Source organism: Macaca thibetana, chromosome 8, assembly GCF_024542745.1.
Source record: "Macaca thibetana thibetana isolate TM-01 chromosome 8, ASM2454274v1, whole genome shotgun sequence".
Taxonomy (NCBI): domain Eukaryota; kingdom Metazoa; phylum Chordata; class Mammalia; order Primates; family Cercopithecidae; genus Macaca; species Macaca thibetana.
Genome location: NC_065585.1, coordinates 40,551,580 through 40,679,204, shown reverse-complemented (window position 1 = coordinate 40,679,204; position 127,625 = coordinate 40,551,580). Strand labels below are relative to the sequence as shown.

The 127,625-nt window shown below is 36.9% G+C and overlaps 1 protein-coding gene across 2 annotated transcripts; it reads right to left on the bottom strand.

Annotated features, from left to right (window-relative positions):
* Positions 1–16,511: 16,511 nt before the first annotated feature.
* LRP12 (LDL receptor related protein 12) lies at positions 16,512–108,813 on the bottom strand. 2 transcript variants are annotated; one of them, XM_050800686.1, is made up of 7 exons: positions 108,371–108,813; positions 57,489–57,545; positions 36,631–36,766; positions 27,079–27,281; positions 24,744–25,848; positions 22,841–22,973; positions 16,512–18,828 (listed from the first exon to the last, which is right to left on the bottom strand). In XM_050800686.1, the coding sequence occupies exons 1-7, from the start codon at positions 108,447–108,449 to the stop codon at positions 17,962–17,964; spliced, it is 2,580 nt and encodes an 859-aa protein (XP_050656643.1). In that variant the 5' UTR covers positions 108,450–108,813; the 3' UTR covers positions 16,512–17,961. The 2 variants fall into 2 exon arrangements, with proteins under 2 accessions (XP_050656643.1, XP_050656644.1); XM_050800687.1 differs by lacking the exon at positions 57,489–57,545.
* Between the last annotated feature and the right edge of the window lie 18,812 nt (positions 108,814–127,625).

The following is a 127,625-nucleotide window of genomic DNA, read 5'->3' as shown; positions in this document are numbered from 1 at the left end:
TCTGTTTCCTTGGCTCTTCCAGCTGTTGGTGGCTGCTGGCATTTATTGGCGGTGGCCACATCGCTTCATTCTTCCATAATCACATAACGGATGCTTCTGTAATCATATTGTCTTCTCCTCTTCTGTGTCAAATCTCCCTCAATCTCCTTCTTCTAAGGATGCATGTAATTGCATTTAAGGCCCACCTGGATAATCCAGGATAATCTCTCCATTTAAAAAATCCTTATCTTAATCACATCTTGGGAGTCCCTTTTGCCATATAAGGCAACATTCACAGGTTCCAGAGATTAGGATCTGGATATATTTGGGGGCTATAATTTAGCCTATCATGGTGCCTAACATTGTTCCCCTTGAACAAAAGGATTCTGCCTTCTTAAGAAATGACAAACACCAGGCTCTGCTCAAAAGTTTGTCCACCCATCCTGCCAACAGCACTCACTTGTACCCACAGAAACCCTCCTACTCCTTTAACTCACTCCTATTGTGTCATAATTTCCAAGTTGTTTTGAGTTTTTTAGCAAAATATATTCCAGTAATATAATAAACTTTAGGGGAATAATGAAAGTGTTCCCTTGATTAGAAAAAATATAATAAAGCAAAATAAAATTAGTAAATAGGCTTGTACTTGGGAGCCAGACTGATCTGGAAGTGAACTCTGACTTCATTATCTGTTATCTGTGATTCTTTTTTTTTTTTTTTTTTTTTTTTTTTTTTTTGAGACGGAGTCTCGCTGTGTCGCCCAGGCTGGAGTGCAGTGGGTGGATCTCAGCTCACTGCAAGCTCCGCCTCCCGGGTTCCCGCCATTCTCCTGCCTCAGCCTCCCAAGTAGCTGGGACTACAGGCGCCCGCCACGTCGCCCGGCTAGTTTTTTGTATTTTTTTTAGTAGAGACGGGGTTTCACTGTGTTAGCCAGGATGGTCTCGATCTCCTGACCTCGTGATCCGCCCGTCTCGGCCTCCCAAAGTGCTGGGATTACAGGCTTGAGCCACCGCACCCGGCCATCTGTGATTCTTTGATAAGTTTCTTAACTACTCTTAAGCTCTTGTTTTCCCCCTATTGGTGCTTCCCATCCACAGGGTGGTTGTAAACTTTAAAAGAGATATTCATTTAAAGCCCACAGCACAGTGCTTGCTATATATTATTAGCAAAACCAACTATGTTACTCCCATATTTCAGCAACTTCCTTTTCATTAGTAGTTATAACTTTTAAATATGAGATACACAAGCTTATGAAATGCTTCTTCTGGTCTTGAGAATTAAGAAGCAAGATTATTTAACATTAACGAAATACTTGGAATTTTGCTACATAGATCAAACAGTTTGAATATTATATATTCTACTTTTTAATAAAAATAGACTAAAATACATGTAGTAAAAGTCATCTTTAAGAAGCATAGAGTTCTATGAATCTTGACAAAAAAAAGAAGTTATGTAACCACCACCATAATTAAGGTAGAGAACATTTCCATGACCCCAAAATAGTTTCCTTGTGCCCTGCTTAGTCAATCCTCTCCCCCACAAATCCTGGTCCCTGGCAACTACACATCTATTATTTGTATTTTATTTTGTTTAAAAAGAAAATTTAACCTTAGACTTGGATATAAAGCAAGCTGCGGGATATCTGCAGAGGAAGAGATCACCTACTTTGGTTTTAAATGTTGTCTGCGAGTTGGCAGCACTGTTTCTGTCTCCTACATATAAAACAAAAATTCTCAATGACGTCAAGGTCTAAAGTGCAAGGTGCACCTCACTGGGATTCACTGCAACTTTTTCAGGAGCCCTGGGAGGCCCTAGGCCAGAATCACAGCTAGGGCTGGAGCAGGGAGAGCAGGCACTGTTCCAGAACCCTCACAACACTGCGTTTAAGTTATGTAGACAAGACGCTGGTGAGGCTCTGATGACCCAGATGTTGGAGGAATTGGTGTAAGCAAGACTTTGAGATACAGAGAGAGGCAGTCATGGTGTGCCCCTTTTTACCTGCACTTCTTCCCACTCTCCTTGAAGTTAGAACGTTTCTACCTCTGCATCACTGTCTATGCGATTTCATTTCACTACACTTGTGTTTCTCGAATATAAATGGAAGGTAATGGAGTTACCTTCCTTTTTCATGAAAAACGTGATTGACATTATACAAATACTTCTTGAGAGGAAATTATTTTTGCTGTAAGAGATATTCATTTAGAACCATACATGGGAAACACGGTAAATATGTTGTTGCAGGTCAAGAATAACACCTGACTGCCCACCTGTTACATAACCATGTACTTTAGGGCACTAATCAGTGAACTTCTGGGAAACAAAACTATATCATATATTTTTGTATGGTAAAACAGCAGTGCAAAAAGAGTAATTCACTAACTTTTCATTTTTGCCTTATCAACATTCCAATATGGGGCTCTGTGATGGGATTTTAGCATTTGGTCTGTATTAATAAGGACACAGATCAGATTTTTCTCTTATTCCTTTTTTTTTTTTTTTTTTTTTTGAGACAGAGTCTCACTGTGTCTCTCAGGCTGGAGTGCAGGCTCACTGCAGCCTCAAACTCTCAGGTTCAAGAGATCCTCCCACCTTAGCCTCCCGAGTAGCAGGGACTACAGGTGTGTGCCACCACGTTCATTCAATTTTTAAATTATTTGTATAGACGAGGTTTCCCTGTGTTGCCCAGGCTGGTCTTGAAATCCTGGGCTCAAGTGATTCTCTGACCTCAGCCTCCCAAAGTGCTGGGATTACAGGTGTAAGCCACTGCGCTTGGCCCAGGAGTCTTTTTTTAAACTCCTTTGGAACTCCAAACGCAGCTTTAGTATCATTCACTTTTCATTTCAAGAAAGTTCAACTGAGTGATAGAAAAAACAAGTTATTCAACAAATTGTGTTGCAAAATACGTAAGGGTAAGGCTGGAATAAACCACTAGATGGCTTCATGAAAAGACTATTTCTTTGGCTTGTTCAGCAACTTGTCATCAACAAAGTGTCACTACTGATGATTTTGCATCTATATGGACATATAGTTATTACCCTTTCTTCAAAATTGGAAAGGAAAGTAGCTTCTTTGGTCCCTTTGAATATGACTACTGCATCCCTTTGTGCACACTAAGTTGTGAGTTCAGTTTTATAAAAGTGTAAGTTTTTAGATTTATACAATGTATTCTTCACATCAAGCAAAATTTTCACATCATGAGTAAAAGAAAATACAGATCGAGCATATAATTAACTTCAAAAAAGGTTTACTAATGGGAGTTCCTTAAGTAATAAGCTTCCATCTTATATTTCCAATATTATGTAGTTCACATACACTTGATTTACATATTCCTATTCGGGCATTTAACTCTCACATCGATTATACCTGAATACATTGATTATACCTGATGTATGCAGACTTGAACATATATTTGGGGAAATATCAAAATGTTAGTGACACATACAATAAGGAAATAAGTAACCGCCTTTATTTAGAGATAGAGAAAGAGAAAGAATAACGTTATTCCATCAGTCTCTAACTATGAAATATCTTTAAAATTCTTCTTTCATTCCTCCATCCCACATTTTCCCCCCTTTCCTTAACATCTATTTATTCCTATCTACATTTCCCTCTGGGAAAAGATTATGGTACATAGGGAATTTGCATAAATGACTTTTTAAAAATAAGGCATTTTTATTCTTATAAAAGAATAAAATCTTTTTCTTATAAAAGATTATTCTTATAAAGTCTTATTCTTATAAAAAAGTATTTCATGGGAACAAGAAAAAATATAAATTAGAAATGAAGTGACAATGCATAATTACTAAAGGCAATAATTCTTCATTTATTTTAGTTCAAGTCAAGCAGTCTTCAAGGGGAAAGAAACTTTCAGGGCCATAGCTTTGTGCTTAGAGCTAAATGGGCTTGGGCTTTAAGAGAAAAGCAAAAAGTTAAATGCAGTTTAACTTTTTTCTTCCAGTTGGCAGAAATAATTCAGTGTTTTAAATAATATTCATATTTGTTTTGAATATTGTCTTATCACCAGTGCCAGAACCTGTCTTGCCCCTAATATTTGCAGTGCTCAGGGCAAGAATATGCATGGCAAACACTTGTCCCTTTTCTTCCTATCCCAGGCCCTGTCCTGCACTGTAAGAGGCCTTGTGCTCGTGCATGTGGACACCGCAGCCCACCTGGCCACAGTCCGTCCACAGCTCCTTACTCCCCTGGTGCCTGGGATATTCATGCTAGCAGCTCCATCCAGCCCCAGGAAGATAGATCCCAGGAAGACACCAGGGAGGTCCCACATGTGGACTTAGGACATTTGGATGGGAAAATCTGGGATTCTGGGTAACAAGAGTGTGGTCTAGAAGTGGAGGGAGGAAGAGCAGCACTCATGTCCCCATAACTCTGTGAATTCCTTGCCTCTTAGGGAGGCATGTGGTGCAGAGAGCCAGGGAGGGGTGCTGTCAAGTAGGCCTGCGGTGCTTGAGATCAAGAGTAGTACTCATCAGAACAGTGCCTGGCATGTAGCATTCCCCCATCAATGTTCATGGAATAGTCAGTTATTGAATTTGAACATGCTTGGCACTGGACTATAAAGCCTTTTGCATAAATGATTTTATCACTACAGAAACTCCATGAGGTAGGAAATATTACCTCAATCTTACAGATGTACAAGCTATGGCTCAGAGAGGTTAAGTGCCAAAGTAAATTACTTTGATCAGATTTTAATGTCAATGGTACCTACAACCACTACACTCACTACGTTATGGGGTTTTTTTTTTTTTTTTTTTTTTTTTGAGATGCAGTTTAGCTCTTGTTGCCCAGGCTGGAGTGCAATGGCACAATCTCTGCTCGCCGCAAACTCTGCCTTGTGGGTTCAAGTGATTCTTCTGCCTCAGCCTCCCGAGTAGCTGGGATTACAGGCATGCGCCACCATGCCCAGCTATTTTGTATTTTTAGTAGAGACGGGGTTTCTCTATGTTGGTCAGGCTGGTCTGGAACTCCCGAGCTCAGGTGATCTACCTGCCTCGGCCTCCCAAAGTGCTGGGATTACAGGCGTGAGCCAGCGAGCTCAGCCCTATTTTTTTTTTTTTTTTTTTTTTTTTTTGGAGGCAGAGTCTTGCTCTCTTGTCAAGGCTGGAGTGCAGTGGTGCGATCTCGGCTCACTGCAAGCTCTGCCTCCCGGGTTCACGCCATTCTCCTGCCTAAGCCTCCTGAGTAGCTGGGACTAAAGGCATCCGCCACCACGTCTGGCTAATTTTTTTTTTTATTTTTAGTAGAGATGGGATTTCACCATGTTAGCCAGGATGGTCTTGATCTCCTGACCTTGTGATCCTCCTGCCTCGGCCTCCCAAAGTGCTGGGATTACAGGCATGAGCCACCGCGCCAGGCCAGCCCTAGGAATGGCAGATGAATGGTATTTTCTGCAACTCTATTTATTTATTTATATTTGAGACAGAGTCTTGCTCTGTCCACAAGCTGGCCTACAGTGACCTGATCTTGGCTCACTGCAACCTCCGCCTCCCGGGTTTAAGCAATTCTTTTGCCTCAGCCTCCCAGGTAGCTGGGACTACAGGCGCATGCCACCACACCCAGCTAATTTTTGTATTTTTAGTAGAGACAGGGTTTTGCCATGTTGGCCGGGCTGGTCTCGAACTCCTGACCTCAGGTGATCCACTCAGCTTGGCCTCCCAAAGTGCTGAGATTATAGGCCTGAGCCACCATGCCTGGCCGGTATTTTTGTAACTTTAGTTTCATAAAGCAACTACTTGTTTCCTGCAGAATAAGCAAGGTTATTTATAGTGGAATAGCTAGATCTAATTCTAAAAGCAAACAGAAAAAAAGGGATATTATTTGTATTTTTGTTCTCTGATCTTTTAAACACAGCTTTATTGAGCTATAATTTACATACCATAAAGCTGACCCATTTAGGGTGTACAATTTAATGGTTTTTAGTACATTTACAGAGTTTTACAACATTCATTTGATCTAATTTTAGAACATTTTCATCATATCAAAAATAAACCTTGTATCCGTTGGCCAAGACAGCATTAGTATTCCCCTCAGGTTGACTAGCCTATAGACAAGTTCCTTCCTGATTACAGGTCCCTGACCTCCCTTTTCTTAGAGCATTTACTTTAGAAAACTTGTCATTGAAAATTCTTTGCCCCTTTGAAATGAAGATAGATCGTCTTCCAGCTTCATGCCAGTTTAATAACCCAAGTATCTCTTTCTCAAGGACCTGGAGTCATTCCTTCAAATGTAATCAAGTTAGCTTGTGCCCCTGTCTCCCAGTCTCTGTGGAAGGGTAGGAGCCTAACTTCCCTAAGTACAAATTAGCAAGCATAATTGGCCTAATTACACTGACCAACCTCCCCTTCTACGTCCTCCAGGACTTCTCCACTAGCTCACCTTAGCACTTCCAAACCTGCTCACCTTTTGTTTCAGCAGACTTGAGTTTGATCTCTCCCCTTATGGTAATAGTCTTAGAAAAAAGTCTTCCTTGCCTGTTTTAACTGTGTAGCAGTTTTCCTCTGACATCCACCTCCTTCCAAATTCCTTTCGCCTTCCTCTAGCCCTGAGCAACTATTGATCTACTTTTTGTCTCCATAGATTTGCCTCTTCTGAACATTTCATATAAATGGGATTATATAATTTGTGTTTTTTTGTAACTGACTTTTTTCAGGTAGAGTGTTTTTGAAGTTCATCATGTATCAGCACTTCAGCACAGGATTCCTTTTTGTTGCCAAATAATATTCCATTGCATGAATGTATCACGTTTTGTTTGTTCATTTATCAGGTGATGGCCATTTGCCTTGTTTCCACTTTTCAGCGCTCATGAATAAGGCTGTCATGAACGTTTGTGCACAAGTTTTTGTGTGGATACGTTTTTATTTCTCTTGGGTATATACCTGGGAGTGGGATTTCTGGGTCATATGGTAAGTCTACATTTAGCTTTTGAGACACTGCCAGACTGTTTTCAGAGCAGCTGCACGGTTTTACATTCCTGCCAGCAGTGGATGAGGGTTCCAGTTTCTCCACATCCTCACCAACACTTGTTATTCCCTGTCTTTTTTATTACAGCCATCCTAGTAATTGCAAAGTGGTTGTTTTCTAATATTTTTATATTTTTTGTAAAGCAAATATTATTCCAAAATAAAACATAAACCCTTACAATGAGACTATAACATTTAAAATAGAAAATTAAATCCCTCAATTATTCTATAAGTGAAATACAATAAAGAATTAGTTCAACTTCCAAGAGCTATACTGCTTCCAATCCCAATGATGGAAGTACTTATTGATGCTTCTTCTGCTGCTATTTGTGTGGGTAAGAACACCCATCCCATATTTGTTCTGGGGATTAGAAACAAAACACATAAGGCATCTAGCATGAGGGTTGGTATTCAGGAAGTACCAATAAATGATTATGTTTATTCAAAAGCAAGGAATTGGTTACAAACAGTTGCTTTGCACACTTGACTAACAACTCTTTTTTTTTTTTTTTTTTTTTTTTTTTTTTGAGACAGAGTCTCGCTGTGTCGCCCAGGCTGGAGTGCAGTGGCCGGATCTTAGCTCACTGCAAGCTCCGCCTCCCGGGTTTTTACGCCATTCTCCTGCCTCAGCCTCCCGAGTAGCCGGGACTACAGGCGCCCGCCACCTCGCCCGGCTAGTTTTTCATATTTTTTAGTAGAGACGGGGTTTCACCGTGTTAGCCAGGATGGTCTCGAACTCCTGACCTCGTGATCCGCCCGTCTCGGCCTCCCAAAGTGCTGGGATTACAGGCTTGAGCCACCGCGCCCGGCCGACTAACAACTCTTTTAATTAAAACAATTTTTTTAGAGACAAGGCTTTGCTCTGTCACCCAGGCTGGAGTGCAAGGATGCTATCGTAGCTTACTGCCGCCTAGACTTCCTGGGCTCAATCGATCCTCCCACCTCAGCCTCCTAAGTAGCTGGGATTAAAGGCACTTGCTATTATGCCTGCTTAGCTAATTTATTTTATTTTATTTTATTTTATACATATCTCACTGTGTTGCTCATGTTGGTCTCAAACTCCTGGCCTCAAGCAATCCTCCCTCCTCGGCCTCAGCCTCTCAATGTGTTGGGATTACAGGTGTGAGCCAACAAGGCCAGCCTTTGACTAATTACTCTAATGGCAACATGAGATAGAGAAATGGAAATTAGGTTATATGGTAAAATCTCAGTAAAAAATGTCAATGTGCAAAGTACCACCAAAGGAAATAGGAACAGGATGCAGCTAAAACTCACAAAATGAAAATCCCCCCATGGATAAGGGGGGATACCTGTCAAGACCCCCAGTGGATGCCTAAACTGAGGCTAGTACCAAACCCTATACATACTATGCATAAACTTTTTTCCTTCTTCACAATTTCACACATAGATTTGTTCTTATCATAGACCTTAGCAACCTCAGCCTACAATTTTTTTTTCTTTCGTTATTAAGTGGAGAACTTCCAACGTTTAACTTAAAGAACACATTTTCCGGCTTCTCTTTGGCATATCGAACTTGCCAACATCATTACTCTCGTGCTTTGGGGTCAATAGGAATAGTAAAATAAAAGTGAATTGAATTCAAGCACTGTGATACCACAACAATTGATCTGATAACCAAGACTACTATTAAGTGACCAGGGGCATGCAATGTCTACAGTGTGGAGAAGCTGGACAAAGGGAGGATTCACATCCCGCATGGAATGAAGCTGGATGGCATGAGATGTCATCACGCTACTCAGAACAGCACACAATTTCAACCTCATGAATTATCGACTTCTGGAATTTTCCATTTAATATTTTCAGACCAAGCTTGACTGTGGGCAACTGAAACCACAGAAAGTGAAACCTCGGACAAGGTGGGGACTGTTGTACAAAATTTATATTTAAGGTAACTCAGACTTTGGAAAACTAAATCTACAAGGAATTTCCAGGGTCACTTGAAATCAGAGCTCAGTAGTAATATAGAAATATCTTAAAAAGCTGCTCCCATTGTAATGCAATTGAGAATATTCCATTGAATATTGTTAATATGTTGCTTTTTATCATAATTTATAATTATTACGAGCTCAACATATGTTACTAAGTCCACAGGAAGTAGCCACGTCTTTTCTGTTCTGGGGCTCCGTGGAAGTTCTTCATTTTGGCTTCTGTAAATAATAAAACGGAGTGTGCCAAGACATCACTCTACCTTCGTTTAGTGAATTTAGTTTTCATTGAGATATAGCCACAAGTTGCCCTGTAACCAAGAAAACAGGACAGTGGCTATTATAAGAAACCTGCTCTTTCAGAAAACTCTAGTAATACACAAAATGCTTAATACATGGTATAGGGGAGCTCTTTTAAAAGACTTTTATTTTGGAAAGTGAATCTATGATATGACAATTAAAATTTGTTTTCAATCTCTTATGTAAAGCTCCAGGAAAGGCTTCTGTATAATTTGTTTCTTGCTTTTTTAAAAATTTGGTCTTTTCACTAGTAACCCTTAAGGGTAGGTGTGATCCCATATGAGACAAGACAATCCAGTGATTTATTCAGTTACAAAACTCTTTAGTAGTGGACACAGAATTCAAATGGTGATGTGCCTGATTCCAAAGCCCATACTTTTCCATCTCACTGTACTCTATTACTTCTCCTTAGTAAAGCTTCCAAGTCACTTTTTGGGGGATATTAAGCTTTTTGGGGTTTGAGCTTCCTTCCAACATATGGAAAAACTTGCCCTAATTGACACCTCAGTATCCTTACTGGAAAACACTCTAAGCAAATTCTCATTTCATTCTCAGTAAACCAGGTGTGTCCTAGGTAGGCAGAAGGCGACTTGGTCCTGTGATGTTCTAACACTAGTTTTCAAATTGTATTAATCCTTAAAACCCTTTGTTCAAATGAAATCTTGCAGGGAAGTCCAACATATAAATAGAATTGCTGTTAGGAGAACACAAGGATGAGGAGCTTATTGAGATAACCCATCAACTGGAGCTACATTGACAGAGCACCTACATTCACTGAACTCATTGATTGAGCTCCATTGACACATGCCTCCTCATCACTGTTCTGCTGCATTCACATCATCTCATTTAATCCTCTACTCCACCGTTACTATTCCTAATTTAAGAACCAGTAGATTGGTTAAGAAGGTTACTCCATGGGTAACTGAGAAGCCTACCAGTTGCTTAAATACATACAGGTCTAATTTTTCATGGAACTAGAAGTCCAGAGATAGCCAGGCCAAGATTGATGCAATTGCTCAGTGAAATCAGGCTTTTTCTCTTCCTTTTCCATTACCCTTAAAATGAGGCTTTTCTTTTCATGGATACTGGGTATGCAATTAGCAGTGTTTGCTACAACAAGGTAACTACATGATCTGAGAAACATTCAGATCTAGGAGTTCTGTAAAGACCTCGCTTTAGTTCCCTGTCACTAACGTAACTTCCTTGGGCTGCCTGAACTCTGCAGGATCCTTTCATCTGTGTCTGCTTGGTCTTGGAATTCTATTAACTTATCACAAGGGGGCTGTTATCCTTTCTTCTCCCCTGCTCTCTTATTGACCTTTGTTCTGCGTTGCAGTTCACTTTCATGATCCCAGGAATAAGCACACATAAGAAATGGAAAATGATCTGTTTCCATTTCTCTTCAGAAACCAGTATTATTTTAGAACTTTTCATGTACAATAGCTTATTTAAATGTATGCTTCAGAGATTTTGAGACAGATTCTCGCTGTGTCACCCAGGCTGGAGTGCAGTGGTGTGATCTCGGATCACTGCAACCTCCACCTCCTGGGTTCAAGCAATCCTCCCACCTCAGCCTCCCAAGTAGCTGGGATTACAGGCATGTACCACCACCCCTGGCTAATTTTTGTATTCTTAATAGAGACAGGGTTTCACCATGTTGGCCAGGCTGGTCTTAAACTCCTGACCTCAGGTGATCTGCCCACCTGGCCTGTCAAAGTGCTGGGATTACAGGCATGAGCCACCGTAAGATGTTTTAACATTTAAACAATGACAATAATAGCAAACAGTTACACAGCACCTACTATGAGCCAAGAGCTGCTATATATATATTACAATGCTGTTCCAAGAGCATTATGTATATTAATTTGTTTGATCCTCCAGTAGCCCTATTATCCCCATTTTACAGATGAAGAATGGAAGTACAGGGTGATTAAGTGACTTCCTGAAGGGCACATGCCAGTAAGGAGTTGTACAGAAATTAGAATCCAGGCAATCTGACTCCAGACTTTTACCCACTATACTGTTGCCTCTAAGCAATTTAAAAATAAAAATTTTATAGGTTATAACATGTTGAAATATTAATACAAATTATTTTAAATGTAGAGAAATAACTGCTAATCTTTAAATTTTACCAACTGCCTAAATATATTTAAAATTGCATCAGTGCTGTGATTTCTGACTGAACATGCTAAGGCAAGTTTTTTTATCCTTGTATTTGTAATAAACAGATATGAGATACACATACATGCCTGACATGACAGTGGAGGTGAGTTAATGTTATATCCTTTTAGCAAATAAATTTCTAAGGCTGTAAAACTTTTTCTACTTAAAATATTAATAATGGCAACTTAATGTTTCTTGCTATGTATTAGGTACTGTGTTGGGGTAAAGATGGCATGACTTATCTGCTATTCCTTTTATTTAGAGGTGAGTCTATTTCTTTTCCTACTGAATCCAGGTTGGCCAGTGATTTGATAAATAGAATATGGCAGAAGTATTACGTTGGTGCAAAATTGCCGGTTTTGCCATTGAAAGTAATGGTAAAACTCGCAATTACTTTTGCACCAACCTAATAACATTCTAGGATGTCTGAGACTCGGTCACAAGAGCCTTGCAGCTTCTGCAGAGGTGTACTGAAACATTCATTCTTGGGTCCAGCTTCCATGCACTAAGGAAACAGAAGCAGCCTTGAGGAGACTCTTATGAAGAGGATCCCAGGCTCCTGGCTGAGCACCCAGCCAACAGGCAGCACAAACCTGCCAGCCACTCAGGTGAGCTCTTTGGGGAATATATTCTCCAACTCCAGCAGAGGCCAAGAGGAGCAGAATGAGCCAATACCACTGAGCTCTGCCCACAGTGATCTGTGAGAAAACAGAATGATTGTAGTTGCTTTCAGCACAAAGTTTGGGGGTAGTTTTTTATGCAGCAATAGATGGACAGAACAAGTGCTGAGGCCTTTACAAATGTTATCTTTATTCCTCACAATGATCTTATGAAGAAGCTATTATCCTTACCTCAGGATGACAAAGCCGAGGCTCAGTGAGTTGGCATAATAATCCAGGTCTGTCAACTCCAACTTGATAGATATTTCTCCTGATAAATCTTACTTCACTTTATGATCCATCCTATTCACAGCTGTTGAGTCAGGCATGACTAAGGTTAAATCTTAGTTCTGCCCTTATTGGCTATATGCCCTTGGATAAATAGAAGATAAGTTTGTTACTTCACAGGACTGTGATGATTCCAAGGACACATATAAACAAATTGGCAGGTGATAGGCACTTAATAATGGGCAAATATTATTGCTTTGAAAATTCCTATAATGCAGAAGCAGCTAGTGGTAAAAGGCTCGCAGAATAGCATTTGATGGTGTGAACATGGGATAGACACATTTAGGAGTAGGCATGTGCAGAAATGTCAGAATGGCCTGACTTCTAATAGGAATAAACCTTGTGACATCACATGATGGTAAACCATGTGTGTATACATGGCCTATGTTTACCTGTGTGTATAATATGGGTATATAATAGATTTCTTTGAAGTCTAGAAAATTCCTGACTAAACAGCTATGTCTGTTACTTCCTCATTTTAAGATTCCTTCCAGCTCTAAAATTCTGTGAATTTTACTTAGCCTCCTTTGACTACCTTGAATGTTGATTACCTTAGGAAAAAAATGCAATCACAGCCAGCTGTCAGCTCATGCCAATAACTATATACAATTTGCAATTTGTATGCTATTCCTTAACAAGAGTTCAGGTAGTCAGAGAAAAGGCCTTTCTCTCTAATGCCTGCTTCTACCAATTTTTAAACAGGGACCTTCCTGAGTAAAGCAGGTCCTATCAAGTTGCTGTCATCTTCTCCCTTGGAATTCGGGGAAAAGGTGTGAGGGAAATGGTGGAGCAGGTGAAAGGAGGGCTGTAAACTGCTGTGAACGTTGCTGGATCTGTTGTAGGTGCTCAATTAACACTTAGAAAATTGAATGAACTTGTTCTTCCTTTATCCCATTTAGTCTGTCTTACCCACTTATTTCCAGATTAACAGTGGATGACAGTGGTAAGCAGTAGTAAGAACTAAAACCTCAACAGCTTATCGAAAGACCCCTTCATCCTGTGCTTATATGTTCTTAGTGCTAGTGTATGACATGAGCCAAGAACTGGGCGTCTGGCCCATAGATCCCTTCTGATACAGCTCCTTTTTTTTCCATTCTCTTTCCTACTAATATTGGTGCTCTGACTGACAAGACAAAGGACTGTATCCTGTTGAGAAGACCTAAAATCTGAGTAATCCCTACTAAAATCTGTATCCTGTGAAGAAATAACACACTTTTTAAAAGTGCTCTTGGGACATTTAAAAATTGAAAGACAATAACTGCCCCCCCCAACACATACACTCTTAACATTCTGTTTTTGATGCCATCAAATGAAAAGAATCAGAAAACAAAACTACCACGCACACCAAAAAATTCTCATTATCTAGGAAAAAAAGCAAAGCAAAGAAATCCTCTTTTATATAACTTTTGGATTAAAGAAGGTATCAAAACTGAAACTTAAGAACATTTAGAAAATAACAGTAATGACATTAATGCAGCCAAATGATTCACCTTAAGCAGTGCTCACACTTAAGTCCGTGTCTTAATCTCTTAAGAATTAAGAAGTAAAAATAAGTAAGTTACATGCTAACTAAACGAGTTAGAAAAAAAAAATAAAATAAACCAAGGAAAGCAAAAGGTAGAAAACTTATGAAAGTGGAAATAAACTAATTAGAAAGAAAAAAAATTACAGAATAGAGACATCCAAGCAGTTTGGGGAAAATAAAAAAATACATAATTTTAAAAATAGGTAAACTGTTAGCTACCTTCATCAAGAAAATAAGGAAGGAACTTTGGGAGGCAGAGGCAGGTGGACCACAAGGTCGGGAGAGCCAGACCATCCTGGCTAACATGGTGAAACCCCGTCTCTACTAAAAATACAAAAAAATTAGCCAGGCGTGATGGTGGGCGCCTGTAGTCCCAGCTACACGGGAGACTGAGGCAGGAGAATGGAGTGAACACGGGAGGCGGAGCTTGCAGTGAGCAAAGATCATGCCACTATACTCCAACCTGGGCGACAGCGAGACTCTGTCTCAAAAAAAAAAAAAAAAAGAAAATAAGGGAGAAAGCATAATACAAACTAAGGGGCAACATCCACACGCAAACAAGAGGAAGAGTTTCCTCAACTAGGCAAATAAATTTGAAAACTTGGATTAAATGGATGGTTCCTGATCCAGATAGGATTAAAAAAAACTACATGGATTACTTAGATGATACCAACAAAGTTGTCAAAAAGCTGCTTGCCAAACATCCACTAAACCCAGATAATTTCACTGAAAATTTTAAGAAACAGAAAATTCCAATCCTATTTAAACTGTTCTAGGGCATGTAAAAGAAGGGAAGTTTCCAAATCCACAAGCATAAAATACTACTTCTCAAAGTGACCACATGTGTATGCACACACATACAAACTATAGACTACTGATTAATACAAGTGCAAATATCCTAAATAAAATATGAAGTGCAGTCTAGCAACAGATTAAAAAAATACACATGGCCAAAAAGAATTTATTTAAAGAATGTAATGATAGTGCAAAATTACAAAACATATTAGTAAAATTCATCTTAAAGGATCAAAGGAAAAAAATCATGATCATCTCCGCAGATGTTGAAAAGGCATGTGATAAAATTAAACATGCAGTTTTTAAAATAGGGATTAGTTGATACTCCTTAATATGATTAAATCTATCCCAACCCAATTCATTATAGCCAGTTATTGAACATTATTTTAGAAGTACTAGACAATGCAATTAACATACAAAGAGGAATGCAAAATGTAACAATGGTTACATTATCAGTGTTTGCTGATGACAGGACTGTGTAGTTGGAAAACACAAAATAATTAAGTGAAATACTATTACAAACAACAAAAAAATGGAATCAGCTCGCCGGGCAGAAAATTAACATAAATAATTAGCCTTTTTATGTACTAAAATTAGGCAAAATTATTAATAGGATTTCATTAATAAAGGCAATAAAATGTAAAAAATTTAAAAAATAAACTCTTAAAAATGTATGAGATCTCTGTAAAGTGTAAAATTCATCTGAAGGAAACAACAAAAAACGAATGGGCATGATTTTTAGATAGTGCACCATGGTTTAGATAAAAAGCTTTAACTCATATGATAATGATGTCAAATTCCCCTAAATTAATCTATAAAATTAAAACTGTCTAAAAAAAAAGTACCCATGGATGTTCTGTGGAACTCAACAAATTCTGTCATTCAAATGGAAATATAAATAAGAATATTTGAAACATTTAAAAATCAGTTATTAAAACAATAAAGGATTGGTATAAAAAGAGAAAAGCAGATCAACAGAAGAAAATAGAGTCTAGAAACATACCCAAATAATATGGAAATGTACTATATAAGTTCCATTTCAAATTAGTAAGGAAAGGATCTATTATTTAATAATAATTTTGTGAAAACTAGGTAGTTATCTGGGGGAAAAAAAAAAGTGAAGCCCTAAATTCAGGAGAGATCAATGATTTAAATGTAAAAACACAAGTAACAGCAATGCTTGATTTTACTTTTAATATTCAAACTCTAATGATGTATTTTTTCCCTTTGAGAAAAAGTACAGAAAATGTATGCATAGTATGTTACAATTTGCAATACTAAAATATAGCATTGATATGCCTATGTACATATATGGTTATTTCTAGAGAGATATACAAGGATCTGGTACTGGTATGTGTCTCTTTCAAGGGAACTGAAAGATGGGTGTTGGGATAGAAGAGGAATTTACATTTTACTATTTGAACCAGGAAGATGTATTAGTTAATTAAAATAATTAAAACATATGCTAGAAAACAAAACCAAAAGCCCTATACTTGATGGTATAGTACTAGGGTGTAAAAGATTATTTGGTAACCCGAATTCTGCCAGTAGAATATACTATGGGGTCTAAAATGTATGTGAAAACAATTTAAAAAGAGAACTGACTGTGTTACTGCATCTTGTGAGATACGTCAACTAAAATGCAGTTAATCCATTAAACTCTCTCATCTTGTGAGATACATCAACTGAAGGGCAGTCTCAAGCAAAGTAATATTCAAGTCCTTAGAAAATTTTACCCTCGAGTACTGGTAAAAGCTGCTACTTTACTATAAAGCAGTTAAGGAATGATCTCCTTCTAATCATTTTTATTCTAGATATATTGCATATTTTATGGCCTGAATTTGTATATGCACCACAATTCAATAAAGAACAACTTTGATTTAAAAAGTACCTCAAGGCAATAAAAAAAATCATTTTAATTTTTGATACATATTAAAACATCTTAGTCAGTTCTTCCTGACAGCATAACACAGACAAATACACAAGACTTCAAACATGCTTTAAAATGACATTCAGCAAAGTACTTAAAATTTAATAAATAGCAATAATCACACACAAATACATTTTTCATACTCAATCATTAAACTACTAAAACAGACAGCTAAAGAATAAATAAACAGCAACTGACAATAAAAAAAATATGTCGGGTTTTACAATTCACACTACTTAGAAAGGGGGGATGATCTGAATGATTTCTCAATTTTCTTTTCTTTGAGAGTGTAGCATGATCCCCCCCAGGAATAAAATATATTGAAAAAAAATCACTCTTACAACAATGTATTTCTTAAATACAACAAATAAATATGAAACCAGCAAAGCAATTTCAAGTTGTAATAAAAATGCCCCCCGCCCCCAGCCAAAAGCTATGGAAATATATAGTCGCTGTGGTAGCAAATAATAGTATTTAAAGTGATAGTGCTTATGCACTAAGCTCATCTGAGACCTTGATATAATTTTAGTGCAAATCCCTAGGGTCCAATACAAGCGCAACCCTGTATTAGGGAAAGACATTACCAGCTGGAACTTATCTTGTACAATTTTTGTACATGTTTTATAAAGTTCAAGATTTAATGCATAGTAGAATATCTTCATCCACTTAATTCTGTTGCTAAATACAGATGAAAAAAGAAATGACTTGGGATTTTAACATTTGGTTTGTACCATGTTAGAGTATTAAAGTCAACATTAGAAAATCTTTATAAAAGAGTTTTGTTTTTGCCAGTAATTTATCTAACTCTGCCTAAATTTCACATCGTTGTATGTTAAACATAAGAGAAAAATTTTTAGACAAAGTTTGTTTCCCTTTGACAAGTTCATATGATAATGAAATCCGATAATGGACAAATGTTAAACAAACGAAAACGCAGGTGAGTATAAGGGTGTTTTTTTTGTACATTAACAACCTTAACATCTAGTATATTAAGTTACAAGATGTGTTGACAAAAGCATAAACGTTTCAATTAAAATAAGGTATTATTTTGTACAAACAAACCATTTAACACAGGATAGATAAAAATGACAATCAAATGAGTTTCAGCAGTCACATTTCTACAGTGAACTACAGTATCAGGATGAAAATAATCAGAAACAAACGAAAGGACATTATTGAACAATATGAATATGTAATGCATTTTTAGCTGCTAAAATAGTAAACTCTAAGTTCATAGAGTTACAAGTTGTCGAATTTAACCATGCAGGCTAACATATAATAGTAAGAAATCACCCTGCATTTTTTCTTTTTAAACTAAAACTAGTTTAACTGTAAAGTTACAAAATAATAAATGGATATTGCTCCAACTTGTATACAATCTCCCTTATGTGATTCGTACCTAACAAAGTAACAAAGCCTCATCATCACTCGTTTCGTTTTTCAGTGTTACTTCCAAGCAAGTGTCTGGTATCTGGGCAGTGTGGACAATACCACAGCGCTCACAGGGGCCATCTCGATTACTTGGCCTTACTCCAGGGTTTGTTGCACTATATGGTTGTCTAAGCCCTTGTCCTTGATCTGAGGCAAGATCAAGAAGAGGTCTGGAGCAGTCATTCACATCAAAGTCTGAAGATCCATCAGAAACTGGAATTAGCATTTCAACATCATCATCATCTTCTCTTCCACTTACCCCATTATCAAGTTGTCTCAAAGGACTCTGGTTCTGACTTACGGAACTTGATCGTCCTAATGTAAAACGTACCCAACGTAGCCCCTGAGTCATACGACTGAGTGCACTTGTAAGCTGGTGACGTGCTGGACTCACACTTGGGGGTTCCACACTTGTCACATCCCTTCCATTATCTGCATGACCACCTCGGGTACTCTGAGTTGAGGAACTTGCACACGCTCCTACTGTCGCCTCTACTGCCGTTGTGGGAGGGACTTTTTGAGGCAAAGGAGCTGCAACCCCACCAGATGCTCCTGCCGTATCTCTTCTCTCATTTTCTGTGTCTGTATCATCAGACTCCACGGAAAACAAACTTCTGTGAGTGTGATTTCTCTCAGGTTCTCTACTGGTACTCTGACTAGGGACAACCTCATCTCCATCTGCTGAGACCAAAGCCAATGACCCAGAATGACGTGATCTTGCAAAATTAAAAATACGGTTCCAAATGTTGCTTGATCTGCCTGCCATTGGAAGCCTGACTGAAGTAAATCCAAGCTGAGATCGTACCGCTAGCCTCAGATTTTCCAAAACAGAAGCCTACAAAAATAAGAAAAGGTCTTAAGATACTTAACAACAAGGTCCTAAGATAAAAAATACCCTTCTCTGAAGAATGTGTTGTGGTTAAAAATTCTGTTACTCATTGTTGCTTGGGTCTAAGGAGGAAAAATTAAATTCTCTTACCTAGGTGGGTTCATCCTACTACAGAATCTAATCTACTAATATAACTTGAATCATTGCTGTGTTTAAAATTTTCTTGCTATTCCATTTTATATATGCAACTTAAAAATGATATTTAGTGTCAACTGTAACAGTTGTTTCAAAATCTCACACCATAATCCAATGTGAAAAGTGTACCAAAGCTAGAAAATAAAATTGATACTTCTGTAACTAGGGACATAGGAGAATCTCCACCATAATTGACGAAGTGACCAAAATGAGTTTGTGAAAACCAGGCCTTTTATCTTTTTTTTTTTTTTAAAAAAGAACACATTAGATTTAATTTACAAGGCTGAACTTTCCCAAAACATGTGAAAATTGCATTTCACAGAGTTGCTTCTTAAGGATTTGGTGAATGGATACTGAGGATTTAATTATATTGTCACAAATAAAGGAATTATATTTGTAATACAGCATAGAAGACAAGAAACAAAAGAAGTTAACTTGTTTATATCACTACTCAATGGTATCTAGACATTTAGATTCCTTCTCAATCTTTAAAGTGTTATTTTCTATAGTTTAGTATTAAGCATAAATTATATCATTATTCTCTGAAAGCTAGTTAGCTGTAATTAGTGTATATGAAAGGTTGCCCAACTGAATAAAAAATCTATTCTTTTTTCTAGATGAACAAGTTTAGTTTATTTTAACTAGGGACATAGGAGAATCTCCACCATAATTGACGAAGTGACCAAAATGAGTTTGTGAAAACCAGGCCTTTTATCTTTTTTTTTTTTTTTAAAAAGAACACATTAGATTTAATTTACAAGGCTGAACTTTCCCAAAACATGTGAAAATTGCATTTCACAGAGTTGCTTCTTAAGGATTTGGTGAATGGATACTGAGGATTTAATTATATTGTCACAAATAAAGGAATTATATTTGTAATACAGCATAGAAGACAAGAAACAAAAGAAGTTAACTTGTTTATATCACTACTCAATGGTATCTAGACATTTAGATTCCTTCTCAATCTTTAAAGTGTTATTTTCTATAGTTTAGTATTAAGCATAAATTATATCATTATTCTCTGAAAGCTAGTTAGCTGTAATTAGTGTATATGAAAGGTTGCCCAACTGAATAAAAAATCTATTCTTTTTTCTAGATGAACAAGTTTAGTTTATTTTTAAAAACCATATAGCATTATATAAGATAGTCTTTAAGCTCCATCTAGTGGTTATAAAAAGAAGTATTCAAACTTGAAATAGCTTTCACCAATCTGGCATTTAGTATTTAAAAATTTTATTTCCAGGAAACAATCTCAAGTTGATATACTCTCCTTCAGATGATGATACTATCTCCTGCCAAAACTCACACCTCTTCCCTTTCCCCTCACAGAAGAAAGAAGGTAGAAAATAAGGAAGATGTCCTCTTATGTTCTGTATCTCTTTGTGGCTGGTATTGCATTTATTTATGCTTTCCATATAGGCCTTTCCATAGTGCCATGAACATAATTTATGATAAGTTAAGAAGCTACTATCATAGGAACATTTCATAGTCTAACTTTAGTAAGGCACAGACTGTCAATAAGAAATTTGGATATCGGCACACATGGATTTGCTATACAGATGAGTAAGATTTTTTACCAATTAAGAAGTACCTAACTACAAATTAAAAAAAAAAAAGAAAGAAAAAGTGGTTCACATTTCTAATGAACTTCTCCACAGATCTGCTCCTCAACAGTGAGCGTGCAAGTTTTAAGGCTTCATGTTGAGCACTATGCTATTATATCCAGCAGTGAACAAAAGGCTCTTCTGTTATCCTTCTCTGTTGTGCTGCTATTAGCCATCAAGATCAACAATGCCTTCAACATACTTTAATGTTGACTTTAACATTTGGTTTGTCATAGTGAGGTGAAACTCTCTACTTAGTTAAAAGTCAGTTTAATTAGGACTGGCAATCTAACATTTTATGAGGGGATCTCATGAATGTTCTAGGAATAATTTCATATACTTCTTCAGTTTATGAAGGAGAAAGCATTCCTCAAAAAGCATTTCTACTTTGAGTGAGATGGTGAATTACATCATTACTTATTTTTTCCAAAAACTGCTATAAAAATTTGATAATTTGTTACCAAAAGCTTCAAACTTGAGAGTTTAATTTCATTAAATGAATAAAATCTAACTTACCACCCAAAAACATACTTTATTTTAAAATGTTGAAGTAGAATTCTCCCACAAGGGTAAATATAACCTGAGAAACTGGGGTAGTGTGAGGCAATAAAGAATTTAACCTCACCCAAAGCCTTTGTCCTTGGCTTCTGGGTCTCCAAGCCCTTCGACTGTCTTGTCTGAAAGCAGTGTCTTTGCCTGGGGACCTTGGACCAGCCAGATAGTAAAACTGATTTAGAGTGGAAGCTCTGAACCACATCATCAGTGTGATGTAGGGTGAGCGCTTTGGGTCAATCAATCTCTGGATAAGGCTAGAAACTGGGATTGGCCACATGTGCAATTAATCTTGCCTTTGTGCTAGTGCACTAGTACAAACTCCAGACACTGAGGCCTGGGTGAGCTTTCCTGGTTGGTAACACTCCATGCATACTGTCACACATCTGTGTTGACAGAGTAATGCCCTCCTGTCTCTATGGGGAAAGGACAACTGGAAGGTCCATGTTTGGTACCCTTCTGAACTTTGTCCTGTGCATCTTTTCCCTTGGTTAATCTGTATGTTTGTATCCTCTCCCTGTAATAAACTGTAACCACAAGTAAGTTGCTTTCAGTGAGTTTTCTGAGTCTTCCTAGTAAATCACCAAACCTGAAGGGGATTTGGGGAACTCCTTGAATTTGCAATTGGTGTCAGGAATGCGGACATATTGTGTGAACTATGTTCCCTCTGACTTTATGGGGTTTAGGGGTGGTGGGTGGTAGAGAATGAAGTAGATGTGTAAAATTAACCATGATCTGATTCTTATCTAAAAAAAAAAAAACTTTCCCCATAGCAGGGCTGATATAAAGAAGCCACAACTTAGGTTTTTCCTACTTTGCACACAAAATTCCAACCAGTGGAACTTCTGAATGATTTACTTAGGCAATTACATATGGAGAAATGTCTTGAAACTACAAATTCTCACCAAAGATTTCCTAAAAGACTCTAATAAGGTGATAGACTGTAATCAGAAATCCCATTTACCAAAAAGGAAATGGTATTCTATTTTGAAAATAATTATATTACTAGGTAAACAATGTTTACCAGTTTTAACTCTAATACTGGAAACAATTTTTATAAATGTTTCTGAATGAATTTGCAATTTAAATGTATAAATCCTTATGCCTAAAATGAATGCTGGCACATTTTTAAGCATGACAAGAAAATGTTTTTAATTGCTGAGAAATTTAAAGAATTCAGAAACATATAATGAATTACTATATAAACAAAATGCTATAAATTGTTAAACACTGTAAAATCAGGCTTGAAGATGTTTTTCCTCAGGTAGAAATGTTAACTTCATTTCAATTACTTTTACTTATAACTAGTTAATCTAGCACGTTATATTACTAGCATATTAATTTTAGTGTTCATTCTTAAATCCTGTAGATGTTCAGGTCAGGTAAAAAATAATTTGCCAAGCTCAATACTTTTGAATTATAATGCACTAAATTATCCTAAACAGTAAAATGCTTCAGACTAGCACAACCACATCAGTGGAATGAAAAATAAACTTTTGTAGTTTGTAGTGTTAAAATGTAATGAAAACTATGACTTCAAATCTTCCATACATTTAAATCCTTGATTGCAAAAATTCTGACAGTCAAGGGTCTTTGCTTTATCATATATACAGGCACAGATTTCATTTTAAGAGGAAATGTAATAGAAACTACACATTGCAATATACCTGATTAGGTGAACAAACAGGAAAATCTTCAACTGGTGGAATTAAACCCTGAGCAATCAATTGTCCATAAGAGGGAGGAGCTTCTCTTCTTAACAATTCTGCTTCCACTCTTGACAACTGTGTTTCAAATGATCTTTGAGAGTAGATGGAAAGAAAAAAGATTAAAAGGGGGAGCTAAGAAAAAGAACAAATTTCCATTATCAGTAATTAAAACAATCTGAATCTTGGCATATTTGATCATTTTAAAGCTTAGTCATTTGACAAACATTTACTAAATATATGTGTTATCCCTATACTAGGAATACAAAGCTGAAGCAAGCAGTCTGTCTTCATGGGGCTTTAAGCTAGTAAAAGCCTGGATCACTGAGTTTTAATGAATGAAAATCCCTGTAAAAGGTAAAGGGAGAAATAATACGAGATTTTACAACTCCTAAGAACACTGTATTTACTGAATATATGTTGAAGCCACCGCGCCCAGCTGGGATCTCTGACTCTTCATTGTGCTCTTTTGTTGCAATGTGGTAAAAAGTTTTCTTGCCATTTACACTTGCCCAAAGAAAAGATGCAGAGGCCAGGTGCGGTGGCTCATGCCTGTAATCCCAGTACTTTGGGAGGCCAAGGTAGGCGGATCACGAAGTCAGGAGTTCGGGACCAGCCTGGTCAACAGAGTGAAACCCCGTCTCTACTAAAAATACAAAAGATTAGGCAGGCGTGGTGGCAGGCACTTGTAATCCCAGCTACTTGGGAGGCTGAGACAGGAGAATCGCTTGAACCTGGGAGACGGAGTGCAGTGAGCTGAGATTGCACCACTGCACTCCAGCCTGGGTGACAGAGCAAGACTCTGTCTCAAAACAAACAAAAAAAAAAAAAGGAAAAAAAAGAAAAGATGCAGTAATGGTTATTACAATACTGTGCATCTGTGTGCCATCTATTAGCCATCTGTTATGTCAAAAGTTCTTTGTTAAATCTATTATTTGTAATTCTCCTGGGACTGAAGGTCATTGTCTCCACAGGGACATCTCTGCCATTAACTTCTCTCAGGTCCCATTTACCCTGGATCATACTGAAAACTACTCACTCTGAAGGTCACCCTTTAACAGTTAACCATTTCTTACTAAACTGAGAACTCTGAAGTGCTGTTGTCACTTAACTCTACAACAGGACAATAGTCTTGTGTTCCAATCGTACCTCCCATTAGCCCTTCATACGCATCCTGGGCTCCAGATAAACTGAACCATGTGCTTACTTTTTGAGCAATGCTGGACATTCCTACTTCTATATATTTTCCCAGGTTATTGCTTTAACACCTTTTCCCCTATCTATATTCTACTTATACATTTCAAGTGGCACCTCTCCAATTAAAGCCTTTCCACCTCTCTCCCTTATTAGATTAGGTATTTTTGACTTTATACCATTTTGTTTTACAGCTCTTTACAGCATTACACTTTTGTCATCTTACTCCATGCCCCAATTCCTTCCTCCTAACTGTAAACTGCTTGTGATATTATGCCTTATTCATTTTTCTATTTACCTGTATGCTTTGAACATAGTAGGCTATCACATATCTGGAATTTTTGAATTAGTATTTAGAAAAATACAGGTTAAAACACTAAAACTGAGAGCTGCAGCTTACAATATTCCTATAAAACGGATTAATCTGAAAACAGGAGCTGGTAAATAGATTGCTTTTTCTCATAACTCTAAATATTTAGTTTGTAATGTGTTTGGCCTTTTGAGTCCTGGGCTTTTCACACTAATTTTATACATCATCAACAATCTTTATCCATTTCTAAACTAATATAAAACAAAAATACATTGCTAATCCTCAAAGTACTCATTTCAAATATTTGGGCCTGCTTTTATTGTGGAGAGCATAACCTTATAGTTCTGTCTTGATACTGACCTTCTTTCAAACATTCTCAGAGAATAAAGCTTACAAGTACATCCCAATGCAATGACGAGTAACAGGCCACAGATGAGGCTCCCTATGACGGCAGCAGTGATGACTCTTGTAGGCACGATTACTGGGCAATTCTCTTCATCGCTGCCATCACCACAGTCATCTTGAGAATCACACACCCAACTTTCAAACACGCAACGATTGTTTTTACAATGGAAATTTCCTGGTTGGCAAAAAAAGCAGTTTTTTTCATCTGAGCCATTTGGGCAATGATTCTGGTAGTTGCAGCGATCAGAACGAGGATAACAGACACCGTTTCGGGAACACGGAAATTCTTCCTTCTGGCACATGGTACAATTGATTTCATCCCTTCCATTTGGGCAATGCCAATACCCATCACAACGCTGCTGCTCAGTATAACACCCCCAGTTACCTCCACAGGGTATTTCCCATGGCAAACAGAACCCATCTACTTGGTAAGTAGCATTAAATCCCCTCGCAGCATTCACTTTATCAGCACAAAAATGTACCCTTATCTGTCCAGAAGAAGAAACAACTGTAAGAGGTGCATGAGAATCAAAAGCTGTCAACACACGCAAAAGCTTGTGTGGATTCTCCTCTAATCCATCATATATTTTGACATAATCACCATAACCAGTTCCATCAAGTTTAAAGTCCGTAAAGCGTAAAATGACTTTACGGTGATCACCAGTGTCGATTAACCAGGTGCAATTGCTTCCAGGAGGATAAAAGTCTGGGTAATTGGGAGAATTAAAAGTACCATAAAAATATTTTAGCCACTGCCCACACGTTGGCACATCACAGTCTATCTCATCTCCTAGGTCAAGGCAGTCAATGTTCCCATCACATTTTAAAGATTCGGGGAGGCAAGTGTAAACTTTGGTAAAACGGGATAAACACTGGAACTGGTTGTAAGCACAGGGTTGAAAAGCAGTGGCAGTTGGAGGATTAGCTTCTTTGGCACAGATCTCTTCATCAGAGCTATCTCCACATTCATCCATGTTATTACACTTCCAGGCTCCTGGTATACACTTTCCATTACCACAACGAAACTGATCACAAGCACAGTTTGGTTCCTCAGATTTCCCTGTGAAGATGTGAGTAGAAAGGAGATGAAAGAGAAGGAGAAAAATTATAATCTTTAAAAGACATAAAACAGCAAGAGCAATATTTTTATAATAAATGTTCATAAAGCCCAAGTGCTAAGAGTTTTAAAAAACAGGTTGGGTTTATATATATATATATATTTTTAAAGTTCCAGGGTACATGTGCAGGATGTGCAGGTTTGTTACATGGGTAAACATGTGCCATGGTGGTGTGCTGCACCCATCACCTAGGTATTAAGCCCAGTATGCATTTAGCTCTTTTCCCTAATGCTCTCCCTCCCATCCCGCCCTCCCCAAAAGGCCGCAATAAATGTGGGGCCTGTGTCCATGTGTTCTCATTGTTCAGGTCCCACTTATAAGTGAAAACATGCAGTGTTTGGTTTTCTGTTCCTGCGTTAGTTTGCTGAGGATAATGGCTTCCAGTTTCATCCATCCATCCAGCTTCCTGCAAAGGACATGATCTCGTTCCTTTTTATGGCTGCATAGTATTCCATGGTGTATAGGTACCAACATTTTCTTTATTCAGTCTATTACTGATGGGCATTTGGGTTGACTCCCTGTCTTTGCTATTGTGAACAGTGCTGCAATCAACATACGTGTGTACGTGTCTTTATAAACAGAATGATTTAACAGATTGGGTTCTAATGACAAATTAGTACTGGCACACTTACTCAACAATTCAACTTGTTAAATGCTTATTGTTATTCCATGAAGATCTTTGCATTTTGATCTAAAAGAGAGGACTAATTCTGAATTATTCACATTTGTATGATCTGGTCATGCTTTTTAGACACAGTTTAAGAAAAGATGTCTTTTTTTCTGAGACTATAAACTATGAAGGTGAAATCTGTTAGGTCTTTTCTTTGGGGGTATAAAAACAATAATTACCACAAAAATACATTCTGAACTAACTTTCTGGATATGAGTAAGCACTTGAGAGATAAAAGGCTATTCTTAGAATAAATGTATTTAAGATGTTTAAAAAGAAAATTAACCTTAGTATATGAAGTTAATCATTTTGTTAGAATTATACAAAACACTTTTTGGAGAACCAGCCTTAGGGTATCTGACTTTAGCTTCTAATCCTCAATCTCAGCTGCCTCGAGGGCCTACTCCTAATTAAATGAACATTATTTAGAAGATTAGCTCCAAAGTGACAGAGCAGTTAATACCATAAAATTCAGTTCAATCTTTCTTATTTAAAAACACACCTGAAAAATATGCCAGTCTGAAACCCTTTCTAGAGACGCTGTCATCTGAATGAAACCTAATCCAGATGTGGTCTTGTGAGGAGATATACGGAGGTGGAATTGTGGAACCACAAGCTCTGTAACTTTCAATATTCTTGTATGTTTCTATTGTCAACCAGTCCAAACTGCACCTTCTGGATCCTTGAATATCAAAATCCTGAAAACTGGGGGAAAAAAAAAATCAGAAATGTCTATTAAAAAGGCAATTTTGGAAAAAAAATCATATTACAATGTAACTGAGGATATTATTATAAGCTTCCATATATTGACCGATTCTCCTGGGTCTTCCAGGCATACAACCATATCATTAGCAAATAATAATACTAATTCTATGTTCCTCATATATGTATTTCTTCTCCAGATTGTAGAAAAATACTTCTTCACAAGTAATGCCAGTTTCAAAATAATGTTAAAAAAACAGGTGACAGGTGGCACCTTTTCTTTTTCTTCTCTGTGTGTATGGTTGGGAAAGACCACTTCTAACTCAGAACATCCTGAATTGTTCTGTGTTCCAACCAGAATCACCTCTCCCCAATCTGATGAACTGAAGTAAACACAGAGAAACTCAGCCTTCTCTTAGATTAATACTTGCTTAATAAAAAGTTTGCAGCTGACATTCTTAGGAGAGTAATTAGCACAAATCTGAGCAAGGTAAAAGACTGAAAAAGGAACACATGAAAAATGTTTTTGGTGAAAAGTCCCTGAGTTTGGGAATACTTTTTTACATAAATCACTTTATAGCCAAATACTATCTTGTAGTTAATAAAATGTGGGCATAAGTATAGGTCAAAAGCATCAAATAAATAAAAGCACATAGAAAATTAGTCATTGCTTATGAAAAAAAGAGAAACCAAAATATAGTTTTACAGTATCTGAACATGTCTCACCAAAAAGTAAAGATCTGACTTTATCTTCTTGCCTTTGCCTTATAACTAAGTGATAGTAAAGTTAATTACCCAAGGATTATTATATCAGAATGTTTCTTCTTCAAATATTCTGAATAACTAACAAAAGCTGATAGACAATTTGATTGTTTCCAGGTTTGCACTATTATGAACTATGCTTTAAAAACTACTGACCAGGCACGGTGGCTCACACCTGTAAACCTAGAACTTTGGGAGGCTGAGGTTGGCGGATCACGAAGTCAGGAGTTTGAGACCAGCCTGGCCATGGTGAAACCCCATGTCTACTAAAAATACAAAAATTAGCCAGGCATGGTGGTGTGTGCCTGTAGTGCTGGCTACTCAGGAGGCTGATGCAGGAGAATCTCTTGAACCAGGGAGGCAGAGGTTGCAGTGAGCTGAGATCGCGCCACTGCACGCCAGCCTGGGCGACAGAGCGAGACTCTGTCTCAAAACAAAACAAAACCTCCTTATACATGTACATATCTCTCTTACACACAAGAACAATAAATTCTCTAGGACAAACTGTTATAGAACTAGTATTGCTAGGTCAGAAGAATAATTCCTCTTTAAATCTGACAGATCCTGGCAAAACATGTTTATATGAACTTACAATTCTACCAAGTCTGTACCGTATATCCCATACATTTAGCAAAATGACATATTCTATTTTTTAAAATGTTTTGCCAGTTAGGTAGACAAAAGAGATTTATCACTTCTATTTTGCATGTCTTTATTTACTGAGATTGAAATGCCTTTCCAATTTACTGGTTATTTCTATTTCTTTTACTCCAAATTGCCTTGTTTTTCAAATTACCTCCTTTATTCATTAATATTTCTTATTTAAGAACTCTACATATTATAAACATGAGTTACTTGGGGGCATGTCTATTATGTAAGACACGTCATATCCACCTACATCCACATTCTTTCTCTCCAGCAGTCAATGTGGTCAGTCTTTTTCATTTTAGTCTCACTGAGGGGTGGTATCTTTTATTGTGGTTTTATGCACACTTCCCTGAAGACAAATTTGCTGAACATCTTTTCATGTGATTGTTGGCCATTTTTATATCTTCTGTGTAAGAATCTGTTCATGTCTTTTGCCCATTAAAACAAAAAAGTTATAAAAATCCCTTTTATATTCTTGGCCAGGCATGGTAGCTCATGCCTGTAATCCCAGTACTGTGGGAGGCTGAGGTGGGCAGATCACTTGAGGTCAGGAGTTCGAGACCAGCCTGGCCAAACAACATGATGAAACTCCTTCTCTACTGAAAATACAAAAATTAGCTGAGTGTGGTGGTGCAGGCTTGTAATCCCAGCTACTCGGGAGGCTGAGGCAGGAGAATTGCTTGAACCTGGGAGGTGGAGGTTGTAGTGAGCTCAGATCACACCACTGCACCCCAGCCTGGGTGACAGAACAAAACTCTGTCTCAAAAAAAAAAAAAAGGATTCAAGTCCTTTGTTAGATATGTGTATTGCTAATATTTTCTTCCAGTCTATGGTTTTGTCTTTTCATTTTCTTAATGGAACCTTTTAATGAGCAGACATTTAAAATTTTAGTCTTGATGAAGTCTAATTTATTATTTTTGCTTTATGTTTAGTGCGTTTAGTGTCCTAAGATATCTTGGTGTTTCCAAATATCTCAACGATGTTCAACTACTTTTTAAGTATTTCAGAGTTTTAGTTTTTACATTTATAGCTGAGATTTATATAAATTAATTTTTGTGTGTTTTCAAGTAGAAAATGAGATTTTTTTTTTCTTACATTTATCTAGAACATAGAAGATACTAATTTTTGTTCTATCACACAGTTAAATTAGTCTGATGACCATGAACTTGAGGAGGTTGGGTTTTTTTATACTTTGTTTAAAGCAAGTTTGTTTCTGCTCTGCCCTTAGCCTCAGGGAGAATTCTTAGTTTAAGGACACTGTCTTTACTTGTAAAGTATGACACACAGAGTTTCATTAAAAATCTCAAGGCATTTATTTATGAAGCCCTATACTGGGTCTCGCCTGTGATGGACAGGATTCAAACTCCACATGCTGCCTCTGCTGTGGCGCACAGCAGCTGAAATCATATAGTCTTTTCAGCCTTCCCGCTGTTACTTTCCAGTGGGTTCCTCGGAGTCTTCTTTATGCACACACAATTCATGGGTCAGCTAAGGATCTGAGAATAATTTAAATGCAGTTACTTTCCAGTTTGTGGTTCTCTCCTTTCCAGGAGTTACCTTATTAATTAATTTCCAGTTACTGTTGCAGCCTCAACTGCATCCTGACACCTCAAGCTAACAAGACCATGGTGATGTGCTTGAGTTCCAGTCACTCCACGTTGCACGGACTGGCAAGAATCTTCAGAGAACTGGTAGGAAACAAGCCTATCTCATGAAGAGTGGTTCCTTCTTTCAGGGGTGGAATACTCTCCAGTTTTTGCCAGTTTCTTATTACTCTCCAGATCCTTCAAATAGTTGGTTTTAAAATATTTTATCCAAACTTTATAGCTCTTGTTTATGGGAGGCCTAGTCCCATTCAAACTAGGGAATCCCTTAATAAACTTTTAGTCCACTAAACATTTAAGATTCATGAAGGCAAAGGCTGGGAGAGGTGGCTCATGCCTGTAATCCCAGCACTCTGGGAGGCCGAGGTGGGTGGATCACCTGAGGTCAGAAGTTTGAGACTAACCTGGCCAACATGGTGAAACCCCATCTCTACTAAAATTCAAAAATTAATTGAGCGTGGTTTTTAATTTTAGTCTTGATGAAGTCTAATTTTTTATTTTTGCTTTATGTTTAGTGCATTTAGTGTCCTCTCTAAGATACCTTGGTGTTTCCAAAGATGTTCAACTATTTTTTAAGTATTTCAGAGTTTTAGTTTTTACACACCTGTAATCCCAGCTACTCAGGAGGCTGAGGCAGGAGAATTGCTTGAACCCGGGAGGCAGAGGTTGCAGTGAGCCGAGATGGCACCACTGCACTCCAGCCTGGGTGACAAAGTGAGACACTATCTCTCAAAAAAAAAAAAAAAAAAAAAAAAAAAAAGATTCATGAAAGCAGAAACATTGTCTAGAATAAGAAATAATAAGTATCTGTTCATGTATACCCTATTTGATTTAGTTTGCTAATTCATTTAGGATTTTTAAATGAATAAGTAAAATTACTTTTTGGTTTTTTAAATGCTTCATAATAATTTCTGTAATAAAAGCACTGTTGATGTATTTGTGCTGTGTGCCTATTTAGAATATATTGAGTCAGGGAGAGAGTTTCAATTTCTTAATGTTTTTTGGTTTAATCAGTGTTTCTTAAACTTTTGATCATTTTAAATTTTCTTGGAAAATTGATTTTATGTTGATAGTAAATTTTATTACTACAAAGCTCTGTACACAGTACTTTCATACAATTTAAAGACATTTTTTCCTATCTGTGATCTTTAAGTTTGCTTTAAACTGCTTAAAACAAACATATAATTAGCAAATAAAAGTTTTCTCTTCCTTGCCATTTTTTTTATATCACCTATTTCTATCTATTGCACTGTTGCATTGACTAAGAATTCTACTATAACCAGTAAAAGCACACATTTTTGTCTTGGTCCTTGGTGCTAAAATTAACTTTGACATTAAATTTGCTTTTTTAAATTTTTTAACAGACATCCTTTACCAGGTTAAGGAAATTCCTTTTCTATTCATTTGGTAAAACTTGCCTATAAAACTAATTCTAGAGTCTTAATTTGAATGCTGATTCAGCTTCTTCAATGGCTACTGATTCATCAGCTTTCTAATTCTTCTTGAATCAATTTTAGTAATATAAATTTTCTTTAAAAAATCCAATTAATCTACTTGTATAAAAGTATTAACATAAAACTGCTTATAATATTCTTATGACATTAAAAATGTTATGTTTATAGACACTTTTGCTCTTTTCATCTTCTTTTTCTTCAGTTTTGCTTTGAGTTTTATCTATTTTCCTGAGTTTTTCAGAAAGTCAGCTTTTTGTTTTATTGAATTTTATTATTTTCCTGGCCTTTACTTCTACTTTAAAATTTACCCTGTAATTCTTTTCCTTTCCTCAGTTAAATGCTGAGCTTATTTATTTTCTAAATTTTAAATCAATGCATTAAAGTAGTAAACTTTCCTAAGTATTCTTTCAATGTATTCTAACAGCTTTAATATGTATTACATTCACTATGGTTATTTTAAAACCATTTAGTCCCATTGTGATTTCCTCTTTAATTCAGGAGTTATTTAAGAATATATTTCTAAACATACAGGTTTTATTTTTTTTCCTTTATTTTAATTGCACTGTGGTAACAAAACACAATCTGAATGATGTAGTCTTTGAAATGTATTGAGTTCCTTTGTGATTTAAAACATAATCAATTTTTATAAATGTTTCACAGGCTTTTGAAAAGAATGTGTATTTTCTGTTGAAATAAGTATTAAAGGTGTGTTAAAAATCTCCCATTGGAATTGTGGATTGGTCAAATTTGCTGGGCAATTCTCCACATTTTGCTTTGCATGTATTTCAGGCTATGTAGTTAGGTACATGAAATTTACTGCTGTTTTTTTTTTCCTGGTAGATCACCCTAATTGTTACTAGTATTTTATGCCTTAAGCTCAATTACAATGGATGTTAATCTTCCTAGACTAGCTTTCTCTTGATGAGTAGCTCCAAAGCCAACCTCTTCTATCTCCTTGTTTTGTTTTTGTTTATTTTTGAGACAAGGTCTCACTCTTCCACCCAGGCTGCAGTGCAGTGGTACATTCATGGCTCACTGCAGCCTCAACCTCCTGTGCTCAGGTGATCCTCCCACCTCAGCCTCCTGAGTAGCTGGGACCACAGGCAATGAGCCATCATGCCCAGCTAGTTTTTTGTATTTTTGGTAGAGACAGGGTTTCAACCACGTTGTCCAGGCTGGTCTCAAATTCCTGAGCCTACCTTGGCCTCCCAAAGTGCTAGTATTACAGGCACGAGCCATAGCGTCTACCCCATCTCCTCGTTTTTAGACATTCTCTATTAGTTTTAAGTGTGTTACAAACTTTCTACTTGGGAGAGAGTTCTCATTTTCCTCTTTTCCTCCTTTTTTTTTTTTTTTTTTTTTTTTTTTGAGACAGGGTTTCACTCTGTTACGCAGACTGGAGTGCAGTGGCACGATCTTGGCTCTGTAACCTCCACCTCCCGGGTTCAAGCAATTCTCATACCTCAGCCTCCTGAGTAGCTAGAATTACAGGTGTCTGCCACCATGCCCAGCTAATTTTTGTATTTTTAGTAGAGATGAGGTTTCATTATGTTGGCCAGGCTGGTCTCAAAGTGATCGTGACCTCAAGTGATCCGCCCTCCTCAGCCTCCCAAAGTGCTGGGATTACAGGAGTGAGTGAGCCATCACATCTAGCCTTTTTTTGAATATATTTTTAAAGTTGCTTTTCCTCTATTAACTGCTCAATATTACTTCTATTTTTAATCAGTGGCTACCTTTTGATACTTTAATTGAAATGCTAAAACACACTTTTTTTCTAATAAAGGCCAAGTAAGAGTATTCAATGTTTCTCCTGTCCCCTCAAAAATCACAAATTGGTTGGAAACAATTTACACCTTTATTTTCACTAACCTTTTATTAAAATTTAGCATTTCCTTCACTTATAAACAACAAACCATGACAGTATTTATACCACCGGCCACTCCACCACTATTCAAAATTAGAGATATTTTTATGTTACATTTCAGTTTTTACAAGTATCTAAAAATACTATTTACACTTACATTTTTTTCTTTGAAATTAACCATCACTTGATTTTGTTAATGTGTTAATAAATAAGCATATATTACTACATTACAAATATTACAAAATATCTGATAGCTGTACTTTAATATAATTGGTTCCCTTTGTAATGCTATGTATTTTTTTAAATGAATTTAAACATATTAATCTGGGAAAGAATACATAGGTTTTACCAGACTATTAGGTGTTCATGGCATAAAGAAAGTTGAGAAATAATCCCTGACAGAATACATCTTAAAACGTTTGGAGTAAATCTGAGTTCCAACTTAATTTTGCTTGGCTGTTTTTCTCACCATTCTATTTTTTCACACATTCTGGAATTTCGGTTTAGAGGTTTATTTTATGGAAGTTTTTTGGTTTTCTCTCTCTTTTTTAACCCTCTCTTCCTTTATGTTCCCCTGCTTGGGTCTATATTCCAGAGTAAGTCTTAAATGATGGTTCAGAGTATTAAAGATCCTGTCATGGAGTCAGCAGGTGACATAGTTATTCATGTTTGTTAGGTTATGCCCTTTCAGCTCTCTAAGCTCTCAGCCCCATATAAATTCAGGCTGTGGTTGGTGGAAGATTTTTCAGCCTCCTGTCTTGAGCAAAATTGCCTGTCCCTAGTCCTTGGCTTCAAGCAGGGTGCTGGTATTCAATCCTCTCTTCCCCATGGATAAGGTGGCCTTTGTTGATTGTAGTGGGTTCCAAGGGAGAGGAATGAAGTAAAAATGCCTTTATTTCACCATCTTAAGCAAGTTTTATACAGCTAGCTCTCAGTATTGTTTGTTTTTACTCCATAACTTTAGTTTCCCTCTTCTATCCAGATCTAAAAAATCATATTTCCAATTCCATTTTACTAAGAATTTAAAATTTTTATGTTAAATTCAGGAATGAAGGCTGATTTTCTTTTTTACCAAGATGCTTTAAAGCATCTAGGTACACTAGATAATCACATACTTTTTCTTTTGACTTGTTAACTTGGTAAGTTAATTTAATATTTCCTAATACTGACTCATTTGTATGTCTAAAAGAGCTACACTTAATTATGCATATGATTCTTTTGAATCATTTAAGATTATACATTGATAATCATATGTAAAACTTGTCTTTGTGTATATGCATGTGTGTCATCTTTTTAAAGTTATGGTATTAACATGATAATGACTTCAGTAAAGAATTTGAACAATTACTAAAATCACCGTCTGGTCTGTATACCTCCAAATTCACTGCTTCCTTCCAGAATTGAGGAAATTCTCCTTTAGCTGTAGAGCTCACTTCAATTTTATTCTGCATTTTAGTACTGTGCTTGGTTTTCAGTGTATTTTACTTCACGAAATCTCAAGGATCCAATACATTATCAAAACCAGATGGCAGTATTTCAATGTAATCTCTTCTGTGCTGGTAAGATTTTCAAGTTTTACAAAACTGAACTATAAGCTGTAAGTTTAATTTTTAGGTTAAAAGGTGAAGGTCTCTATAAATTCTAGTTTTATGCTAACAAACTCCCAATATGTGGTAAAAATGTTATTTTGCAAACACACAGTCATACAACAAGTAACAGAAAATAGGTATATTTACATTTCAACACTGACACTGTTACAGAAAGATAACCTTAATGGTGCATTCTACCACTCAATCAGGCAAGAGAAAAACACTGCCTGGAGGAGGAGAATAACAGCTTTTGTATGTGCCAAGCTCCAGGGTTCCAGAAGAGGTAATGTAGGGTACAGGAAAATAAAAGGAAAACAAACTATTGCCCTTGTTTATGGCTTCCACCAAAAAAAGGAGATAGATGACAGTTATGCTTCTCAGGAGAGACTGGTTTCCTCATTAGTTAATATATACAAAAAAGGAAGACGAACAAAGATGAGAAAGTAGGCTAAATGTATAAGTCTTATTTTAAAAATGTAAAATGAAGGAATTTGAGTTTATGATCTCCAAAGTCTCTTCTAAATCTAAAATTCTATGCCTCCTACCCATACAATGTTACACACGAAAGCACGTTGAAGGTGCCTTTGTGCTACACTGTCTCTGTGATGGAAATGACATTCTTATTTGTGTTTTGTTCCAACTGCAGTTCTTCATTCAGGCACACTATTTTTTCCCCCGCCGTAGGTAACATTTTTTTCCTAATGGCCTTGATAGAATTTTCCTAAGCAAGCAATATCTAGTTCTACTAAATATATTCTTTACAATCTTATTCCCATACTGTTTTTTTCTGCAAGTAATTTGCTAAATGTTTTAAAATTTAATCTTAACCTTCCTTATTTATATGTCACATTTATTCTTAGAATCTTAAACTTATGGTTATTTCCCTTAAGAAAGCCTTTCATTTGTATTCTTAACAAATGCTCTTTTGTTTCGAAGTTACAATAAAAGATTTTTCTAGATATAGTAACTCTCCATTATCAGCTTGTTTCAAGTTTTATACATACATACACATATACAGACATGCATGACAATCGTGTTTTAACTTATTTAGGTAGAAGGCTCTACTAATGAGACAAAGGTTAAGGGCTCGATATCCAAGTGAATTATTGAGTTTTGTTTATTTGTTTGTTCCACTGCCAAAGATTAGTCTTGACCCTAATAGGCTATTTTGCAAATGTGTATCTTTTGTTAAAAAGCAGCTTAGAAGAATATAGATGATTCAATGCAAATACATTACCACCCTTAGAAAATAGTCAAAACACATACCAGATGGGCTGTTATTCTTACTCTTAAGATGACACCATTAGCTGTTCTTTATCACATCTCCTGAAAAGACTTCTTTTTATATTACTGCATGTTAAGTAATAATAAATGAAAATGGAATTTATGTTTTATAATAAATTATGTAGTAATACAGAAAGGTAGAATTACCTTATAGTAATGATTTCGCCTGGGTTTGCCCTTATGAACCAGCTACAGTTGATTTTTGCAGGATATTCAGAAGGCCAGCCTGGGCTTGTGATTATGCCACTTGGTGCTCGAATTTGCTCTGGAGTCTCTCCACAAGCTGGAAGACAGCCAAAGCAATCTTTGCTTATTATTATACATTCAAAATAGTACTAGGTAAGTCAGTGTTTATTTTTTAAAAACCAAAAAACTTTACACATCAAATAATATCTAATAAGATATGGTAGTATCAACTTTAAAAAGTTATTATTCTAATGAGATATTTCAATTTCCTCCCTTTTAGATAAAGTTTCTTATTCCAATTAAATAGAGTAGCCCCACTTGTCGGACATTTTGCTTTCCATTGTTCAGTTACTTGGAGTCAACAGTGGTCTGAAAATATTAAATGGAAAATTCCAGAAATAAACAACTCTTAAGTTTTAAATTGTGTGCTGTTCTGAGTAGTGATGACATCTCTTGCTGTGCCGCTCTGTCCCTCCTGGGACATGAATCTCCCCTTTGTCCAGTGTATCCACGCTGTGTATGCTACCCACCCATTAGTTACTTAGTAGCCATCTCAGTTATGAGATCAACTGTCACAGTATTGAAGTGCTTGTGTTCGCATCACCCTTATTTTGCCATTATGAATGGTCTCAAAGCACAAAAGCAGTGATGCTGGTAATTCAGATATGTCAAAGAGAGGCTGTAAAGTGCTTCCATTAAGTGAAAAGGTGAAAGTTCTCAACAACAGAAAAAAAATCATATGCTGAGGTGTCTGAGCTCTAAAGAAAGAATGAATCTTATATCCATGAAATTACAAAGAAGGAAAAAGAAATTCACGCTAGTTTTGCTGTGATACCTCAAACTGCAAAAGTTAATGGCCACAGTGCCTAAGTGCTTAGTTAAGATGGAAAAGGCATTATATTGGACAGCAATCAGGTTTGGTACTCTGCAGTTTCAGGTATTCACTGGGGATCTTGAAGGTATCCCCCACAGATAAGGAGGGACTACCGTACATGTTTTGGGCAGGCAAGGAAATTTCCACCTGGATCACTGAATGAGTTCAAGATTACTGGCTTTGGCCATGGAGATTGATCTATCCATCTACCCATCTTTTTTCAAAACTCATCTTTCAAGTTTATTTTCTTTGTCATAAACTACCTTTCCAATATTTGCTCACCTACTTTGTTTACATCCTTAGGAGCATAATGCTGCTTTTAGGGTACTCTAAATAAGCCTAACAATAAGATGCTGGATTGTAATTTTTGTTAAGAAGTTAGTGGACGTTTGAATAAAGATAGTAAAACATTCAAAATTACTGCAAAGCAGTTCTTCAATTTATTCCATTAATACTTCCAAGCTATTTATTACAGTGTTATTAATGATTCCTACATTATTTAAAAGTAAAATCTTGAAATAGTGCTTAAAATATCATCATGTGATTAGATATCTGCATATCACAGAGGAAAATCTTCATGCATATAGAATAAATTAAAACTAATACCAATACTTTCCTGGATTATTCTTGCATTATCTGGAACTCTCGTTGTAAATAGTTAACATTGTCCAGAATTCAGTTGATAATGTGACAATTTATTCTCTCTCAATTAAATACGTGATGTTTAAGCCTTTAGTAGAATTTAAAATCCTAGAACCTCTTATTTAATACAACTTCAACAAATTAGATTACTTGATTTTAAAGTAACAGCAGATTAGAAGCAGAAAATTAGAAGTGGGGAGAGTAGCTGCCAGGGATACATAAACAGTTATCAGAAGTGATGAGTAAGTTTTCAGAAACACAATAAACAGTACATACTAAACTCAAAAACCATGAGCTCATAATTTACACATTATTGCCTGTCTCTCAAAAGGTAAGACTGTTGTATGTTGTCATAATAAATTAATATTCATACTGATCTAAGAGTTGTTAAGTGAATAATGAATCGGTATAGGCAAAATGACTGGTATAATACACGGCCTGCACTCCAGTGCTTTTTAAGTTCAGCTGTAGTTTAAAAATCAGGTAACCCAAGAGATGGCCAAATATCACTATTACAATTGTAACTTGGAAAAATAACTTTTTTTTTTTTTTTTTTTTTAGATGGAGTCTTGCTCTGTCTCCAGGCTGGATGGGGTACAGGGGTGCAAACTCGGCTCACTACAACCTCCGCTTCCCGGGTTCAAACAATTCTCCTGCCTCAGCCTCCCGAGTAGCTGGGACTACAGGCGCGAGCCACTACACCCAGCTAATTTTTGTATTTTCAGTAGAGAAGAGGTTTCACCAGGTTGGCCAGGATGGTCTTGATCTCTTGACCTCATGATCTGCCTGCCTCGGCCTCCCAAAGTGCGGGATTACAGGCGTGAGCCACCATGCCCAGCATTTTTTTTTTTTAAAGAGATGAGATCTCACTATGTTGCCCAGGCTGGAGTGCAGTAGCTATTCACAGGCATTAGCACAGAACACTACAGCCTTGAATTCTTGGGCTCAGGTGATCCTCTTGCCTTAGCTTCCTGAGTAGCTGGGACAACAAAGAGCATGTCACCATGCACGGCAATTTTTTTTTTTTTCCCGTAACAAAGCTTATACTCTGTTCAATTTAGGTTAAGAATGCTAGGAAGTATACTATGTAATTTAAAGAATTTTATCCATAATGATCAAAATGAAACAAGCTATGTTACTTAAAGTCAATCCTTATTTCTATAGAATAACCTATTCCCTGAAGAAAACATGCCATCAGAGCCTTAAAAGTATATTCTACTGCAGAAAAAAAGTTCGTATCTAAAAATGGATCTGCCCTGGAATCAGGGTCCACTGCCAAAGGGAATCTGTTTTGAATCGCTTTCAGAACAGATTGATAGCATACAGCACACAGATACATCAAGGGCTTAGCATTCATCTCATTGCCAAGGCATAGTCAAAGCTTCCCTTTTTTTTTTGCTGCTGTTTCATTAGTAAATCTCCCTGACAAAAAATTTTTAATTTTAATAAATGATGTTTTAGAAAAAGACTAAATGTATTCAAATGTAATTCTTTTTTAAGAGTTTATTAATAATAAACTGCCAGTTTGCTTCCACTTTGCTCTGAGTTATTATTACAATAATTTAATAAAAGGATAGCTAAGTTATTTATAACACCTTCTTTTCTCCTGGACACGGTGAAACCCTGTCTCTACTAAAAATACAAAAATTAGCTGGGTGTGGTGGTGCGCCTGTAGTCCCAGCTACTCAGGAGGCTGAGGAAGGAGAATCGCTTGAATCTGAGTGATATTTTTTTAGATGGAGTCTCGCTCTGTCTCCAGACTGGATGGAGTACAGTCTGGAGTACTGAGGGGCGGAGGCTGCGGTAAGCTGAGATAGCGCCACTGCACTCCAGCCTGGTGACAGAGCGAGACTTTTCATTATCTCCTACCATAGCATTCTGGAGTAGTAGTAAGCTAAAGGAAATCTCAAGTTCATGAAAATATAAACAAACATATAAATAAACAGCCAAAAACAATCAGTACCCTTTCCCCAGAATATGGAAAATTGTTCATTTGTATTAATTCATTGAATTAATGTAAGATTCACCTACATTAAAGAGAATACAATTTTGAGTTAAATTACATTCAACTCAGAATTATAACGCTGTACTAGCATATTAAGTACTCAACTATTTATTAAATGGTTTAACAGCAGTGACATATAGCCAAAAACAAGGTGGGAGTAATCTATGACAAAGAACATTCCTAACCTTTGACTAAATCGATATTCTAATTATAGGGAAAAACTAGAAAGAATTTTATTAGGTTTTGTTTTAGGAAAAAAATTTCAAGTACATGAGAAACCCATAGGTGGTGCTCTTATACCAAAAACCGAAGATTCTAGTATGGTACTCAAAAATACATTTTGTGAATATTTTATTTTCATACAACTGCCCAAGGATAAGACATACCACCCCTAAATAAGATTGGTTATTATACGATTCAATATTTATATTTCTAATTCAATATGTACTTTTATAACATTATTTCAAAATATTAATGATTCTTCCTAATCAAAAACAAAACCATAGTATCCTAAAGTTTCTTACTGAATTAATTATACATATATATATTGATTTAGTTATGCATATTTCCAACATGACTGAATTTGGAATTTGGCTCCAGATCTAGCCAGTGGCTTTTTATCAACCTATTTTCGCATGTACAATACACTGAGTATGTAGACAAATATGCTCTAGCACAGCCATAATGTATTCCTTTCTATACCTAATAACACATTTCAAAAGTCAAAGGAAACTATTAAAGCAATTTTTAACTCCTTTTTGGGTTAAGAGTTTGCCTTTGTATACTGGCAGATTTGGAATGAGAAGACCTAGATGCTGTCTATCTGCCAATGTCTGTTCTATCACAATGTAAACTACTAAATTTTGGGGGGTGCTATTAATAATTTCCTCAGGTGTTGAAATAAGGAGTTGCTATTTGAATACCTCTAAGGTCTATTTCAGCCCTCAATCATGCATCTCTTCCCACTATATTTCTGATAGCTCACTGGGATACAATGATAAATTTTTCATTTTCTTCTTTTGCATTTTCTCTCTGACCCACTGAAATAGACTTTCAATTCTGACCTTATCTCCACAGAAACCACGCTAGCAGGCAAAGGTCATCAGTGACCTCACTGCTAAATGCAATGGATACTCATTCCCAAGGTACTTGATCTTTCTGGAGCACTTGACACTGACTACCCAGACTTGGAACTGTACTACCCAGACTTTGTGGACATCACCTCCTCTGATTCTCCTTCTAACTCTATTCTGTGTTAATTTTCTAGCTCTAGATCCTCTGTCCTTGGCCAGTCAGACAGCCAGCCCCTGGAATTCATGGTTAATTCCAAAGCCCTCTGCTCTTCTCACTCTCAATAGAAGATTTCATTCGCTTTTACAATTTCAACTACGGTCAAGAGTTTAAAATTTTTAACCCAGAGGCTTTGAACAGTCAAATGCCCACTGGACATTCTAACCTCAAATTCAACATGATCAGACCTGTGTGTTTCCCAAATTCGTCTTCAGAATATCCTATATTCTGAATCTATGTCGTCTTGTGCAGCATTTGATTGATGGAATAGGTACTTAAGGAAAAAGAAACTGAAGAATACCACAGGCGTTTTCAAGAATTTTTAAGGACAGGAAATAAGTTAGGCCTCACAGAGATTAAAACTGGAAATTTCAGTCAGAAATTGAGCCTGCCTTCTCCACGTGTTAGGGAACCAAGTCCTGTTTTATCTCTTACAAATCTGTCCCAATCTTCCAAAGGATCTCCTCTGGGTCTTCCATTTTTTCATTATTTCATTATTTATAAGCTTTATAAATTGTTTCCCAGTCCCAACTTATCATTAATACTTCAGCTCCAGTACCTACTATCATCTGTAATTTCCTTTTTCCTAGTTTATTATATTTATACTACTGTTACTCATTTTACATTATAGATTTGAGGTGGCTTATTATTATAATATTGATAAAATAGATAAAACTTAAGTCTCGGGCCAGGTGTGGTGGTTCATGCATGTAATCACAGCACTTTGGGAGGCCAAGCCGGGCGGATCATGAGATCAGGAGTTCAAGACCAGCCTGGCCAATATGCTGAAACCCCGTCTCTACTTTAAAAAAAAAAAAAAAATTAGCCAGGTGTGGTGGTGCACGCCTATAGTCCCAGCTACTCAGGAGGCTGAGGCAGGAGAATTGCTTGAACCTGGGAGGCGGAGGTTGCGGTGAGCTGAGATCGTGCCACTGACTCCAGTGTAGGCAACAGAGCGAGACTTTGTCTCAAAAAAACAGACACACACACAAAAAACAAACTTCAGTCTCCATTTCCTCACTTGTAAATGGGGATTAAAATACTAGTACACAGGGTGTTCCAAGGATTATATACAATTATTTTGTTAACAGACATAGCACACTGCTTGCATTACAGTAAACTGTCAGTAAACAATATTACATGATATGCCAAATCAGATGGGTTGGTAGTAATGCCTGGAATGCTGTATTGAGATGGCTACTAAGGCTGTTTTCAGGCTAAGAAAGAGGACAGTGACTGAAAGAGGACGTGGGATTGTTTACTGAGTAAGTGCTAGGCACCGTTATGCACTGCAAAGAATGAGAAAATGTCATGATTAACCTGACACAGATAAAAGCCATGGGAAGGATAGGGTTGAGACACATACTCACAAAACTTTACTTTAGGAAATAAATCTCTTTTTGTTTGAAATCAAAATCTTTACATGGCTTGAACTTCATCTTTCTACATTTTGACTATCCTCCCAGTTTAAAATACATCAAACTTGACTTTCTTTTGCTTACATTCATTCTATTCATACCTTTTCTATTGCTTAAACATAGTTATTTCAGCTATGATCTGGCTAATTCGTCCTTAAGAATTAGTTTATATGTAATTGGCAAATAAATAAATCTTGTCAGTACTATGCAGAATTGTGTAAGATCTTATTCCCAGCATGCTAATGATTTGAAATAACCAGAAGTAGAAGTTTTCAGAGTTTAAGAAAAAATATGAAAACCCTATAGAAACTGCCTTTCTTTATTGCAAAATGTGGTTACTTTTTTTGGCTAAAATAACTCCTTGGTTTTTGTCTATATTAAGCTATCTTGGGAAGTTGCAAAATGCAGATGGAAATGTGAAGACATCACACCACTATGAAAACAAAACAACTTAATTGATGAGGGATATATGCCTGACGTGTATTTTTAATTTTGATTAAATTAGTCTCCATTAGAAGCAAATACCTTTAAGTAGGGGAGCATGAACCTATGCATATATGGCTGCAGAATATAGACTGATTCTAATTGTAAATGTCTACAGGTATTTGACTGTGCTAGTATCTGTATTGATATTTTATTTAATAGGGTTATACTTAAAAGGTATGTAGTCGTAAGTGATCTACGCCAACACTATTTTCTCAGAAGCCTTGTTAGTCTTTGTTCATTTTGCTTCCTTAATACATCTCTTAATTACTTGCATCAACTTTTTAAATTTACTATTTTTTTTTTTTTTATAGAGATGGGGTCTCCCTATGTTGCCCAGGCTGGTCTTAAACTCCTGAACTCAAATAATCCACTCTCCTTGGCCTCCCAAAATACTGGGATTACAGGTGTGTGCCACCACACCCAGCCAGTATCAACTAAATCATCTATCTAATTTACTTTCGTCAGTTATCTTTTGATATAAACAAATATTCAAGTACTTTGAATAATGACGATCTACATTCTCTACTTTTTATAAATTTCCTATAACCCCAGAAATAGAAATCCCCAAATTAAAGAGGTTCTAAATATTTATTCAAAAGATAGCAACTTTCAAACGTGGATAGCATCTTTTCAGTAGGAACACACAGGCTATGTGACTAGCCCCCACAAAAGCCTATTTAATTTACAGTTGATCTAGCGTATAGGAAAAAGACAATGACATTATTATAATGCTAATAATGGTTAAGCTATATGAAAGATTAACTGAATACATATTTTTAAAATTTATCATGTATGCTGTCAATTGAGAAAGGGAGAATTAACTGAAGAATGAATAGGTAGAGATTCTCTGACGGAGTTCTTAAGATTTTGGTTTTAGTTTTCTCGTTTAAAATACAAAGATCTCATTGTATAGTTTAGAAAACAGGGCAAGATCAACTGATGAAGAAACACTGAAGACTCTTCATGTTTATACTTATACTATTTTAATAATCCTACAGAAAGCATAGGACTATTGTTTTAAAACTAGATTAATGCATCATACTTATTATCTTTAAATCAATTATTTAAAAAATTGGAAGTGCTCAAACAACCTCTATTAAGAGGACACATGAAAGAGGGAGGATCACTTCAAAATAATTTCAAGCTGTCTTGCAATCTGAGATTTCATAGTTTCAAAACACCTAAAAAATCACAGAAAAAAACATTAAGTAAAGATATTTATAATTAGAGCTGAACTACTGTCAAAGAAAAAGTACAATTTCCTGTTCCACAGATGAAGAACTGGGTTTTTTTAAACTAACAAGAATTGATACTTTATGACAAAAAGTAGTTGAGACTAAGTTATGTGAAATCTTTGTGATTTTGATTTTAATAAATCACAAAACTGAAATGCAAGTAAGTGTCTGTTTATGTTTACTGACCACCTAACTTCATAAGACACATATGAAGGGCACAAAAGAAATAGAGAACTCGTGCTCTCATGGAAATTGTAGTTTTATAACAATGACATGTACTTCTTAACTGAATTCAAGAAGCATTTAATAGTTAATATGACATCATACCAGATAATACAGTACTACATGATATAATGCATAACAAGTAATTTTAGGCAAAGTGTCACATGTTCAGTTAAACACATGGTGTTATTAAACAGAAACAAAGGCTGACCAAAAACCTGCATTATGCCAAGTATAGAACAGGGAAGGTTCTGCTTGACTATGCACAAACGATTTCTTTCATAGAAGAGAAGGTGGTAGAGCTACAGAAAAGCATACTCTAAACTAGTTAAAAGAATTTACTGACCCAATTCTATAGACAGTAGTCAAGCCAAGATAGACCTACTACAAAAGGAAGTTATGTGATCCAAGTATTTTGTAAAGGTTATTGAGGGAAGAGAAACCAGTGAGGCAAAGAGATCACCTAAAAGGCAATTACAAAAACTCATCTTTTTGTACAATTTTACTTTATGAAAGTTTCACAACAGAGTAAAATCATGCTCACTCTGTTCATAAGCAAAGGATAATAGCATATATAGGTAACAGTGGTTACTGTCATTTGGCCATCTCATTTTTCAGAGTACTGTATAGAGTGTATTATAAAGAATATTAATTCCATTATGGCTGATGAGTACAAAAGCAATTCCAAGTGTTGACAACTAGTAAGAAGGATTTGATTCCAATGGAAATAAATGTACTAAAAAACCCCACCATCTCCAAAATAAAAATTTGGTAAGCAAATGGTGTCTGTTGAATGGCCATATGGGATTAGAGTAAAAATTATTCTGAAAGTTAACAAGGGAATCATCCAATACATTGAAAATACTATGCTTATGCAAACAACTAGAGGCACCCAAACATGGAAAAACCAGAGTTTGTAGTTAGATGACTAGCATCAGATATCAGATACCTCCTGGACTATTGTTAATTTAGGAAAATAATAGCAGTTTGAAAACTTAGAGACTAAGTATGACACACAGTGCTGAGGATGAGATTTCTGCTTCAAGTCAGAAATGTATGGTTTCTAAGTCCAAGGACTGTAAGTATCATTAAAGTGAAGCACGTATGCAGGCCCTGGATCCACAGCTGATGATAATGTTATAAAATTACCTAATACTTAATGAACTTACTACCTGTCAGGTACTTTAATGCTTATTATTATTATCCCTACTTAACAGATAAGAAAAAAATGGAGGCATAGAGAAATTTGGTAATTTTCCTAAGGTCACAAAAAAGCTGTAAGTGTCAGAGCTGGGATGGAACTCAGGCAAGAGACTTCATACAAGCTGTATTCTTAACCACTAAGGCAAACTGCTGCCCACTAAAGAACTCCCTATGACATCTGGAAAAATTACCAGGGAGGTGGAAGGGAGCCGCTTCAATAGCATTTAAATGACAAAAGTGGTCTATTCTAGAAAAACGAACTATTGGTCCTACATTAACATGGATGAAAAGGGTAGATAATCTATAATAACACAGAGAACGTAAGTACAGTTAGTAGTTTTGAAATTTCTAAAGATTGATTCCATTATCTAAGAACTATAGGCAGGACTGACCAGCTTCTTAGTATCTTTGGAATTAAAAATGTTATAAACAGCATTCTAGAACCTACTTTTAATAAGAGAACATATATATATATAGTTAATTATGGGTAAGATGCTTAGGGCAAGGAGTAGAATAGAAGCAATAAGGGCATGAAGTGGAGGCTGAGGGAGACATTTCAAAGGAAGAGCAATGGACAGACACTTAAAAATGGACAGTTTGGAAAGCAGGCATATTCAGCATAGAGTCTATGGGCCACTGAGAATACATGGCAAGTGACCAACTGTTGGAATATGCAAGAAAAATAAGTTAGAGTACTATAGTTGCCCTCATTGAAATGTCATGTATAACATAACTAGGCCCTGTAACCTGAACCGGAAACATATGCCCACAGCTAGGCAGAAATGACTTGATTCAAAAGTCCTCTTCCTGTATCTTGACTGCGCTTGTTGCCTAAATAGTGTCTTGATTTCTCTGACCCTCCAGACTCTTTAAATGGGGTTTTCTGACTCCCTGGCACCTGAGCCAAGCTGTGTCATAATGCGAAATGTCACAACAGTCAACATTTTGAGGATGGACAGAGCTGGAAGGGGACAGAGATTGAACATGAGTAAGATTTCCTTAGAATTACTCCAAACTTCATTCTTTTTAAAAAAGAAGTTAGAAAAGTGAACTTCTCCCTGTATGGGAATAATTAACTAGCACTTGAACATAGGTTGAGTACCCCTAATCCAAAATGCTTGGGACCAGAAGTGTTTTGGATTTCAAAATTTGGAATATTTGTGCATATATACTGGTTGAACATCCCTAATCCAAAATCTTAAATACTTCAATGAGTATTTCCTGTGAGTATCATGTCAGTGCTCTAAAAGATGCCGGAGCATTTCAAATTTCAGATTTTTAGATTTGGGATGCTCAACTTGTAGCAATATTTACTAGCCTAAGATGGGAAAGGTTTTAATTATGACTTGAAAGTCAAGAATCAGGCAAGCAGAAAAAAATGATATTAATCCATCACTCTCACTTAAGACTCTCATTACTCTCAGACTTATTATTAGAAACTGCAAGTGCCATGGCAAGTAGGAAATCTTATATCCAGCTGTTTATAATTTAAATGAATATTCTTCCGCATTAGTACTGACATTTAAGACTGAATACAGCCATATATTTATTCTTATTATTCTAAGTGACATTTTTTAAGGACCAAAATATTTTACTTGGCTATCGGCTGTAATCAAGGCAGGTAATTTCTTGGTATCTTGAAAGTCACTAATGTTCAGAACAAACAAACTATAATCAAGGGTTATATGGCAATAAAACAAAACATAAAGTCAGAAGAGACAAAAATATAGATAGAGAAGGAGAAAAAACAAAAAAGAACAAAAAAACCCCACAGGGTCATAGCACAGTATGAATGAAGATGAGGAGAGCAAAGACACTGAATATACCCACCTAAAATGGAACTAACTAGCCAGCTTCACCCTGAAACTTCTTAGTAAGAATAATTTAGGATTTTGCTAACAATGTATAACATCAGATGAATAGAGAAGATGCATACTTTTATGCCATTTTTAAAGGGCTTATGAGGGCAATTTTTTTTCCTGCAAGCGTATAAAAATTACTGACATGGTACCTACATTTTCCGATTTTAAGCACTACAGAAGACTAAAAGGCTAAAGCAAACTACTACTATTTCCAGAATGGGAAAAATTACTAATTTTTGAAGGCTACTGTGACTCTGGCTGGAAGCATAAAAAGGTAAGGCAGAAATCATCACTTAAGCTAACAAACTGGCCTTGGAGCTCATGGTTTTGTAACCCATCTCTATCAGCTTTGACACAGTTTTTAGTAGTGTTCCAGTTACTGTGTCCTTTGTCAAGGGTGGTACCCAGAAATAAACAATACCAGAGTATGTTTGCATGAATACTAAAGAAGAACTATCATCTGCTTGGTTCTGGATACTGTATTTCCATTACTGCAGTTTAATATCAAATCACCCCCTTACTTATAACAGGCTATTAGTCAACTGATACCCAAGTACAGTTTGCTTATTGACCAAGTGACTGGCTTTTGCACAACAGTTTCATAGTACATTCCATTCAAATTCATGCCTTGGCAAAAATTACTGATAACCAACATGTTATCACACTTTGAAGAGTCATTCCCAGAGTTACAGATTGGAAAAGAAAATGTCAAATGCTTGAACAGAACTTGCCTTTTTACCTTCACTAGGTTTGGCTCACTCAATGAAATGGATATATCCATCCAGATGAACTTCACTTCTACCATCTAAGCACTGCATACTCTGTCACAATACAACCTGTTCTGTCTATAGTTCTGGTACTCACATGTGCTGCTCTAACGCTGGGGTTATTGTTTATTACAACATACAATGAATATTCCTTATCCAAATTCCTTGGGACCAGAAGTATTTTGATTTTTTTTCAAATTATGGAATATGTGCAGATATATCCTTACTAGCTGAGCATCCCAAAACCAAAAATCTGAAGTGTGAAATGCTCCAATGGGCATTTCCTTTGAGTGTTATGTCGTTGCTCAAAATGTTTTGGATTTTGGAGCATTTTGATTTTTGGATTTTCAGATTTGGGATAGTCAACCTGTAATGTAACATAAAAATATAACATAATTATTTTGTTATAAATACATAATTGTTCAATAAATACTTGACATATAATATAAAATAGGTTACAATTATATAACATAAAGATGTTTCATATAAGACATTGGCCATAAGACTAGAGTACATAATATAGAAATAATAGCACCATTAGTTTCCTTTCCAAAACTTAAAGGGAGTTCACTACTTTAAAACTTTAAGTGTCTCAGAAGTAAACTCTGAAGGTAGACAATGACTTTAAAAATTATTAGCATCCTATAGTAATTTTTTTTATATAAAGAATGTACTGTCTCATATTCCCTACTCATTTTCTTTATACAAAGGATAGCTTCTTGGGTTCACACTATGTTCTATTTCTATATTCTGAAATCCTAAAAACCCTAATGTATTAATAATCAACTAAAATGTAATAAGCCTTCTTTCTTTTCTTCATTTCAAACATGGATGAAAGACATTTTTATAACACTGGTCAAAAGAACTAGTGAAATTCTTCTTAGTAAATTTAGCAAGAGGTCCAGGTACCTAGTTGAATAACTGTAAAATAATATTAAAATTACATAGGAAAGGTGCAAAGGACCACTTGACCTGCTACTTATTCATGTAACTTTTCTATATTTAAAAAATAATTGTAAACTTCTATCAGAGATAATTAAAATTTAACCTTTATTTCCTTTCAAATTCTTTATTTGGAAGATCTTAAACATTCTAGGATAATAAAAGCTTTATCAGACTAGATGTCCCTCCAGGAAAATTTCAAAATACCATGTTAAAATATTTAAGCCCAAAGCTGTGGTTAAAAACAAAAGCCATTTTAATTTAGTACTCGCCATTATTACAAAATGTTGTTAACTAATCTGAAAGCAAAGTTACTGCAATTTAGAAAATATGTCCCTATTTTAAAGGCCACAACCAAATTAACAGTTGTAAAAGGCATACAGGATTAGCAATGTGCTAGGCCTTCGAATATTAGAATAGAAACTATAAAACGCAAATACGTAAAAGCAAGAAAGGCTGATGACTTTGATAGAATAAAATTCTGACAGCCTAAACAATACTTAAAAACTATCTGAAGTCTATTTTATATACTCTGCTAATTTAGTTAATATGAATAAGGATTAAGAAAGGAAATTCTTAGTAAATATTCTCTCTCTCAGCTCATAGAAATGTCAGCTTTGCCTGACAAAAGATTTCAAGTCAAATGCAGAGTAGACTTAAAATCAAGGTAATCTCAGACTTCAGTTATCATTAAAAAGTAGGAATATTTGGAAGTTGTATCATTGGTAATTGGAAATACCATGTTAATCTTCCTATGTTAGAAAAAGCTTCTGCCTGAGAAAGCAGCAAGCCTTAACATCTGTTCCTATTAGCAAACAGAAAATATTTTATAAACTTCAGGCTAGTTTTTGCCTAACTATAAAGGAAAGCAAATCTCATTCTCTTATTCTTTGAAATGTCACAACTCCAGGCCATGAATCAAAAAGAAAAGAAAATGTTCCTTTTTTTTTTTTTAAAGTTTGACAGAAAATAAAAGGTTGAGACTTTAACGGAAACATAATAAGAAAAAAAGTTAAGCAAGAAAAACATGATTATATTGAAAGTAAATGCAGACAACTGTGTAAATTAGTACATCTTTTTTGGAAGGCAATCTGTCAGAAAGTTTCTAGTCATTAAATTACTTATGACCTGTGATACAGTAATTTCACTTTCAGAAATGTATGCTAAGGAAATATTCTTAGAAATAAAAAAGGCTAGATATACAGTTGACCCTTGAACAACATGGGTTTGAATTGTGTGAGTTCACTTACACATGGATTGTTTTCAATAAATACACTGGAAAATTTTTTGGAGATTCGTGACAATTTGAAAAACCTTGCAGACAAATCACAGACTGGAAATTTTGAAAAAACATTAGGTATATCATGAATACATATGTATGTAAAATACTATTTTATCATTTACTACCATAAAAAATACACTAACCTATTACAAAGAGTTAGAATTTATCAAAACTTACACGAACACTTGCAGGCCACACACAGCACCATTTACATTCAAGAGAAGTATAAAGATGAATACTAAATCATAACTGAATAAAATTAATTATAGGACATACTATACAACTAATAATTCTGTAGCCACCTCCCATTGCTATTTTGGTGAGCTCAATTTGCAAGTATCTGCTTAAATTGCTGTGTGATGCTGATCACCTTCATGTGAGCAGTTGGTATCTCCAGTAAATTGTGTGTCACAGTATAATGTGATCTCTGGTGGTTCTCACGTATTTTTCATTTGTTTAGTACAATACCATAAACCCCAAATAACACCATGGGATCCATACGAAGTGCCACTAGTAATGTTGCAAGTGCTCCCAAGAAGCAAAGAAAAGTCACAACATCACAAGAAAAAGCTGAATTGCTTGATATGTACTGTAGACTGAGGTCTGCAATTGCAGCTGCCCACCTTATCAGACAGATGACTCATCTGTAAATAGATAATGTAAACTTACAGTATCAATAAATACAGTAGCATACTGTAAATGGATTTTCTCTTATGATTTTCTTAATAACATTTTCTTTTCTCTAGCTTACTTTAAGAATACAGCATTTAAGGCTGGGCACGGCGGCTCACACCTATAATACCAGCATTTTGGGAGGCCGAGGTGGGGAGATCACTTGTACTCACAAGTTCAAGACCAGCCTGGGCAACATGGCAAAACCCCATCTCTACAAAAACAAAAACTGGCTGGGCATGGTGGTGAGCACCTGTAGTCCCAGCTACTCGGGAGGCTGAGGTGGAAGGATGGCTTGAGCCCAGGAGGTGGAAGTTGCAGTGGGCTGAGATCATGCCGCTGCACTCCAGCCTGGGTGACAAAGCCAGATCCTGTATCAAAAAAAAAAAAAAAAAAGAATACAGCATTTAATACATATAACGTACATAAATTTAATTGAATGTTTATGTTGTTGTTAAGATTTCCAGTCAACAGCATGCTAGTGAGTACTTAAACTTTTGGAGAATCAACAATTATACATGGTTTTTCGACTATGCAGGGTGCCCCAACTGCCATCTTGTTCAAGAGTCAACTGTATATGAATATATCTCTTGAGCAAGATCCAAATTAGGCAAAATCCATTGGAAACAACCCATTGTAATGAAGTCACGTGATGGAAATTTTATGCAGGTATTACAATAATGGATATGAAGACTAAGGGAAAAATGTACATAGTGTTAAATAGAGCAGGAGATAAAATTAGGGATAATTCAAATGCATATACAATTATTTTTAAGGTATGTACACAAAAGGACAAATAAATTTAATATACTATTATTAATTATTCTAGGAAGGTAGGGTTAATGGGCGATTTTCTAATGCTTTTTTCTACATGTTTAATGAAACTTGTATAATAAATAGAATTTGTGAAAACAAAAAACTTGATTTAGAAGTAATCAAGAATAAGGAGAACATAAATTATTTCTAGAATATCCTGATTAAAGTCAATATCATAGATTACAGAGTAATTCAGGTTAAAGCAGATATATTTTAAAAAATCAAATACATGTGTTTAATGTGTACAAGGGCTTTGTGGTAAATCAACTTGACCTAAGATATATTTCACTCTATGTAGCAGTTAAGCAGTAATTTGGTAATTTTACACATTTCAAAAAGAAACATATAATTTAGACATTTTTTTAAAAAGTGATTAAAATAGCCTTCCTACTCTCTCGTGTATGCAGTTAAATTACTTGGCAGTTTCTGTGGTACAATTCATACTGATTTTCATATATTATTAAATTTATAAAAATACCATTTGTCTTTTCTCCTTTCTCTAATATATGAAGGGAGATTTAAAATTCTGGACCAAGAAAAGTACTAAATTTTTAAAAAAGTACAAAAATTAGATTTTATCCAATATTCTTTCCCATTATATAACAACTAGATACACACTTTTTGATAATTTAACTACAATTTCTTATGCCAACCCTGTAGCATAAGAACAAGCAAAAAGGCAAAGACTTATCTTTCCTGGCAAGGATTTGAGGAGGAAGAAGATGGAAATAAACAGAATATTGAAAACAGAACAAATTGTTCCAAGCACAAGAACCAAAACTATATTATTAATTAGAAATTAGTAATTCCCCAAAAAATTCATGAGTAAACAAAATGAAGCACTTAATACTATGCCTAATTAATAAAATAAGAAAAGTTAATATTAAGTCATTTACTACTTACCAGATATTATAACTAGGCTTTTTACAAATTCATATTCTAACTTAATGTGTTCATTATTTGCCATAATGTGCCTTAGTACATTAAGATCATATTATAGGTACGGTTTGCACATTTACTTCTGCTATTAAGTGATAAGTTCCTTGAGACAGAATATTTTACTCACCACTTACTTCCACCCTCCTTGGCACAAGGTCCTATCAGGTGCTTGATACATGTTAAATGAATTGAATTCATTGCCAACAGGGTGACTATACAGCCTGATTTGTCCAGAACAGTTCTTGTTCTGTCACTGGTGCAGCATAATTAAAAATAATGTATTATTTCGCTTTCAAAGTGTCCTGATTTGGAAAACAAATTACCTGATAACACTAGGTGTAGACAATTAAAATTCTTTCTAAAATCATCAATATACTTTCCAAAGTGCAAACGACAATCGAGCAGGGCACTGAGCACTGGCAAATGGAGTAGCAGAGGTGAAAAGAGCAGGGGAGAGCAGAAATAGATGGTAGCATAGAATACTGAAGCATCTCACCATTTCTGTTGCTTGCTGATCTCAATAGAAAGCAAGTCCTGCATTTTGAGATTCTTCCAAAGGCTAGCTCTCCATTTAGATCAGCACTGAAGGGGCCCTAGTTTCTACTGGGGATGCAAGGATTTCAGAAAACTTATACTCCATTAAACATTACATCTATAGCTCCGTACTGGCCTCAGAAAAAAATGCAATGAGGCCAGGCACGGTGGCTCATGCCTGTAATGCCAGCACTTTGGGAGGCCAAGGTGGGCGGATCACTTGAAGTCAGGAGTCTCAGACCAGCCTGGCCAATGTGGTGAAACCACGTCTCTATTAAAAATACAAAAATTAGTTGGGCATGGTGGTGCATGCCTGCAGTCCCAGCTACTTGGGAGACTGGGGCAGGAGAATTGCTTCAACCCGGGAGGCAGAGGTTGTAGTGAACTGAGACTGTACTCCAGCCTGGGCAACAGATTGAGTGAGACTCCATTTCAAAAAAAACAAAAAAGGCAAAAAAAAAAAAAAAAAAAAAAAAAAAAAAAAAAAGCAATGACTCTGTGTACCCAGACATACCTTTGGAGACAGCATCCACTTATTTTTAATAATATAATTCCATTTATTTTTAATAATATAATTAGAACAGATTTCATGTATTATTCTTCCCATTCTATGTTAGATTTTGTAAGATGAGACTTAGAAAAAATAAGCCATGAATAAGGTTTTACTCACTTCTGAAATGGAGTATTTTATTGACATATAAATATATTTAATTAAAACACACATTTTGTTATGGCCTGAATTGTGTTGCCTCAAAAACTCATATTTTAAAGTCTAACCCTAGTACATCAGAACGTAACTGGATTTGGAGAGACAGTCTTTACAGAGTTAAAGAGTTAAAGTTAAAATGAGGTCATATGTGTGGCCCTAATCCAATATGACTGGTGTCCTTGTAAGAGGAGGAGATCAGGACAACACACACAGAGGGGAGACTATGTGAAGAAAGTAAGACATCATTTATAAGCCAAAGAGAAAGAACTCAGAAGAAACCAACCCTGCTGACACCTGGATCTCAGAATTCTAGCCTGCAAAACAGTGAGAAAATAAATTCATGTTGTTTAAGTTACCCAGTCTGGGACATTTTGTTATGGTAGCCCTAGCAAGCTAATACTTATTTCTAAATATGCATCTGAAATTCAGAAGAAAAAAAAGATTAAAAAATGTAAAATATCTTTACTTCTGATTTCTTTCTTCAAACAGAAATTTACTGAAGGGTATTATCAATGCTCAACAAGAGCCTAGTGGTCTAATCACAAGCAAACAGCTAAAAATAAGTATAATGTAACTCTTGATTAGTTGACACAAAATTCAGAACATAGTACTGTATCTGTCCAAATTTCCAAGTTTTCATAACTTCTTATACTCTGTATTAATCTGCATAACTCAGCAAATCTGCATTTGCAAGTGATCAAAGAACATTATAAAATCATACATGGTAAGAAAATTGATTCAAAGGGTAAGAAAGACCCAATTAGATTTTAATGTAACAGAGCACAAAATGCTCAATGATATGGTGTTAGACTCCACATTGCAACTAACCTTAAAGAAACTACCTCTTTTTGAGTTTTAGTCTAGTATCACAGAATATTTACGATTATCTGGAAAAGGCTATTAAAATATTACTCTCTTTTCCAATTACACATCCCTGTGAGACTGGCCTGTCTCCTAGTATGTCAAACAAAGCATGATGTTGCAAAAGACTGAGTGCAGAAACAGATATGAGAATCTAGCTATCTTCTTTTAAGCCAATCATTACTTTACAAAATTATAAAACAAAGCTGTTCTTATTGATGTTTTTTGTTTTGAAAAATATATTTTTCATAAAACTATAGTACATATTGATGTAAACATGCAATAGGTTACTGTTATTTTTAATTGAACTAATGAGTTTTAAAACAAATTCTCAGTTTTAATTTCTAACATAGTAAATATTGGTAGCTGTAGTTCACATAAACAAAAACTCTTTTAAGTCCTTGTTATAGACTGAATTGTGTCCCACCTCAAGCCCATATGTGGAAGCCCAAACTACCAATGTGACTGTATTTGGAGATACAGCCATTAAGGAGGTAACTGGGGTTAAATGAGGTCATAAGGATGGGGCCCTAATACCATAGGACTGATGTTCTTGTTAGAAGAAGATGCACAAGAGATCTCTTGCTTTCTCTGAACATTCATAGAAAAAGGGCCATGTGAAGACACAATGAGAAGGTGGCCATCTACAGGCCAGGAAAAGAGGTCTCACCAGGGACCAATCCTGCCAGCACTTTGATCTTGGACTTCCAGAACTGTGAGAAAAATTGATGTCTGTTATTCAAGCTATTCACAGTAGTATTTTGTTGTAGCAGCACACGTAGACTAAAACAGGCCTCAGTAGTTTTTAAAAGTTTATAATGCGTCTTGAGACCAAAATTTTTGAAAACTACTGAATTAAATAGTAACCATTTGGTTGTATAAATTAAAATGTTTGTAAACAAGCATACTTTATAGTTACAACTTGGAGAAGTAGTTATAATTCTCATTATTCAAAATGCAAAGAAAAAGAGAGAAGGCCATCTTTAAAATAACCTTATTGTTATTTGGTATATACAATTATGTATCATTTGAGAACATATTTTTTAAAAAGTGAAACAAACTATGAAAAAAAATTAATGCAGGCACTGAAGCACTTGCTTTGTATTTTCAGGAAACTAGGCTTGTTGATGTGTTTGACTAGAGCATACTAATCCTTAGAGTATTTCTTAAGTCTATAAACTTTCTAAATACAAAGTCAGACATAAAACAAAAGAACAAGATTTGCTTCATGTGAGGAAAAAAGAACCAAATAAATCACAAGATGACACAAAGAAGTTAATCAATGGATTGATAAATACACTAAGTGCAGTTTTAACCACACAAAACTTATCAATATAGGGAAATAATAAATGAATAGTAAGAAAACCTATTTCAATATATGCAAAAATAAATATTTTAGTTCTCCTAGTAACTGTGGTTGATACAGCAAAAATGGTAACAGAGTTGTGGAAGTGACCTATGAATAAAAATTTTAGTAGTTATAAGTCTTTAAGTAATTATAAAGTTACAAAGTAATTATAAGTTATAAAAGCCTAGATGAGTACAAAAAATACATTTACCTCAATGATGAATTTCTGAATTTCATGGACACAAGCATATTGGGTTGCTTTTTAATAGCAAATAAACTGCGTGCTCAAATACAATAGTTTTATGTAGAGTAGTACTATAATCTAAAAATCAAGCAAAAAGCTTAATTTCTAAGGCTCTAATCCTAGGGATAGCATTCAAAATCACATTTCAGTAAATTTCATTTCACATAACTTTATATGGAAAGAAAATACTAATTCAACTTGAGCTAACTTTTCCCTAGGTTCAATGTTTGTATGAAAAAATAATTATGCAGTCCGTTTGGAAAAGTATAATCAATCCATGGGCATGCAAGTATCAGTTTTATCTTATGAGAATTTCTCCATGTTCCAGTTACTTCATTCCTTATTACATGCTGCAAAAAGCAGTAATAATTTTTATAGCCAAATATCACTTCGTAAGATACCAGGTGGCTCTCAATATTTACCATATAAGTCATGCATGAAATTTAAACATTACAAAAAATGACTTACCAGTTGACACTCCTGAAATATGCACATTTTCAGAATGTTCTGCAAGAGCACCATTTCCTAAAATTAAACATAATGAATAAACTAATATCCAAGATAAAATTTTTCAGAACCTCCCTTTAAAAGAGAAACAATTACATAGTGCTCCTTTTAATATTGAGAAGCTAAAGTTTCTTATAATAATCTTCAAAACAATCCTAGGAAGCTCAAAATCATAAGAGTAATGGGGAAAACAAACATTTTGGAAATCTCAACAATGTAGTGTTATAGATAAAGGTCGAATAGATAGATCTGATCAACACCAGAAAGAATTTTCTATCAATTAATAATCAAAAGGGAAGTCAGTACTGCTACAAGAAAAAAAGAGAACACAGCTTGTTAAAAATAGCATTCCCCTAAAAGCGTGTCCAAATCAGCCACACCGTTCTAACAATCTTAAGTATTGGGAATATTTACTCCCTCAAATTAATGTAAACAATGTCTTTTCAGGTATTTGTCTTAAAATTTTGTATTTTATACATCATTAGTTCTAACTCATTAGTTGGATCTGGCATCACAACAGCTCAGAAACCGAGCAGACAGAGAAAGAATTCTCCTTGGAGTCAGGTGGGGAAGGAAGCTAGTCAGAAAAAACTTAGAAGACAAAAGCAGAATTTTCTTTCATGGTTGAGAGTGGAGAAAATAGCAAATATTATAATTAACAACTTTTTGTTTACAACTACCACACTTCTATGATTGCTTGAATATTGTATCGCACCCCCCACTCCAATGCACTAAGCTATAGGAGAACTGAATTTGTGTTTATTTGCCTCCCCCCGTAGGCACAGTTTCTGATACAGAAGAGGCGCACAAATAGCTGATAGATGAATAAATGAGGGATGTCCTGGTGATTAAAATGAAATCATGCCCATTAAGCACTTGACATAGTGCCTGGCACATAGCATTGAACAGGTGTTGATTTTTGTACCTGTGTAAAGTATATTATTATTATTACTAAAGAAAAAATAAGAGTGATAAAACAATATTTTTGGTTCAACTACAGCTATACCCTTCAAAATGAAAACATACATTATGCTTCCCTCAATTAAGAATGAAACAGTGAAAATGATGAGATACGTGGGAGGGCCATATTAAGTATACAAATAAGTGATTATATTCATTTTAAGTACTGTGCATTGATGCAAAAAAAGGCACAATTTCTTTTTCTCATTTATTGTTAAATGCCACACATATAGAATTGAAATGACTAGAAAGACTGTACCCATTTCTTTACAACACACCATTTATAAGAACAGGCAGCAGAAACAAAACATGAAACTGATTCAATAAAATACCTAACAAGGTTTGCCAAAGGTCAGTATAAACTGCCTAAATCCTTGCCACTCACGAGTAGACTAGCAGTACTGGCCACCTTGGGAGTGTGTTAGAAATGCAGAGACTCAGGCTCATTCCAGATTATGGAATCTGAATTTATATTTTAACAAGATCCTCCTGCACACTCAGTGATCTACATGCACATTAAAGTTTGAGAAGCACTGGTAAGGTTTGGGCTTAAACCTTCTACTTCTATATTATACACAGCTACAAATCATAGCTATGTAATTTGTGATAGCAACATTTCCAATATCCGGAAGATAGCATATTATGCTCAGGAGAGTTTTAATATCAGATTTTACTTTTTAAAAAAAGAGACAGGGTCTGACTATGTTGTCCAGGCTGGACTAGAACTCCTGGACTCAAGCAATCCTCCTACCTTAGCCTCCCGAGCAGCTGGGACTACAGGAGTGTACTATCACACCCAGTTAAGATATATTTTAAACATGAAATTTTTCCAGTTGGGTAAACAGAGCAAAAATAGAAGGCAAAAAAGCAGCATAATGTAATATTGAAGATTGTGGATTCTGAGCTATATTGCCAGGATTCTAAAACCAGCTCCATTACTTATTTGGTGTGCAAGTTACCCAATCTCTCTGTGCCTCAATTTTATCTTTTAAAATGGAGATAATACCAACCTCATAGGGCTTAGTGAAATTCTTTATTATCAGTAAAAAAAAAAAAAAAAATCTAAAACTATTATCAACATGCACATGAATAAACAGTCTTATAATAAAATAGTCAATAAACAAATAATTATATGTGTACTAATTGGATACACATATTAAATTAAAAATGTTTCAGATGAGCAGTAAAGTATGATTTAATTTTAACTTTAAAATTATGTATGTATAGTTTATAATATGCAGATGTTAAACATGTCATGTGTATGTCTATGCATTTACATAAACACTGATGAGCCTAAGGGTATATACAAACTGTGGAGGAAAACCTCTGGAACTGGAATTAGAGAGGAAGTTTGAATTGTATACTTTAGCATTGGCCAAATTTGTTACAAACAGGCACAGATTTCTTTAAAAATTTTATTTATATTACAAAAAAAGATAAACAGGTGAACAGAATATAGTTCATTCCCATCATTCTGGATAAACAGAAATGTGATAAATATCATGCCAATTATAACATATTAAAATTTCATTGAAGTATTAATGATTTTAAAAACTGGTTAACCCTTTAAAACAGAAAACATGATACTACTAATTTCCCATACATTTACTCTAGCTTAAAAACAATCCTATTTAGAAGTTAAAAAAAAAATCAATGATAACTTCTGTTAACATCAAAGTGATGTTTCTGCTTCTGAACATCACTTGAAGAAGTGGGCTACTTAATTTATGTGTACTGCCATTCTAAAAAATATTTTTACAAAGATGTCTTTTTTGTAAAAAAAAAAATACTTTTTTACAAAAATACTTTTCAATCATTTCTAGGTTTCCAGTAGATAGCCCAAAGAAAATTGCTTTGTTAATACAAATTATATCCTCCTTAATGCCCCTCTCCCAAACCCCAAGAATATTTCATACGTACAAATATGAACACCCGCCACCAATCTTACTATGACTACAGTGTTCAAATGCAGTCATTTCAGATATTTTTTCAGACATCACCCTTTAGAGATAGCAAATACTAAAAAAAAGTCTGATGAAACATTACTTATTTAACTACACATTAACAGCTAATTATGTAATGAAACAGTTAAGTAGATAAACCCTAAAAAAGATTTTTCAACTACGAAAAAGTTTCATTATCACCTAAATCAGAAAATAGTTTGTTATGACAATTTTTTGGTCTCACTAAACACCAACAAGTAATCAACCATTCCCATTTATTGCTCTGTAGTTTGACTGCAATATGAGAGAGAATCGACTAAAATAGACGCTGTTTTAGGAAAGAAACTATACAACAGTGATATGGAGTTTGAGTTCTCGAGTCAGACTCCTGTAATAAAACCCCAGCTCTACTATTTATATAGTCATGAACTTCAAATGACTTCTAAGATTCAGTTTGCTCACTTATATAATGGGGATGTTATCGTAAGAGAATGTCTAAATTTATAGTCTCTGCATCCCTGTTGCTTTATTATCTTTCTGTCTTCTTTTATATATTTCTGTCCTTTTTATTTAAGAACTAAAGTTCTTAAGAATAGCTAATAAATACACCTAAGATTTGATATATATGTACCAGCCAAATCCTAAGTGCCTTACAAGAGTTCACTCAGCTAATCCTTAAAACAACGGTTCATTTTACAAATGAGAAAACCAAAGCTTCTAGCAGTTTAGTAATTTTTTTTCCAAAGAGCTAGTAACTGGATGGATTGAACATTCAAATACATAGTCATTAAAAAGTCTGTATTCCTCACCTCTTAAAAAGAATTCAGGCTCAATACTAATTCCCACGACATAAAAAAGTTTGTGTTCCTTGCTTTTTTTTTTAAAGGATTCAGACATAAATATACTTCTTGCTTATATAAGAAATAGTGCTTAGCTCTCAGAATTAAAATCTACCTGCCACAGCATTCCAATTTATAAGAAAAACATTGGTTTAAAAGTTAAATGACTGGCAACTATAAGAAACGAAAATGCTCAGCTTCCTACAATTGCTTTTCTACTTCTCAGTGAGAATAGTTATCAAACATAAACACATATATACACATACAAACCAAAAAAGCAAAGATGGTTCTTATTTTATTGTACTTAAGGAAAAAGTTCACAATCCTAATAGGGCTTGTCAAGCTCTCCACAGTCCGATTCTTCCTAACTACTTCTAAATCTTTCTCTCTTGTGACCCACTTTCCCATTCTATCTCTTCTTTCCAGTAATAATGGGTGTCTTTTAGAAAGTATCAACTGTCTCTCTTGCCTTTGGATTTTCATTAAACATTATTTCTTTAGGGAGATATCTCTTGATTCTCCCATACTAGGTTAGGTCATTCTGTTACAGGTTCCTTTAATATCTGACACTGTCACTTTCTGAAATTTTATCACATTTGTTTTATCTGTGTAATGCCTATATTCCTTACTATATCTTAATTTTGGGGTGGGGGGAGTATTCTGATGGGACACAGCAGGGTTTTGTTTTGCAATCCCAATAACTAGCACAAAACATAACACATAGCAGGAATACTTAAGTCCATATAAGTAAAAGGCATGCTGAGTCCCTGCTCCTGAAGAGTTGGCAATCTGTTGACAAAATAATTGAAAATATGTAAAACAGAAGCAAACAAAATATAAAACAAAATATAATTAGCAAGCTTCCTATTCAAGGGGAAAGCCTACAGGCTTTTCTTCTAAAAGTAGGGATGAGGACAGGAGTGGCCACTATAGTTACTAATATCAAACGGTGCAATTAGACAAGAATTGTTAAAAAAAAAAAAAAAAAAAAAAGTAAAACTGTGTCCATGTGCAGATTATATCTATTTGGAAAACCCAAGACAGTCAATAGAAAAATAACTATAAAGAACAGGAAAATTTAGTAAAGTAGTAGGATATAAAATAAGCATACAGAAATCCAAAGCGTTTGTAAATACAAATGACAGCCAGTTGGAAGACATGGCAGAAGACCCCATTTTCAGTTGCAACGAAAAAAGATTTAAAGAAAAAAACTCATGAACTGCTGCTGGTTATAAAAGAGGAAGTAGCAATAGATCAGCAATTTTGCTGTGAACAATTAAAAAAACAGAAAAATATGTAAAAAAAATGCAGACACTGGACAACAGGTAGTGTAAGACTGTGATCCCTGAGAAAAGGGAAACAAATTAAGGTGAGTCCTATTACTGCCCTTTCTATCTGGAGACTTCCTGGATTCTGGCATATTGAGGGAGAACCCAAGCAAAGCAGGGAGATCTTGCTAAACTGAGGAGACAGAGATGAGAGTTTAGAGGGGCTCAGGCAACAGAAACATTCAGAGTACCAGTATCAGTTTTTTAAAAGAACAACAATGAGAAACACACACAAAAAAACAAAGAAAAACTCCAAAATTTGCATCACAGTCCTAGTCTTAGGCTGAATGTCAAGCTGCACATGGGTAAGGTAACACCTTAAGAACAGATGTCACCTATTAAGAATAGGCAAAGAATTGCTGCTGAAAGCTTAAATAAACCCTTCCATCCCACAAATCTGGAAGATGCTAAAGTTCTGACCAGCAAGAGAGAACTCCGAAGCGGAGAGACCTTGATAAATGCATGGGTATTAGTAGACCAGGAAGTCCACCCACACCTTAGGAGTAGGGCTAACTTAACTGCCAAGTAAAAGCTACTCTGTAATTATCCTAGCAAAGCTTTAAAACAAGCTTCAACTAGAACTCTCAAAAATTGCCAGTGGGAATATAAAATAGTACAACCACTTTGGAAAACAGTTCTTTCAGGATGAACATATAGATATATGACCTAACATATAGATATATACCCACACCTAGGTAAGGGAAATGAAAAAAGAATTCCAAAAACATAGAGTAAAAGAAGAAACACAAAAGAATTCATTCTGTATGATTCTATTCTATAAAGTTCTAGAACAGGAAACAATAATCTCTAGTGACAGAGAAATCAGTGGTTGCCTGATCTCTCTGTGTGTTATTTTGTCAGGCTGTGTGCTGGCTTCCTCATCAGCCTGACAGAATAACTACAGCACTTCCAGGTACCACATCCAGGGGAAGACAGAGTATTTGTATCTCATCACTTACAACCAAAAGCCTTGATATTCATTCTGTTTAGAACAGCTTAGGTCACATGCCCACCCCTCTCAAGGAAAACAAAATGGAATATGATGATAGACATAAGCCTAGAGTGAGGTGTTGAATTACATTTTCTGAAGCATTTAAGGGCATTGTTAAAAAGAGAAAAAAGATAACTGGATGGTAGGCAACCAACAAATAACTACTATAGCATTTCCCTTTCAAATAAAATCCAATGCCTTGTCGTTGCATTCAGGATCTACATTGTATAGGCTCCAGATATACTTTTCAATTTTAAATTCCCATACTTCTTGTGCACCAAACACATTAGTCTTCTGCCCTGTTTAAAAAACAAAAACAAACACAACCACCACAATCCACAACCACAAAATTCCTCTTTTCCCTGTACCTTCACTTACTAAACTTTCAGAGAAATTTCAAGGCTCAACTAAATGTTACCTCAGCCATAAAGCTTCTGGAGATCAACCCAACCAGAAGTAATTCTTTAAAACTCCTATGGTCAACATTTTGCATCCTTTAATGAATGAATGGATTCAGGCATTGACTATCAATAACTGCTAACATCAGAAAAAAAGGACAGTGAGACATCACACATCATGGGCCTCCTAATGGAAGAACACAGAGGAGGAGAAACCTGAACTTGATCAAGCCTCTATCTAAAGCAGCAGTGACTAACAGAACTTCCCACATGATGGAACTGTTCTATCAAGGCACTGCCCAATATGGTAGCCACTAGCCGCATGTAGCTATTAATCATTTAAAATGAGCTTTGTACTTTAGCAACTAAATTTTTTATTTTATTTAATTTTAATTAATTTAACCTTAAATTTAAAATAGTTAATGTGGCTGACGGCTACTGTATTAGGCTTTATAGCTCTAAATCCATTTACCAGTTTACTGAAAAAGCAAACAACAGAGGACCATTTTAAATCACATTACAGAGGAACACTCAACAAACTCCAGAATGAAAAACTCTAAATTGTTTCAACAAATATATATATTTTTAAAGTTGTGGAGGAAGTCCACAGATTAAAAGAAGCTTAAAGGAAGTATTGAATAATTACAAACTGTGGACCTCATTTACATTCTGATTCATAAACAAACAGGACATTAATGAGACAACTGTAAACACAAACCAGTTTGGTTTTATAAAACCAAGGAAAAATTAACAATTGTTCCTAAGATAATGGCATGGCACTTAAACTGATTAAAAAAGAAAGCATACTTGTTCTTTTAGAGATGCATTCTAAAATATTACTGGATGAAATGAGGTCTGGTATTTCTTCAAAATATGCAGAAGAATTTAACAGCCTAGCAAGGAGGCAGATTGGCTCTGGGTTAGTAACTGCTGTTAGGGCCTAGGTTTTGGGTACACAGGGGTTCATTATCCTGTCCTATCTATTTTCACAAATATTTGAAATTATCCATAAGAAATTTTTTAAACAAAAAAATAAAACCCTCTGATAGCATATTATACAACACACAAAATATTCTGGATTTGAGATTTGTACAAATGACTTATGAATCTTAAAACATGTAGGTGAATTAAGATCATGGTTAATATCATAAGCATTGTTTTATTCCCCTTCAGTATCTTAATCTAGTATAACATATGCAAATTATGCAAAATAAGTATTTCTAATAATTATAGTTTTAACTTTCTTGTTTAGTTTTTTGGTAAGACAGCATTGTAAGGAAACTTATAGATAATTCATGTCAAATTATGTGAGAAGATAAAGAAAATGAGGGAGGAGGGCTCAAAACCCAGGTCCCAGAATCCTCAAATCTAATATGTTGTAGCCTGATCATCACTTTTTATTTGTGAAGATATATATGCAGAAAACAAAGCCAGGCAAATACATATTTCTTTTTTACTACCTGTATGGCCAAACTCCAAGATAGTTTGCCAAAAAGGCAGGCTTGATAGTGGAGGCCTCATTTTCCCGGTGTTACATGTCGGCAGACCTAAAATCTAGAATCAAAGTGTGCAGAGTGGCCCCTTTCTCATTGATTGAGAACATTTTCAGTGAATTTTGGCCCTCTGCTCAATAAGGTAAGGGTGGGGGTTCTATCCAAGAAGGCTGGTGTCCTCTTATAAGAAGAAGAGATACCAGAGATCTCTGTCCACACATGCTATGTGAGGACACAGTAAGAGAAGAGGCCATGTGAGGACACAGTAAGGAGGACACCACATGCCAGGAAAAGAGGCCACATCAGAAACCAGCCCTGAAAACACCTAAATCTCGAACTTCTAGCCTCCAGAACTAAGAGAAAACAAATTTCTGTTGTTTAAGCCACCCAGTCTGTGGTATTCTGTTATGGTAGCCCAAATAGACTCACACACCTACCTTCCCCATGTAGGTCTAGATGAAGATTTTTGTGAATCCCTTTTAAGTGTATGACAAATTCAGTACATTCTTCTAAGGAAAGGCTCCATAATGTCTAACAAATACCTACAATGAGATGCTTAATTTTGTAAAAAAGGTTAAGAAATCCCTGAGAAAAAAGATATTTTCCTGATTGATTTAATTACTGGTATCCTAAAAGTATTATTTCTGTAACTTTTTAATTGGGCCATCCATTATGTATTTATATGAACTAGCCTTGAACATATTTTCCACTTAAAACAATAGTAATAATTATTTATAACATTACTTTTAATGAAAATATACATTATAATTTTTAAACCCCATTCTTTTGTTGTTGTTGTTGAGATGGAGTCTTCCTCTGTCACTAGGCTGGAGTGCTGTGGCGTGATCTCAGCTCACTGCAACCTCCAACTCCCTGGTTAAATAAAGCAATTCTCCTGCCTCAGCCTCCTGATAGCTGGGATTACAGGCACGTGCCACCATGCCCAGCTAATTTTTGTATTTTTAGTAGAGACGGGGTTTCACCATGTTGGCCAGGATGGTCTCGATCTCCTGACCTCACGATCCGCCCACCTCGGCCTCCCAAAGTCCTGGATTATAGGCGTGAGCCACCGCGCCCGGCCAAACCATATTCTTAATGGACCTTTGGGAGTTCAGTGTTTTCATATGTTTAGACTTCCTGTAGTATTATGTTAGTAAGATTTTATGTTTGAAATGTCTTGGAAATAAGCATATAATGACAACGAACTACTATGTTGTTTAAAGTACAAATACTAAACAAACACAAGCTCCTAGTATTCAAAGAATGAATCAGGTCCCTTAAAGAACATGCAGAGATCTTATGCATCCTACTGCTGAGCACCTCAGTGAGTGTTCATACAGATGAAAATCATCTTCTCTATTCTAAAATTAGCTTGAGCTACTGATAAAAGAGCTCACAACATAAACTGAAAAAGGAATTTTAGGACTACTAAGTTCAAAGGTTCCTACCTATGACTATGGTTCACAAGAATGAATATGAGTTTGAAAGAATTCAGAACTCCAGGAAAAAAAATTACACACCTATATTTCTTACAGTAACAGCTTTATTGAAAGATATTTTATATCACAAACTTCATTTTTCAAGTGCATAATGGGTGGTTTTTAGTACATTCAGGAAGTTGTACAACCATCACCATCACCATCTAATGCCTGAACATCTTCATCACCCCCTCAAAAAACCTTGTACCTATCAGCAGTTATTCCTCCTTTTCTCATCCCTACATCCCCTAGCAACAGCTAATCTAGTTTTTCTGTCTGTATGGATTTGCCTATTCTGGTCATTTCAAATAAACGGAATCATACAATACGTGGTCTTTTGTGTCTGGCTTCTTTTACCTAGCTTTATATTTTCATGATTCATCCTTGTACCATGACTCAGTACTTCGTTTCTGTGGCTGAATAATATTACATTATCTGGATATATCACATTTTATTTACATATTCACTAGGTGACACACATTTAGGCAGTTTCTACTTTTTGTGAATAGCATTGCTATGAATATTTGTATACAAGTTTTTATATAGACATATGTTTTCAATTCTCTTTAGTATATAGAGAGAGTGGAACTGGTGGGTCATATGGTATCCCTATGTTTTCCTTTCTGAGGAACTGCCAAACTATATTCCAAATGGCAATGCCATTTTACATTCCCATCAGCAACATGTAAGGGTCCATTTCTCCACATCCTTGACAACATTTATTATTGTCCATCTTTTTCAATTTAGCTATCCTATGGGTATGAAGTGATATATCATTATGGTTTTGATCTGCACTTCCCTAATGAGTAATAATGTGGCTCTTTTCATGTGCTTATTGGCCATTTATGCTGTTCTTTGGAGAAATGTCCATTCAAATCCTTTGCCCATTTCTTAATTGGCTGATTGTCTTTCTGTTATTGCTGAGTTGTAAGAGTTCTTTAGACATTGTAGATATTGATCCCTTGGTTAGATACATAATTTGCAAATATTTTCTCCCATTCTATAAGGTGACTTTTCACTTTCTTGACAGTCTCCTTTGAAGCACAAGTGTTTTTAATTTTCAGAACAGCCTAATTTACCTATTTCTTCTTTTGATGCTTGTGCTTTGGTCACAGTTCGTAATTATACAGTTGACCCTTGAACAACACAGGGGTTGGGGGTGCTAACCCTTCTGCATAGTTAAACATTTGCATATAACTTTTGATTCCCCCAAAACATAACTTCTAGAAGCCTATTGCTGACTGGATGCCTTAACAATAACATAAACAGTTGATTAACACATATTTTCTAAGTTACATGTACTACAGACTTCATTGTATTATTCTTACAATAAAGTTAGCTAGAGAAAAGAACATGTCATTAAGAAAATCACAAGGAATAGAAAATGTATTTACGGTTCATTAAGTGGAAGTGAATTACTGTTTTCATGGTGAGTAGGCAGAGGAGGAGGAGGAAGTGGTAGAGAAGGAGTTAGTCTTGCAATCTCAAGAGTGGCAGACGTAGAATGAAGTTAGGAGAAGTTTGTGAAAGATACACATATGCGTGTGTTTATAGAATACACATAAATATATATATACACACACACACACACATATACACGTATACCTAAAGAAGCATGCAAAAAGACAATGAGTGCTGTTACTCAGGTATTTATTCTCATTTAAGGAACTAAACTTTTATATACTTAAGTACAGGCACACCTCTTTTTATTGCACTTTGCTTTATGATACTCTGCAGATACAGTGTTGTTTTTCTGTTGTTTTGTTTACCAAATTGGAGGTTTGTGGCATCCCTACATGGACCAAGTCTATCAGTACCATTTTTCCAAGATAAAGAGGTCTAACTCTCCTGTTATAGGCTAATGCAGCTTGTGACTTTAAGTTGAAGCTAATGATTATTTACCATTCCAAAAATCCCAGGGCCCTTAGGAATTAAGCTAAATCTACTCTGCTTAAACAAAGCCTGGGTGACAGCACATCTGTTTATGGCATTGTTTATTGAATATTTTAAGCCCACTCTTGAGACCACCCTCTGAGAAAAAAAAGATTCCTTTCAAAATATTACTGCTCATTGACAATTCACCTGGTCACCCAATAGTGCTGACGGAGTTGTATAAGGAAATCCACATATTTCCATGCCTGCTAACACAACATCCACTCTGCTGCCCATGAATCAGGAGTAATTTCGACTTTCAAGCCTATTATTTAGGAAACACATTTTGTAAGGCTATGGTTGCCACAGCAAGTCATTTGATGGATCCAGGCAAAGTAAATTGAAACCTCTGGAAAGGACTCACCATTCTAGATGTCATTAAGAACATTCATGATTCATTGGAGGTCAATGAACTGTGACCTAACACGAGCTTGGATGAAGTTGATTCCAACCCTCATGTATGACCTTTGAGGTGTTTCAAGGCTTCAGTGGAGGAAGAAACTGCAGAGTGGTGGAAATCGCAACAGAACTAGAATTAGAAGTAGAGCCTGAATATGTGACTGAATTGCTGCAGTCTCATGAGAAAACTTTAATGGACGAGGAGTTGCTTTTTAGGGATCAGCAAAGAAAGTGGTTTCTTCAGATGGAATCTATTCCTAGGGAAGAGGCTGTGAACACTGTTGAAATGACAACAAAAGATTTACAATATTACATAAACTTAGTTGATAAAGCAACAGCAGGGTTTGAAAAGACTGACCCCTATTTTGAAAGACATTCTACTGTGGGCAAAAGGCTATCAGACAACATCACATGCTACAGAGAAAGCTTTCATGAAGGGAAGAGTTCACTGATGTGACAAACTTTATTGTTGTCTTATTTTAAGAAATTGCTACAGCTACTGCAACCTTCAACAACCACTACCCTGACAGTCAGCAGCCATCAACACTGAGGCAAGACCTTTCACCAGGAGAGGAATTATAACTTGCTAAAGGTTCAGATGATCATTAGCATTCTGAAGCAATAAAATATTTTTAAATTAAGGTATACATTTTTTTAGTTATGTCATTTCATACTTAATAGACTATAGTATAAACATAACTTTTACATGCACTGGGAAACCAAAAAATTCACGTGACTCACTTTATTGTGACATTCACTTTATTGTGGAGGTCTGGAACCAAACCATATCTCTGAGGTATGCCTGTATATTACTTTTGCTTCTAATTTTTCTTCTTGGTTTATTAAGCTTTATAGCTTATCACTAAACAGTGGGTAATTAGCTTGTAGATTACATTATAACATTTCTGCAAAGTAACTAAGTGGCCTGCTTTACTCATATTATATATCAAGCACAGTACCCAAATTGATAAATCCAGTACATGGTTCGCACAGTATAGAAGAGTATACTGAACCAATAAAGGTAGTTTTTCCTTTCTTTCTTGTTTCCCAGAGGGCAAAATCTTTCACACTGTGGGGCTTGTGACTGAGGCTCAGAGGGGACAGTAAGAGACTAGTGATAAAAATGTTAGAAACCTTTGGTATCAACTCTACTTTATTAACAGTTGATGTAACTGGAGTACACAGAAAAGGGAAAAGCAGTTAGTTATCTTTATAAAATCAGCTTTGTTGAGGTATAATTTATATGCAAAAAATCCATCGACTTCAAGGGTTTGATAAGTACTAACAAATATGTCCAGTCAAGCAACCAACACTACAATCAAGACACAGACCATTTCCATCACCCAAAATAGCTCTCTGATGCTCCCTTGTAATCAATCCCGTTCCCACACCTTTAAAGCTGGACAACCACTAATCACAGTCAACATTTAATAAGCATTACATATTGTATGAATTCATGATGTATTATTAAATCTTCCTCCTAAAGTTGTAAGAATAGATTCCATCGTCCCCACAATTCTATAGCTAGTAAGTTGTAGAGACAGACTGAAATCCAGATTTACTCAATTCCAACATTAAAAATTGAGAGTCTTCACCTAAAAATACTGAATTTCTGGGCTTCTTTTGAAAAAAATTTAGTATCTGTGTATATCTATTTCTGCATACATACCTACTGAGCTGGATCTGTGGCTGACCTCTTTTAGAAGAAGCATGCCATTTTTAGGTGTCTAGTGCCCACTACCTTCCCCTGTCATTCTGAGACCGATACCAGGCCCTCTTCATTCACTTGTGTTACCTTCCTGGTCTTTGTCAGCACTTGAACTTGTGACCCCTAGTGTTATTTTGTGAGACCAATTTTTAAAAATTAAAAATCAGAAAGTACACAAAACAGCCAAGTTACACATGTAGAAAAATATGTAGCAGATATATATGTGTTATATATAATTATGTATTACATTATATATAATGTATTTATAACAATTTATAATTATGTATTACATATTATATTTATAATTATTACAATAGATTATTTATATATTTATATCATATATAATTATAACATATAAATATATAATATATTTATATATTACTAATTATTTGTATATATTTATATATTATATATTAAATGTATTATATAATATATGATTATATATTTTATTATATACATATAATATATATATGTAACTGCTAGCACTGTTTACTCACTCCCAAGATAGGGAGAAGGGCAGAAATAATTAACTCTTGTTGCTGATACATTTCTATAATGTTTGAATTTTAAAAGTATATATTACTTCTGTAATTAATGTGTACTGAATATGTACCAGAATGCTAACTTCTGAAAAAAGACAACATAAAATTCTACAGCTATACAGTTTCAAGCTTTTCCTTATGACATTATAATAAAAACATGATTACAGGTAATGTCTTTTTTTCTTAATATTATTGTCAAAATAGTATAAGAACTATCATTTAATATAAATTTCCCTCTTCTATAGCAACAGGTCACTTTAAAAAATGTTCTTATACATGAGACTCAGTGATGAGATGAGTATGTAGATACCACATTGCTATTCTTGCTGACATCACTACTAGCACTATGTAGTCTATGTACAGACTAACACAAACACACAGAAACAGTGTTCACTTTTGTAATAACAAAGATAATTTAATGTATTATACTGCAGAAAGAAACGCCTTTAAAGGTAGAATTATAAAGAAAGCAAAATTTAAAAATCAGTGTGTTTAAACTATACTTTTAATAACATTAAAAGAAATTACTGAATTGTTAAAATCAGTCAATAGTATTTGTAGATCTAAATTTTTCTTAACCTTAACGCTATTTTCTTTTTTTGCATCAAACACCCTAGTATTGTCTTTTTCCTATCTTTATTATGTATAAAAGACGAGAAAGCAAGTCGTTTGTCTCTACTTCTAGCACTACTTATGACCAGAGAACATGAAGTTACACATGGTATTTCACTGATAATAAAGGTGGTTCTCGGCTGGGCGCGGTGGCTCATGCCTGTAATCCTTGCACTTTGGGAGGTAGGCAGATCACCTGAGGTTAGGAGTTCGAGACCAGCCTGACCAACATGGAGAAACCCCGTCTCTACTAAAAATGCAAAATTAGCTGGGTGTGGTGGTGCATGCCTGTAATACCAGCTACTCAGGAGGCTGAGGCAGGAGAATCACTTGAATCCAGGAAGCAGAGGCTGTAGAGAGCTGATATTGCACCATTGCACTCCAGCCTGGACAACAAGAGCAAAATTCCAACTCAAAAAATAAATAAATAAATAAATAAATAAATAAATAAATAAAGGTGGTTCTCAAGTTTATCAGAGGCTTTATAATGAGTGCCAAGGACATACTAGGTCTAAGATTACTCTGGATCCTGGAGTCATTCATTAGCCCATCTCTTTGCTTCAACTTTAGACCTTTCCTCTCTTTTGGTTTCCTTGTTTCCTCTTGAATATACATTCAAGTAATTCCTGTCCATTAAAAAACAAAAGCAAAAACCACTACTTTCTTGCCAGTGCACCTTCTTCCTTACACTTTCCTATTTTGGTCTTTCTCAGCCAACATTTTTGAAAGAAGAATCTATACTGACTAATGGAGCTTCCTTACCTATCATATGCTCCTGAACCCTCCTCAATCTAGCTTTGACCCCTAGCACGTTTCTGAAGCTCATGTGGAAACGGATACCAATGGCCTACTTAGAAAACACTTTATCCTAAAAAACATCAACTCTGAATCCACGTTTTTTTGTTTTTTGTTTTTTGAGATGGAGTCTCACTCTGTCGCCCAGGCTGGAGCACAGTGGCGCGATCTCGGCTCACTGCAAGCTCTGCCTCCCGGGTTTATGCCATTCTCCTGCCTCAGTCTCCCGACTAGCTGAGCCTACAGGCATCTGCCACCACGCCCGGCTAATTTTTTTTATTTTTAGTACAGACGGGGTTTCACTGTGTTAGCTAGGATGGTCTCCATTTCCTGCCCTCATGATCCGCCCGCTTCAGCCTCCCAAAGTGTTGGGATTACAGGCGTGAGCCCCCATGCCCGGCCTCCACTTTTCTTATAGTTGGAGAAAACCATATAACTACAAAGAATGGTATCACTGTAAATTCATGGTTTCAGTTCATCTGGATACTCAATGCTGTTGTATAACCTTTAAATAATTGACTCAGTTCTATCTCCAATGCCCTTGAAAACTCTATCAGCCCTTCATTATTTGTTTCAAGCTTCCAACAAATTCCTCAACCACTATTCTTAGTAAATCGCCTTTCTTTCCAACTATTCAGGGATCTTTTGGCATATTATCCTCTCCCTTTCTAGAAAGTCTATTCTCAGCATACATGTTTAAAGGTTCAAGTACTCCATGTTAATAGCTCCCAAATTTCAACCCCTAATCTGAACTTTCTCCTAAGCTGCAAATTTTTATTAGACTCCCAGTAGTCACTGGGCACTTATACTGTGCCAGTCACTGTAGTCAGTACTTTTCATACACCATTACTAATTCTTACAGCACCCCTCTAAAATAGATACTATTCCAGTTTTACATGCAGAAAAAAAGACTCAAAGAAGTTAAGAGACTTGTTCAAGGTCACAAAACCGGCAAGTGGTGCTGCCAGTATTTAGGCAAATGTGTCTAGCTCAAAGCCCATAATCTTGAAATAAAAACAATAGCAGCTAACGTAAGTATGTACTATGTACCAAATGATGGTCTAAGGAATTTCCATGTTTCAGTACATTCAATTTCACAATCACCTTATGAAGGAGCTGTTAGTCCAATTTCTACAATAAATATTGTTTTTAACTTTCTACTGTATGGTTTTGCCTTAATATCCTAGGTACCTCAAAATAGGTAGGTGTGACACTAAACTCTTATCTACCCTCAGTCTGCTCTTTCTCTTATATTCCTTACCTTGGTGAATGACACTAGCATCTCCCTGTTGTCCAAGTAGGAACCTGGAAGTCATTTCAGTTTCTTCCTTATCGTTCCTTCCTTCCTTCCCTTCATGCACTATATATTAAGTTCTCAGTTCTTTCCAACCCTCCTGCTATTTCCTTATTCCATGTCTTTGATATTTCTTTCCTGTCTTACTGCATTAAATATAAGCTTCAAAGAGGCAGAGCACAGAATAGTGCCTGGTTCATATCAGACAGTCAATGAATATTTGCTGAATGTATAAATAAATGAATTAGCTTGAAAACTGGTTTTCCTACTTTTGGTCTCACAACTCTTTGATCCTTTTTGCACTACTCTCTCATGAATCCTCTATCATTCTTTGCAATGCTACCAGAGATCTTTTTTAAAGGCACATCTGACATTAATCTTCAGCTTATAAAACTGTAACTAGTTCAGTTCCTTCTATGTGTTAAGAGTCTCTAAGGCTCACCATAATCTGGCTCTTCTATCCCTCCATCCCTTAAATTTTGCTACTCCTTTTCTGCCTTTACCTTGTACTTATATATTCTGGATTCAGCACCACTAAAATACAAACAGATTCTGAAATTTTGCCACTGTTGAACATGATGTACCCTTTGCATGGAAAAGTCGAGTGCATTGCCACTGGTTACTCTCTAATTCCTTCAACCCAGTTCAGGAAATACACTTCTGTCTACCTTAGGATGAGTCGCGGGTCCTTCTTGAGGCTCACATAGTACATTGTATTAGTATGTATTGTGTTATGAGCAAATTACTACCAAAATCTTTATCATATTTGGGGGTTATTAATTTTAAAAAATAATTTCAACTTTTACATACTGGGGGTATATGTGCAGGTTTATTACATGGATAGACTGTGTGATGCTGAGGTTTGGGGTATGGATCCTATCACCCAGATAGTGAGCATAGTACCCAATAGGTAGTTTTTTAACCCACATCCCTCTCCCTTCTACCTCTAGTAGTCCCCAGTGTCTACTGTTCCCATCTGTATGTCCGTGAATGTTTAGCTCCCACTTAAACGTGAGAATATGTGGTATTTGGTTTTCTGTTTCTGTGCTAATTCACTTACGATTATGGCCTCCAGCTGCATTCATGCTGCTGCAAAAGACATGATTCTGTTCTTTATGGCTGTGTAGTATTCCACATACGTATGTACCACATTTTAACTGCTAGTCTTCCACACCAAATGTTGAGTACCTCAGGGCAAAGAAAGTCCTTCTCCTCTTCTTTCTTCTCTCCTTCCTTTTCTTTCTTACTCTCTCTCCCTGCCTTGCTATTCCCCAGCAACCATCTCCTAATTTATGACACAGTGAGATCTCAGTAAATGTTTGTTGATTTAATGAATAAAAATTATCAGATTTTGGAATTAGGCAAGACACATCCTCTGTATAATTAACAATTTGGTTTCATATGTTACTGTTAGGAGGGTAAGAAGAGAGAAGGAAAAGGAGAAAGAATGTATAAAGAGAAAGCCAGGCATTCTTCTATGAGTGAACTAAGTCAGAAAGCCACAAGTGAAAGATTTCAAATCCAACTGTTACCTTGAATTAAAGAGAAATTTATTATCACTGTCTTTCAAAATGTTTGGTAAATGACTACCAAATATTTTACATTTTGAGCAGCTTCAGTCTTTAGATTGTAAGGGACTTTGCTCTGCATTAGCTTTAGAACTTGTTGGGGAGGAGGATACCAAGAAAATGGCATGTTTTTAAATTTACCATTTTTGATCTTCAGTGACGCCTGGGTTCTTAACAGCTTACAGCCCATTAATCTAATAAATGTATAAATACGTGTTTTTTTGTTTTTTGTTTTTGGCACGCACGGTGGCTCACGCCTGTAATCCCAGCAATTTGGGAGGCTGAGGCGGGCAGATCACCTGAGGTTGGGAGTTCGAGACCAGCCTGACCAACATGGGGAAACCTTGTCTCTATGAAAAATACAATTTTTTTTCTCTCAGCAAATAGCTAGCTTTTCACTTACTTCTACTGAAGTCATCTCATAGCTTATCTACTCTTTCATGGAACCTTAAAGTACTATCTTCCAGTTAACCTGTCAGCTCGGCATTTTTCTATAGAAGTATCACATGTGAAGCAGAATTACCTTTTTCACATAATTGATAAAAGTTATCCAATGTAAGAAAAAAAATGGCGCACAGGAGGCAGGACTAACTTGCAGCTCCCACTCAGACAGACAGAGCAGTGTGCGGAGACCCACATCATGAACTTTTGCTCCAAGAACTACCACAGAAACATAGTAGGAAAGCCTAGAGAATCCACAGATCCTCTGAATGAAGCTGCTTGCTGCTGCAGGCTCTGTGAGACAGCCAAAAACTGTGAGTGCCCAAAGTGTGAGGGGGGAATGTTTGCCCCTGAACGCACATCCTCACTGGGAAACCTGAAGGTCCAGATTGTCAGGCCTCTGAGCCCAAGCCAAGCCATCGCATCCCCTGTGACTTGCACCTATACACCCAGATGGCCTGAAGTTAACTGAAGAATCACAAAAGAAGTGCAAATGCCCTGCCTCACCTTAACCGATGACATTCCACCATAAAAGACGTGAAAATAGCCAGTCCTTGCCTTAAGCGATGATATTATCTTGTGAAATTCCTTTTCCTGGCTCATCCTGGCTCAAAAAGTTTCCCCACTGAGCACCTTGTGACCTCCACTCCTGCCCGCCAGAGAGCAACCCCTCTTTGACTGTAATTTTCCTTTACCTACCCAAATCCTATAAAACGGTGCCACCCTTATCTCCCTTCACTGACTCTCTTTTCGGACTCAGCCCCCCTGCACCCAGGTGAAATAAACAGCCATGTTGCTCACACAAAGCCTGTTTGGTGGTCTCTTCATATGGATACGCATGACACAGATCATGGGAAAAGAACTTGACCTTACCTGGAGTTGAGATGAATTTAGACAGCTGAGTGAAATACAGGGGTACAGGAAGCAGTGGGAAGAGCCGGGTAGGCACTCTAGGTCCACAGGGAAGCCATTTCTGACTGTCTCCCAGGGGTACTTGGGGAGGGCTGCCAGTGGAACTGACAAAAAACCACAGGGAGAAGGAAACTTCCAATTGAACTTCGTAACAATTTCGACAGAATGTGAAGTTTACTCGACAGAATCTGGGGGAGGGGGCAAATGGAGACTGCAGATACACCCACAGAAGCCTTGGCAAGGGGGAAGGCATGAAACCTGAAAGCCCTGCTTGCTTTCTCAGGGGGGAGGTTTGTAGACTGGGCCAAGTTCTCAGCCTTGCTCACCAACTGAATGGAAATAAACTTGGTGCCATTGGAGAAGCACAGTGGGAGTGAAACTGGCCTTTCAGGCTACATGGGAGCTGCATAAGGCCTGTCATTGCCGGCCTTCCCCCACTTCCCTGGTGACCTGTATGATACAGCAGAGGCAGCCACAATCCTCCTGGGAACATGACTCTATTGGCCTAAGAACTACACCCCCATTCCCCCACAGCAGCTGCAGCAAGCCTTGCCCAACGAGAGTTTGAGCTCAGCCACACCTAACCATGCCCCCACCTGATGATCTTTTTCTACCTGCCTGGTAGCCAAAAACAAAGGACATAATCTCTTGGGAGCTCTTTGGTCCCACCCACTGCCTGAGAACCTAGGGCAAGCTTGTATCCTCCCTACACTACCACAGCTGATGCTCTCTTGAAAGTGCCACCTACTGGCTGGAGACCAACCAACACAAAACCAGTGCAATAAACAAAAATACAACCAAGGATCCTCACAGAGTCCACTTCACTCCCCTGTATGTCCACTGGAAAGATGCTGGTATCCATGGCTGAGACACCTGAAGATGGATCACATTCCAGGACTTTTTGCAGACACTCCCCAGTACCAGGCCAGAGCCTGGTAGCTCTGCTGGGTGACTAGACCCACAAGTGAAACAACAATCACTGCAGTTCAGCTCTCAGGAATACCTATGGGAAGGGAGAGAACACCACATCAAGGGAGCACCCCATGGAAAAAAGGACTCTGAGCAGCAGCCCTTGAGCCCCAGATCTCCCCTCTGACCTAGTCTATCCAAATTAGAAAGAACCAGAAAAACACTTCTGGCGCTATGACAAAACAAGGTTCTTTAATACCCCCAAAAGATTACACTAGCTCACTAGCAATGGATCCAAACCAAGAAGAAATCTCTGACTTGCCAGAAAAATAATTCAGATGGTCGATTATTAAGCTACTCAAGGAGGCATCAGAGAAAGGTGAATACCAACTTTAAGATTTTTTTTTTTAATGTTACGGGATATGGCCAGAAAAATCTCCAGAGAAATAGACAGCATAAATAAAAAACAATCACAACTTCTGAAGATGAAGGGTACACTTAGAGAAATGCAAAATACATTGGAAAATCTAAACAACAGAATAGAATAAGTAGAAGAAAAAACTTCACAGCTTGAAGACAAGGCTTTCAAATTAATCCAATCTGATATAGACAAGGAAAAAAGAATTAAAAAAAAAATGAACAAAGCCTCCAAGAAGTTTGGGATTACATTAAACGACCAAACCTAAGGATAACTGGTGTTCCTGAGGAAGAAGAGAAATCTGAAAGTTTGGAAAACACATCTGAGGGAATAATCAAGGAAAACTTCCCTGCCTTTGCTAGAGATCTAGATGTTGAAATACAAAGCTCAAAGAACACCCAGGTGATTCATCGTAAAAAGATCATCACCTAGGCACATAGTCATCAGGTTATCTAAAGTCAAGATGAAGGAAAGAATCCTAAGGGCTGTGAGGCAAAAGCATCACTTTAACCTATAAAGTAAAACCTTACAGATTAACAGCAGATTTCTCAGCCGAAACCTTACAAGCTAGAAGGGATTGGGGTCCTATCTTTAGCCTCCTTAAACAAAGCAACTATCAGCCAAGAATTCTGTATCCAGCAAAGCTTAAGTTTCATAAATGAAAGAAAGATACAGCCTTTTTTAGATAAACAAATGCTGAGAGAATTCACCACTACCAAGTGAACACTACATGAACTGCTAAAAGGAGCTCTAAATCTTGAAACAAATCCTTGAAATATACCAAAATAAAACCTCCTTAAACCATAAATCTCAAAGGACCTATAAAACAATAACACAATGAAAACAAACAAACAAGGTATTCAGGCAACAAACAGCATGATGAAAAGAATAGTACCTCACATTTCAATACTAACATTTAGGGTAAATGGCCTAAATGCTCCACTTAAAAGACATAAAATGCCAGAATAGATAATTCACCAACCAAGTATCTGCTGTCTGCAAGAGACTCATTTGACACATAAACACTCACAAAGATATTCCATGCAAATGGACACCAAAAGTGAGCAGAAATGGCTACTCTTATATCAGACAAAATAAACTTGAAATCAACAACAGTTAAAAAAAAAAAAAAAAAAGACAAAGAGGGACATTATATAACAATAAAAGGACTAGTCCAAAGGAAAATATCACAATCCTAAATATATATGCACCTAACACCAGAGCTCTCAAATTTATAAAACAATTACTACTAGACTTAAGAAATGAGATAGACAGCAATACAATATTAGTGGGGGACTTCAATACTCTACTGACAGCACTACATAGGTCATCAAGACAGAAAGTCAACAAAGAAACAATGGACTTCAACTACACCCTAAAACAAATGGATTTAACAGATATTTACAGAATATTCCACCCAACAACTATAGAATATACATTCATTCATCAGCACACGAACAGTCTCCAAGACAGACCAAACGACAGGCCCAAAAACGAGTCTCAATAAATTTAAGAAAATAAAAATTGTATCAAGTACTCTTTCAGACTATAGTGGAATAAAATTGGAAATAAACTCCAAAAGGAATCCTCAAAACCACGCAAACAGATGGAAATCAAATAACCTGCTCCTGAATGATAATTGGGTCAACAATGAACTCAAGATGGAAATTTAAAAATTATTTGAACGGCACGATAATAGTGACACAACCTATCAAAACCTCTGGGACACAGCAAAAGCAGTGCTATGAGGAAAATTCATAACATTAACAGCCTACATCAAAAAGTCTGAAAGAGCACCAATAGATAATTTAAGGTCACATCTCGAGGAACTAGAGAAATAAGAACAAACCAAACCCAGCAGAAGGAAGGAAATAAAGATCAGAGCAGAACTAAATGAATTTGAAACAAACACACAAAATATAAATAAAAAAAAAAGCTGGTTCTTTGAAAAGATAAATAAAATTAAGACCATTAGTGAGATTAAGCAAGAAGAGAGAAGATCCAAATAAGCTTAATTAGAAATGAAATGGGAGATATTAAAACTGATAGCACAGAAATACAAAAGATCATTCAAGGGTTCTACAAACACCTTTATGCACACAAATGAGAAAACCTAGAGAAGATGAATAAATTCCTGAAAAATAGGAGGAAACAGAAACTTTAAAGAGACCAATAACAAGCAGCAAGGCGGAAATAATTAAAAAACTGTCCACAAAAACAAGTCCAGGAACAGATGAATTCACAGCTGAATTCTATCACACATTCAAAGAAGAACTGGTACCAATACCATTAAAACTATTCCAAAGATAGAGAAAGAGGGAATCTTCCCTACATCATTCTATGAAGCCACCAGCATCACCCTAATAACAAAACCAGGGAAGGATATAACAAAGAAAACTACAGGCCAATATCCCTGAGGACCACAGATACAAAAACCCCCAACAAAATACCAGCTAACCAAATCCAACAGCATATCAAAAAGATAACCCACCATGATCAAGTGGGTTTCATATCAGAAATGCAGAAATGGGTTAACATACACAAGTCAATAAATATAATACACCACATAAACAAAAATTAAAAACAAAAATCACAATCATCTCAATAGACACAGAAAAAGCATTTGACAAAATCCAGCATCCTTTTATGATTAAAACCCTCAGCAAAATCAACATAGAAGGTACATACATTAAGGCAATAAAAGCCACCTATGACAAACCCATAGCCAACATTATACTGAATGGGGAAAGTTGAAAGCATTTCCCGTGAGAACAGGAACAAGATTGCCCACTTTCACTACTTCTGTTCAAGGATGTCCACTTTCACCACTTCTATTCAACACAGTACTGGAATTCCTAGCCAGAGCAATCAGACAAGAGACAAAGGGCATCCGAATTGGTAAAGAGGAAGTCAAACTGTCGCTGTTTGCCAATGATACAATTCTATACCCAGAAAACCCTAAAAATTCATCCTGAAAGCTCTTAGAACTGATAAATGAATTCAGGAAAGTTTCAGGATACAAATTTAATCTACACAAATCAGTAGCACCACTACACACCAACAGTAACCAGGCTGATAATTAAATCAAGAACCCAACTCTTTTGCAATAGGTGGAGAAAAAAAAAAAAAAAAGAAAACCTTAGGAATATACCTAACCAAGGAAGTAAAATACCTCTACAAGGAAAACTACAAAACACTGCTGAAAGACATCACAGACCACACAAACAAAAGGAAACACATTCAATGCTCATGGATAGGTAGAATCAATATTGTGAAAATGACCATACTGCCAAAAGCAGTCTAAAAATTCAAAGCAATTCCCATCAAAATACCACCATATTTTTCACAGAACTAGAAAAAACAATCCTAAAATTCATATGAAACCAAAAAACAGCCCACATAGCCAAAGCAAGACTAAGCAAAAAGAACAAATCTAAAGGCATCACATGACCTGACTTCAAACTATACTATAAGGCTACAGTCACCAAAACAGCATGGTACTGGTATAAAAGTAGGCATGTAGGCCTAGTGCAGTGGTTCACGCCTGTAATCCCACCACTTTGGGAGGCCAATGCGGGAAGATCACTTGAGGTCAGAAGTTCAAGACCAGCCTGGCCAACATGGTGAAACCCTGTCTCTACTAAATATTAAAAAATTAGCCGGGCGTGGTGGTACACACCTGTAGTCCCAGCTACTCAGGAGGCTGAGGCAGCAGAATTGTTTGAACCCCAAAGGCGGAGGCTGCAGTGAATTGAGATCACGCCACTGCACTCCAGCCTGTGCGACAGAGCAAGACTTCATCTCAAAAAATGACAACAACAACAACAACAACAAAAAGGCATGTAGACCAATGGAACACAATAAAGAACCCAAAAATAAAGCCCAATACTTACAGTTAACCGATCTTTGACAAAGCAAACAAAAACATGCATGAAGTGGGGAAAGGACACCCTATTCAACAAATGGTGCTGGGATAATTGGGAGGTCACATGTAGAAGAATGAAACTGGATCCTCATCTTTCACTTTATGCAAAAATCAACTCAACATAGATCAAAGACTTAAATCTAAGACCTGAAACCATAAAAATTCTAGAAGATAACATTTGAAAAACCCCTCTAGACACTGGCTTAGGCAAAGACTTCATGGCAAAGAACCCAAAAGCAAATGTCTCAAAAACAAATAGATGGGACTTAATTAAACTAAAAAGCTTCTGCAAAGCAAAAGAAATAATCAGCAGAGTAAACAGACAACCTACAGAGTGGGACAAAATCTTCCCAAACTATGCATCCAACAAAGGACTAATATCCAGAATCTACAAGGAACTCTTATCAGCAGAAAAAAAAACAATCCTATCAAAACATGTGCTAAGGACATGAATAGACAATTCTTAAAAGAAGACATACAAATGGCCAATAAACATGAAAAAAATGGCTCAACATCACTAATGATCAGGGAAATGCAAATCAAAACTACAATCAATACCACCTTACTCCTGCAAGAATGGCCATAATCAAAAAATCATAAAATAACAGATGTTGGCATGGAATGTGGTGAACAGGGAACACTTTTACACTGCCAGTGGGAATGTAAACTAGTACAACCACTATGGAAAACTGTGTGGAGATTCCTTAAAGAACTAAAAGTAGATCTACTACTTGATACAGCAATCCCACTACTAGGTATTTACCCAGAGGAAAAGCAGTCATTGTATGAAAAAGATACTTGCACATGCATATTTATAGCAGTACAATTCACAATTGCAAAAATAAGGAACCAGCACAAAGTCCCATCAATCAACAAGTGGATAAAGAAAATGTGGTATACATATACCACGGAATACTACTCAGCCATAAAAAAGAACAAAATAATGGCATTTGCAGCAATCTGGATGGTACTAGAGACCATTATTCCATGGGAGGTAACTCAGGAATGGAAAAAATCAAACATTTTATATTCTCACTTATAAATGGGAGCTCAGCTATGAGGGCTCAAAGGCATAAGATTGATATAATGGACTTTGGGGACTCGGGGGAAAGGGTGAGGGGGGGTGAGTGATAAAAGACTACACATTGGGTAATTGGGCACAGCATACACTGCTTGGGATGGGTGTACCAAAATCCCAGAAATCACCACTAAATAACTTATTCATGTAATCAACCACCACCTGCTCCCCAAAAACCTATTGAAATAAATTTTTTTTAATTAAAAAAAAAATAGTTTAGAGAGAAAGGACCTCTTAACAACAATGTGCCTATCCAAAAACAAAGGATATCTCTCCATTTAGTATCCTCTTTATGTTAGAGAAATTTTCTTTATGTAAGTTCTGCATAATTCTTATTAATCACACCATTTGATGTTCAAAAGAAGTTTAAGTTATCCAATGTAAATATATCCAGCTATACATTTCCCCAAATGAAAAAAAGAAAAAATATTTAATTAGCATGTATCTGTTGCTATACTATGTACTTTCCCAAATTTTAATTTACTTAGTTATTAGAACAAATACTTGAGGTAATATTGTCTCCAGTTTACAAATGAAGAAACTAAACTTCAGATATAGTAAATAACTTGCTCAAGGACACGACTAACACATACAACTAATATCCAAACTTAGGTCTGTCTTACTATAAAGATCATGCATCAATTCCCTCACTATAACTTCCAAAATATATGTGGGTCTCATTTGGGTTAATAATTTCATTATTTACAGAACAAACGTATCCTTTAATTTTGAAACAATTCCAGGAGTAACTGATATTCCCCCTTCTAAGGCCCAGGAAGTTGAGACTGAAAAATTAACCTGTCAGGACGAAATCTCATAGTTACTGAAGAGCAGAATCAAGTATCAAATACAACGCTTAGATATTGTGTTTTACAGTCGTGCTTAGATATTGTGGAAATAGGAGTAAGCACACAAGTGTGTTAAGTAACCAAGGAATTAGGGCATTTAAAAGAGTGGCTGGTAGCTGTTTTGCACAGCAACCTAGGAGGCAACACTAAAACCTACTATAGAAAGTAATGATGGCATGATGATACAGTATAAAGTATGTAAGTCTTGACATTAAAGAATCTTGAGATTAATGTGTCTTTGCTATATTTTTGTTTTTGTGAAGTATGTTGAAGTAAATGCCACATATCATTTTACCTCCATATACTTCAACATACATCTCTCTCAAAATACGTTATCCACCTATCTATAATGGTACTACTTAAAATTCATAATAAATCTTGATGTCATTCAGTATAGCCAGGCAATAATCAGATTTTCCTGATTGTCTCCTGTTTTTTTCAGTTTGCTTATTTGAAGCAGGATCAAAACAGTCTCGAGATTGCATTTGGTTGCTGTGTTTAAGTCCCTCTTAGCCTAGAGGGATACTCCTTCATTTTCCATACCACTGACTAGTTAAAGAAGCTAGATCAGCAGTCCTGTAAAAGGCCCATATTCTGTGGTGTTGCTTCTTTCTGATGTCACTTAACTTTGGTTCATCTAGCTCAAGGATGAGGAAGCCTTTTCTGTGAAAGGCCAAACTGGTAAATATTTTAGGCTCTGTGGGCCATACAGTTTCTGTTGCAACTACTCAACTCTGTCACTGCGGCACAAAAGCAGCTAGACAATATGTAAATGATTCAGAGTGGCTGTGTTTAAAAAACAAAACAAAACAAAACAATGTTATTAAAACAGTCATTAGGTCGAATTTGACTGAAAGGCCATGTTTTGCCAAACCTTGCTACAGAAACTTGATCTTAATTTTACACAGGCTCAACATTTTTGGCTGGAAAACTTCAGAGCTTATGCTGTATGTTTCATACGTGTGACAGAAGTCATACACTATCTCCTTACCCTACTTTTCATAAAACTGAGATTAAGCAATAGGTCCAGGTAGGGCAGACTGATTCCTCCACTGAGAAGTTCCCACGTGATCGTATGTCTAATGCTTTTATCCACTGATGATCATAGCCTGAATAAATTATTTCATTAGGGTTGGCAAAACGATATTCTAATCCTGCCATTACTTCCACATTCATTAACTAAAATTCTGCAAAGAAGTTTCCCTCAACAAATAAGGTTATTTGCTTAACCTATAACCAGAGTTCATACAGAGAAAAAGGATAAATGTTTAATTCTTTCTTCATAATTGCTTGTTATCAGAGTATGGAGTTAGTGCTTATTTGTTTTTACTGTATCCAGTAATTCACTGTTGTTCTAGTGGTGTGTGTGTGTGTGTGTTCCTTATTACACATCTATTGTTATACACCAAGGAGTTTTTATAAATTCAGTGCATTTCAACCAAATGACTTCATTATATTCTTTTATCATGTTCAAGTTCTCTCATCTTTTGGTCACTGGGAGCCCCCTTTCTATTGGCCATTGTGTCCTTTTGGCTGGAAATACTAGTCTTTGTGTAGCTTCTTTGCCTTCTGATACAACAGAATATCCCTAGTTTCTCTTGTATTTTCTGCCCTAGAATGGAAATCAGTCATTCATCCAATGACCCTTGGATTCTTCCAGTGAGGAATGGTATTTAGAGGTTCTAGTTGTGCTCACTGCTATTGTGCAATTATCAGAACATTTTACTGGGGAGGTCATAAGAGGGCAGATAATCTCAAATTCTACAAGCAGAAGCTTAAAGTAGTATAATCTTTCTGGAAAACAAATCCTGGCTCTAATTGTGTGACTTTAAAATTATTTTAATTGCACTGTGGCTCAATTTCCTGTAAAACATAAAACAGGGTCCATCTTATATTTTTGATGTGAAGATTAAATGAGTTCATATATATGTAAAGCATTTAGAGCAATGACTGCACACGGTAAGCATTCAATACAAATTAGATATTATTTTTAATGAGAGCTTGGAAAACACTCCAACCTTTGACCTAGTAATTCCACTTTTATAAACCATAAATAATAAAAATTCAAACAAAGATAAAAGCATATTAATTACAGCATTATGTGAACAAAACTGCAAACAATTTAATGTTCAAAATTAGGAAATAGTTTATGGAAAAAAGCGGTAAGGAAAAGAAGACCATGATATGTCAAATAATACCAACAAACCCATCAGCAAAGATGAACATTTCTACTTATCAAGTATGAAAGCTCCTTTCATTAAACACTAATCACATTTTTATTTTTATGTCTTTATTGAACATTTGATAAAATAGTTTCATTTTTATATATTTACTAAATTAACAGGTGGTATTTATTTGTATTTCTCTGACTGCTTTTGAAGTTAATCTTTGTTCTAATTTTATTAGCCATCCAATTACTGTTTTTATAAATTGTCTTTTGTCCATCTACTGGAGATGGAAGAAAATTAACATTTAATGTAGAAAGTATTTGCATAAGTTATTTAATAACCTTATATCAAACCTTGAGGGTAGGTAGTGTAAAATCCAATAATCTAGCTTCTTGCCATGTAGAAATCTCAGTTAATAGCAAACCAAAAGTAATTCAGAAAGAATTAATGATCCAGCATGTTTGACTCATCTATCAGCACCACAAGCAGATGAGTTCTAGTAATAAATTTTAAAAGGTGAATGTATAAGGAATTAATCAGCTTGCTTTTGAGTTGCGTTTTGTTTACGGAGATCTCCAAGTACAACTATAAAAGAGCAATATAATGTAATGGTTAAGAGCACAGATTCTAGGTTATGCTATCTTGGTTCAAATCCTAGATCTTCCATTTACTAATTATGTGACCTTGGCTAAGATAGTTAATCTTTTTGTTTCTCAGCTTCCTTATTTGTAAAATGGAAATAGTATCGAAGCTGATGTATGTATATGTATTTATTTACACAGATTCATATGTTTATCATTTGTTAAGCAAATGAATCTGTGTAAATAAATACATATACATTCATACATTCACAGAGTCTGAATATCTGTATCCCTCCCCAAATTCGTATGGTTGAAATCCTAACTCCTAAGGTTATAGTATTAGGAAGTGGAGTCTTTGTACCTCATGAGGTGATTAGGTCATGAGGGCTCTGCCCTCAAGAATGGGATTAGTGTCCTTATAAAAGAGACCCCAAAGAACTAGCTAGCCTCTTTTGCCACGTGAGGACACAGCAAAAAGACACTGTCTATGAATCAGAAAGTGAGCCCTTACCAGACACCAAATCTGCCAGTGCCTCGATGCTGGACTTCCCAGCCACCAGAACTGTGAGAAATTTCTGTTCTTTATAAGCCACTCAGTCTATGGTATTTTGTTATAGCACTCCAAATGGACTAAGACACACATATACATAAACAAACACACAGTGATTAGAATGCTGCCTGGCTCATAGTAACCACTATGTAGGTGTTTGGACAAGAATGAGTGTATACATCAGTCCCTGCTTGAGTCCTGCTACTTCATATAGCATAGCTTGCTATTCAAATACTGTACTATGTTGTAACTACTTCAAAATATTTCTACTTTACAATTTTGGTGATCGAGCCATGATTTTTTTTTTAAAGTGTTGTAGATGATATTCCAGATATGTAAATGGTAACACAACAGGAAAATCACATATATCACATACACCACAGAGGTTTCTAACCTCTTATCACAGTGCTTCTCAAACTTGAATATAAAATAAATCACAAGGGATCTTGTTAAAATGAAGATTCCAATTTGGTATCTGGCACAGGCCCTGAGATTCTGCATTTCTAACCAGCTACCAGACAGGACCAATGTAGCTGTTTCTACAACAGCACTTTGAATAGCAAGGATCTAGAGGTCATAAATGAGCTTTCAGACATTCTAGAATCAGGCATTATGTACAAAATTTTCTGTGAATGCACACAGGGGGATTATTTTGTGAGGAAAGGACCCACAATTCTTATATTCTCAGGTGTAGGGATGAGAGTAGGGGACAGGGCAGGAAGGGAGTAATCAGGGAAGATGAGAAAGATACAAATCAGCTCCTCATAGCTAACTGAAAAAAAACAAAATTATCATTACGAAAAAAAGAAAATTAGGCTGGGTGTGGTGGCTCACACCTGTAATCCTGGAGGCCAAGGCAGGCAGATCACTTGAAGTCAGGAGTTTGAGGCCAGCCTTGCCAACATGGTGAAACCCTATCTCTACCAAAAAATCCAAAAATTAGCCAGGCACACGCCTGTAGTCCCAGCTACTAAGGAGGCTGAGGCAGAAGAATCGCTTGAAGCTGGGAGGTCAAGGTTGCAGTGAGCCTACATCGCACCACTACACTCCAGCCTGGGTAACAGAGTGAGACTCTGTCGAAACAAAAAAAAATTATTCATAAATAGACGTATTACAGACAAATTATAATTTAGAAGACTAAACTGAAGAATCTTTAAATTATAGAATAAAAACAATATAAAAACCTAAGAGACCAAAAAAAAGCTAGGTATTATGAATATTATATTACACTTAATAGAAGTTCCAAATGGAGGAAACTTACAGGATAAAAGGGATTTAAAACACATATACAGGTGTAGACATATATATGTGCACATGTATTATGAATAAATACGTATGTGTGCATATATTCATACAACTAGACATATACACATATAAGTATTTTGGAAGAATATCAACATGGTCAGATAAAATGGTCTGCCAAATAGCAAACAATAATAATGACTGGAGATACACACACAGACACATACTTGTGAAAACTATAAACTCTAAATAGGAAAAGGAAATTACAAACTTCTAAAAGGACAACTCTTTGGTATGAGAACCAAAATGGTAACTTAAAAGTTACAAAATGATAAAATAACATACACAGAATTCTGAAAGAAAATATTAAAGCCTGGAATTCCATATCCAGTCAAACCATTACTCAAGTGTGAGGGCAAAATAAAAAAACAGTTTTAGCTGTGTATCCGCAACATATATATACAACCTAGGCCAGGCGCGGTGGCTCATGCCTGTAATCCCAGCACTTTGGGAGGCCGAGGCAGGTGGATCACAAGGTCAGAAGATCGAGACCATCCTGGCTAACACAGTGAAACCCCGTCTCTACTAAAAACACAAAAAAATTCGCCGAGTGTGGTGGCCTGTAGTCCCAGCTACTCTGGAGGCTGAAGCAGGAGAATGGTGTGAACCTGGGAGGTAGGAGCTTGCAGTGAGCTGAGATTGTGCCACTGCACTCCAGCCTGGGCAACAGAGCGAGACTCCGTCTCAGAAAACAAACAAACAACAGCAAAAAACAAATATATTTATACACACAACCCATACATGTTTCTTAGTTGTGGGGGAAAGAAGGGAAAGATGGAGTGGGGAGAGAGGCTGGGGGTAGGAGAGAGGGAGAAGGGAGGGGGAAGGGGAGAGGGGAGGGGGAGGGGAGGGGGAGAGGAGGGAGAGAGAACACAGCAAAATAAAATTCAGCCTGATTAAAGACTTCAAGAAAAATGGCAGGTCATTGGCTTGTTGGCACTGTCGTGGTAGGTGTGCTGAAGACCACTGGCCTTGTGGGATTGGCTGTATGCAAGAGTCCATAAGAGAGGCTGAGAATATTGTACACAAAGATTCTTGATATTCTTGAGCAAATCCTTGAAAATTCAGCACATAGAAAGTATACAGAACATGAGAAGCTGGCTATGGTTAAAGTGGAAGCAGATGTTAAAAAATTAGAAGACCAACCTCAAGGTGATCAAATAGAAGAGGTGATTCCTCGGGTTGGAACAATTGGTGGTTATCCATATGCAAAAACTGAACCTCTTTTTTAAACCTCATACCTTTTAAAAAGATAAATTATGATGAACTTTAGATCTAAACGTGTAACATAAAACTCTAAAACTTTTAGGAAAAAAGCAGAAGAAAACCTCTGTGATCCGGGATTAGGTAAAGAGCTTTTAGAAATGACACAAAAAACAACTCATAAAAAACTGACAAGTTGAACTTCATCAAATTTTAAAACTTCTCCTTTGCCAATGGCACTGTCTAGAGAATAAAAAGACAAGCTACAGATTCAGAGGGGAAAAAATATATGTAAGAACTCCCAAAACTCAACAGCAAAAAAACCACCAACCCAATTAAAAATGAGTAATGAACTTAAACATTTCACACAAGATGGCAAAGAAGTATATGAGATGTTCAATATCATTAGCCGTTAAAAAACACAAATGAAATCAGATGAGCTACCACCATATTCCTTCTAGAATGACAAAAACAAAAATATTAACAATATCAAGTACTGACAAAGATGCAGAGCAACTGGAACACTCTCACACTGCTAGTCAGAATGCAAACTGATACAGTCACTCTGGAAAATGGTTTGGTAGTTTCTTAAAAAGTTAAGCACGTATGTGTAACTTAGGACCCAGCAATTCTTCTCCTAAGTATTTACCCTAAAGTAGGGGTCCCTAACCCCCAGGCTGCAGACCGGTAATAGTCCGTGGCCTATTAGGAACTGGGCAGCAGAGCAGGAAGTGAGTGGTGGGTGAGCAAGCATTACCACCTGATAAGGTCTGCCTATGTCCCCACCCAAAATCTCATATTGAATTGTAATCCCCTTAATCTTTATAATCCCCACGTGTTAAGGGAGAGATCAGGTAGAGGTAACGGAATCATGGGGGTGGTTTCCCCCATGCTGCTCTCATAATAGTGAGCGAGTTCTCATGAGATCTGATGATTTATAATTGTTTGGTAGTTCCTCCTGTGTTCATTCTCCTTCCTGTCACCTTGTGAAGAAGGTGCCTTGCTTTCCTTTCACATTCCACCAGGACTGTAAGTTTCCTGAGGCCTCCCCAGCCATGCTGAACTGTGAGAAACTATACCACTTTCCTTTATAAATGGCCCGGTCTCAAGGCAGTTCTTTACAACAGTCAGAAAACAGACTAATGCACCGCCTGAGGTCCACCTCCTGGTGGCAGACTGCGAACCCTATTGTGAACTGCACATGCAAGGGATCTAGGTTGGGCATTCCTCATGAGAATCTAATACCTGATGATCTGAGGTGGAACAGCTTCATTCCAAAACCATCCTCCCTCCCTACCAGGTCTGCAGAAAAATTGTCTTCCACAAAACTGGTCCCTGGTGTCAAAAAGGTTGGGGACCACTGCCCTAGAGAGATAAAAACTTATGTCCACACAGAAACCTGTACTAGATATTTGTAGAAGCTTTATTTATAATAGCCAAAAACTGAAAACAATGGAAATGTCCTTCAATAGGTGAACTGATAAACTGTGGTATATCCATACAACGGCAAGGAATAAAACTACTGATTGATGCAACAATGTGCATGAATCTCCAAGATACTATGCTGAGTAAAAGCAGTCAGTCTCAAATGGTTATGTGTTGGACAATTCCATCTATATGACATTTTTAAAAAGACAAAACAAAAACTATGGTTAGGAACATCTCAGTGGCTGTCACAGATTAAGGGTGAGAACATGGTTGTGAATATAAAGGAAGAACAGGCAAGAGTTTTCTGGGATGCTGAACTGTTCTACATTCTGATTTTAGTGGTAGTTATATGAATGTGTACATGTGTTAACAGTCATATAACTTTGCACCAGAAAAAAAGAGAGTCAGTTTTACTGTATAATGTCTAAAACAAAATTTAAAAATAAACAACCAGCTACAAAAATCAACAAAATAAAGAAATAGTGAAAAAAATTAATAAAATAGAAAACAAGGAAAGCAGTACAGCATGAAACCAAGAGCTGGTTCTTTGAGAAGAACGTCTAAAATAAAGAAACCTTTGACAAGTCTGTTCAAGAAAAGAATGACAGACAAGAGAGACAGATAGGTATTAGGAATGGCTATGGTGATATAATCACAGATGTAGAAAATATTTTTAAAACAATATTATTTACAACCTTAAAGCAAATATGGAAATATAGGCAAAATAATATTCTAGAACGTATAATTTAATATAAATTAGCAAAGCTGACTCAAGGATGAAGGAATTAAAAATTAAAGAGTTATTTCCCCAAAGGCATCACGCACATATGCTTTTAGAGTTCTAATAAACCTTTAAAAAACATAATTTCCATTTATTGTAGCTAGCCCCCTACTTAGATGAGGGAATAAAAGAATAAATAAAATAATAAAATAAAGACGAGAGATAAATCATGTATTCTGATTCTAATTCTCTCTAACCCACCCACATACAGCAATCAAATCAAACATTCAGACTCTTATTCTTACGTGGTGGAAAAAATAATGTGAAGTTGAATTGTATACAAATGTAATTTATGCAATTTCTTAATACTCCTTTGTATTTTTCATATGGCTCCTAGCCCCTGTGTAGTGATCCACTCCAGCAGCACCGATAGTAGTAGGTTCTCCTTAATCTCCCATCCTTTGTACCTGGGCAAATACTTTTATATACACGTAATCATGTTAGTATACTACTAGATCATAGTTTAGATAGCACTGGAGCCATATTCTGGTTAACTTTATGTCTGCTACTTTTTGAGCAAATTAGTTTGGTCCTAAAGTATCATCCACACAAACTGGATGTACCCAACTGACAGAATACAGGAGTCCTACCCCCTGACTTGAGCTCAATCCTCATTTAGCATCTCCATTTTACCTCCCACACAGCTCCTGCCTTCAGATGTGAGTTCCACTTCTCATGGAATTGATCCATCTCCACTGAGGTCTCTTACTGGCTTAATTAGTCCCAAAGCCCATGCATAAGAAGGGATCTACTTCTTATAGGCTCATCTGTATTATCTTGCTTAGTGGAATAAAGTTGAAACATACTAGGAATGAAAACACTTCTCCCCCCAGCATTTATTAGTACAAAACCGTTAATTTTTGCTTTCCTATTACAGTACCTATACAGTTCATAAACAATCACCTCTCCTTTTCTAATCTTAAAAGGTAAAATAATAATAACTGGAACACTACAATCTTTTATACTACTTCTAAACACTGAAATCAACAACAAAAAAAAGATTGTAAGTGCATCTAAAAGAATGGATTAACATACGAAAATCAAGCAGAAGAGAGGGAGGTTAGGTTACAGGAAGGAAAAAAAGAGGTAGAGGGCAGAAGAAAGCTAAGACTGACAATAGACTGATGTCATAAATATAAATGCAAAGTATAAAAAAATCAGTAAATGTATTCTAGCAGATTAAAATTTATCATTAGCAAGTTGGTATGGCCTATAAATGAATGCAAAAATGATTCAACATTAGGAATCACATAAATGTAATTTACTCCATTTATAGATAAATTAATTCATTTATTCAACAAGTATTGTCTGGCATTATACTAAATATGTTTTACATATAACTCTGACTCTATGGTAATTGCAAAAACATTAAGACAATGCCACTGTTCTCAAAAAAATTTTGGTTTGTGTTGGAAAATATAGTTATTTGTCATTTTACATATTTTTATTGTACATGTTATTTACAGTAATATGTAATAGGTTTCTTATTGTCATTTTAAATGAATATTTTAATAATTACTCAATTTTAATTCCTAATATTCTTAAAAACATATATAGCTCCTATATAAAAACCATTCTTTGGATTCCTCAATAACTGTGGAGTCCTGCGACTCGAAAATTTGGAAACTGCTGCTAAACAGAATTACCATATGCTAATATACCATAATTTATTCATCTATTCTATTGCTGATGGACATAGGGGTTGTTTCTAGTCTGGGACTATAACAAATAAGGATGCTATGAATATTCTTGTACATGTCTTTTGGCATACATTATGTACCTGTTGAGTTCATATCTAGGGGCAGAACTGCTGGGCCACAGGACATGTTTACATACAGCTTTAATAGACGCTGTTTTCCAAGAGGCTTTCAGCATTTAAAATGTGGTTAGTTGAATTGAGATGGGCTGTAAGTATAAAATTTGCACTGGATTTTGAAGACTGAGCATGAAAAACATAATGCAGAGCTTCTCATTAATAATTACTTTCTATTGTTTATGTGTTGGAATGATAGTATTTTAGATATATTAGTTTTAAAATATTAACATTAATTTCACCTGTTTCTTTTTTTAATGTGGTTAATAGAAAATTCAAAACTACATATATGAGTTACATTTGAGGCTCACATTATATATTTGAGATGTTTCTAAGAAGGGCACTTAGTTTTAGAGGAACCAGGAAGACTCCCCAAAAGAGGCAGCAATGGGAAGAAAACTGAAGGACAGCAGGAGTTAGCTTAGAGAAGAAAGTGGTGGAGGAAGAAATAAGGCACGCAGTGGGAGCAGTGTGTATAAAGGCTGGAAGTCACAAGTATGGCAGGAACATGGTGTGGGAGAGGGGGAAGCGCAGGGGTTAAGGGGAATGACCAAGATGAGGCAGAAAGATAAAAACTAGCCAGATCCCCTGCCCCTGAATGATTATTCCTGCTTGCAGAGCACAGAGAAGGAATCCAGATCCGCCAGTGCCCTGCCCACAAGCCATCACCTCCAGTGTGACTAGAGCCCCAAGCCAACATCACCTCCAGTTTACCAGCAGGGGGTTCCTGACACCCTGCCCAGCTGCACTGTCTCCACCACTGTGGTGAACACCCACAGGAAGGCAGGCACTCTGGCACTGCTAGCACTCTGCCACAGGTGCTGGAAGTTGGTCCCCCCAATCCAGCGTAGTTGATTTTGAAGCCTTGAAGAGCCAGAGAACAAAGTCGGGGCCCAATACAAGTACCTCAGAATTACAGCATGTAGTCTAGGAGTTGGGAACTGAGCACTGGCCGCCTAAAATCTTCCAGGAATGAAGCCAGTCAGCTGAATCCACCTTACACCACAAACACTCAAAGTTATCAAATAGGATAAAAGGGGAAAAACAATCCAAAGATCAGAAACCTCAAAGATTGAAGGTAGACAGTCCCACAAGATGAGTAAGAACCAGTACAAGAACTCTGAAAACTCAAAAAACCAGAGTGCCTTTTTCCCTCCAAATGACCACATCACCTCTCCAGCAAGGGTTCTGAACTGGGCTAAGATGACTGAATGACAGAAACAGATCAGAATATGAATAGTAACAAAGATCACTGGGCTACAGGAGTACATTGAAACCCAATCCAAAGAAGCTAAAAATCACAAGAAAACAATATAGGAGCTGACAGACAAAACAGCCACTACAGAAAAGAATGTAACCGACCTGATAGAGCTGAAAAACACACTTTAAGAATTTCATAATGCAATCACAAGTATTAACAGCATAAGAGACCAAGCAGACGAAAGAATCTCAGAGCTTGAAGACTGGCATTCTGAAACAAGATAGTCAGACAAGAATAGAGAAAAAAGAATGAATAGGAACAAACAAAACCTCTGAGAAATAAGGGATTATGTAAAGAGATCAAATCTACAACTCATTGGTATCTCTGAAAGAGATGGGGGAAATGGAACCAACTTGGAAAACATACTTCAGGATATCATCCATGAGAGCTTCCCCAACCTAGCTAGAGAAGCCAACATTCGAATTCAGAAAATGCAGAGAACTCAAGTAAGATATTTCACAAGAAGATCATCCCCAAGACGCATAATCAACAGATTCTCCAAGGTCAACATGAAAGAAAAAACGTTAAAGGTAGCTAGAGAGAAAGAGTAGGTCATCTACAAAGGGAAGTCCATCAGACTAACAGCACACCTCTCAGTAGGAACTCTACAAGCCAGAAGAGACCGGGGGCCAATATTCAAAATTCTTAAAGAAATTCCAACCCAGAATTTCATATCTTGCCAAAGTGTCATAAGCAAAGGAAAAATAAGATGCTTTTCAGACACGCAAATGCTGAAGGAATTCGTTACCACCAGACCTGCTATACAAGAGCTCCTGAATGAAGCACTGAACATGGGAAGGAAGGACCATTACCAGCCACTACAAAAACGCATTGAAGTGTACAGACCAATGACATTATAAAGCAACTGCATAAACAAGTCTGCAAAATAACCAGGAAACATCATGATGACAGGATCAAATCCACACATATCAACACTAAGCTTGAATGTAAATGGAATAAATGCCCCAAGTAAAAGACACAGAATGGCAAGCTGGATAAAGAACAAAGACCCATTGGTATGGTATCTTCAAGAGACTCATCTCGCATCCAGTGACACACATAGGTTTAAAATAAAGAGAGAATAATGTACCAAGCAAATGGAAAAGAGAAAAAAGCAATCCTAGTTTCAGACAAAACAGACTTTAAAACACAGATAAAAAAAGACAAAGAAGGGCATTACATAATGGTAATGGGTTCGATTCAACAAGATCTATTTTAAATATATATGCACTCAACACAGGAACACCCAGATAGATTCATAAAGCAAGTTCTTAGAGATCTTCAAAGAGACTTAGACTCCCACATAATAATAGTGGGAGACTTTAACACCTCACTGACAGTATTAGATCATCGAAACAGAAAATTAACAAAGATATTCAGGACCTGAATTCAGCACTAGATCAAATGGACCTGACAGATACCTATAGAATTCTCTGCCCTAAAACAACAGAATATACATTCTTCTCATTGCCAGATGGCACGTACTCTAAAACTTGATTACATAATCCGAAGCAAAACATTCCTCAGCAATACAAAAGAAATGAAATCCTAAAAAACGATCTCTTGAACCACAGTGCAATCAAATTAGGAATCAAGACTAAGAGACTCACTACAAACCATACAATGACATGAAAATTGAATAATCTGCTCCTGAATGAATGACTTTTGGGTAAATAATAAAATTCAGGCAGAAATCAAGAAGTTCTTGGAAACAGGACGGCACGGTGGCACGTGCCTGTAATCCCAGCACTTTGGGAGGCCGAGGCAGGCAGATCACGAAGTCAGGAGATCGAGACCATTGTAGCTAACATGGTGAAACCCCGTCTCTACTGAAAATACAAAAAAAATTAGCCAGGCGTGGTGGCGGGTGTCTGTAGTCCCAGCTACTTGGGAGGCTGAGGCAGGGGAATGGCTCAAACCCAGGAGGCAGAGCCTGCAGTGAGCAGAGATCATGCCACTGTGCTCCAGCCTGGGCAACAGCGAGACTCCGTCTCAAAAAAAAAAAAAAAAGTTGTTCTTAGAAACCAATGGAACAACAATACAACATACCAGAATCTCTGGGACACAGCTAAGGCAGTATTAAAAGGGAAATTTATAGCATTAAATGCCCACATCAAAAAGTTAGAAAGATCACAAATTAACAACTTAACATCACAACTAAAAGAACTAGAGAACCAAGAACAAACAAACCCCAAAGCTAGTAAAGACAAGAAATAACCAAAATGAGAGATGAACTGAAGGAGACTGAGATGCAAAAAACAATTCAAAAGATCAACAAATCCAGGAGCTGTTTCTTTGAAAAAATTAATAAAATAGACCACTAACTAGACTAATAAAGAAGAGAGAAAATTCCAATGAGCACAATCAGAAACAACAAAGAGGATACTACCACAGACCCCACAGAAATACAAACAATCATTAGAGAATGCTGCAAACACCTGTATGCACATAAACTAGACAAATCTAGAAGAAATGGATAAATTATTGGATACATACACCCTCCTAAGACTAAACCAGGAAAAAAAGTGCTGAATTCCCTAAACAGGCTAATAACAAACTCTGAAATTAAGTCAGTAATAAATAGCCTACCAACCAAAAAAAAGCCCAGATGGATTCACAGCTGAATTCTACCAGATGTACAAAGAAGGGCTGGTACTGTTCCTGCTGTAACTATTCAAAAAAATTGCTCCTCATTCTATGAGGCCAGCATCATCCTGACACCAAAACCTGATGGAGGTTTTAGTATTTAAAAAAACAAACAAACAAAAACACAAAAACAAAAAACTTATTGACAACAAAAGAAAACATAAGGCAAATATTCTTGATGAACACCAATGCAAAAATTCTCAAAAAATACTGGCAAACAGAATCCAGTAGCACATGAAAAAGCTTATCCACCGTGATCAAGTAGGCTTTATCCCTGGGATGCAGGGTTGATTCAACATGTGCAAATCAATAAATGTGATTCATCACATAAAGAGAGCTAAAGATAAAAACCACGATTATCTTGACAGATGCAGAAGGGGCTTTTGATAAAAGTCAACACCTGTTTATATTAAAAACTCTCAGTAAACTAGGTATTAAGAAACATACCTCAAAATAATAAGCACCATCTATGACAAACAAACCCACAACCAACATCATAATGAATGGACAAAAGCTGGAAGCATTACCCTTGAAAACTCACATAAGAAAAGGATGCCACCCTCTCTCATCACTGCTGTTCAACATAGTATTGGAAGTCCCGGTTAGGGTAATCAAGCAAAATAAATAAATAAAGGGCATCCAAATAGGAAGAGAGGATGTCAAATTATTCCTGTTTGCAAATGACATGATCCTATATCTAGAAAACCCCATAGTCTCAGCCCAAAAGCTTCTTAAGCTGAAAACTACTTCAGCAAAGTCACAGGATATAAAATCAATGTGCAAATATCACTAAATTCCTATACACCAACAACAATCAAGCTGAAGCCAAATTAGGAATGCAATTCCATTCACAACTGCAACAAAAAGAATAAAATGCCCAGAAACACAGCTAACCAGGGAGGTAAAAGATCTCTAGAAGGAGAACTACAAAACTATGCTTAAAGAAATCAGAGATGACACAAACAAATGGAAAAACATTCTATGTTCATGGGTAGGAAGAATCAATATTGTTAAAACGGCCATACTGCCCAAAGCAATTTATAGATTCGATGCTATTCCTATTAAACTACCATTGACATTCTTCACAGAACTAGAAGAAACTATTTTAAAATTCATATAGGACCAAAAAAGAGCCCAAATAGCCAAGATAATCCTAAGCAAACAGAACAAAGCTGGAGACATCATGCTACCCAACTTCAAACTACACTGCAGGTCTACAGTAACCAAAACTGCATGGTACTAGTACAGAAACAGACACACAGACCAATGGAACACAATAGAGAACCCAGAAATAAGGCAGCACGCCTACAACTATCTGATCTTCAACAAACTTGACAAAAATGAGCCATGGGAAAAGGATTCCTTATTCAATAAATAGTACTGGGGTAACCACCTAGTCACATGCAGAGGACTGAAACTGGACCCCTTCCTTACACCATACACAAAAATTAACTCATGATGGATTGAAGACTTATTAAATGTAAAACCCAAAACTATAAAAACTCTGGAAGACAAGCTAGGCAATACCATTTTAGACACAGAAATAGGCAAAGATCTCAGGACAAAGATGCCAAAAGCAATTGCAACAAATGCAAAAATTGACAAATGGAATCCAATTAAACTGAAGAGCCTCTGTCCAGCAAAGGAAACGGTCAACAGAGTGAATAGGCTACCTACAGAATGGGAGAATATTTTCGCATAGTTTGCAAAATATCCAGCATCTATAAAGAACTAATCTAGGCTGGGCGAGGTGGCTCACGCCTATAATCTCAGCACTTTGGGAGGCCGAGGCGGGCAGATCACGAGGTCAGGAGATCGAGACCATCATGGCTAACACGGTGAAACCCTGTCTCTACTAAACATACAAAAAAAAAAAAAAAATTAGCCGGGCGTTGTGGTGGGTGCCTGTAGTCCTAGCTACTCGGGAGGCTGAGGCAGGAGAAAGGCATGAACCCAGGAGGTGGAGCTTGCAGTGAGCCGAGATTGTACCACTGCACTCCAGCCTGGGTGACAGAGCAAGACTCCGTCTCAACAAAACAAAACAAAACAAACAAACAAAAAAACACAAACTAATCTAACATTCAGCATCTATAAAGAACTTAAAACAAATTTACAAGAAAAAAACATTAAAAACTGGGTAAAGGACATGAACACTTTTCAAAAAAAAAGACATACATACAGCCAACAATCATATGAAAAATAGCTCAACATCACCAATCATCAGAGAAATGCAAATCAAAACCACAATGAGATACCATCTCACACCACTCAGAATGGCTAATTATTAAAAATTCCAAACAGATGCTTGCGAGGTTGTGGTGAAAAAGCAATGCTTGTATGCTGTTGGCAGAAGTCTAAATTAGTTCAACCATTGTGGAAGACAATGTGGCGACTCCTCAAAGACCTAGAAACAGAAACACCATTGACCCAGCAATCCCATTACTGGAAATATACCCAAAGGAATATAAATTGTTGTATTATAAAGACACATGCACGTGTTATGTTCATTGTAGCACTGATTCATAATAGCAAAGACATGGAATTAACTTAAATGCCCATCAATCACAGACTAGATAAAGAAAATGTGGCACATATATCCCATAGAATACTATGCAGCCATAAAAAAGAACAAGATAATGTCCTTTACAGGAACATAGATGGAGCTGGAGGCCATTATCCTTAGCAAACAAATGCAGGAACAGAAAACCAAATACTGCATGTTGTCACTTATAAGTGGGAGCTAAATGATGAGAAAGAACACATGGACACATAGAAGGAGGGGAACAACACATACTAGGCCCTATCAGAAGGTGGAGGGTAGGACGAAGGAGAGGATCAGAAAAAATAATTACTGTGTACTAGGTGTGAAATGCTGTACAGATATCACTAGATATGATGTAGCGTATCACTAGGTGATGAAATAATCTGTACAACAAATTGTTTAATAATTGAGTACAACAAACCCCCACGTAATAATTGTGTACAACAAACTCCCATGACACAAGTTTACTTACATAACAAACCTGCACATGTATTCCTGAACTTAAAAGTGAAAAAAAAGAAACTAGCCAGATCATGAAAGCTCTAGTGAGTTAAATTTATATTTTAAGAACAGGGAACTGCTGTTGGGTTTTAAGCAAGAAAGTTATATTACCAGATCTGTACTTTAGATAAGTCGCTCTGGCTACTGCTAGGTGTGATATGATTCAATCAGGACAAGACTAGAGCCAAGACTAGTTGGGGGCTGTTACAATAATGTAGACAAAAAAAAATAATGGGCCTCTACACAAAGAGCACAGCAGTAGAGAGACATGAACCTTAGGCAAAACTACTATTTTCAAAGCTTCTGTTTCTTCTAATAATACCTACCTCACACAGTAATTTTGAGAACTAGTCATGGCATTTTTTGTATAGGTGTTCTGTATTCTCTTGGTAAAACTTTTACAGGCAATAATAATTTCAAGAAACAATTCTACTTCAATATATATCAGATACAAAGATTATTCTTATGTTTTCTCCAATATATGTATAAAGATGCCTTAACTATTAATGAAATTAAGTCACATTATGAAAGGTTTACTCCTTATATTTGAAAAGGTAAATTCCAACTACTAAACATCCTATTGTGCTCCACTTAATCCTAATATTAAAAGATTAGCACCATTTTTAATTTCTCTAAAAAGTGAAATGTAAGTGAACTAAACGTAGGTATCAAGTTAGTCTCGTTCAATGACAACACATGAGCATAAAACAATTTCACACCTTCACCAAACTGATACCAGCAAGTAAATGAGTTATTAACTATGTAAGAGGAAAATTAGAAAACTGTTCTGTCACTTTTATTTACTTTGAAGTTTTGGTACCTACTAAAGTTATATCTTCTGTAAAGCTACATGATCAAAAAAAAAAAAGAGATAAAAGCTCAATTTTTCCAAATCTGCTCTGAAATTCACCCATCTTTTAATATATTCTTGACTCTACCAAAGACAATCTGATTTCTAAAGCAATCTTTATTGATAGCTTAGCAGAAAGCATTTAACTTAAGCAAAAAGGTATTGGAAATCCATCTTTTGCCCCACCCTTTGCTTCTTGCCTGCAATACACTTAAAACACTGTAAAAAGTTATGTTCTATACTTATTTCACTGACAAAATGACTGCCCTCAGAACTGAATTCTCCACAGTAACCTTCTTAAGGTTCCTCCCCTTGTAATTTAAGTCCATCTCTTCCTGTCATCTGTTGTACAACTATTCGCAATGTATCTTAATGCATAGTGTTCATAGCTTTCTCTATTCTAGATTAAGTAACAGAAATCTAACTTGCTAAGGGTCCAAACTGTTCTACTGAATTGAGGGAACAAAAATCACCCTCAAATTCTCATTCCTCCTCTTCACTGATGATCTCATGTCATATTACTTTGAGAAAATAAGAACAATCAGATGTAATGTCCACTTTCCCACCCCAAAACCTACAGACCTAAACACACTTGCATCAATATTTTCTTCTTTCCTTCTTATGGCAAGAGGGGAAAAATCCCCTTTTCTCTATCAAAAGGGCAATCTACACGCCTTTATCTCCACTACTACTACCTTGGTCCATGCTCCTGTTATCTCTCACTTGGATTACAGTCAAATTCTAACTGATCATCCCATCTCTACTGTTTCCCACTTCACAACAATACTCCACATAGTAGCAAAAGTGACTGTTTCAAAACATAAATCACGTGATGTCACTTAAATCCTTTGAATAGTTAAACTTAAAATAAAACCTAGACTCTTTACCATGGATTCTAAAGCCCAGAGTTTCTAAGTGTTACTCTAATCTCACCCTGTCGCTCTCCCTTATAACCATTATGCTCCAGTTACAGTGATTTTATTAATTTATCTGCAACTAATCAGCTCTTTCCTGATCCCGGGCCTTTCGTGCATTGTTCTCATATGCAAAGCTCTCTTACCCAACCATAACACAGTTAGCTATAGCTATCCTTTAGGTCTCATAAATGTCCCTTCATCAAAAAGTCTTCCCCTAATTACTCTGTGCCTGTTACTCACTATCTCTGCCCCGTGTTTGTTTCTGTGAGAGCACTTATTACAACTTATTCATTAGACTATAAGCTCCATGAGGGCAGAAACTATGTGCATCAGGTTTTATCTAACACAGTGCTAGACATAAGCAAGGGCTCAATAAATATTTGCTAAATGAACTGAGTGAAGCAACAGCCAGGGTTAGGCTACAATCCTGACTCTACTACTTCATAGTGGTTTGACTTCAGTTAAGTCACAATATCTCTGTGTTTCAATGTTCTCTTTCATAAAATAAAAAAAAGAATATGTATCTGATAGGATTGCCAAAAAAGACCTACTAAAGATTAATTGGCAATAAATAAAGACTAATCACGAATCTTTCAATATAAGTATTAAGTACTTGTAAGTAAATAAATGCTATCGAACTTAATTTAATAAATGTTAGTTTCCTTCCTTCCCTTCTATAACTTAGACAGTGAGAATCCCCCAAGCTGATACAGTATTGAAGTAATATATTTATATATACTTAAAAAGAAGAGACTCTGATGACATGTATTTGAATATATACATTGGTAATTTGTATTTGCAGGATCTAATCCTAAATTTTAGAAAATGAGAATTAAATAATGTGCAACTATCACTTAACTCTCTCCAAAAGGGGGGAGTGATAAGGAGAAAAGAAGAAACACAGAAAAGAAAGGTAAATTAGAAATTAGAGATCATCAACTTCCAATTCCTATATTTAGAACAACCTTCCTCTTCTTATAAAGACATGCAGCAAGAACAGGATTAATACTTAAAATAAAAATATTCTATATTTACTTAAATCTATATAATTCTCACGTATATTTCACGTATATTTCTACTGAACTTTCACCCCTTAAATTGTGGTATCACTGGTAAAGTGTAGAGAAAAAAAAAGACAACATCTCATATCAGACACACAAAAAGGTCCTCTGGCTCCTTTAATAATTTAATAAGCTTTAAATTTTCTAACTACAAAAGTAAATCTTAACGTTTTCTTTAACTGCTGCTCACTTTTCAGGCTAAAATCCCTTTTATGTTCTTCAAAAGAAATTTTACTTTCTAGGAACCTTATAAATCATTTACTATACATCATTCAAATCTCCTCCATACTGTATCTGGAATACAGCTAACAGTGCTTGTTTAATACTTTCTGCCTGATAACCACCTAGAATTTTGTGGAATGTGCTGCCTACCTTCATATTCTCCCAAGGATATGGATATAATTTAGATTCTGAACTCAAGGAAGGGTTTATGTTAAGCAATTAATTCAATTTTATTCAACATATTTTATGTAATCAAACTTGACTTTGTAAGAAGTAATTGGTATCTGGTTTAGATTTTTCCCTCATGTTTCAGTTACTTCTATAACCTTTCTAAAATTGGAATTTCTTGTCTACCCTTAAACCAGTTATTAAGTGCTACTGAACATTCCATAAAATTCATGGGAAAAGATTCATCCATTACATATATGCAAGAGTAAAAGGATTATTTTAGGCTACCACAACATCTAGAATACTACTGAGAACAGTAAAGACTCTTTACTGTAATAAGCTGAAAACCAGTTTAAAAATGAATTTTATCACAAGTCAATCAGTATATGCTAGGAACAGTTCTACAGCTATCAAATGCTCTGGCAGCAAGTAACCAAAAAATAACCATCTGCAACTCTTCAAGGTTACTGTAAAATGATATACAAACAACAAACACTCTAAATTACTTTTTTTTTTTTTTTTGAGACAGAGTTTCACTCGTCACCCAGGCTGGAGTACAATCATGCAACCTCCGCCTCTCGGGTTCAAGAGGTTCTCCTGCCTCAGCCTCCCAAGTAGCTGGGATTACAGGCGTGCGCCAGCACACCTGGCTAATTTTTATATTTTTAATAGAGACGGTTTTGCCATGTTAGCCAGGCTGGTCTCAAACTCCTGACTTCAGGAGACCTACCTGCCTCCGCCTCCCAAAGTGCTGGGATTACAGGCCTGAGCCACCACGCCTGGCCTCTAAACTACATTTTAAGGCTTCATTTTGGGTAGTGTTTTTCAAGCTAAGGACTGCAATTTATTAGTGGATCCAAAATTAATTTAATGAGTCCAGACCAGCAAATGAAGAAGGGAAGGGTGAGAAAGAGGAAGAATAAACAGAAAACATCTGAGTGCACAGGTAGTAAGAGTATGGTTTCATTAACTTTTTTCTCTATGTACATAGTACCCTAAGCAATGTGTATTTTAAGGGTAGGTTTGAGTAAAAGTTAGGAAACACTAATCTGGGAGACAAACAGAAGTGGAAAGGATAAAGCAATGGAACTGTCAGAATTACCAACTTGTGGTTTAGGAGGTGAGCAAGACTAACAGCTTCTACTGACTAGGAGACAGAGGTTTTGGAAACTCCCATAGATTTGTAAAAGCCAGACATCCCTATGTGAAAAATGACAAAGTACTTTTTCCTCTTACAGTAAGCCTAGGACAATGCGTTGCAAAGCTTGTGGTTGTCACTACTGACATTTTTATCCCTTCAAACTTCCAAAGGTGGCAGAGGTCAACCTTTACTCTCTCCTCCTAACTCTTAGGCACATTGAATGCAGTTAAGATACAGTAGCCCCTGAAAGATAATTACAGGTCCTTGAACAACTACTTCTGGAAAACTTTATATTCTAGATTACAATTTAGAGTTTCAGGTAAGACTGGCATTCAGACAAGTTAATTTGGAAGTATAACAGTCACATATCAGAGCCCATAAAAATCGTCATCTGGAGAGTAGTACCAAAATAAACAAAAAAAAAAGTTTTTATGTATGTGAAATGTTTCAAAAATCTGAAGCACACCTTAGAGTCATTTCATTTTCAAGAGTCACTCTGTGAAGAATTAATATTGGAATTCCCCAAATATTGGCCAATCAACCTGCTTTTCTTTGCTAACAGCGATTCTGAATATTCAGTTTCATTAATAGACCTAACTGTTTTTGAAGCTATTTAAAACACACACACACTTTTTACTGTATAGGGGACAGTTTCACAAATTACAGCTAGTATCTGTTCTAAGAGGTTCAAGACGATAGCTATTTCTCAGGATGCATCCACTACCCATTACAACTACTATATATTCTAAGTTACCCAATTCCCGCTATTGTTACAGAACCACATCCCCCCATACTATTGTTATAGCCCTTTTTCACTATTATAAACCCACACATGGTTAGAGACAGAAGAGGACAAAAAACATGCAGCTATAAAGAGGATTTCTCAGTTCCAGGGTGAAGGGTTCCCTTTAATCTCTGCTGATACAGTTTAATGTTCTGCCTGGTTCACTACCTCCTTTTTTTTTTTTTTACACTTTGAAACTTGCTGTGGCTTGAGACAACCACCTTTGGCATAATCACCTGCTGGTTTTATAATCTGGGCCCACACTGTTGGAAAAAGGAGTTTTAGTCTTTGCTTACTAACAATTCCTCACTGAACACAAATTCCAAAAAGATAAAGCTTTGATAAGCACCCACCAGAAAGTCACTTTGTGTACAAGTACTAAAGAATGCACCAAAACAAATTAAGGGGTTCACAGCCTCTTATCCCTCGAGGCAAAAGACTTGTAGTTCAAACACTGATGACACAGGTTTTAATGAAAGAAGAGCCCATTTATTTATCTATTCTGATCAGACATCACAGAAATTCAATTCTTATTATAGCAAAGGACAAAGCTGGACAATCCTAATCACCCCAAATTAAAGATACCTCTCAATTTCTTCTCTCTCCTGGGCCATTATACCAAACCTAGAGCAGAACTATATCCACCTTCAGGCCAGAAGAAACAACATAATAGCTTATTGATCTCTGGTGTAGACCCAAACCCACAAGTCATCAGGCAAGCAGGGATCACAGCCACTTGAAGCAGCTAACTATCAAAAGTCGTGCACTGGGTTTTTGGTCCCACACAAGCACACCTTTGGCAATTACCTCTACATAAAAAATGGACCAAACCACTCTCCTCACCAAAACAAACAAAAATACTATTAATCAGGTACGGGAGGAACACACCCTGAATTGTACCAAAAAGACTACTATTTCTTGGCTGTCGGTAAATGCCCAATTACGTTCATTAATTCTTCATTTAGTGTCACTTGCCACCATCACATTCAATTCCGTAGATAAATGCGTTCAAAAGATAATACTTGCTGACAAATTGGCTGTTGACTAAACCTCACTACCACCACCATTATACTAGTCAAATCAGTGTTTGTGGCAAATGACTTAGACTTTTTATAAGTAAAATTTACCAAAGTAATGATAACTTCTAATTCTTTTTCTGAGGAAATCAAAGCAACACTCCAAAAAGGAAAGGTTAAAACTGAGCTCTCTGAAATACCTATTCAATGTGTTTAACTGATGAACTAAGAACGGTGAAGTCAGAAGTGGAACTCTTTTATCTTAAGAGATAAATGTTCTTTGCAATTAATTCCATTCAGCTCTTGCTCAGACCCCAACGCAATACAAAGCTGTCCTCACACAGTCTTCAGCCTTCTCTTAACCCGATCCATCGACTGGAATAAAGTAACAGTGACCAGAGCGGCGGACGATGATGGATGAAATTACAATTGAACTGGGAGCCAGGACACCCTAAGAGCGAGAGACTGAGGTGGGGCTGGAAACTATTTTCTGGCCTTCTCCCGCGTGCTGCTCCCGGGAAACCAACAGGATCCTGCACGCCCGGATTCGGCAGAGCCCTTGCCCGCGAGGTGGAGGGGTGGGGAGAAGTCAGCAGGGAGCCTTCTCAGGGACTCGGGTAGGGAAAGGACTGGTGCGGTGGGAATCTCACCGGTGAGAGAACTTCCTAACCCCGGGTGGGGGCGGGGGGGGCGGACCGTCCCGGCAGCGGCGGGGGCGACCTCCTCTGCTTTCTCACAGTCATACATCTTTGTGTGTGGATTGTGCCGGGCTATGGGTCCTCGAGCAGCTGGCCGCGGGGGCCCTCCAGCGCAGGTCGGGAAGTCCTCCCGCCACCCGCTCGCTCCGCCGGGGCCCTCCCGGCCGGGACCCCCAGCCCCTCTCCACCACCCGAGAGTCTGAAGGTGGGCGAGTGGAGGAAAGCATCTCCGTGTGGGGACACCCGTTCCGCCACATCCACCCCCTCGCCGGTCTTTGTCCCGCCGGCAGCCCGGCTCTCCGCCGGAGTCTCCAGGGGAACCCCAGTCCTGGAGGCCTCGAGGGCCCGGGTCGCCTCAGCTTTGTTCGGTCAGCGGGGCGCGGGGACGCGGACACTTACCGTACACCCCAGCGAAGAAGAGCAAGAGGAACGCAGACCTCCACCGCGGAGACTCTTTTGTGCTCCAGCGACGGGCCATAACCACGGCAGATGGAGAGAGAGAGGAGGAGATGGAGGAGGAGGGAGGAAGGAGGAGCTGGGGGTAGACGCCGCCGCCGCCGCCGCCGCCGCCGCCGCCGAGCCCCCGGCTGCTCCCTGCGCTCTCCGCGGCGGCGGGAGGGGGAGGAGGAGGGGAGGGGCCGCCGCCGCCCGCGCGCGCTCCCTCCTTTCTCCTCCCTCCGGCTCGCCTGCTCCCACCCCGGACGGTGCGAGAGCCCCACGCGGGGCGAACCTCCTGGGGGCAAGGGCAAGGAGCTCGCGCGGCGGCGCGAGGCGAGGGGGTGGCGGACGCGGGACTCTGGCCTCGCGCCGCTCGGGCTAGCCGGCGCCGCCACTCGCCAGACGGAGCGCGCGCCCATCCGTGCGATCGGCAATCCCCTGGCCCGCCTGCCTCGGTTCCCGCCCCGCGCTCCGCTGGACTTTCCAAGTCTGGGGCCGATTTCCCCGCGACTGGAGCCCAAGGAGCAAGGCAGCGCCAATCGATGAGAGAGCGTGCGAACGCCGACCGCTGGATGCCCAGGGGCTGGAGCGAGGGGTGGGTGGAGGAGCTCGGTCGCTGTCCGAGGCCTGGGCTCTGGCCCAGCGGGTGGGGTGGGTACAAGTTGGGAGGCTGAAGGTGCTTCCATGTTGGCGGAGGCGTGGATGGTCTGAAGCTGAGAACTTATGAGTTCCTTCCTCTATCCCGCACCCCCACGTCTGCACTTGCGGTCGGCGCCGAGCTTGGAGTGCGGGCGGGCGCAAATTAGTGCGGCCAACGCGGCAGCTGGTCGGTCAGGGGGCAGTGTGGACTCCCACGCTCAAGGTGCCCGGAATGAGTCGAGCAAGGCTTGTGCAGAGCCCCTCCAGTCTGGCTTGGAAGCCCCAGGAGGTTTAACGTCTCACGCTGGGTCGGGGGCAGCTGGGCCAGGATGCTCAGCAGTGCTGGAGCCGACTTTCGAGGTAGATATATTGAGAGGAGGGTTCGCCCATCACGTTGCAGTTTCCCTAAAGCACTTCCCCCATTCCAACAAATGGGAGTCCTCCTTTACATAGATCCCCAGAACATTTTTCTAAGTACGTATGTAGTGACGCTGGCACATCATACCTTACGCCCTGTGTTTTTAAAGTGTTTGTCTACAACGTCTTATTTTTATTAGATTTTATCGTTGCCCTTTGTAAGCACTCTCCATGCTATTCACTGAAGACCTACACTGCACCATGCTGTCCTATTGACATAGGTTATCACTTTTTAATCCCAAACATCCTTGTGAGATAAATATTATCCATGTTTTATCTAAAAGAGAGAGAATAAATTACCCATGGCAAGTAAGTTGTTTGAAACAGTTTTTCTCATTCCAAAGTCAAGAATGTTTCCCCTATACCACAGCAAACTCTCTAGCACAATGCTTAGTGCCTAGTAATGTGTCTGGAATTGGTGCCTGCCAGGGGGTTCGTGGTCTCCCTGACTTCAAGAATGAAGCTGCAGACCTTCCCGTTGAGTGTTACAGCTCTGAAAGATGGCAGGGACCCAAACAGTGAGCGGTAGCAAGGTTTATTGTGAGGAGCAAAAGGGCTAAACTTCCATAATGTGGAAGAGGACCCAAGCTGCTGGTTGGTGGTGGCCAGCTTTTATTGTCTTGTTGTCCCCGCCCATGTTGCCCGTTTCTGTCCTATCAGAGTGCCCTTTTTTCAATCCTCCCCACGATTGGTTACTTGTAGGATTCTGCTGATTGGTGCGTTTTACAGAGCGCTGATTGGTGTGTTTTAGAATCCTCTTGTAAGATGGAAAGTTCCTCAAGTCTGCGCTCGACCCAGGAAGTTCTGCTGGTCTCACCTCTCAGTAAGTAAATGTTAAAATTTAAAATATACTTTCTGGGGAATACATTTAGGCTTTCCCTGTATCTCCTGCCAATTTACCCCCTTTTAAGTTTTTTTTTTTAAAAAACCACAAAAGATAAGAGAAAAATGTATTAATAAGTATTACAAAAATCTAATAATTAACAAATCTTATATCATCTGGCAAAAAAAAGCGACCAGCACTCCAAAAATGTTTTCCATTCTGGAAAGAGGCAACTTCAGTGTTTTTCACTAAGCAAATTGCAGTTGTCTTTCCTAATTTTAGGAGTCTAAACTCCACTTTCTTGTTTCTTAAGATCGCTTTTTATAAATTGCGCTTCCATGAGAGCTGCGTTAAGAACAGGCCACAAGCAAAGTGATGAGGTTGACTGGACTGCATCCTCCCCTGTCCACTTTTAGTACCTTTCAAGGAACCCTGTTCCAAAGACGAGACACACAGTGCCCTCATCAGTTCCTGTCACACCCCTCCCACCCCTTCTCTTGCTCATCCACCCCAATATGTCTTCTCAGACTTGCCAGGTTATCAAACTTTTGGGTATCTGGACCCCCATAACACTTACAATTTGGTGAGGACACCAAAGAACTTTTATTTATGTGGGTCATATCTATTGATATTTACCATTTAGAAATTAAAATAGAAAAAAAGTAAATTCATTTAAAATAAAACATGCATTACAAGTTTACATAACTCTGCTTTCCAAAACAAACACAAAAAATTAGTAAGAAGAGTGGCATTGTTTTTGCACTTCTATAAATCTCCCTAATGGCTTGTTTAATAGAAGACAGCTGGATTCTCATATCTGCTTCTGCATCCAATCTGTTGCAATATGTTGTTTTGGTTGAAGTATATGAAGAAAATCGAGACTCATGCAATGTATAAATTTGCAAAGGGAGAACCTCATGTACTTTCCTGAAATAGTCTTAGTGACACCCCCACTAACCCCCCCCACCACCAGAAAAACTTGCAGAAATGTAGATCTAGGTGCCTTCTTAATGCCTTCAAAACCTAAGTATTTTGGTTTTTATTAGAAGTGCTCTAATAAGTATTCAATATTCACCAGTGAAGGGTATTTATATTTTATGATGGAAGATTTTTATTTATTGAAAACAATTCTAGTAGGATATCAGACGTTAATAAGCATCACAGCACAGAATAGGTACTCATTGTTACTCCCTTTTTCTCACCTAATCTACCTAGCTGGCCCTCTGGGCTGATACATCAAATTGTTCATCTGTGAGAAAGCACTTTGAAATTCAGAAAACTATAGCTATGCAGTGGTTAATATTGGTAACAATTCCATTGCAATTGTACTACTAGTTCATTTTGCTTGGCCAGTGTTCTGGACTGCATGATTTAAAGCATAAATCATGTCCCTGAGACCCATATCATTCTTAATCTGAGTCCCCTGGATCCACAGATGGGCTTCAGTGAATCTTAAGCCTTCTGAAATTACATGAAGATTTTATGTTCATGTACTTTTATAGAGAGAAGACATTATTTTCAGCACATTCTTAAAATATTGTGTCAACCATTTTCTTAAAAGTTTGTGAAAAACTGAATGAGGCAACTGTTTGAGTTGCTGCTTGATCCTTTTCCAAGTGGTTCTGGAGCTCCTCAAGTACATGCAATTGGGAGTGGAGCAGTACAGGGACTGCTGCTTTTTCCCATGACATATTTTGAAAAGGGCTACAATCGTCCACTTTATGGAAACATGCCCTTAAATAATCAATCCTTTTGTTTGATTTTAAACTTTTCTTTTTTCCTTGTTTGGTTATCATCACATATAGTGGTCTAATTTTTATTTGTCACCAATTAAAATTTGCTCCATCCCAATGTAGACTCTGCTTCATTTAGTAGCATTTGAAAATCTCATCAATACTGAGGTTAGACTGGGGAGAATTATCACTCCCACTCTGAGAATCATCTTTTATTGGAAAGAAAATTGATGATAGTAGGTTTTCTATTTGGCATGCTGCCAGAGAAAGTTAAATCCTTTAACTCCCCCTCAAAGGAATATTGTGTTTAAAAAAGAAAAACAAATGAGAAAAAAAAATATAACTAACTAAAAGAAAGACAGTTTTTTAAGATTGAAGTTAAATAAATTAGATCCCTTTAGAAATGAATTCTAATTTCCACTGGAGTTGAATAATATAGGCCATCAAATGAGATCCATCAATCTAGGTAACTTCTGTGCCAGTTCACTAGCACATTTATTGTGGTTAAATATTCTGGGCTGTGACAGCATACCCAACGTTGTACCAAGTGGTCAAAGATGTAATCCTGGCTCTAAATTAAATAATCCAAATCCAAATAGATTTAGTTTTGCCCTCACAAGCTCAACTTAATTGTAAAACCAGGCCATAGAGCATGCAATAACTTATAGTGGTAATAACATCTATCTCTTTAAACATATAAAACAATTGCCCTCACCAAGAAAAAAGAAGTAAAGGGAGCAGTAACAACAGACATTGGTATATATAAAGAGATACTCTGAACCTTTTTGTTGTCGTTTAACTGCTAAGTTTCAAAATGCACATAACTTTGTGTTTAAGTTCTCGTGATTGACTGAGGATATGAGCTAGAAATGTATGTAGGATGAAATCTCATTCCATGTCTCCCCATGAGCCCATCAGAAATGAATTGGCAGCTGTGATGGCAATCCAAAGGTTCTTTATAGGGAAATACTGCTAATTTCAGGCATATATAACTTATTTGTTTTTATTCTTCCTAAATCCAAAAAAGATTTGAGGTTCCCCAGTATATTTGGCAAATATAGTTACCCCTTAGTATATGCAAGGGATTGGTTCCAGGACACCTCCCCCTCCCATATAGCAAAATCCATGTTTACTTAAGTCCAGTGGACTCTATGGGACCAGAACCCACCTATATAACAGCAGCCTTCCTATATGCAAGTTTCACCCCATCAATATTTGATCTATGTTTGGTTGAAAAAAAAATCCACATAAGTGGATCCAAGCACTTCAAACCTGTGTTGTTCAAGGGTCAACTATATAGTATACTGTAGTGGATAAAGGCTGACATGGTATGGATTCATGACCCCGCCCAAACCTTATGTCCCGTTGTAATCCCGAGTGTTGGAGGAGAGGCCTGGAGGAAGGTGATTGGATCATTGGGGTGGATTTCCCCCTTGCTGTCCTCGCAATAGTGAGTTCTCATGAGATCCGGTTGTTTAAAAGCATTTAGTATCTCCACCTTTACTCTCTTCCTCCTGCTCCAGCCATTTAGGATGTGTCTGCTTCCCCTTTGCCTTCTTTCATGATTGTTAGTTTCCTGAGGCCTCCCCTGCCATGCTTCCTGTACAGCCTGTGGAACTGTGAGTCAATTAAACCTCTTTTCTTTGTAAATTACCCAGTCTCAAGTAGTTCTTTATAGCAATGCAAGAACAAGCTATTACAAGGTATAAGCCTCAAGAACTTAACCATGCTGGGTTTGATTTAGGTGTTCAACCTTAGTAAAGAAGCTAACTTCTTGTACCTCATATTTCCTCCTATGAAACAGGAAAAAAGTGGGGGCTTCTTTGATCGTCTACATACCTTTGAGATAATAATTGCTAAAATATATTGAATGCCTATGGTATGCTATGTATTCAGTCCTCAAACAATCCTATGATTTTGATACTATTATTATCCCCATTTTTCAAAAGAACAAACAGGCACAGAGAGATTCAGCAATTATCTCAAGATCACAGTAAATGGACAGCATTTAGACTCAGGCAATTTGATCCTAGAGCATGCTCTCTTAAATCATTTTACCAAGTTGTATGTAAAGCACTTAATACATCACCAGGCACCTATGAGGTACTCAATAAATTGCTACTGTTATTAAACATATAAATGACATAAGCAAAATGATCCTATTTTCTCATATCATACAATTTAAAATAAAATCTATGTAGTTATTTTTCTGTCTTATTCTGTTTCCCAGAAATAACCCATACTAACTCGAATTCTGTTTAAGCTGAATAGACATAAGCCTCTTTTAGATTTATTTTTTAAAGTTTTATTTCCTCGAATTTTTGAAAGTAACAAGTGAATATAAATTAGATGAACCATAAGTCTGGCTTTTTGCTGCTTGTAGTATTTTTTTCGTTGACCTTGGAGTCAGTATTTATAGTTTCCTTTGAAGATCAGAGAACCCTAGGTTGCTTATTGCCCTAATCTTCAGAAAAGATCTATGACAGATTTTTTCTGATCTCAAAGAATACATCAAATCATATGAAACTGCTCAGTTATCAGGCCATGAAAACACAGGTCATTTCTACCAAAGAATAGATTACTCCAGCTTCATCATGAAAAGAATATTCTCCTTGGAAATACCCAGGCTGGTTTGCATTTTGAATACATACCAGCTGTGATGGAAAAGAACAGTCTAAGCCTTTCGATTCCCAGAGTCCACTGCCTCACTTGCACAGCACAGGACATGAAAGAAATTGTGTCAAAAGCATTTCAATATAAAAATTTTATTCTTGTATTCAATAAAGCGAATTAAGTGAAAAAAGTTAAGCACTTTAGAACATTATGTTGGCTGGTTCTAGTCACCGGTGCACGTAACTCCAGTCACTACAACATTTTTTCCTATGTAATTAGTAGCTCTGTTTAAGTACAGACACTCCTCAGATGGTAACTCCAATTTATAAATACCCATATATACACAATTTCACAAAATACTTTCAGCTTTTAAATGCATGACTTAAAGGCATTTAATGGCAATGAACAGATAGAGAAGAGACCTGTTATTTGAAGGTTGCCTCAGCTGGCCTGTGAGTGGGGAGGAAAGGGCAAGTCGCAGAGCAGCTGTGCTGACTGTGTTCCTTCTGGATTAGATTCTCAGCAGTTCTAACCTTCAGCACTCCAGAGACCGGGATATATAGGCACCAGGCTCCTCTGGACATTTTGCGCTTTTTCATTGCCTCAGACAGGCAGAAGCAGTCACCCAGGCTGCCTGCCATGCACACTTATTCTTCCCCACTCACATCCGATCTTCCTGTTCAGTGGATGATGTCTTTCAAGAAGTCCATTCTCACAGCATTGGCCACACTCGTTACAATAGTTAACCAATTTCCCCACAAGCCTCTTCCTGCTGGCAAGGCATTTCATGGACACTGCTTGTAACTCTGAACAAATGGTGTTAAGAATTGAGACATGGACCTCTCTCTGAAGATGAGAGATGTACTCTGAATTCACTAATCCCATCTATAGCTTATTGATTGGTACATTTGCAGATATGGGGAGTAGAATCAGAATATTCGAATTCTCCTGTCTTCATTGAGGAAGAGAAATAAGGAAAGGGAGGAGGAAAGAAAGCTCCAGATCGACAGGGACTTTTGTGTTTTGTTCACTGGAAGCATCTGAAAGAAGGCCTGTCGCCAAATAGATGCTCAGTAAATATTTATTCAGTGAATGAATAATGAAGCTCAAGAATTAAATAGATTCTTGGGGAAAATGAGAAGCAAAGCTATTAGGCAGGGGTAATGCAGTGAAGAGAGAGAGAGAGAGAGAAAGAGAGACAGAGAGAGAAAGATGACAGATACTTATCTAGACATTAGTGCCCGAGTGGCCTTCCAGTGAAAACTGCTAGGTTTGGAGCCCAGGCACAAAGGGAGTGAATCTTGGAGGCCTGATCTTAGGAACAGCCAATAAATATCACTGCAGGATGAGACCCACATATTTGTGCTGATACTCAAGATACTGCGTAATGAGGTTTTTTCAAAACACAAATCTGGTATTGAAGCCATAGTTTTCTGTTATTTTACTGTCAATGTTAATATTTCCTCTATACTAGGTTGTGGGCTTTTTATAGTCTCAGCTGGCCTTACATGACCTATAAGTTGGATACTACTTATTTTATTGACTATTAAAATAAACAGGATTTTTGTTCTGTAACTCAGCAGAGGCCCGTAGAAAAGAAGTCTTTTCAAAACATTCTTCAGAAAGCTGTGAGCTAACACTTTGCTTCAGATGTGCAGACAGATTCCAATTCTGTTGTCTATCAAGTTAGACTGTTCCTTGTAATTAGTCTAAGAGGTGATGAAATTAATGCCCAGTGTGAAGTCAGGATCAGGGAGCAGAGAAGGGAACCCAGATAAGCAGACCTTTGCAGTGTAAATTCAAGATGTGTTCAATGCATTATGAATTTCTGGGTCATCAGTCACCAACATATGAGAATGATAAGTTTAAAGAGCCCTTTCCAACTTGGTGAAACTCCAAAATAAATTATCTTTATTATTCATCATTTGCTATTACCAATATTGTCTTCTATCCATCAATGTGTATTTGCTAAAATTGATGGTTCAGCAAAATAAAATCATTTCTCTGAAAATTAACTAGAATGTTATTGAGATTTTACTCATGATCCACTCTATATTTTTGAATACTTGAAATATGCTCAAGATTGTAGACAGTGTAGATGTTCACATTACCAAACTCAATCACCAAACTGTGGTGGTTCTACTCTGTCAGGCTAGTCCTTGTAGATACAACAGAGCTTATAATCTAGTGGGGGAAACAGATATATCCATAAATATACACAATACTCATTCATTCAATAAATATTTATTGAGCACCTACTATGTGCTGGTGATTGTTTCAGGTGCTGGGACTGTTCAGTGAACAAACATGGTAACAGTAGAGATACATATGTGTACGATAACACCAGAACCGCAGGGGAGAATTAGAGTTTTCACAGAGGAAAAACACTTGATTTGAGAAATGAAGAATGAGTAGGAGACAGCCAGTAAAGAAGGAGATTTGCGAGGGGTAATACAAAAGCCTTGAAGGCAGAGGAACATCAAGTAGAGATAGGAGAAGAGAACAGGGTGTGTTCTGGGAAGATAAAGTAGTTTGGTATTGCTGATTCAATAGGTGTAGAAGAAGGTGAAGAAATCAAACTATAATCAGGAATTACATCACCAAGGATTATAAGTGACATGCAAATAAGTGTAGTTTTATTTTGTATGATGCAGGATTTGGGGAGCCTTGAAAGAATTTTGAGCAGAGGAGTCAGGCTCCATTTTGATAGAGCCCAGCAAGGGAGGAAGTGGAAAGGTGGAGAGCAGTCTGGAGGAGGTTACAGACAGCAGCGAGGAGATGAGATGGACTGAGGAGTGCCCAGGAGCAGTAGGAATGGAGAGTACAGAACACAGTCAATGGTTGTGTAGCAGATAGAATTTAAGACTCTCAGATTTGTAGTTTGAGCAACTAGATGGAGTGAAGTGGGAGAAGAGGACAGAGAAAATAACGAGTATAACTTAGAACCAGCACAGGTAGAGAAATTCAACAGGTGGTTGGGTATACTATGTATTTCAGAGGAGAAAAATGGGCTCAAGGTAGAAAATGATTGGCATTGATAAGATTGCTTCTGGAGAGGATGAAGTTTCCCTTAGAGAATATGGAAGACATCAGTATTGCAGGGGTCAGAGATGGTAGAGGAAGAGGAACTGACAATAAGAGGAGAGAGAGAAGGTATGGCCAGTGGGTGGGAAGAGATGAAGAAAAGTCTGGTATCATAGACACCAAGTAAAGAAATTTTTACAAAAAGAGGAAAGATAAAGTGTGTCTGTGCCAGAGAAAGCTCAAGTAATAAAAGGTCAAGAGGTGAAGAGGAACTAACAGAATTGCCTACAAGAAAGTCTAATGCTCTTATCCAGAGGCCTCTACAGAAACTTCTTTGGCCTTTGATTTAGATCAGAGCTGAATTCTTGGTGATCTTTATTTATTTTTTTTCTGATTTCATCAAGAATTTTGTCCTTTTTTCTTTTTTTCCTCTCAGCCTGTTAGGTTACAGCATTATCCATTTCGAAGTTAAACTTAGGGATTTCTAAATTTGGCGTGGACCCTGGATACAACATTGAAGTATGTAGTTTGTCTTCAACACCCAATGGTTCCTTTTTTATTACTCCTCTGTTCTCCCCAGCCTTGCTTGCATTCTCTTTCTTTGACTTCAGGCTCTCAATTTGTTGATGCTTTCTCACCCTCTCCCTTCCTCTATCAGAAATGATTCCTGGCAAAAAACAAAAAACAAACAAAAAAAACTTTATAAACAAATCCACCTTGAAGCCAAGTACGGTTACTCCTCTAGAGTATTTATAATTTGATTGGTCATTAGTGGAAGTGTCAGGGTGGAGAGATTTGGGGTCAGGGATGTTTCCCCAATTCCCTTCTAAGGTGACCCCTTACTGCACAGCAATCCTTCCCTGAGGTAGAAGACAAGTTGGTGCAAGAATGCGTAATTATTTCTCCTAGAACCATGCTACACCTTTAGGAGACTTAAAGGTCACAAACATTTATTACATCAGTAATGTTCTTTTTGGAAATTATATTGTTGGCTGATAGCATTTCAGTGTACTCAGTTGCTAACATAATAGCCAAAGAATATGTATCCTTTATCTTGTTTAATGCCAATTACTCTGTCGCTATTTTGCTTGGCGCTATTGGAATAACTTCAAATGTGATGTGGGACAGACGAGTTCAGCTCTACAGAGGCCAAATATATCTATGTCTACTGAATCAGCTGTTCCCTATTACATTTTTTAAGCAGTATTAATAACTGATTTCTGCACAGCCAAGTAGTTTGATCATGCTTTTACTTTAATTCAGTTGTTTAGAAAGGGAAAACAATCTCATTAATCGTTTTTAAGATTAATTTTATGTGTGCAGTTAGTATAGATACCATGTTTCCTAAAACAGTCTTTGCCGAAGTTCTCTGATTGGAAAAAAATAATAGCTCCGTGAGTGAAAAAATTTTACTGTTATGAACTTCGTTTTTAAAAGTAAAGGTAGATAACAAGAGGATTTGCCTATTCTGATATGCAGTGGAAAACTCTGTTAACTTTTGTTCAGTGTATCATTTAAAGGGTGTTATACTTTCATGGATATGTTTCTATCTCATGTAAATTATTTATGCTCTTAATCCTTTGTTAACGTTTAAGCCTCAGGGAACAAGTTTACTAATAAATGCTTGTGTAAAAATATTCTTTCACCAAAAGAGAGGAGAAAGACTACAAGCCCAAAGATATCCTAACCATCAAAGGCCCATTATCAGAGGCATGTGTGGACCAGCGAGCTCATCCTGGCCAGAATGCTCAGTCTTAACACTCCTCATGGGCAGGAAGCAGTGGATTAGCAATGCTTTCCGTTTAAGTTTAATTTGTGTTGTGTAATAAATGCGAAGGAAAATCTTTAGTACGTCCCTTAATAGTCGCACTAGAATAGATTGGGTGAACTGATAATGACTACAGTATTTAAAGAAAAGTACTCTCTAAGAAATAGAAGCATTACTCCAAACGAATGATGAGAAATTTATTATCAGAAAAGAGAGCTAGGCACAGAAACATAGAAATAGAAATAATCTACTCAGAACCTGGTGTGATTGTATTTTCTCTGAGGTGTTGTCAAGGACCATTAAGCAGAAGAGGCATTTATAGAATCATAAGACTGTCAGAACTGAAAGGGTCATCTTTAGTCCAATCTTCTAATTTTACAGGTGAGAAAACCCAGGCCCATTTTTATAAGGGTAATAATACCTGTGAATTCTGTTGAGGGACAGGCATTCTTGGGGAAATGGGGACCTAGAAGTAGACCTTGGCAGAGGTGGGGGAGGAAAGACAGACTGGTTTTCAGAAACGAAACCCAAACTCCCGGAAAGAGCATGGCACAAAGCCAGGCGCAGTGGCTCATGCCTGTAATCCTAGTACTTTGAGAGGCTGAGGCAGGCAGATTGCCTGAGCTCAGGAGTTCGAGACCAGCCTGGGCAACATGGCAAAATGCTGTCTCTACTAAAAATACAAAAAATTAGCAGGGTGTGGTGGCAGGCGCCTGTAGTTCCAGCTACTTGGGAGGCTGATTCAGGAGAATCGCTTGAACTCAGGAGGCGGAGGTTGCAGTGAGGTGAGATCGCATCACTGCACTCCAGCCTGGAGTGCAGTGAGAGTGCAGACAGAGTGAGACTCTGTCTCCAAAAAAAGAAGAGCATGGCTCATGAAGGGCTGAGAAGGCAGGAGTATTCCAATGCATGGATAGCCCATAGCTGTTACTGGGAGGCCAATCTGTTGGCACGTGTACATCTAGATAGGTAGTGAACCCTGAGCAAGTAGGTGAGGACTTAGTTATTTATCTTCAATCTAGAGGCAGATGTCTTGACCCTAGAAAGAAGGGAAGTCTAACAAGAGCAAGAGAAGGATTCAATCCCAGAAAGACTGGGATGCCAATTAGGTTAAAAATAGATAATCAGCATCATTAGACTGGATGTTCAAAGTGAGTATTGCAGCTTTGGAGCAAGAGAGATTCCTAGTACTGGGGCACAGGGTCAGAACTCACAGAAACAAAGTAGAAAAATGGTGTGTTCCAAGATGCTAGGGTAGAAGCCCCTACATTCTTCTTAAGAGAAGGATTTTTCTAAGAAACCCTAGTATGTGGAAATTCAGTGGTTCCAGTTGTGAGAATAGAGCTTCAAATCCCATGAGAATACATTTAGACACTACTAACATCCTGGACTCAACTTAGTTTAAAGCAATTTTTGTGCATTTTCAGGTTATTTTTCACATTTAATAAATGTCTTAGTCCATTCAATTTGCTATAAAAATACTGTAGACTAAGTGGCTAGTAAACAATTATTTCTCACAGTTCTGAAGGCTGCAAAGCCTAAGATGCTGGCAGATTCAGTATCTGGTGAGGGATTGCCTCCTGATTCACAGTCAGCAGTCTTTTTGCTGCAACTTCACATGGCGGGAGGAAGTGAAGGAGGTCTCTGGGGTCTGTTTTATAAGGACAGTAATCCCGTTTATGAGGTGTCTTCTCTCAAGACCTAATTACCTCCCACAGGCCCCACCTCCAAATACCATCACATGGTCGTTAGGATTTAACATACTAATCTTGGGTGTTGGGAAGGAGACACAAACATTCAGTCTAAGACAATAGATGAACCTAATCTAGGGATTTTACTGTAGCAGTTCTCAAATATAACTTGTATTAGCAACATAGGAATAAAGAAGTAGAAGAAAGCTTGTTCTTTCATTCCTCATTAATAGTATTATTTGTTCTCATGCATGAATTTAATAACAGAACTTTGAATAGTGCCTCTTGCTTTTATTTCCAGCAAAAAGAGAAAAGTGAAGATCAATGAAAATGTAATTAGAATACTATACCAGATTTCAGATAAGTGGAATAATCTGTGTTCTTTGAAAATTAATGTTACTCAGTTCAGCATTTGCTTAGACCCTACCCTGTGAAGGAGCTTTGGACTGAAGGTTAACATGGTGTGATGGTTAATGTTATATGTCAACCTGACTAGGCTGTGTGGTACCCAGTTGTTTGGTCAGACACTAGTATAAATGTTACTCTAAGGACTTTTAAAAAATATATAATTAACATTTAAATCAGTAGACTTTGAGTAAAGCAGATTACCCTCCATGATGTGAATGGGCCTCTTCCAATCAGGTAAAGGCCTTAAGAACAAAGACCGAGGTTTCCTGAAAAAGGAATTCTCCTCAGTACTGCAACATAGAAACTGTGTGAGCCTCCATCCTGCTGCCCTGTGGAATTTGGACTCAAGACTGCAACATCAACTCTTGCCTGAAATTCCAGCTGCTGATTTGTCCTACAAATTTCAGACTTGACAGTCTTTACAATCACATGAGACAATTTCTTAAAATCAATCTCTATCTATATATTTATCAACTATTTATCTATCCTTTTGGTTCTGTTTCTCTGGAAAACCCTGGCTCATGCACGTGGCCTGTTTTCACACTGAAAATCAGTCAAATGCAAAAAAATCTTCAACATCACAAGTATAATAGCTTTGTCTGGTTAGGCCAGAAGCATTTGGATTTCTTTTTTAAGTGTTATCAGGAAAACAACACATCTCGATACATTGTACTTCAATTTCCCATGCCAAGACTTGATTGGTTTCATCTAAATTTGAATCACAATACATCCTGCATCTACTGAATCTCTGCCATTTTTCCTTTCAGGAGTTCTTTAAGCCAAGTTTTAGTGGGAGCGTGTGAAAATAACTCTAAGGCCATGGCAAATAGAAAAATCTGATAATTTGAAGGGCACTTTGATGAGTAGCTTAGATCATCATGAATTATGCCAGGCATTTATTTTAAAAATGGTGTCAAGTTGAGCAACTGATTTGTTGTTTGCCATAAATTTCAAAACATTTAATTAAACTAGGGATTTAAAAAATACCCTTTCCATCCATATTTTTATGACGTCTTAATAGTTGAATGTAACCTAAAAGATCTCCAATTCTCACTTACTGGTTTTGCAAATTGGGTACAGAAAAATTAAATGATTGTGAGTAGTGATTTATTCTCAACCAACAGCCAGATTGAAGTTTTGTAAACATGTCAAATCATGTCAACCTACTCAAAAATGTCCAAGGACTTCCTAACTCACTCTGAGAGAAACTGAAGTCCTTTTAAGTTGTACAAGCCACCCCTTGAGCTGCAACTTCCTTCTATGACCCCGGTTACCACTTTGACTTCATCTCTTAGCATTGTCTTCCTAGTAAGAAAGAGACAGAGAGAACGAAAGAGAGAGAGAGAAAAATTTTTGATGAATTGGCTCATGCAGTTGTGGGGGCCAGCAAGTCTGAAATCTGAAGGCCAAGTTGGCAGGCTGGAGACTCAGGGAAGAGTTGGTATTGAAGCTCAAATTCAAAGGTAGTCTGGAGGCAAAATTCTCTTTACCTGGGGGAACTTCAGTTTTTGCTCTGAAGGCCTTTTACTGATTAAATTAGGCTTACCTACATTATAGAGGCTAATTTGCTTTACTCAGAGTCTACTGATTTAAATGTTAATCTCATCTCAGAAATACCTTCAAAAAATGTAGCAACATCTAGATTAGTGTTTGACGAAATATCTAGATTCCATGGCCCAGCCAAGTTGACACATAAAATTAACCATCACAATAGTATTATGTGAAGAAATGAGAATCAAACTTAAGTGGAAATGGAAAGGAGAAGGAAGGAAGAATGGTGTGGAAGCAGTAATGGGAAACAAGGGGACATGTACTCCATATCCAGTCTGACTTAATGCTGGGTCAATTTGCTGCTTAACTAGAGAGTTGTATTGTCCTGTTACATAGGAATGAGATTGGCTCCTGAATCAGGAAACAAAGTAACCAGATAGGTGTAACACATCTTCAGTTGTTAGAGCAAGTTAGGGCACGATAGCTCAGATGATTGACATTCTAGCCATATATGTTGAATATACTTGCTTAATTGTTATAATACTTTGCCTGTTTTCCTAATACCACATATAAAACACTACATGAGATATTTATCACATGTGTTAGAACATAGAAGTATTCTCTATGCTTATGTTTACTCAACATATATTTTTATGTTTTCCCTACTTCCTGTTTTTAAACTATAAAAATGGTTCTAGAATATCATGTGATAATGAGTACTGGGCATTTGACTTTAATAATAGCAACATTGGTAATGATTATGAACTGTCTTCTAATGTCACCATGAATATCATTCAAGGACTGATTCATGTGTCATTTCTAGGCATGAGATCCTAGAAATGCTAATATTCTACCAACTTCACTACAGCAAATAGGACTAAATATGTCATTATATAATCTGTAATATGCTAGCCTAGCATATCAAACTAGTCCAACAAGAAGTTACCATCCCAATTTTTAGTGTTACATTGTGCTACATATACATTACCCATTTTTAGCTCCAGATATGTGAATATTTTTGTTATGATTATGAAGACCACCCATTGACTAAGTCTGGTTTTCTTGGAAGGAAATATGTGTATTTCCTATTACACAGTTGCTATTTGACAAACCTACCAAGCAGAGGTTGCTATTTGACAAACCTTCCAAGCAGAAGTGTACAACTGTGAATCCAAAGACCTTTCTCTTCATTTTGTGAAATTTCTGACAAATTCATCAGTAAATGATTTTGTTATGGTCATATATTTGTTCTGTTTCACTGTTGTTTTTGTTGTTTTCCTGTTTCTTTCGAATATGCTTTCTTCTTGCTTCTCCTGGTCAGGTTTGAGATAGGAGCTTCTTTGATTACGACTCCCTTAGAAATATTATTTGAGCTGTGATTTTTTACAAAAGTTACTTTTGCATAATACTCATAATAACCACCATTTATTGAATACCCACACCTCTCTTTATGCATATGAATATTGTTAATATCCATGATTTTGACAATTGAGGTAACCAAAGCTTAGAGAGGTGGAGAAACTTATGTAAGATGTCACAACTAATAAATGGCAGGGAATGATTTGAACCTGTCTGTTAGACTCTGAAGTCCTTGTTCTTTCTACTATGTCATGCTGCATACACTAGCTCATTTTATCTTTTTAGCAATAACAAGTGCTGACATTTTTTGAACACTTAATATGTACCTGTTTTACACATTTGACATATATTATATCTTTAATCCTTAAATAGCCTTACAAGGTAGGGACTGTTATCTTTCCTTTGTAAAAGAAGAAATTGAGGCACAGGAAGAATAGGTAATGTGCCAAAGTCAGATAACTAGTTACTGGTGGAGGTTGGGAAAGTAAAGGAGATGTCATTATGATTCCCATTTTATAGAAGAAGAGACAGATTCAGAGAGATCAATGAGTGGTTCATGTTTACAGAGCTGGTAAGTGGCAAAATTGAGTCTTGTTGCTCTTCTGGTTCCAAATTTCATGGCTTTAACAAGGATAGTGTAAAATTATTTTTTTAAAAAATAGAGTTTTTAATGGATATTGAAACATAGAAGAGCTGTTTAATGAGAACACTAAGCATTTGCTGTACATAAATCTTAAATGAAGTGAACGCAAGTTAGGGATACAGAGGAAACACTAAAAGCACTAAATAACCCTTTCACACCATGAAGGATAACTGTGGGCCATTGAGAAAAAGTAATAAAAGACAGCCCCACCAAGCATGCAGAAATCAGAAATTAGCTTAGTCTTCGGAAACAGGTGTAACTAGCAATTGTAAAGATATTTTTAAATCTATGCGTTAAGGATAACCATTTAACTCAACATCTTTCTTTTCCCTTTTCACCATGTTTAATAGCCAAATAACTTTGGTCACTTCTTTCAACATTTGAAATGCAAGCAATCATGGCTTCATCAGTATAATGCTGTGAAGTTTGTAAAACAAAACTTGAGACCCTGAAAGAATCAATTTCTAAACTCCAAATTCCTCCTCGCTCCTATCTTTTAAGGAGTGAGTATAACTATTTACTACCAACAGTAAGTATCAGCAGTAAATGAATTTTCATTTAGGCAGAACTTGTTCTCAGTTCTGATAGTATCTGAGTAATGTGCTACGATCTCTAGTAGTCATGGCAAACTTGCCAAACTTTCCAGCCTGGCAAACTCTGCACTCATTTAATCACATGTCCAATGGGGCAACAACAACAAAATTTGAGACAAAGGAACAATAATAACACATAAATTTATACTCATATAGGAAGTCAGATTTTAATTTTAAAACACTTTAAATATTATAAACAATAAAATGGAGGGGATTATGAGTCTGGTGCAGGTTAGGTGAAACAATGCAATTACCCATCTGAAGGAATCTGTGTTACTAAATTTATATCATTACTGAATCACTCTATGTGGCATGGAGTGTATTTTTTAAATTTTTATTTGCGGTTCAGAAGCATATGTGCAGGTTTTGTCATATAGGTTGATATGGTTTGGCTGTGTCCCCACCTAAATCTCATCTTGAATTGTAGCTACCATAATCCCCACATGTCATGGGAGGGACCTGGTTGGAGGTAACTGAATCATGGGGGCAGGTTTTTCCCATGCTGTTCTCATGATAGTAAGTATTATGAGATCTGATGGTTTTATAAAGGGCAGTTTCCCTGCACATGGTCTCTTGCCTGCTGCCATGTAAGATGTGCCTTTGCTTCTCTTTCACCTTCCACCTTGATTGTAAGGCCTCCACAGCCATGTGGAACTGTGATTTCATTAAACCTCTTTTTCTTTGTAAATTACCAAGTCTCAGGTGTTTCTTCACAGCAGTATGAAAATGGACTAATTCAGTAAATTGGTACTGCAGAGAGTGGGGCACTGCTGTAAAGATACATGAAAATGTGGAAGTGACTTTGGACCTGGGTAACAGGCAGAAGTCAGAACAGTTTGGAGGGCTCAGAAGATGATGGGAAGATGTGGGAAACCTAGAGACTTTGACTTTGACCAAAATGCTGTAAATTACCAAGTCTCACTGCAGAAATTTGTATAAGTAATGAGGAGCAGAACATTTGTCATCAAGACAATGGGGAAAATGTCTCCAGGGTATGTTATAGACCTTCATGGCAGCCCCTCCCATCACAGTCCCAGATGCCTAGGAGGGAAAAATGGTTTCCTGGGCTGGGTCTAGGCCCCCCTGCTGATGTGTGCAGTCTTAGGACTTGGTGCCCTGCGTCCCAGCTGCTCCAGCTGTGGCAGAGGGGCCCAAGGGACAGCTTGGCTCATAGGCAGGAGGGACCTGCCTTGTCTCAGATGAAACTTTAGACTGTGGACTTTTGAGTTAATGCTGAAATGAGTTAAGACTTTGGGGAACTGTTGGGAAGGGATGGTTTTGAAATGTGAGGGCATGAGATTTGGGAGGGGCCAGGGACAGAATGATGTGGTTTGGCTGTGTTTCCACCTAAATTTCATCTTGAACTGTAGCTCCCATAATTCCCACATATTGTGGGAGGTGCCTGGTGGGAGGTAATTGAATCATGGGGATGGGTTTTTCCCATGCTGTCCTCATGATGGTGAATAAGTCTCATGAGATTTGATGGTTTTATAAAGGGCAGTTCCCCTGCACATGGTCTCTTGCCTCCTGCCATGTAAGACATGCGTTTGCTCCTCCTTCACCTTCCGCTACGATTGTAAGGCTTCCCCAATCAAGTGGAACTGTGAGCCCATTAAATCTCTTTCCTTTATAAATTACCCAGTCTTGGGTATGTCCTTATAGCTGTGTGAGAACAGACTAATACATAGATAAACTGCATGTCATGTAGGTCTGGTGTACAGATAATTTTGTCAAATGAGTAATAAGTATAGTACTCAATAGGTATTTTTTCTGATCTTCTCCCTCCTTCCACCTTCCACCCTCAAGTAGGCTCCAGTGCTTGTTGTTCCCCTCCTAGCATCCATATGTTCTCACCTATCAATAAGAACATGTGATACTTGGTTTTCTGTTCCTGTGTTTTTTGCTTAGGATAATGGCCTTCAGCTCCATCCATGTTGCTGCAAAGGACATGATCTTGTTCTTTCTTTATGGCTACACAGCATTTGTAGTGTATATGTACCACATTTTCTTTTTT

Bases quoted from the DNA above. Each gene is read 5' to 3' on its own strand.
- LRP12 (XM_050800686.1), bottom strand. From the start codon at position 108,449: ATGGCCCGTCGCTGGAGCACAAAAGAGTCTCCGCGGTGGAGGTCTGCG. The intron at 36,767-57,488 runs GTAAGTCATTTT...GCTGTCTTCCAG, and splicing joins TATTTCAGGAGTGTCAACTG to CTTGTGGAGAGACTCCAGAG. The intron at 18,829-22,840 runs GTATATTGCAAT...TTATTTTTGTAG, and splicing joins CTGTTTGTTCACCTAATCAG to GCTTCTGTTTTGGAAAATCT.